Source organism: Salvia hispanica, chromosome 6, assembly GCF_029641045.1.
Source record: "Salvia hispanica isolate PSC_SH4W2 chromosome 6, Shi_PSC_v1, whole genome shotgun sequence".
Lineage (NCBI taxonomy): Eukaryota > Viridiplantae > Streptophyta > Magnoliopsida > Lamiales > Lamiaceae > Salvia > Salvia hispanica.
In genome coordinates, this window is record NC_142697.1 from 10,968,902 (window position 1) to 11,113,080 (window position 144,179).

At 32.8% G+C, this 144,179-nt stretch overlaps 8 protein-coding genes, 6 long non-coding RNA genes and 2 pseudogenes across 19 annotated transcripts; 9 read left to right on the forward strand and 7 right to left on the reverse strand.

The window, feature by feature from the left end:
- The first annotated feature begins 14,987 nt into the window (after window positions 1-14,987).
- On the forward strand, window positions 14,988-19,515 carry TAF12 (TBP-associated factor 12). The gene is made up of 9 exons (XM_089060086.1): window positions 14,988-15,440; window positions 15,588-15,740; window positions 16,366-16,875; window positions 17,261-17,335; window positions 18,361-18,439; window positions 18,516-18,580; window positions 18,694-18,729; window positions 18,904-19,077; window positions 19,202-19,515. Exons 1-8 carry the CDS (start codon window positions 15,033-15,035, stop codon window positions 19,045-19,047), a joined length of 1,470 nt encoding a protein of 489 aa, XP_088916212.1. The 5' UTR covers window positions 14,988-15,032; the 3' UTR covers window positions 19,048-19,077; window positions 19,202-19,515.
- Window positions 19,516-22,214: 2,699 nt separating this feature from the next.
- On the forward strand, window positions 22,215-25,391 carry URH1 (uridine-ribohydrolase 1). Its single transcript, XM_048097618.2, has 9 exons — window positions 22,215-22,512; window positions 23,217-23,332; window positions 23,445-23,504; window positions 24,088-24,270; window positions 24,360-24,464; window positions 24,578-24,674; window positions 24,774-24,881; window positions 24,961-25,096; window positions 25,176-25,391. Exons 1-9 carry the CDS (start codon window positions 22,437-22,439, stop codon window positions 25,282-25,284), a joined length of 990 nt encoding a protein of 329 aa, XP_047953575.1. The 5' UTR covers window positions 22,215-22,436; the 3' UTR covers window positions 25,285-25,391.
- A 6,280-nt stretch (window positions 25,392-31,671) lies between these two features.
- Window positions 31,672-32,526, reverse strand: LOC125199680 (uncharacterized). Its single transcript, XM_048097619.2, has one exon. It carries the CDS (start codon window positions 32,524-32,526, stop codon window positions 31,672-31,674), a length of 855 nt encoding a protein of 284 aa, XP_047953576.2.
- Window positions 32,527-39,944: 7,418 nt separating this feature from the next.
- LOC148923217 (uncharacterized) lies at window positions 39,945-41,259 on the reverse strand. Its single transcript, XM_089061838.1, has one exon. It carries the CDS (start codon window positions 41,221-41,223, stop codon window positions 40,030-40,032), a length of 1,194 nt encoding a protein of 397 aa, XP_088917964.1. The 5' UTR covers window positions 41,224-41,259; the 3' UTR covers window positions 39,945-40,029.
- Window positions 41,260-44,288: 3,029 nt separating this feature from the next.
- Window positions 44,289-48,311, forward strand: LOC125208643 (GDSL esterase/lipase At5g03610-like). Its single transcript, XM_048108294.2, has 5 exons — window positions 44,289-44,476; window positions 44,563-44,808; window positions 45,559-45,833; window positions 47,582-47,888; window positions 47,961-48,311. The coding sequence occupies exons 1-5, from the start codon at window positions 44,419-44,421 to the stop codon at window positions 48,173-48,175; spliced, it is 1,101 nt and encodes a 366-aa protein (XP_047964251.1). The 5' UTR covers window positions 44,289-44,418; the 3' UTR covers window positions 48,176-48,311.
- Window positions 48,312-55,809: 7,498 nt separating this feature from the next.
- Window positions 55,810-61,181, forward strand: LOC125206032 (Transducin/WD40 repeat-like superfamily protein). Of its 2 annotated transcripts, XM_048105302.2 has the most exons (14): window positions 55,810-56,177; window positions 56,271-56,394; window positions 56,480-56,526; window positions 56,600-56,693; window positions 56,978-57,708; window positions 57,786-57,914; window positions 58,140-58,212; window positions 58,360-58,399; window positions 58,537-58,609; window positions 59,055-59,120; window positions 59,731-59,805; window positions 59,879-60,051; window positions 60,620-60,666; window positions 60,782-61,181. In XM_048105302.2, exons 1-14 carry the CDS (start codon window positions 55,915-55,917, stop codon window positions 61,112-61,114), a joined length of 2,268 nt encoding a protein of 755 aa, XP_047961259.1. In that variant the 5' UTR covers window positions 55,810-55,914; the 3' UTR covers window positions 61,115-61,181. The 2 variants fall into 2 exon arrangements, with proteins under 2 accessions (XP_047961259.1, XP_047961260.1); XM_048105303.1 differs by lacking the exon at window positions 55,810-56,177 and having other exon boundaries at window positions 56,632-56,693.
- A 135-nt stretch (window positions 61,182-61,316) lies between these two features.
- Window positions 61,317-63,420, forward strand: LOC148923218 (uncharacterized; annotated as a pseudogene). The gene is made up of 2 exons (XR_016132867.1): window positions 61,317-61,951; window positions 62,452-63,420. The product of XR_016132867.1 is annotated as an uncharacterized LOC148923218 (transcript).
- Window positions 63,421-67,102: 3,682 nt separating this feature from the next.
- LOC125205827 (IQ domain-containing protein IQM3-like) lies at window positions 67,103-70,823 on the reverse strand. Its single transcript, XM_048104976.2, has 9 exons — window positions 70,454-70,823; window positions 70,101-70,215; window positions 69,888-69,953; window positions 69,687-69,775; window positions 69,313-69,400; window positions 68,917-69,063; window positions 68,743-68,835; window positions 68,116-68,217; window positions 67,103-67,710 (listed from the first exon to the last, which is right to left on the reverse strand). The coding sequence occupies exons 1-9, from the start codon at window positions 70,714-70,716 to the stop codon at window positions 67,240-67,242; spliced, it is 1,434 nt and encodes a 477-aa protein (XP_047960933.1). The 5' UTR covers window positions 70,717-70,823; the 3' UTR covers window positions 67,103-67,239.
- A 9,227-nt stretch (window positions 70,824-80,050) lies between these two features.
- Window positions 80,051-83,830, reverse strand: LOC125208390 (monodehydroascorbate reductase). The gene is made up of 10 exons (XM_048107994.2): window positions 83,671-83,830; window positions 83,163-83,234; window positions 82,589-82,640; window positions 82,214-82,294; window positions 81,950-82,068; window positions 81,623-81,842; window positions 81,380-81,498; window positions 81,167-81,292; window positions 80,687-80,827; window positions 80,051-80,533 (listed from the first exon to the last, which is right to left on the reverse strand). Exons 1-10 carry the CDS (start codon window positions 83,719-83,721, stop codon window positions 80,210-80,212), a joined length of 1,305 nt encoding a protein of 434 aa, XP_047963951.1. The 5' UTR covers window positions 83,722-83,830; the 3' UTR covers window positions 80,051-80,209.
- Window positions 83,831-100,756: 16,926 nt separating this feature from the next.
- Window positions 100,757-103,754, reverse strand: LOC125204052 (uncharacterized). Its single transcript, XR_007173479.2, has 3 exons — window positions 103,614-103,754; window positions 102,511-102,607; window positions 100,757-101,049 (listed from the first exon to the last, which is right to left on the reverse strand). It is a non-coding gene; the product is annotated as an uncharacterized LOC125204052 (long non-coding RNA).
- Window positions 103,755-106,851: 3,097 nt separating this feature from the next.
- On the forward strand, window positions 106,852-109,187 carry LOC148923219 (uncharacterized). Of its 2 annotated transcripts, none has more exons than XR_016132288.1 (4): window positions 106,852-107,060; window positions 107,448-107,545; window positions 108,655-108,745; window positions 108,842-109,186. It is a non-coding gene; the product is annotated as an uncharacterized LOC148923219 (long non-coding RNA). The 2 variants fall into 2 exon arrangements; XR_016132289.1 differs by having other exon boundaries at window positions 106,856-107,060; window positions 107,482-107,545; window positions 108,842-109,187.
- A 4,268-nt stretch (window positions 109,188-113,455) lies between these two features.
- On the reverse strand, window positions 113,456-116,454 carry LOC148923220 (uncharacterized). Its single transcript, XR_016132557.1, has 3 exons — window positions 116,314-116,454; window positions 115,211-115,307; window positions 113,456-113,749 (listed from the first exon to the last, which is right to left on the reverse strand). It is a non-coding gene; the product is annotated as an uncharacterized LOC148923220 (long non-coding RNA).
- Window positions 116,455-119,548: 3,094 nt separating this feature from the next.
- On the forward strand, window positions 119,549-121,881 carry LOC125200355 (uncharacterized). Of its 2 annotated transcripts, none has more exons than XR_016132278.1 (4): window positions 119,549-119,755; window positions 120,143-120,240; window positions 121,350-121,440; window positions 121,537-121,881. It is a non-coding gene; the product is annotated as an uncharacterized LOC125200355 (long non-coding RNA). The 2 variants fall into 2 exon arrangements; XR_016132279.1 differs by having other exon boundaries at window positions 119,552-119,755; window positions 120,177-120,240.
- Window positions 121,882-126,150: 4,269 nt separating this feature from the next.
- LOC148923221 (uncharacterized) lies at window positions 126,151-129,149 on the reverse strand. The gene is made up of 3 exons (XR_016132560.1): window positions 129,009-129,149; window positions 127,906-128,002; window positions 126,151-126,444 (listed from the first exon to the last, which is right to left on the reverse strand). It is a non-coding gene; the product is annotated as an uncharacterized LOC148923221 (long non-coding RNA).
- Window positions 129,150-132,249: 3,100 nt separating this feature from the next.
- On the forward strand, window positions 132,250-134,582 carry LOC125200210 (uncharacterized). Of its 2 annotated transcripts, none has more exons than XR_016132276.1 (4): window positions 132,250-132,456; window positions 132,844-132,941; window positions 134,051-134,141; window positions 134,238-134,582. It is a non-coding gene; the product is annotated as an uncharacterized LOC125200210 (long non-coding RNA). The 2 variants fall into 2 exon arrangements; XR_016132277.1 differs by having other exon boundaries at window positions 132,253-132,456; window positions 132,878-132,941.
- A 7,633-nt stretch (window positions 134,583-142,215) lies between these two features.
- Window positions 142,216-144,179, forward strand: part of LOC148923222 (protein FAR1-RELATED SEQUENCE 5-like) — a 2,041-nt pseudogene continuing 77 nt past the window's right edge.

The window sequence follows — 144,179 nt, forward strand, 5'->3', positions numbered from 1 at the left end:
TCCATGTCAACAATACATAGAAAACATGTTGATAACAATTTTAAGTCATGTCAACTACACATACTAGCCATGTCAATAAAAGTCAGAATGCATAATAATCGTTTTAAAACCAATCCAAAAAATAAGTTAACATCAAACATTAAAATCAGTTTTTGTTCACTTCCTCTTTCTACAAGTAAACAACTTCTTGTATTTGTTGTTTAGCTTATACAATTTGTCCATATTTGCTTCCATCCAATCATGAGCTAGTTGTAACATTGCCGATCTCTGGTTATTGTAAATTGATGCAATCATCGTGCAGCAATATCTTCCCCTGAGTATTTGGATAATCTTCAGACTACGAGCAGAAAAGCCGATATCCCAATCATTGCCCTTTTTCCCAACATAGGTCTCCATGTGCCTCATTAAATAGACACCACAGTCCTTTATGTTTGTGGTTGTGGCCCATTCTAAATTCAGAAAATTAAATGAAGACTTGTTTATATTTTCTGAAAGATCTACCAATTTCTTCTCTATGAAGTATGCTTCAAACATATCTTTCTGCAAAATATATAAATAACTAAATTAAACTACACATGCAAAGTATTTCAACACAATATAGAGAATATGTTTATAACATAGATAAAAGCATACAAGTAAAGCAATATCAATGTCATAATTCTTCAACGGATCTGTATCTTTATGTGGCTTTATATTATCTATGATGTCAATGATGTTTTTCTTCATCCAATATACTATAAGGTAGTAATGGTTATCTGCACAAATTGGGAAGAAGACCTGTATGACATGAAATATATAATTATATTCATAGAATACTTGTTCATATTCTAACATAGATATTATTTTTAGATCTTATTACCAAATCAATTTTTCTCCAGTTGAAATCTGGTCTTCTTTCAATCTCATTATCTATCTGAGAAATAAAATTTCTCTTGGCTGTCGAAGCATCCCAATTTTCCTGCCGATTTGTTACATTGAAGTTCTGCAATTAACATTTTTGGTTAGGGAGACATCTGACTCAAACAGTTTACATATAATTTAAGATTACTTACACATGGAGATGTACTCATAAAAAAGCGTGAAAGTGATGTTGTTGGCCTTTCATTTTCTCTGTTGTTTAGGTGTGAAGCCCACGCGTTAATTACACCCACATTAATTTCAACATGGGGCTTCAGTGATAAAAACAATTCCTTGGTCGCCCAAGTAAAATCATCTTCATAAACGCATGCATTTCTGAAATGAAGTTATACAAATGACATATGAACAATATTTATAAATTATGTTTACTACTCCCTCCGTCCCGCTTAAGATGACACGTTTTTCTTTTTCGTTTGTCCCAACTAAGATGACACATTTCCTTTTTTGGTAACTTTCTCTCTCCAATTAATACACTCAACCACTTTTTCTCACTCATATTAAAATATTCATCTTTCTCTATCTCTCTACTTTAATACTTCTATCCACCTTCTCTCTCCAATTAAACACTTTAACCAATAACTCCTAAAACCCCGTGCCAACTAAGCAATGTGTCATCTTAGCCGGGACGGAGGGAGTACATAGAAAACTAAAAATACTTTTTAGATCAATGAAATAATTAAATAATGCATACTCATCTGTTCCTTCTGTTTCTAGTATGTAGTAGTAGACAGTTCTTTCATAAGATTACAGGTATGTTTTTGTATCTACAGCTCTAATGTCAACTGGAGAGCCTAGGAATGGGTCGGAATGCGTTTTATCATCAACCTCTTTCATACTAGCTTCTGTCAGAGGAATCTCAGAGAATGGAACAACAGTCTTCTGTCAATGCAAATAAAATTCATGTTAGTTTCAATTAAAAATCATGTCAATTATATATACTAGCCATGTCAACAACTAGTATAATTATGTCAAGTATGGTGCATATCGTGTCAACCGCACATATGAGTTATATAAATTACAGTATGTACTATGTCTGCTACACACAGATCCATGTTAACAGCAAATAAAATTCATGTCAACAACAATTATAAGACATGTCAACTACACATACAAATCATGTCAACAACAATAATAAGACATGTCAACTACACATACAAATCATGTCAACAACAATTATAAGACAGGTCAACTACACGTACAAATCATGTCAATAACAATTATAACTAACTGACACTTTCAAGTCATTTCATAAAAACAATACAATATTTAATTTTAGTTTCAGTTACTTTACTTTAACAATATTCTCTTCTTTCTCTTTTCCTTTCTCCTGTTGCTTTGCTTTGTTCATTTCAACATGTGCGTCATCCATTGAACTTGCAGCTGGTGGTGAAATAGTAGAGGCTGATTCACTATTGTTATCACCCATTGTGTCTTCTTTTGTTCCTTCTTCTTCTTTTTCTTCAATAGCCTATTAAATTAGTAATTTATAATTAATATTAAATTAATTTGAATTAATTCTAAATAACAAAAGGCAAGATTTGGCTCATCCCTTTAGGATCAGAAACTGGCGATGTAGAGATATGTATTCTGTTTCTTTCTCTTGTCAACTATGGTACATAATATGTTAACTACTCATAGAGGCTATGTCAACAAGACCCTATTGTATGAAGATCAGCGAGATTTTGCAGAATTTGAAGGGATTCGAATTGTATGAAGATCAGCGAGATTTTAGAGAAACTTTTAGAAACTGATTTGAAATCAGTTGTGTGTTTTACGATTTTTCTTATTAATGAAATTACGATTTTACCTCCTTGTTGACATAATGTAGTATTTGTTGACATTTTGTTTAGTTTGTGGATTAGTGGCCCATATTGCATCTCATTTCTCAATTTAGCTAAATAATCTCAACCTAACAAGACCATATATATATATATATATATATATATATATATATATATAAAAGTACATGCTTAAATATATTTGTGAATATTAAATTATCTAATTAAATGATTTTTGTTAGTATATAGTCATGTATGTGTACAAGTTACGTTAATACTATATATATGTAGCCATGCACAATGCTTTTTATTATTAATTTAATTAATAGGGATAACTTTTAAATATGTACATTGCCACGTAAGAGTTTCAAATGCCCAACAAATAAAGTTTGTGTATGTCGTGTATCGGTTTCAAGAGCCAGCTAAACAAGTTGTGCATGTTAGTATAATAATAATTCATCTAATTAAATGGAGGAAAAAAATAGAAGGGCCGAGAGGAAGAGTGTGAAGGTGTTATAATTACTTGTAGTAATTTGAGAGACATTTCATAAGATTTCCATATAAAGGAATAGAGACTAGGAAAGAAAGAGTGCTCGAGCTAATGTTCAAGTTCAAGCTCAAAGGGAAGGATGATAGTAGATTACGTGTTCCATCAGGTGTGTATAAATCACACTTTTAATTTTACATATTTTATGTGATTTATTGCTATGTGTTAATTGGAGTGAATATTTGAATGATATGATGTGAGCCTGAAATGATTACGTGTTATTTGATATGGTTTAATATGATGTGGATATGTGATTTGTGCAATGGATATGTTTATCTATAGTATTGGAGTGAATTGATGGAATATAGGGATATGTAAATGGTGCAATGGATATGTTGATGTATGGTATTGGAATCATTCGAATCATGGGATTAAAGAGGATATGTGACTGTCTTGCTCTGGATCTGATATACAATGGCAATGGACCTACGGGTCATATACAATGGCAAAGACCTACGGGTCAAAAAAATATATATGCAAAGAGGGACCTTCGTGGAAAGGTCAAAATGCAAAGAGGGGTCTTTGTGGAAAGGTCAAATCAAAGAAGGGCCTTCGTGGAAAGGTCAAACAAAGAGGAGCCTTCGTGGAAAGGTCAAATAATAAAAAAGGGACCTTCGGGTCGTATACAATGGAAATCCCAGGCAGATCCAGACTTGATCAGTCACATAATATTAAAAAGGATCATAAAGGCCTATGCATATGGATGTGAAATTGTTTATGATATTTATTGTTTCTAGTTATATGGAGTATATTATAGTTAAAGAATATGCTTGATATTTTTGTGACGTGAAATTAAAGGTGATATTTATATACACTGAGTTGTGGCTCATAAAAACCACTAATATTTTTCAGGAAAGATATCGCTGATGTTTTGGTTGATATGAGTTTTAGAAACTCTACGTGCTATCAGGGTTGGCGGCTGACGCATTATAACAACCTTCTCTTCCTCGTCATTTTGCATGTAGACCAATGTATAACATATAGAGTGGTGAGAGAGTCTCAATACAGTTCAAAATATTTTGAAATATGTAATAGATAAATGTTGATTTTTGAGTTTATCTTATATTGACGTTTTACGAATTTTACATGTAGGTTATTTGCTAAAAAATTACATATTTATACAATTATAAGATTACACGACAAAAGGGTTGGTTGGGGTGTGACAACCTCGACTTGGATGGCCTGCATTTTTATGTATGTGTCAGACTGCAAGAGTAGAAGGCTACCCCTAAATTGTAGCAGAAGAGCTATCCCCAAATTGTAGAAGAAGAGAAATCCCTAATTGAACACGACGACGCAGTCACGCATTAATGTAATTGGGTTTTCAAGCGGGTCACTAATATTATTTTATTGCACTTTAAGCCTTGGGCCTTTATATTTTATTGGTATGTAATATTATTTGGTAATGCAAAAAATAATACAACGCTAATTGAAGCCCAAATCTACAATTGCAATAGCGGCTCTTCTTCTACTAAAACCAGAACAAAGGCACCGAATTATAGCATAGCTTTGGAGTCAGACTGTCGAACTGTATAGCATGCACTTGCTTGAAAATTAAAGGTTTGATTATTTGATTGTGGTTTAATTTTTTATTTTGATTTAATGGCATGAGTTTGAAATTATTTGTTATTGATTTTGAATTTCGTCGCCTGAATAGGAAAAAACTTGATTAACTTTTGAGAATTGAGATAATAAAAGTTTTTGAATCAATACAATTTGATATTATAAAAATATGTAGTTTGGCATGAAATCGACATACATATTTTTTAATGTAGTTTCTTATTTCTTATACAAGTTGTAGACTCTAGTGATTTAAAATTATTTTAGTTTTGGAATACAAATTATCTAATAAATCTTGTTTATTCTTGATTACAGTTATGCATCAATATTTTTCTAAAGAACCAAGGAATGATTCAACTTCCAGTGCTCCAAATAATTGGGGTATTGCAACCTCGAATCCAACTGTGAACCAAGATAGAATTAATGTTTCAAGTGTTGAAGCTAATTGGGAAAACATAATTAGTGACCAGAGTCCGATTGTGAATCAAGAAAGAATCAATGTTGCAAGTGTTGAAGTTCATCCGGAAAACATAGTTAGTGACCCGGGGCTACGGATTCCTATTGTTAGTTATGATGTTCATGTAAGGGGTTGCATTAAATGAGAATACATATCTAAGGGGCCTTGCCAACCGAAATGAGCGAGATAACTTCGGATAACTTCGTATGGTAAAGCGAGAGTGAGCTTCCAATTTAAATGGTTTGAGAGACATGTATGGTTGAAATATAGTATTGAAAATGAAGCAACATTTTGTTTTTGGTGTTATCTTTTCAAGCCTATTAATGCCAATCATTTTGGAGATAGGCTTATTCGTGAGTACGGGATTTAGAAATTGGAAAAAGGCGTTTGCTATTTTAGAGAACATGAAGGTTCAGCAAATAGCACATATGATCAGGCCAGAATACTTTTTGAAGGGTTTAAAAATCAAAGACAAAGTGTTGATACAATTTGAGGAAATATGATAAGGAAGATGAAGTCAACTACCGCATTTGCTTGACTGTTTCTTTGGATGTGATTCGATTATTGTTAAGACAGGGATTGTCATTTCGTGGGAATGATGAATCATTTGAGTCTACAAACTAGGGAAACTTTCTAGAGATACTTAAATGGTATCGTCAGCATAAAGAGGAGGTAGTTGCAGTTACATTGGAGAATGCTCCTGGTAATAATCAGATAACTAGTCCTTTGATTCAAAATGAATTACCAAATTGTTGCGCTGTTGAGACTACGAAAGTTATTTTGGAAAATTTTGAAAATCACAAGTTCTCTCTGTAGGTTGATGAAGCGCGAGATTCATCGATAAAAGAGAAAATGGCTTTGGTTATTAGATATGAGAACAATAATGGAGAGATTGTAGAAAGATTCTTAGCTTTGGCACATGTCACTGATACTCCAGCAAAGTCATTGAAGGAAGAGATTGACCCAGTGTTTGCTAAGCATGGTTTATCTTTGTCACGATTAAGAGGTCAAAGCTATCACGGTGCATCAAATATGCGAAATGAGTACAATGGTCTGAAAACCCTTATATTGAAAATGGATCTGCAAAGTAGATCTATTGTTTTGCTCACCAGCTCCAACTAGTAGTGGTAACTGTTACAAAACAACACGGAGCTATAAGTGATTTTTTTCACCATTGTTACTATGATTATAAGCACATGTGGAACATCTTGTAAAGACAAACTACGACAAGCTGAGCATGAGGGAATTATCAAATGTTACAAAACAACACGGAGCTATAAGTGATTTTTTCACCATTGTCACTATGATTATAAGCACATGTGGAATATCTTGTAAAGAGAAACTACGACAAGCTGAGCATGAGGGAATTATCAAATGTCTAGAAAATGAAGAGATAAAAATGGAAGAGGTTTAAATCGAGAGATAAGTTTAAGGCGGTCGGGTGACACTTGATGGGGATCACACTTCACTACTTTGCTTCATCTAAAAGGTATGTGGTTATCGATAATTGAAGTGCTTGAACATATGTATAAAGATGGTACTAATCCAGATAATAGACGCATATAAAAAACATTGAGTATGAGGCTTGGAGCTATGACTTTGTGTTTATTTTACACTTGATGATAGAGTTGCTTGGGTCAACAAATGATTTGTCAACAGTTTTGCAACTTAGGGATCAAAATATAGTTCAAGTCATATCTTTGATTGATACAACTAAAAGGATTTTGCAAGACCTGACAACGACAAGTTCCGCTACAGAAGCGTCCAGGAAATTACAACGACGGCGGGTTGTCTTGTCAATCATTGTTATCACGAAGAAGCTCATTGTCGTCTCCAACCACGACGACGTAGTCACTGAATTTGATGTGAACCAATTCTTGAGACAAGTTGAAGAGTTTTGTATGACAAATTTCATTAATGTCATCAATATAGATGATACCGTCCAAGTTTGGTGTGCGAATGAAGCGAGGCGAACGCGTTACTAATTATCATCACTACAGGGTGGAGGTATGATTTATATATTATTTTTTTGTTATAATAATTATTTAATATTGTATTATATTCTAATTTCATACTCCCTCCATCCCACAAGAATATGCACTCTTTCCTTTTTAGTCAGTCCCACAAGAATATGCACTTTCTAGTTTTGGAAAGTCTTTTCTCTCTAATGAGATAGGCCACATTCTCCACTAACAATTTTAATTACTTTTTCTCTCTATCTCTCTCTTACTTTATCAATTTTACATTAAAACTCGTGCCGAACCCAAAGTGCATATTCATTGGGGATGAAGGGAGTAATACTTATAATTGTTAGGTTCTCAATTTACTTATTCAAGAGAAGGAAAATCATTTCCTAGAAACGAATACAGAATTGCTTATTTGCATTAATTGTTTTAGTCCAAGAAACTCCTTTGCTAGCTTCAATATCGACAAGTTGGTCCATCTCACAGAACTCTGTCCTGATGACTTCTCGTGCACTGAATGTATGACTTTTCCCTATCAACTTAAAACTTATACTCCCTCCGTCCCATAAAAGTTGAGACAAAACTTTTGGGCACGGAGATTAACAATTTATATTAAATAAATAGGAGAGATGAAAAAAGTAGGAAAGATAAGAGATAGTAAAGTAATTGATGGAATAAAGTAAGAGTGATTAGATGTTTTGTCTTTAGTTAAAAAAGGAAATGACTCAACTTTATTGGGACGGACTAAAAAGGAATACGACTCAATTTTTATGGGACGGAAGGAGTATTCAATGATACAGTTGATAAAATCGAGTTATCCAATATTGAAGATTTGAGAGATCTAGCAAAGATTTTGGTCGCTACCATAAGAGATCAGGCTTTTCCTTTAGTGTACCATTTAATTGAGTTTACTCTGATCCTTCCTGTTGCGACAGCTTCTGTCGAGGGAATATTTTCTTCGATGAAACTTATCAAGACTAATTTGAGGAATAGAATGGGAGAGATTTGATGAATGATATTTTAGTTGTATATGTTTTGAGGAAAATTTTTAACAAAATTGAAATGAGGCCATTCTTCGACGGTTTCAAGAAATGGCGACACGTCGAAAACAGTTATCATCTAGAGTCTCATAAAAATTGTAAAGACATTATATTTGAATTGAATATTTTAATAATAATAATAATAATAATATTATTATTATTATTATTATTATTATTATTATTATTATTATTATTATTATTATATTTTTAATTTCAAAGTCTAGTTCCGTCCCTGATTATAGATAGAGAACATCATAAATCACTTAGCATAACACATTGCACATAAAGCTTGTAGCTTGCACGTAAATCGCATGAGTAAGAAACTTGTAAACTTGAATATTTGAGAACGTGCGCTTGAAAATGTCGAAAAGTTGTAGATTTAACAAAGAAAGTGTGGAAAAAACATGTGAAAAATGTGGGAGACCTTTGAGGTGGCCAAGACCTATGGCCTTTCATCTTAGGTAACCCCCAAATGCATTAAGAGATAATCTTAATTGCAATGCCTTTCAAGTGCTTTCTCTAGCCTATAAATAGGCTTGATCTTGGAGTGGATAAAAAACAAACAAAAAATATTCTATCTTCTCTCTAGTTCTCTACATCATAGTAGCATCGCATAACTCGATTCTCGGAACTTCATCAAGTTCGCCAGTGCCTAGGGGTTTGAGGTGCTTCTACACGCTAGGAGGAAGTCGGTTTATCTTTGGGGACAATACGTCATTCCGTGAGCACTAGCCGGGGCGTAATTTGTCTTGCAGAAAGAGGGCTTCCCTTGACTCGACTTATAGTTCGGCTTGTTTTATTATTTCCGTTGTAATTTTCATTCCACTTATTGTTATTATCTTCCTTCGATTGTAATAGTTAGAGTACCGCCTGTAACGGCTTGGGAATTTTATCCCATTATTTCTAACAATCGCAAGACAAATTAGTGTACTCTTCTAAGACAGGATTATACCAATCGAAGTTGGAGGAAACATGAGCTTCAAAGCTGGAATGAAGCAACGAACAGTCGGAATGTTGATGCGCAATGAAGTGTTTAATTCCTTGAGATCTATTCTCTTGAGAATTGTGTTTATCGTTTGTCACTGGACAAGCAAGACCAATTTAGACTTGGTAGTAATAATTGGGATGCATGTGGTGTTGAATATACCAATTCACATATGGTTCAATATAATTGTGTACTTATTGTTGGAGACAATATTGTGCAAATTATTTGAACGTGTTGTTATAAACAACGAAGATCACAAGGCGGCCGCAATGGTCTCCGACATGGACCATGGTAATAATCCAAATGAATGGTTTGTTGATACAGGTGCCACATGTCATGTGTGCTTCAAGAGAAGCGTTTTTTCTACTTACAAATCTGTTGGAGGTAGAAAAGTACGCATGAGAAACTAAGCCTCTTCTGAGGTGGTTGGTGTGGGTAATGTGTTCCTAAAATTAGGATCTGGAAAGGTTCTTGCCCTCAAGGATGTGTTGCATGTCCCAGACATTCGAAATAATTTGGTGTCAGGCTCACTTCTAGTAAATCATGGATTTTCACTAGAATTTGAGTGTGAAAAGATTATATTGACCAAGAATGGAAAATTCATAGGTGAAGGCCACCTAGTGAATGGGCTTTTTGAGCTGAATGTTACGGTCATTCACCGTGGAAAAGGAATATGCAATAAGGAAGATGACACATCCTCTTATTTGCTTGACAGTTCTGATTTATGCCATAATAGATTGGGACATGTAAATCTAAATGCTATAAAAAGATTAGTAAATCTTAATTTACTAAAAGTTGATAAGTTTAACTCACAAGAAAGATGTGAAGTGTGTGCTGAAGCCAAAATGGCTAAGCTGCCGTTCCATTCGGAAGAGCGAAGCACAAAACCTCTTGAGTTAATCCACCCAGACGTATGTGATTTGAAATTTGTGCAAACAAGAAGTGATAAAAAGTATTTCATCATGTTTATAGATGATTGCACAAGGTATTGTTATCTTTACTTATTAAGAAGTAAAGATGAGGCAATTGAAGCGTTTAAAGACTTAAAAAATGAAGCCGAAAATCAACTTAATTGTCGAATTAAGTGTGTTCGAAGTGATAGAGGTGGCGAGTATGTAACGCCGTTTGCAGAGTTTTGTCATGCAAGTGGTATAATTCACCAAACCACGGCTCCATATTCTCCTCAGTCGAATGGTGTTGTTGAACGCAAAAATCGAACACTTAAAGAGATGATGAATGCTTTGTTGATTAATTCAGGTTTACCCCAGAACATGTGGGGGGAGGCTGTGTTAACGGCAAATTATATCCTGAATAAGATTCCACTAAAAAGTAGGGATGTGACTCCCTATGAGTTGTGGAAAGGCAAGAAACCTTCGTATTCATACCTCAAAGTGTGGGGGTGCTTAGCGAAGGTAGAAGTGCCACCTCCAAAGCAAGTTGCAATAGGCCCTAAAACAGTTGATTGTATTTTTATTGGCCATGCACTTAATAGTAGTGCATATCGTTTCCTAGTCCATAGGTCAGCTATGTCTGGCGTGGCTGAAGGAACAACAATTGAGTCAAGAAATGTTATATTCTTTGAAAATGTTTACCCTTGCAAGAGGTGGATGAATCCACTAGTTCTAATCCTCCAAAAAGGATATGGTCAAGTCCTGAGGATATAGAACCAAGACGTGATAAAAGAGTTAAAATTGCTAAAACATTTGGTCCCAACTTCATAACTTTTATGTTGGATGATGAACCAAAGTCGTTGGCGGAAGCGCTGTCTGACGCAGATGCGCCATTCTGGCAAGAAGCGATCAATAGTGAAATTGAATCAATTATGAGAAATAACACATGGGTGTTAGTAGACTTGCCAAAAGGTTGTAAGACCTTAGAGTGCAAGTGGATCCTGAGAAGGAAATATAAAACTGATGGTACTATTGAAAAGTACAAGGCTCGTCTAGTTGTGAAAGGTTTTAAGTAGCAAGAAGGATATGACTTCTTCGACACGTATTCACCCGTTACAAGAATTATTTCCATTCGGGTGCTTCTTGCGATTGCTGCTTTGCACAATCTTGAAATTCATCAAATGGATGTGAAAACTGCATTTCTGAATGATGAATTGGAGGAAGAAATTTATATGGAGCAACCTGAAGGGTTTGTAGTACCTGGCCAAGAAAGGAAGGTATGCAAACTAGTGAGGTCTCTATATGGATTAAAACAAGCGCCTTTGCAATGGCACTTGAAGTTTGACAATGTGATGTTGTCAAATATGGGTTCACTATCAACGAGTGTGATAAGTGTGTTTACATTAAGAACACAAATAATGGGTTCGTTATTGTGTGTCTTTATGTGGATGATATGTTGATTATGGGCAGCAATAGTGCCATTATCAACGAGACCAAAAATATGTCGAAGAGAAATTTCGACATGAAAGATATGGGTCTAGCTGATGTGATTCTCGGAATCAAGATTAAAAAGAATCCTGAGGGAATAGCTTTGACACAATCTCATTACATTGAGAAAGTGCTTAAAAAGTTTCACTCCTTTGACTGTGAGCCAGCTAAGACTCCATTGGAACCCAACGTGCATTTGAGTAAGCACACGGGTGAGCCTGTATCTCAAGAAGAATATGCAAGGATCATAGGGAGTTTGATGTTTATCACAAGCTGCACCCGACCAGATCTTGTGTGTACGGTGAATAAACTGAGCCGATTTACGAGCAACCCAAGCAAGGAACATTGGAAAGCTCTGCGTAGGGTTTTGAGATACTTGAAGTATACTCTTAACTTTGAGCTGCAGTACACAAACTATCCTCAAGTACTTGAAGGGTACTGTGATGCAAATTGGATCTCTGATTCAAAAGACTCGTTTTCGACGAGTGGGTATGTGTTCACTGTGGGGGGTGGAGCTGTTTCGTGGAAGTCAACAAAACAGACGTGTATACTCGATCCACCATGGAATCTGAGTTTATCGCTTTAGACAAAGTAGAGGAAGAAGCTGAGTGGCTTAGAAACTTCCTAGAAGATATTCCATGTTGGAAGAAGCTAGTGCCGGTAGTAGTGATACACTGCGATAGCCAAGCGGCTATAGGGAGAGCACATAGTGGCTTATACAATGGTAAGTCTCGACACATTCGTCTGCGACACAATACCGTGAGGCAGTTGATCACAAGTGGAATTATCATAGTTGACCGTGTGAGGTTAGTGGATAACTTAGCGGATCTGTTAACGAAAAGTTTAAACCGTGATCAAATGCATAAATTGCTAAAAGGAATGTGACTTGAAAACCACATTTTAAAAGATGATTATAGTGGTAACCCAACCATACGATTGGAGATCCCATGGGCTTGGTTCAATGGGAAAACAAAGCTATATGACTCTAGTTGTAACACTCGGAAGATTTTTTAATCTTCGCCCATTCTTTAGAAAGCATTGAGTGTTGTAACATGCATGTGGTAAGAGGTTAAGTTTTGACTTTTAATGATTCTTAGAAACCTCAAGGAAGTGGGTATTGCAGGATACCTGGAAAAGAATCACATATGTAAGTGAAGAAGTGTGGGCCGCTTCAACATGTGAATCACTTATGAATCCAAAGTGGTGTTCCATGACCAGTAAATGACACAAACGTGAGAACTGATGAGTTTGTAAATAGTATTGTGTCAATATTATTGTCTCGGTATACACCAAGGAGGAACGGTTCAAGGCATCACGTCCACCAGGCCGCCGGTATGCCCGATAGTGTTGACTATGGAAAGTTCAAAGCCCCAAGCTACTATTCCAAATGCAATATTGTTTCTCGAGAATTGAGCGAAGAGTCTGCATGCATGCAAACACGTCTTGTGTTGGTTTGAGCTTGCAGTGCTCTAACCAATGTGGGGGATTGTGGAAAAAACATGTGGAAAATGTGGGAGACCTTTGAGGTGGCCAAGACCTATGGCCTTTCATCTTAGGTAACCCCCAAATGCATTAAGAGATAATCTTGATTGCAAGGCCTTTCAAGTGCTTTCTCTAGCCAATAAATAGGCTTGATCTTGGAGTGGATAAAAAACAAACAAAAAATATTCTCTCTTCTCTCTAGTTCTCTACATCATAGTAGCATTGCATAGCTTGATTCTCGGAACTTCATCAAGTTCGTCGGTGCCTAGCGGGTTTGAGGTGCTTCTACACGCTAGGAGGAAGTCGTTTTATCTTTGGGGACAATACGCCATTCCGTGAGCACTAGTCGGGGCGTAATTTTTCTTGCGGAAAGAGGGTTTCCCTCGACTCGACTTATAGTTCGGTTTGTTCTATTATTTCCGTTGTAATTTTCATTCCACTTATTGTTATTATCTTCCTTCGATTGTAATAGTTAGAGTACCGCCTGTAACGGCTTGAGAATTTTATCCCATTATTTCTAACAGAAAGCAGTAATGAATGCTTGTAAATTTAACTAAGAAAGTATGATAAAGGTTTTGAAAGCAAGATCTAAAGCTATAAAAATTTAACTAAAGAAAATGATAAAAGTCTTCTTCTGATAGCACAAGTTGCTCTTTTATAGAGTTCAACCAAAAGGTAAGGAGTCTGACATGCGTTGCACATGTCATAGGGAGCACAATCTTCGAGAAGTCCACCCTTTTAGTTTGCAGCTTGAACTATTTGCTAGATTGAGTTCATGTCCGTGGTTGGCCAAGTTTCTTGGGTTGGGCACCTGGACCCACCTGATCATCCTTCATCATCGTGCAAAACCCTTCAATCTTCTTCTTTACTCGGGTTCAGTTTCTCATTTCAGGCCTAATTGGTTAAACCTAATAATCGAATTATATCATTAAATATAAAAATGTATATGTAATATTTAAATATAAACTATACTCCATATGATATGGATCAACGACCCATTTATTTTTCTTGGACCAAAAGCCAAGATTGATATTAAGGGTCTGTTTGATAACGAAGGTGGAATATAAGAAGATATGTAAAATAAGATAAGAAATGTGAGTTTCGTATCAAGATAAACGCAGATAAGGTTTTTTTGTTGTTGTTTGATAGAAGATTAATTATTTTGATTTTTGTGTTAGATAACAAAGGAAATGACATAATTACCCTTATTTTATAACTTAATTAGCTATCAAAGAAAAAAAAAATACTCATATTCATCGAAGAACAAAGTCTACCCTCCCCAAAATCCAGTAAGAACATTAAATACTATATCTTCCACAATTCAAGCAATATTTTAGAAAATCAAATATGCTCAAATTAAACACATGATCATCACTGCCTTGTAGAATCAAAGAGAAGAATCGGTTGAACCATTTGAGCAGTAAATATAGAATTGAAAAATTGTCAACCATGATAGAAACTCAGGTCATGAATCTGCATCAGCCAACGATGCGCCAATGATTATGCTCCGACGGAGGCTGTGAAGTTAAATACAATGCAAAATTGAAGGGCCATCGAGATCGTAAACACTATCGTCGTGGCTTACGCCACCATCGTAATATTTGAACAGTTGACGTGATAGAGGAATGTTGTCGTGATAGAGGAATGGGGTGATCTTTACAGTGGTTATGTACCTACATTCAACAAATAGTACCTGTACCTCCCTCATGTTCTCATGTACCACAATATACAGCAATAATCCCTTTTAAAATGAGCGTGGAAAATGGTGAATCCAAATTCCTTTTACAACTACTAAAATTAATTTAATGAAGTAAAAAAAAAAAGTAAGTAAATCAAAAAATAGCAGAATAAAAATATTGAAACTGTAATTCCCCCATGTTTGCCCTCACTCACCTCCGTAGCGATTTCCCCCCTTTCGATTCCATGGATCAAACGCCTTCCACTCCGCAACCCACCGACCCGCCGCCGCAAACTACAACCGCCACCTCCTCCGTCACATCCACCGCCCCAACCACCACCACCTCCACTTCATTCGCATCTTCAAACCCCACGCCATCCCTAAAACCTCCTACCGCGGCACAATCTAACAATTCCCAAACAAGGCCGCCGTTTAATACCCGGCCATGGCAGCAGCCGCCCTACTCGCACTTCTCTCTCCCCTCGCCGCCCATGCCTGCTTCTTCCGCCTCGACATCCTCTTCGATTTCCGCTCCGCCACCGTCTCGCCCCGGAATGGCGATCGGAGTCCCTGCTCATAGCCCCTCCACAGGCCCCCCTTCGCCTGCCTCATTCTCTTCACACACTCCTCCCGCTTACGCTCAGCAGCCTCAGGTTTAATTCCTGCTTATTTGTTAAACATTGAATTACTTTTACCTAGGGCTCCAAGGCAATGTATTTTCCCCTTTTTCATATTTTGCGATGTTCAATTGATCATGCATTTGGGGAATTTGGTAATTATCGGCCTTGTTTGTACTACAGATAAGGCAGCCGGTGCAAGGAATGGGAATGACGGGTGCACTGGGCGCCTCATCGTCAATGCGTCCCGCAGGTGTGTCTTCGAATCAGCTGAGGCCTTCACAGTCATCTCTTAGACCGCAATCGAGCCCAACGAACCAGTCTCCTGCTGCACAGGTCGCTAACATACTGGTCATTGGTAGTGATAGAGAAAAGAAACTGATTATATTCTATTTTATGATGCCTGATTATTTACTAGTACAAGATAAATAATGTTTCTACTATGCTCTTGACAGCTTATCCTCATTGTTTGTCGTGCGTAATTGTTGTTCTTGAAAACTTCTCGCCTTGTGCAGCTTTTGCTTGAGCTTTGCTTTACTAATGTGTTTTGCACAACCCTTGTGCCTTGGGAATTTTTGTATTTGTAGGTCAAATCTTCTGTTCTGCTTATATTTTGCTTGTGTTGTTGGCATTATGTAATGAGAGATATTGCCTTTTTGCAATAGAGTGGCTCCTGTGATGGCAAAGGCTCTTGTACCAATTGAATGGCTTGTGTATGCTCCACCTTCCACTAATATGTCTCGTCTCTTTTGCTTTGATAAGTTTCTGTTTTGAATTCTATGACACATTGTCATTTCAGCCGTGTGTAATGCTTGGTAATATTGTATCAGTGCTGATTGATTGAAGCTTGCCATCTCCAGAATTTTTTATTCGTGACAGAACCAAAATGTGTGTTGATTGAAGCTTTCACATTAAATAAATCATGCTCATTGCCTCGTATATTGTTATTGGTTTGTATCAGAATTTTCAAGGACATGGCATGCTCAGAGTTTCCTCACTTGGATCTCCTGGGGTACTATCACCGAGTAGTTCTCAAAGTCCACAGACCCAGAACCAGCCATGGCTGTCTTCTGGAACCCAAGGAAAACCTCCTCTACCAACCCCGTCTCTTCGGCCTCAGGCAAGCCCTCAATCATTTCAACCGAGATCCCACATTACGCAGCAGCAGCACCATCACATGCCTACCACCCCGCAACAACAGACAATTGGTTCCAGCCAGCAGTCTCCACAACCCTCAGCCTCAGGCCAGTCACAGGATCATTTTAACCAACAATTTCCTCCTCCCCGATCCATTACTCATCAACAACAGATGAGCAGGGGACCAGGAATTGGAACCCAAAGGCCACCTCTTGGCATGAACGTGTCCGGTGCATCACACCCTGGAGCCCTCAATAAACCTGCCACTGCAGATACTGAAGAATCTTCCAACAGGATTTTAAGTAAACGCAGCATTCAGGAGCTTGTAAATCAGGTAAAGACGTCTGTCCTGTTTATTGTTTTTTTATTCATGCTTGTGGTCATCCAAATTATTTTATGTTTTATGTAATGAACTCTTGCTACTTAAGGGTCTGTGGTATGTCTGATTTGTTTTCTAGTGCTGTATGGTTCATAATATTAATGCTAGGCACTTGCTTTTGTTCTCTTCTTTAAAGATTATATGTCTCTACTTCTGCATCCCAATGGATTATGCATCAACTGAATTAAATTCAGTTTGTTGGTTATTCTATTTTTCGTGTGCGTCTACTGTTTTTTTAAAACTAATTCCTTATATTATTGAGTCATCTGTGAGCAGCCTGTGGTGAGCATTATGTATCAAAATACTGTTGAGTAAGTTGTTCCCTCCTTCAATTCTCCAGATTGATCCATCTGAAAAATTGGATACTGAAGTTGAAGACATTCTAGTCGACATTGCTGAGGATTTTGTTGAATCAGTAAGTTGGAAACTTCAGATTTATACCGGTTTCTCAGTTCTCACTAATACCAAACTGCATTACTATACTGGATAATAGAATGTTGTACTTCTAGTATATCACCCTGAAAATATTTTATTTCTGCATGACTTATGTGAATCTGTCAGATGAACTTGTTTTTATTGTCTGTCACACTGCTCATTTATTACTCTAGCTTTCAAATGTTTGAGTTGTCTAGACTGTTCATTCTTTTGTTAAGGTATATGCAATTTTTTATTAGAATACCATGCGAGTAAAATTTAGTACTATTTGAATATTCAGCCTCATACACATGTACATTTGCGTACTACTCCGTCTGTCTCCCATTAATTGAAGCCGTTTACTAGGCTCGGGTTTTAAGAAATATAGTGGAAAGTGGGTTGAAAAAGTTAGTGGAATGTGGGTCCACAAAAAATAGAGCACATCTACCATTTTTGGCCGTCCACAAAAAATAGAGTACAATCATTTATGGAAAGTTTTCAACAAATAATAACCCTACACATCATTCCACTAGCACTACTTCTCACTTACTTTTTCTCCTTCTCTCTTACTTTACCAATTCTACATTAAAACCCGTGTCATACACCAATTGCTCTATTTTTTGTGGACGGAGGGAGTATTAGTTTTATAATAAAATGAATGTGAGTGGGATATGTTAGTGGTATGTGGGGTCGATTAACAAAAGTAGTAAGTAAGGGTGTCAATTAGTCGTGAATGGACGAAAAAGGAAATTGGTGTCAATTAATCGTGGACGGATGGAGTATTTTGGGGGGGGGTTGTCTAAAATTTGGGGTTGTTTGCTTGTACAGATAAGAATGGCATTAGAGGGAACTGACACTAGTCTTCATATTTTCATCTCATGGCAAGGTCTTGATCACTTTGGGTCATATCTATTTTTACTGCTCAAGAAGTATCGTTTTATGACACACACAATTCATGAACCATTGTTGTGTAATTTAGATTTGCTCTCATTCCTTTTTCATTCTTATTTGAATACTACATAACAGATTACAACATTTGGTTGTTTGTTGGCGAAACACCGAAAATCTTCCACTTTAGAAGCAAAAGACATACTCCTGCATCTGGGTTAGTTTTCATGCGTACCTTATAAGTTCCTTCCCATACAAATTCATACTAAAATTCCATTTGTATGTGGAATCAGAAAGAAATTGGAATATGGCTCTCCCTGGGTTCGGCGGAGATGAGATAAGAATTTTCAAGAAACCAGTAAGATAGTATATAATTTAGTTTCTACAAGTGTAACCAGAAAAATTGGTCTTTAGTTGTATGTTCAGTACAAAAGGTCGATTGTTTTTCTAACATACTGCATCTGTCCCCAGCATGTCAATGAGCTACACAGGGAGAGGCTTGCTGCTGTAAGTTTTTTGCATCTTTATTTTCATGTTTCAAGTGTCACCATAATTCTATATTAGCAGTAGAGTGAATTTGTGTTAGAGACGAGGGTGTTTAATTCAGTAAATAATACAAGACTGATATCGTTTTATTTGTGGTTTGTTGAACTTTCTATGTGCTGGTTCTTCTCTTGGCAGGTAAAAAAGTCGATGTCAGCTGCTGAAACAATATTCAGTAAGAACACAAGCGGAGCATCTGGGAGTGCTAAAGGTCATCTGTCAAAAGGACCTGCCAATACGATTAGTTCTCCTCCAAATCCTAAAATACGTGAAGCTGCATGAGAAATTACCGGAGCCAAAGTTTGTCGTCTGGTATTACCCCAGTGGAAACAATATAGCTGATGCTTTTGCGTCTGTTATATTATCATGTTACAGAATGAATTCTGCTTTTGGCTGTTTTATTCCATGGCCTCTTATAATCCTATGCCTTATGCAGGTCAGTTGGGGCAGAGATATTTTGTGCTTGTAACCCTGTGGATTTGAAAAACAGGAATAGCAAATGAACATGTTAAGAGGATTAAAAAAATGCTCAGAGGAAGAAATGTCACTTTGAAGGTAGTAGGGTTTCTTTTTTGTCTATTATGAAAAGAGCATTTTGTAAATTCGTGAAGTACTATGTAGGTAGGCATGAGTAAGGAAATGTGGGATTAGGTTTTTTATGTCAAATATTGGTAAATGGTCACCACAGCCACATGAGAACCCATACTCATATATTTCTGATGTGGTTTATCCAATATTTGTCTAGTTTCACGGTTTTGTTGATTTCATTCCACTATAAATTTAATACTATCAGAAGCCACATATGAAGTTTATATAAAAAAATGGAACATTTTAATCCTTCTTTTAGTGTTTGTGCCACCTGCATGGCTCGTTTATTAATAATCCTTGGGTGGGTATAGGATATATTCTGGTTTCTTTAAAAGGAAAAAGAGACTTTGTTTTTAATTAAAAATATGCAAGTGCATACACGTGAACGGAGTGTTTTAAATTTGCTCTTATCTGTTAAAAATTAAAATTGATCGACAAAAAGATACGTAACGGCCTATTTCTCTTTAGTCTTGACCCATATGCCTCACTATTTTTCTCTTTAAAGACACGATTGGAATTGGAATTGCAATTTACCAAATTCAGTCTGCATTTCTTCATAGTTAGGCCGTTGACTGCGACAATACATATTTTTCCTGCGAAAAGCCAATTGACAATGCCCTTACTATTCCACCAATTAAATCGTTCAATTGATATAGAATTTCTATTCTCAATTGCCATTTCTACATTTAGGTCATCCACGATGGGGGACTCTTCTACATCCCTCTAGCCATCATCCCTCCGTTAAATCACCGTTCCTCTCTTCTGTGCCCTAGCCATGCATTTCTCATTAATTTCCACTATCCATTATTTTAACTTCAAATAATTGTATTAATAATGAAATTAATTTTAAAATTTAAATTTTTTATAAGTGCTTAAGTTGCGCTTCCAAATTTATTTAATGATGTAGTCACAGTGAATGTTCGTCAATGCTGAATACGTGGAGCAGCGGACGTCCTATGTCGAGCAATTGTATATTCATCTCCCTTAGGATTAGTGACACTGCCTCCATTTACATTTGCATAAAAGCATCTAATATGGCATCGTTGTTTGAGATCTGATGCATTTTTTTGATAGAATTTTTGTGGGAGGAAGTATATAAAATTGAAAGTGAAATACTCCCTCCGTCCCATAAAAGTAAGGACATTTTCCTTTTTTCGTTCATCTCATAAAATTATCTCATTTCCATTTATTAAAGAGGGAACATCTTTTTTAGTTTACGAACTTTGCCAAAGTATCATTTTAGGTCCGTGAACTTTGAAAATATCATTTCAGGTCCATCAATTATGGGTTAATATCATTTGAAGTACTTTTTTACTACTTCCAAGTTTTATAGGACGAAAATACCCTCGATAACTTAAAGGGTATATATTTTTAATAAACTTATAATATACTCATATTTTTTATAAATATCTTTACAATATATTTTTGACAAATTTTTTAAATATAATTTGACCTTCAATATTATCACTTAATTACGTGACATGCAAGTAAAATTGCTTTTCTTCAATTTTTTATATTAAAGAATTTTAAAATTGTATAAAGAACTTTTCTTTATTAATAAAAAATTAAATAAGGATCTTTTCTTGCATGTCACAAAATTAAGTGATAATATTGAAGGTCAAATTATATTTAGAAAATTCATCAAAAATATATAGTAAAGATATTTATAAAAAAATATGAGTATAGGATAAGTTTATTAAAAATATATACCCTTTAAGGTATCAAGGGTATTTTTGTCCAAAAAAACTTGGAAATAGTAAAAAAGTACTTCAAATGATATTAACCCATGGTTGATGGACCTGAAATGATATTTTCAAAGTTCACGGATCTAAAATGATACTTTGGCAAAGTTCGTGGACCAAAAAAGATGTTCCCTCTTTATTAAAACTACTCCCAAACTCATTACTCATATACATCAATTTACTTACAACTCATACCATTATGACCCACTATTAAACACTAATATAATGTAGGTCTTGTTATCCACTAACACTATTTTAACTATCATTTTCTCAACTTTCTTACTTTACCAATTATGCATTAATTCTCGTGCTATCCCAAATGTCATTTTTTTTGGGGATGAGGGGAGAGTATGATGGAATTTATAGAGTTTGAATTTTGAATTTGGGGTAAGAAGATTAAAAAACTATCCCACCTGGTGTCACGCTCACAACGGGCGACGAGCAGAGCACATTCCCTGCCACGGATCACGAATGGCGCCGCCGCCATGACACAACATCTACCCTATTATGGATGCTCTTGTTCATGTAGTTAAATGCCACCTATGTACATATTATTAAACCAATTAGAAAACAAATACTCCCTCCGTTCCATAGTAATGGAGGCAAAACTTTTCGGTACGGAGATTAAGAAAAATTGTGTTAGGTGAGTTAAGTAAAGAGAGAATAAAGTGAAAAATGAAAAAGGTAGAGAGACGAAGATAGAAAAAAGTAAGAAAGAGTAAAGTAGGTGTGGAAAAATGTGTTGACTTTTACTAAAAAAGGAAATGACTCTATTACTATGGAACGGACAAAAATGGAAAAACGCCCCTATTACTATAGAATGAAGGAAGTAATAAATCCCCACATTAATCTCATCATCAAATTCAAACCCCCAATTCCTACTTCATTCTTTGTGCATCGATTTTGTAAAATTGGTCGTTGGTTTGGATAATGTACCAGCCCAAGCCTAAATTAAATTTACTACTATGACATTGCACGCATCGTAGAATTATTCGCAAGAACAAACATTTCTAGGCCACAAAGTTCATAAACAAGAAACATAAAATCGAATATCCAGAAAAGCTAATCAGCAACTGCCACCTGTACCAGCCACATATAAAATTAAAAAATTGTTTTCGTATGAATAATGGGTCACATGGCGTTACGAATAATGATACGTTTCTAGACAGACTGAATTCCAGCTGACTGTTTGTTTAGCTGTGCATTTTATCTTCTTCTTTTTTTTAGTTTTCAATTACGAGATCTTCCAAATCATTACGCTTATATAATCTCCAAGATTTATTCAGAGATTCACCTTTTATTTTGTGATAGTTTCAATCGAATCCGCCAAAAACTGTGGTGATGTCGAGCGTGATTTCAGGAAATTGCTGTTCGACGAAGCGTGAAAAGCTTATCATCGACACCGATCCCGGCATTGGTTAGATTCTCAACCCCGCTACTGTTTATGATTCTGCTATTCGATGCCTTTTTATTGATGTTCAATTTCTTCCAAATGTGCCATCTTTCCAGTTCTATTTGAGTTCGGATTTTGAGGTTCAAACTTATGGCCTTTTGATTTCATTGATCCAATAGAATCTGTGTGTATGTGTGTGAGAGAGAGAGAGAGAGGGGTCCAATTCGCCTCTGCAAAAAGTGAACTAACTGATACTAAGAGATAGATAGAACTCCATGTGGATGTAGGGTAGATCAAATCTATCTAATGGAAGATATGTGGTACCAGCAGTATAATTCAATTTTGAGATGTTACCCCCAATTATTTATCTTACTAAAAGTTGTAAGTACAATTTAAATTGAGAGACAATCTCTTCACAATTCTGCTTTCCTGGCCACTAATCTACTAGTATTATCTTTTTGAGTGGAGATATTGAGTTTTAGTTGATTTCGGCCTGCACATATCTGTATATATATGGCTCATGTCAAGCAGTTAGATGTTTGACTTCACAAGTAGGTATAACAATCAGACGTTTGTTTTAATTTCTGAAATTCAAGCTTCATCTTCTTAAGTAAGTAGGGAATCATGGAGAATACACACATATTTATGTTAAAAGTGCAAGAGTCAGATGGTTCTTTAATTTGAGCGCTCAGTGGAGTTGTAACAAAGGATGTTATATTGAATTTCAGATGATAGCATGGCGATACTAATGGCATTTCAGTCACCTGAATTGGATATATTAGGATTAACAACAGTATTTGGCAATGTCAATACAGAGGATGCGACCCATAATGCATTGCTTCTGGTATGTCCCGTCGTGTATTCAGCTTCATTATCCTTCTTGGGTGCATGCTTAAGTACCTTATGTTTTGGATGTGTTTGTGATCTATAACTCTATTTGTTGTGCAAAATGATAGTGTGAGATTGCCGGACGTCCAGATATTCCAGTTGCAGAGGGTAGTTTTGAGCCATTAAAGGTAAAATTAATGGCTTCATTTTTATGTGATTTACCATCTTAACTATCAAATTCGCAATATTTGTGGTTTCATTTTGCATTTTTAATTAAAAGTAGCTACTTTGCACGTGGTACTATTGGAATTCAATTTTTTTGCCCCATCACACTACATATTTAAGTGTTTTTATTTTTTCTCCTACTTGACATGTAGTCTCTTATACCATTTGGTGAAAGCTAATTTGAGGATATTGTCTATAACTAATTAGAACAGCCAAAAACCAAAACGAGGAGCTGGGATTGATGCTATATATTATGCATGTTTAAGAAAGCTCAAATGGAACGGGACTGTCTTGTGACCAAGTAGTTAGTGTGGAACTGTTCAGTACACGTCTGTTTTCCTGAAACTCTCTGTTGGGAAAAGGTTGGGTGTCAGCCTCCATTTTACAAACTATATCTCGTGTAACATAAACTGGCTCAATATCTGTGACTGTCATACTCTGTGAATTGCCAGTGATCACCGATTCACAAAGTATGCTTTGATGTTATTTTTTTACATTAATGTTATAATATGCTCAACAGCCTGACAATAATGAAATACGGTACAGAGAGGAAAGCCACGCATTGCTGACTTTGTCCATGGTTCAGATGGATTGGGGAACATTTTTCTCGATCCTCCCAAATCTGGGAAATGTGACAAATCTGCACCTGAATTTTTGGTCGATACGGTTTCTGAATTTTCCGGTGAAGTCTCTATACTTGCTTTGGGACCTCTAACAAATATTGCTTTGGTAAGTGATCTATTTGTCATTGATCCATGATGTTCTGATCGGCTCAATGGTAGTACTTTATAAGCAGGTCTTCTTTTTCCTCTATTTAGGCTATAAAAAGGGACTCGTCGTTTGCTAGTAAAATTAAGAGACTGGTGATACTTGGTGGAGCTTTCTTTGCATTAGGAAATGTCAATCCCGCTGCTGAGGCAAATGTATGTAATCTGCTCCTTTTATTATTTGTTGATAAAGGCTAATGTGGAATCGAGTTATTTTGAGGTGTGTAAATTCTGTCTATTTATTTGATTTGCTCCTATGTGACTGCCAGATATATGGAGATCCAGAAGCAGCAGATGTTGTGTTCACTTCTGGGGCTAATATCGATGTTGTTGGCATAAACATCACAACGCAAGTCAAACTGACAGGTTCTGATACCTCTCTCAAAATCAACTAAAGCTCCAACTATCTCACTGTTCCATTATATACTATACAAGTAATATCCCATTTGAACATCTCGTCTTCAGACATGCACCTTGAAGGGCTAAGGAAGTCGAGTGGAAGGCATGCACAACTTATATGTGATATGTGCAAGTTTTACCGTGACTGGCATGTTAAATCTGATGGAGTTTATGGTAATCCTTCAGTTATAGCACACAAATTAGAATTCATTATTGAGTTTCATTCTGACATCAGAAATTCATTTTTACACAGGAATTTTCCTGCATGATCCTGTTAGTTTCATTGCACTAGTGAGACCTGATCTTTTTACATTCAAGAAGGGAGTTGTAAGGGTCGAGACACAGGGCATCTGCGTTGGCCATACCATAATGGATCAAGGACTAAAGAAGTACGTCGCCTCTTTGTTCTTCGTTTAAAAATGCTTTCTTTGTGAGGTTATCTGATTGTGTGGAAATTATTGAATGCAGCTGGAATACGAGCAACCCATGGACGGAGTTCACCCCCGTGTCTGTGGCGTGGACAGTTAATATAGAAGGAGTTCTGAACTATGTAAATGAAATTTTAATGAAGCCCTAGCTCTTCACATCAATAATTTGTTGTACATTGTGCCAATTTATTGCTATTTGAAAAACTCTTGAACGCAGGAATTCATTTCCAGTGCTGCTGCAACTTTATACTCTTGATTTTCATTTGCCAAATATGTTCTCTCTCAGCTGTAAAGTAAATATTCTTCAACATGATTTTTCTTAATTTTTAACACTCATTTTTCTCAAGTGTGACTTAATGATGCCTATTAATTGCTGCACGCTTACTGTACTTAGGGATGAAAATATTTCAGTTTTAGATGAATAACTTTTTTTAATCTTTAAGAAGTAGTACTACTTCATAATTAGTTTTAATCTTTCATTAATTGTTCATTTTAGGGTTGACAATTTTTTATCTAACACGAATCTGCACGAAAAATAATGAGCTTGGGTCCAGCTTTATTGGGTTTGTGTCCTTATTGGGTTGACCCGTTAAAAACTCCATAATTTCGGGTTGAGTTCGGATTGGATACGGATAACCCAATAAGAAATAATATTACTCCCTCCGTCCCGCTTTAGCAGTCCCATTGACTTTTCTGCACTCGTTTTATAAAAATGATAATAAATAGTTAAAGTGGAGAAATAATAAAGTAAAAAAGAGAATAATATAGAGAAAAGTCTTATCTACATTATTCTCTTTTTTACTTTATTATTTCTCACTTTAACTATTTATTATTATTTTTACAAAACGAGTGCAGAAAAGTCAATGGGACTGCTAAAGCGGGACGGAGGGAGTATCTTTTTTTAATTTTTTATTATTATTTTAAAAAATACTAATGCTTTGCTTTAGTTATTTAATTTTTGTAAATCAGGTTTAAATCGTGAAAAAATGATTTTATCATGTAGATCAAGTTTAAAAAATAGATTTAATCGTGTAATATCAGGTTTTACTCGTGTAATATCGGGTTCGGATCGTTATCATATCGTGTCAGCTCTTATTATATTGTGTTGTTAATGGATTCAGTTGGGTTCGGAGCCGAGTGTGTATTCAGATTGACAGTTTTCCTAATAGGTCGGGTTCAGATTGAGCTTTATTGAATTGAGTCATTATCATATTGACTCGATAATGACTCAATCTACACGATTTGTCATTCATGTCACCCCTAGATCATTTAATAAAAAAACTTTTTATCTCCTCATTCTTTTGCAAGGCTATTAGATGATGCCATGCGCATTGAAATCATCCATATATTTGAGGATTCAAAGATGAGCATTTACTTGTATAATAAGATTGCAACTCATTGAAATCATCCATATAACTGAATCGCTGACTTTTTTTTTAATATGTGATGTCATTTAATACTAACTGTATCAGTTGACAAATTGCGCCTCCATGCCTAATTTTGGCCCAAATTCATGAATCACAACATCGAGGTGAAGTGATCAATCTAAATTACTAAAAATTGGGTAAGCTGAATTATATTCAATTTAAGCCTGAATGTTTGGGCCTCATATTGCTGATTTAGCAACTTGTTTTGCTTGAAACAAATATTTCATTCGTCTCTTAAAAATAAACCACATTTATCATTTTGGTATGTCCTTTATAAATAGATTAATTATATATAAGAAAATCTTTTTTCTCTAATGAGACTAGTGTCATTCATCATTAACAATATTCCAATCACTTTTTCTTTCAATCTCTCTCTTACTTTATCAGTTATGAATTAAAATCTGTGTTATTTGTTATCTATTTTTTAGGGACTGATACTAATTTTGGGGTAATCATGTGGGAAAGGGGCCAAATAAATTATAATTTTCTCTCTCAAATTTCATTTAAGAAAGCTATTTTACAAAGTCTCCTTATTAGAAGGCAATAAATAAAAGCATACTTGAACAAATATACATGTCAACCACCTGCATCAATATTTTGACTCCGACGTTGGAGCATTTCAACCTCTTTCATGATTTTGATCGTCAATATTAGCCAAAAAAAAATAAAGTGTTGATCGTTTCATGGATTAGTAATTTAGTAGTACTACAATTTTGCTGGGGATGGGAAGATGAATTATTAGAATTATAGAGTCAAACAGATAGTGGCTACACAATTATTTAATTAATTAACACGTCAAGTATTAGGACCGACTTTGTCAGCTCATATGAATTATATGAAGCAAGTCAAATGTCAGAATTATTATCGTCGCGCCAATTAATAAAGCAGTTAAACCACCTCTCCTTTTCAAAAAAGTTTAGCGAAAAATTACATGGCCATAAAATACTTTGAAATTTAACTCAAGGAGTCGACATAAAAAATGCATTAATTTAAAGTTAGTTGCTAGGACAGGATTATAAATATATAATGCAAACTCTATATATTGTACAAATTGTAAATTATGATCTGGAACGTCAAATTTCGAGATTTGATGTTAACATATGATAAATAACGTCAACAGAAAATGTGAACTTTTTCAACCGATTAACATTGTGTTGACATTTTCTGTTAACGTTATTTATCATCTGTTGACATCAAATCTTGAAATCTAACTATCATAATTATAGTTCGAAGTTTATAAAAAAAATTAGTTTGCATTTTATCACTACCTTCAAATAAATGGTTTATTAATTTAATTAGGTACATGGAGTTGTGCGAGCTGTGAAGTAGTTGTATTTTCCAAATTCCGCCTTACTCTAATTGTTACACGTACAATAAGTTTCCTCTCAGTAAAATTGAACTTATTATAATTAAATGCCATTTGTTGACAGTTACCAACCCATTGAAAAATATCAGTTTGAACGCCCGCCAAAAGACTAAATAGATCATTCTAATAAAATTATCAAATATTTATAAATTTAATTTTTCAATCACCTAATCACCCTATACATTCGTTCTAATATTTGAAAATTAGTACTAATTAATTTGGTATTTGGCTGAAACCCATGGAAAATGAACATATTTATGATCCCCACTCATACAAGTATAGCATCACATGTCATTTTCAAAGTACCCAAAACTATAGTATTTGACACAAATCAAAATAGATGGTCATGTATCAAATCGATGTATTGATTTCATTATATTTAAAGAATTAGTAAACCATCCATAATATGGCACAATTAATACTACTTGAAGCAACTAAACTGCACCCACTTCAACAACTACCAAAACCAAAACCAAAACCATTAAATCAAACAAAATCGCACTACATATATACCCCAATTAGACCTCAATCCCAAACACCAAAACCATATATATCCAATAAAAAAAGAAAGAAGAAGACATCCTAATCAAACATGAGGTCGTCTACAACGTTAGCCGAGGCCATTTCATGGTACACAGCACTATTATTGGCCATGATGCTAATGCTAAGCTGCTGCGAACCCGGGGAAGGGGGCGAGGCGGGCCATACGTTCTTGGACAGTAGAGCGGCTTGCGATGAAATATACGTGGTCCGACAAGGAGAGACGCTGCACACGATAAGCGAAAAGTGCGGCGACCCGTTTATAGTTGAGGAGAATCCACATATCCATGACCCGGATGATGTTTTCCCCGGTTTGGTTATCAAGATTAATCCTTACAAAAATAGGTATTAATTAGTAATATTAGGTTAGGTAGAGCTTCTCCACCTCTATACATTCTTCTTATGTCTTTCTCTTTTACTTTTTTCTCATTTTCTGTTGTTGTTATTGTTTGTGTATGATAGCCTAGCGTGTGATCATATTGAACCTTTTTCTTAGGTATTTTTGAATACAGAGTTTTAAATTGATTTTATGCATCCTAAAGGGGTTGTGATCTATGCAAGATTCAGTCTTATTGCAAAGCACAAAACCAAACATATAGAGGTCATATTTAGGTCATTGTTAATTTATTTTTAGGTCATTTTAGTAAGATGACCTAAAATGATCTAAAATGACCTGAAATTCGGATTTTATAAAATGATTTAAAAGATTATTAATAACCATCTTCTATTGTTTTTATTAATTATTGACCATCAGATTGACAAATCTCATTGTTAGGATCTGGTCTGTGTTTTATATTAAGATCAAATTTTGTTTTGATCACTTTTCTTGTAAATGGATATTAGCTAAGAACGAAATATTCTTAAAATTCTAAGTGATTCCTTATCATATCGTTTTAATCTACGTCTTCCTCAAGATCAAGACACTTCATATAAAATGGGACTCCATGGCCTATTGTTTAATTTACGTCTTCCTCAAGATCAAGACACTTCATATCAAATGGTAATGCTTAATTTCGTGCATATAAATAAAATAATTAAGTACTATACATATTAAATTATATAGTGATACTATCGATGGACCACAAATTTTACTAGTGAAATGTCAATAATCTTTGTAATTGGAATTGCATGATTGCAGATATCATTCTCATTTTCGATTCCTAATATTAGAGACAGAGATGCATAATCGAGTGATCACCACTAGTTGCATGATTGGGCTTATATAAGTTTAAAAGCATTTAAGCCCAGTATTTGGCCCATTGTTTTACCTTAATCTAGATTGCAAATTGAAGCCCCCTTTTAATTTATTTTCCGAAAGGGGAAGTCCAAGACTCAACATAAAGATTTACAGCATGTTCATTTTTGGTCATAGAATTCTAAACATGTGTTTTTTATCATTCCTATCAAATATGCACTCAGTCAGGGTTTAATTTTATATGCACTCAGTCAGGGTTTAATTTTATTCAATTTTTTTTTATCAACGTCAGTAGCCTGAAAAAGTAAATTAGCTCAATTTACAAGTGTAATTCTATTGAGTACAAAATAAATGATAATCACGTAAATCTCAACATTTCCCTCGAGCAGCTTTGAATTGTTGTATTGTAATTAGGTTATATATTGGGTTCATTATCAGAAAGCCTATGAGGATTCGCTTTAAAATAAGCCCAAGTCAAAACAAGTAACGGTGAATGTAAGCACGGTCATGATATGACTGTTCATAGTATTAATTGTTTGTTCTCAAAATTTAGAAGTTACTATTCCCTCGTCTCATAAAAATAATCTTTTTTTTTTCATTTTTGTCCGTCCTATAAAAATAGCCTCTTTCTATTTTAGACAATTTTTTATCTCTTATAAGGTGAATTCCATTCTCCACTTAATAATATTTCAATCACTTTTTCTTTTTACATTTTTCTATTTTACCAATTTTGCATTAAACTCGCGTCGTCTCCAAAATTTCTATTTTAATGGGACAGATGGAGTTTTTTTTTTTTTTTGATTAAGCAAAATGCTCAAGCCCAGAAGGCGAGCCGGAAAAGTACATCGAAACTCGACAAAAGAGGGAGGCAACCATAACAGTACCAACCCCCTCAAACTACCAGCAAACAAATCAGCACCAAAGACAAAAAAACACCTCCCAAAGCACTCAACGGATGAACCCAAACAACTCAACTTAAAAAACAAACAACCAACGGAAACTACCCATGAAACTAGGGGTGTGCATTCGGGTTTCGGTTTGGTTTTTCGCCCAAACCGAACCGAACCCGAAAAACCGAATTTAGGCTAAAATTGAAACCGAACCGAACCGAAAAACCGAAAAACCGAAAACTGAACTTAAAAAACCGAAGCAACCCGAAAAAACCGAAATTTTAAAACAAAACCGAAAAAAATAGTATATATTAATATACATAATTTATTTTATTTTATATACTATAATAGAATATAAATATATATAATATAAAATTAATAGAATATATATAATATTTATTCTATAAAAATATATTAAAAGAATATATATTATATATGTGATATAATATACTAAATTAATAGAATAAAAATATATAATAATATATTTAAAACATAATTCGGTTTTTCGGTTTTTTTTTCGCCCAAACCGAACCGAACCGAAAAACCAAAATTTTTGTATTTTTAAAACCGAACCGAACCGAAAAACTGAAAAAACCGAACCGAATTTCAAAATTTCGGTTTGGTTCGGTTCGGATATTCGGTTTTTGGTTTTTTTGCTCACCCCTACATGAAACACAAAAAGAAAGCAAGAAAGCAAGCCTAACACCAGAAGGTAGCCACAAGCAGAGGAAGGCTAACAACACCTCAAGCAGCGCTCACCTTAACAATCGAATCTCCTGCCGCCACGGAACCTGGCCACGTCCTTTCATCCAACTTTCAAGACGACAAAAAAGTCGCTTCTTCTCAATCTCCCAAATGGGGTTGAAATTTTGAAAGGCAACCTTATTGTGGATGTCCCATATAGACCATGAAATGACATAAAACATGGTCGTCCAAATCCTCTTTTCATGATCTCTAAACGGGGCGCCAAGCCAGGAGAGAAGACATGCCTTTGGTTGATTAGGAAGACACATGGAGATGTTCCATCGCTCACAGCATGAGTACCATAAGCTGCTGGATATCTTGCAACCAAAAAAGAGATGTTCAATAGATTCCGGTTCCTCTTTGCAAAGCACACATCAGTCATCATCAATCCCTTTAACTCCAAATCGGTAGAGTCTGACTTTAGTATTGAGTTTTCCATGGAGGATAAACCACATGTGGAGTTGTGCTCGTGGTGGTGCAGCATTTCTCCATGCAAGTATTCCCTGGTGTGGTGGAGAGCTAGCGATCTCCAGCTGCTTGTTGACCTGCAATGCAAAGTTAGAAACAGAAAACAAACCAAATTTGCCACCAGACCAAGCCCTCACATCGCTCGTATTTAATCTCAAGGGGGATTGATTCACAGCTAGTAAAAGTTCCATAAGCAAATCCTCTTCCCAAGCGAACAATTTTCTTCTCCATTTAAACTCCCACCTCCAAACTCCTCTCTCCCACTCTCCCATATCCATAATAAGATCATCTTTCTGTTTAGACAATCCAAACAGCCGTGGGAACAAAATTCTAAGGCTTGTATCCCCTATCCATTTATCAAGCCAGAAGCTAGTACAGGCCCAATTCCCCACTTTTACTCGAATTCCTATATTTGCAATCTCTTGTATTTCTTTGTTAAAGGTCCCAAAATCTGTAATTTGCCCCCATATGCTTGTTCTGCTCTGCTTCTTTCTCTCTTGGAAATCACCGAGATGTTTAAACTCATGGTTTGATTTGATAACATCCTTCCACAATGGTTTTTGGTCATCTGCAAGTCTCCACCACCATTTGAAAAGTAAGGCCACATTCTTCAGAGAAATATCACCAGCACCCAAGCCTCCCTGATTGCGTGGTTTCTGAATGGTATCCCATGCAATGAGGTTCCCTCCATTGTCTCCTTTTTTTCCCAATAAAAAGTGTCTCTGAAGCTGAATGATGCGGCCTACCACTGCCTTGGGCATACGAAATAAGCTTACATAGTACATGGGAAGATTGTTAAGGACTGCTTTGATGAGGGGGACAGATGGAGTACTACCTAGTAAGACTTGAACTACCCAGAAATCTGGCAAACTTTGTGATCCACGAAAATGATTTACACCCCATTGTGTGGTTGGTTTAGACTTTTATGGCAAACAAAACAATAATGAGCATACACCAACATGTAGGGGTAAGGAAAAATACCGTAATACCGAAATAGCGCACTTACCCTACCAAAAAATACCGAAAATACCGATTTTTCGGTATACCGCAGTATTCGGTACCGTATGATACCGTACCGTACCGAAAGATTTCGGTATGGTAACAGTATCAATTTTCCTATATCGCGGTATAACGGGGTATACCGAATCCTTGGCGCATAACGAAAAATCAGTATATGCTGAAATATTATATAAATATTATATTGAAGTTAATATATTCATATTTAAAATAGATTAAAAAGAAAAAATCTCCGAAAATCCTACTTTTAAATATTTTGTGTATAAAATAGATTTTTTTTTAAAATGGTATTATGGTATACCGTACCGTACTTCGGTATAACTCAATAACGGTAAGGTAACTGTATAACAAATTAACCATACTGAATGTTTGGTATATAACGGATTGCAATATACCAAAATTTTGGTATGCTATCGAATGATATTTTGTCATACCGTAGTTTTCAGTATGGGATATGGTATGACGTAGGACTGGCAATTTTTGACACGACACGATAACACGACACGAACCGGCACGAAATTAATGGGTTTGGGTCAGAGCTTATCGTGTTCGTGTCCTTATCGGGTCGACCCATTAAGGACACGAAAATTTCGTGTCGTGTTCGTGTCGTGTTCGTGTCGGGTTCGTGTTATCCGTGTTCGTGTCGTGTTCGTGTTATCCGTTAACACATAATATTTTAATATTATTATTCTTATTAACACATAATATTTTAATATTATTATTCTTATTATTTTCATTTTTCAATATTTATTTTCGTGTCATTAATGGGTTCGTGTCGTGTTCGTGTCGTGTTGACCCGAAACGGTTCGTGTCGTTAATGGGTTGGTGTCGTGTTCGTGTCGTGTTCGTGTTTGAGGGTAGCGGGTCGTGTTCGTGTTCGTGTTTGAAGTTTTCTTAACGGGTCGTGTTCGTGTTTGTTGTTATCGTGTTCGTGTCATTATCGTGTCGACACGATAACAACCCGACACGCACGATTTGCCACCCCTAGTATGACGTTCTTGATACGATATACCGTACCGATCCACCCCTACCAGCATGTGCATTTAAATGTATCTATAGATATAGGCTATCTACTCTCAGGAAGATGACCTTGTTTTAGTATTTATGCACTTTTATTTTAAAAAGTTTAAATAGAGTGATAAAAAGTAATTAGATGTTTTAAAATTTTAAAAATGAATAAAATAAAAGAGATAAAAAATTGTTAAGTAGATGCTTTAAAGTATGAAAGATGAATAAAGAAAGAGATATATTAAAAGATAGTTGAATATTTTAATTATTTCCTAAATAAGTTATGGCTCGTTTTTATTGGGACGGACAAAAAAAAGAAAATTGCATTATCTTCGATAAGACGGAGGAATTATTATTTGTATGATTTAATAAATGTCATATAATAAGGCGTTATTGTATACAAATAAATTGTACGATATATATAGGGGTGTAGTCGTGTGCATCCAACTCCTTAAATTAAGAGATTAATATACGAGATTTAATGACCCATTCCATTATAATGCACACACATTACCATTATAAGAGTATTATAGTCTAAACAAAACACATCGGTTGAGTCACAATAGGAATGCCCAAAAAATTAGGTCCAACATCTCATCCACTATGTCCGGTGACAATAAATTTTAATGTGATTTTTTTTGAATAAAATCTTACTTCTTATTTTATTTTCCCAAGGACTTGCCCCTATTAAACTCTTAACAACAAACAAAAGATAGATTGATCTAACTCTTAGAACATCAATTTAAAAGAAAATGATAATCTGTAATTCTAGGCAACTTTCAGTATAACCTATACACCACATTGCATAACTTACCACTCCGTATTAGTAGGAGTATTATTTATTGATTAAATATGCACATTCAAATTTATCTTACTGTATTTCTTTTTAAGAAACTCAAAATATAAGGAGGAATTTTGAAAATATAAACTAATATAAAAAGAATAGGATAAATATAATTGAAATTATATGAGAATTATATGAGAACTAGAAGAGAAATAATGGTAATACTAGCCGTTTGGTTAGTATTATCATTATCAGAAAGCCCACGAGGATTCGCTTTAAAATAAGCCCAAGTCAAAATAAATAAGCTCGGTCATGATTTGACTGTTCATAGGATTAACTGTTTGTTCTCAAAATTTAGAAGATTTTATATTTTATAAGGTGGGCTCCATTCTTCACTAATAATATTTCAATCACTTTTTTTCTCCTATTTTATCAATTTTGCATTAAACTTATACTGTCTCTAAAATCTCAATTTTTATAGGACAGAAGGAGTACTACCTAGTAAGACTTGAACTACCCAGAAATCTGGCAAACTTTGTAATCCACGAAAATGATTTACACCCCATAGTGCGGTTGGTTTAGACTTTTATGGCAAACGATACAATAATTAGCATACACCAACACGTCACACGTGCATCTAATGTATCTATAGATATACTCTCTGGAAGATGGCCTTGTTTTAGTACAAATAAACAACCCATAATTTTATGCATTTTTATTATAAAAGGTTTAAATAGAGAGATAAAAAGTTACTTACTATTAGCTTTTTAAATTTTTTAAAATGAATGAAATAAAAGAGATAAAAGATTGTTAAGTATAGATGTTTTAAAGTATGACAGATAAATTAATAAAGAAAGAGAAATTAAAAGATAATTGAATATTTTAATCATTTTCTAAAAGGGCTCATTTATTGGGATGAATAGAAAAAGGAAATTGTGTCATCTTTGATAAGATGGAGGAAGTATCATTTATATTATTTAATAAATGACATATAATAAGGCGTTATTGTATACAAATAAATTGTACGATTATACAGGGGTGCACTTACATCCAACTCCTTATTAAGAGATTAATATACGAGATTTAATGAGATATTCCATTATAATGCACAGACATTACCAGTATACTAGCATTACAGTCTAAACAAAATACATCGGTTGAGTTAAAAATAGGAATGCCTGAAAAATTAGGCCCAACGTCGCATAATGAGTGATATAGCAACAAATAATTATTAGACAAGTGTAATTCTAAAAGAGTAATATTCCAACTATACATATAAATCTACATTCAATTTATGGAAATTTTCCACAATATTTTGAATCTCTGTTAAATATTCTCAACTACTCATTGAATCTAATAGGATGAATATATGCGTACAGTACAATTATACATGCCTTTGCTATTTTTTTTTTATTTTTAAAATTTATTAAATTTGTTCATGCTGCAAAAAAAAAGGTATAAAAATTTGAAAATAATTCATACAGTAATATGTTAACAAAATTTAAGTTAATAGCCACACTTCATTATTATTTATGTAGAATACACGTGGTATTATATTCACTGTTAAATGGTGCAGAAAACATTGTGGAAAGGAAGAGGGGAAGAAACAATTGTGTAGAATAGGATGATAATTTCATTATATAAAGCACCCTTTAAATAGGGATTACAAACAAGTAAATATGGTTGAACTTGTGCTCCAAGTATTCTTGGGCACCAAGCTAATATATTTCTTAGGCACCAAGCTAATGTGTTTCTTGTCCTCCAAGTTAATATCTTTTTCTTTTTCTAACACTCCCCCTCAAATTGAGTAGTGGGGTCTCCAATACTCAATTTGCAAAGAGCATCTTCAAAAACCCTCTTGTTGACTGCCTTTGTCAAAATGTCAGCAAGCTGATCTTCTGAGCGAACAAATGGCAGATCTACAATGCCTCCTTCAATGTTTTCCTTGATAAAGTGTCTATCCACCTCAACATGTTTGGTTCGATCATGTTGAACTGGAATCTCTGAGATGCTTATTGCGGCCTTATTGTCACAGTATAGTCGACACTTTCTGCTAGGAGCTAACCTGAGTTCCTTCATCAGTCTTCTTAGCCACATTATCTCAGTCAGTCCACTTTTGATTCCACGAAACTCTGCCTCAGCACTCGAGAGGGCGACTACTTTCTGCTTTTTACTTCTCCAAGTCACCAAGTTACCTCCAACAAAGGTAAAGTACCTGGCGGTTGACCTTTTATCATTAGGATTCCCCGCCCAATCAGCATCGGTGTACCCATGAATGTCAAGATTATCACTCTTAGAGAACAACACTCCATGTTGTTGTCCCTTTCAGATATCGGCAAATCCTGAGCGATGCTTCCATATGGTCCATCTGTGGTTTATGCATAAACTGACTCACGACCCCTACGGCGTAGGCAATGTCTGGCCTAGTATGCGATAAGTAGATAAGCTTTCCAACTAGTCGCTGATATCGACTTCGATTGGTCAACTCGGCTTTATCATTAATCTGCAATCCATGATTAACAGCTATAGGCGTATCTGCCGGTTTACACTCTAGGAGACCCGTTTCTGCAAGGATGTCTAGGATATTTTCTCTGTCTCAAAAAAAATCCCTTTTTGTGATCTTAACACCTCGATCCCAAGAAAATATTTGAGATCCCCTAAGTCCTTCATCTCAAACTCCCGAAACAGATTCTTCTTCAAGCTCTCAATCTCTTCCAAGTCGTCACCTGTGATAATAATGTCATCGACATATATGATTAAGCAAGTGATTTTATCTCCTTTCTTCTTCAAAAAGAGAGTATGATCGGAGTTGCTCTGTTTATATCCATAACTAATCATTGCCCCGGCGAATTTCCCAAACCATACTCTTGGGGACTGCTTCAACCCATATAAAATTTTCCTCAGCCTACATCCTTCTCCTATCTTGGAGTCTGCTGCGAATCCTGGAGGGGCCTCCATATACACCTCTTCTTCTTTTTTTAGCTCACCATGAAGAAAGGCATTCGTCACATCGAACTGATGCAGTGGCCAATCTTTATTTGCCGCCACAGACAATAAGACTCGAATTGTGTTCATCTTGGCCACTTGGGAGAAAGTTTCTGAATAATCAACCCCATATGTCTGAGTATATCCCTTCGCGACTAGCCGTGCTTTGTACCTCTCAACTGAGCCGTCTGGTCTCCTCTTGATAGTGAAGACCCATCGGCATCCTACAGGTCGCTTCCATTAGGTAAGATGCACGTTTCCCAAGTGCTGTTCCGGATCAGTGCATCTATTTCTTTTTGCATTGCCTCTCACCAGTGCTTATGCCGCATAGCATCTTCCCATGACTGTGGGATCTCTTCCTCCTCATACAGTGCCTTCTCAAATGCTTGAGCCATTCCTGACAGATGGCTCGTAACTAGGCAAGCAACAGAGTAGCGAGCCTTCCTGTTAATCCTCTCAGGTGTATATCTTTTTGGTGGAACTCCCATGTTCTCCCGATGTGGAAGAATGTACCCCCCTGTGTCGGGGTCAATCCCTTCGACTTCTTCACTAGTGTCTCCATCTGTGTTTTCCACAACAGGGCCTTCTTCTTCCTCTTCACTTACACCATCAGTAGTAAAGGAAATTGGAGGAACAGGGTTATCAATACTTACATTGGATAGCCTCAACGGGGAAGTAGTTGGTTGAGTGTCACCTTCAGGAACGGACTGTCCCACTTCAGAGACTTGCTCAGCGGAATCGCTTACTGCCGCCTCTGTTAGGCCCACTTCGGGATTACTTGGCGTTGGCATCGGCACTGATATCCAACTTAGCGGATCCTTACTACTATTCTCCCCCTGACTGCTAAGGTGGGTATAAAAGTATTCGGTTTCAAGGAAATTGCAATTCATCGTAACAAACATTCGATTGGTTTTAGGATCAAAGCATTTATACCCCTTTTGGTTTATCACATATCCCACGAAGACACACTTAATTGCACAAGGAGAAAGTTTGGTTCGTTCATGTTTTGGGGTATGAACAAAAACGGAGCACCCAAAGACTCGCGGTTCAAGAGTTAAAGGTGGTGGAATTTGGTGAAGGAGGATAGGGCTTGGAGTGGTGTTTGGTGTTTGAGGATACTTGTGGGTAATCTGTTCAAGAGATAGGCTGAGGTGGCAATGGCTTCGGGCCAGAAGTGTTTTGGGGCTTTTGATTCAATGAGCATAGAGCAGGTCATTTCTAGGAGGGAACGGTTTTTTCTTTCGGCTACACCATTCTGTTCGGGAGTGTAGGCACAACTGGTTTAACGAATCAGACCATTTTCTTGAAAAAATTGTTTCATGGCTGAATTAACGAATTCCCTCCCATTATCTGATCTCAAGATTGTTATAGAAGACTGGTACTGAGTTTTGATAAGGTAAAAAAATTGTGAAAAATGTATATAAACCTCAGATTTTTGTTTCATGAAATATACACAAGTCATGCGAGTGCAGTCATCAACAAAAACTAAGTAGTATCTAAGATCCTGCCCCCCAGTAAAAGGTGCGGGGCCCCAAACATCAGAGTGAATTAATGAAAAAGGAAGATCAACACGAGTATTATTCAAAGGATAAGAGGTTCGGTGGCTTTTGGCCCAAAAACAAGTTTCACAATACTCATCGTGTTTAGAAATAAAATCAGGAAACAATAATTTTAAGTAACCGATAGAAGGATGTCCCAAGCGTCGATGCCAAAGCCAAGCCTTCCTATTGGCAAACCCGTGAGTTAGCATGGCGGTCCCTTTTTGAGCTATCTCATCTACATAGTACAATCCATCACGTTCAGTGCCACGTCCAATTATTTCCCCGGTTCGGATATCCTGCAGCAGACAGAAATGAGGTTGCATCAATAAGGTGCAATTTAATTCCTTCATGACATGGCTAATAGACAACAATTTATGAGACATTGAAGGAATGTAAAGGCAGTTAGATAATTGAAGGGTAGGTGATATTTTCACAGTTCCCGCCCCCTAAACTTTTGTAAACTCCCCATTAGCTGTCTGAATATGGGATTTTTGAGGTTTTTGAATCCCTGTAAGATCTGAAGCATCATAAGTTATCGTATCAGTCGCCCCACAATCAAATATCCATCTATCGTTTTTCTCATATCCACTAGACACCTGACATGCAATTCCAGTGTTTTCTAGGGGCTGAAACCTATTTTTACACACAATCGGGGTACTAATAGGGAAATTACTTAGTTCGGGGTCAGATTCGCACAACACAAGAGAATATGGGTCATTAGGCAATAAATGAGGTACACTAAGTAATTTATTGTATTGCTGGGGTGAAAAATAGGATTTATGTAAAGTTTGGGGTTCTTTAACCAAAGAACCCACAAACCCTAGGTTACCTGCCGCCGCTGTTTCTTCATCTCCCCCAAATTCCTCCTCTGACCAATTCGACACCACCGTTCCTCCGGCGAAGTTGGCGGCTCCCATCTGACCCGTCAGCTAAGCAGCACCGATTGCTCCCTTGTCGCCGCCCCGAGTCTGAGTAGCTTCCCTGTTGCCCTCGGCGGTGGCGATAAGGTAATTTCCTCCGTCTCTCGGTTGCCCTCCGATAACTGCAGCAGTGTGGCCGCCGCAGTTCCAGGGAGCGCGTGGTGGCGCGGATGGCGGCGGTGCGGATGAGTTCTTGCCGTGTTTCTCCTCCCACCAATCGGGAAATCCGATCAATTCGAAGCACGATTCTTTCATGTGCTTCTTCTTCTTACAATAAGAACAGACAAGCTTCGATTTGTCTTCATCATTGTTCCGCCGGTTCCAGCCGCCTCCTCCACCGCGATTGCTGCCGCCCCTGGAGCCGCTGCCGTGCTGGTGCGATCTTCCTCGGACGACAAGTCCTGCTCCGATGCCTTCTGTTGTGGCTCCGGCTCCTGACTGTAACACTTGAGACCGTGTCTCTTCTTGTTTGATCAGATTGTAGGCAAGGTCAACCGAGGGAAGTGGTTCCATTTTAACTATCTCCCTTTTGGTTGTTTCATATTTGCCGTCTATTGCAGTCAGAAACGTATAGAGTCTCTGTTCTTGGATCCAATTATCATGTATTTCCATGTCCTCCGGGTACTTCATAGGATTTGTACGTTTCTGATCTATTGACCTCCATAAATCTTGTAGGGTACTCCATGTCTCCTCTAACAATTGGCTTCCTTGTTTCACCATGCTGGCTTTGATATGCAGTTCGTATATTTGGAGTTTATCTCCTTCGCTCCCGTACGTGATAGCCAACGCATCCCATATGTGTTTGGCTGTCGGTTGTTTCAACACTCGGCTGACCAACCGAGGTTCGATATTCTGTGTGAGCCATGTGAACATGCAGTGATCAGCTTGTTGCCATTGCGGAAAGGCTGGATCGATTTGTGGCGGGGGAGGTGGCACTCCGGTTACGTGAGAAACCATTCCCCTGCCGCTTATAGCCGTCTTCATCAGGATGGCCCATTCAGAGTAATTTTCTCCATTCAATTTGCTTCCTCCAATGTGGAGGGGTTGTGTATCGATTTTGTACACAATGGGTTTTTCTGGTGGATTTTCTGTGTTCTCTGGTTTGGGTGTTGATGGTATCATCATGGCAAGACTTTTGCTCATGATTTCGGCAATTTGCCGAGCAATTTCATCCGACTGGGATGGGTTTTTTTCGTCTGACATGGTTTGTTTTGAATGGTTTTCTGCAGATTTGGCTTAAGGTCGAGAAAGGTTAGGGACAGTGATGAAATTTTTCTAAGTCCTGCTCTGGTACAATATTAAATGGTGCAGAAAATATTGTGGAAAGGAAGAGGGGAAGAAACAATTGTGTAGAATAGGATAATAATTTCACTGTATAAAGCACCCTTTAAATAGGGATTACAAACAAGTAAATATGGTGGAACTTGTGCTCCAAGTATTCTTGGGCACCAAGCTAATATATTTCTTAGGCACCAAGCTAATGTGTTTCTTGTCCTCCAAGTTAATATCTTTTTCTTTTTCTAACATTCACAAACATATATTCAATATAAATAACAGAGTTTGGTTATTAATTTAAATTTTATTGATATATTATTAATTATATTTTTCTACTTTTGATAGCATATAAAAATTTAATTTTTTTTATAATAATAAAATAAAATAACAAAAGACATCTATATTTGTAGAATATATTACTCCCATTAGATTGGGAGTATGTATATAATGTAAGTCCAAAATATTTTCAAAATTTAAAGTAATATTTGAATTTAGATTTACATTCATTAATTTCCATGTATAATTATGTATTGGAATATAACTTTTTTTAGAGTTTCACTTGTTAAATAAGTATTTGTTGAACACACCAACTTATTATGCCAAATAGTATGTCTAAAGTAGAGAATTTTTTCTCCTCATCCACTATTTCCCGTGACAATTAATTTTAATGTGATTCTTCATGAATAACTCTTACTTCGTATTTTGTTTTCCCAATGACTTGCCTCCTTTAAAATCTTATCAACAAACAAAAGATAGAATGATCTAACCCTTATAATATCAATTTAAAAGAAAATGTTAATATGTAATCCTATGCAACTTTCACTATAACCTAAATACCACTTTGCATAAAATACTAGTATTATTTATTGATTAAATATGCACATTCAAATTTATCTTATTGTATTTATTTTTAAGAAAATCAAAATATAAGGAGGAATTTTGAAAATTATAAACTAATATAAAAATAATAGGATAAATATAATTGAAATTGTACTATGAAAACAAGAAGAGAAATAATGGTAATACTATTAGATTAGTTAGGCCTGCAAATTTAGTCAGCGGGTTTCGAGTTTACCCGATCCCGACCCAATAACCGACGGGTTTTGGGTACCCGAAACCCAACATTATGGGTTCGGGTACGGGTTTGGGTAGTTAATGTTAGGACTTTTCGGGTTTAAGGTACCCGACTAATACCCGATTAAATTCGATTAATTATGTATTTGTGATAAATATTTTTATTCAGTATAGGGCATATGGCCCGTAGGGTAAATCTAGGGTAAATTTATTTAATCGCATGTAGATTTATGCCAAAAATTTCTTTATTTTAAAATTAAGTAGTGTCTATTTGTCTAATGTAGATACTCCCCCCGTCCGATAGAAATAGGTCATATTTCATTTTTTGTTCGTCCCATACAAATAGCCCATATACAATTATGACAACATTTTTCTCATTCTCTTTACTTTATCTTTTTGTTGGTCCCACCATTCACTACATAATTTCAACTATTTTTTCTTCTTCTCTCTTACTTTACCAATTATGCATTAAAACTCGTGTCAATTCCAAATGGCCTATTTCTATGGGATGGAGGGAGTATATATATATAGTCATAGAATCATAATCTAGAGAAAGTTAAAGCATTAGAATTGAAGTTTAAACTTTTAATAATATTCAATAAATAGTATTATTGTGTTATTTTTAATCATTTCTATTCTCATCACAATATAATTTATATAAAAGAATAAATTTGAAATATACTAATTTCGGGTTTATGGGTACCCGATTAGTTAGGTTCAGGTACCCGCACCGGGTATTAGGGTACCCGAATTCACATACGGGTCGGATATTGGGTATGATATTTTTGAAATTTTGGATTTGGGTATCCGAATTTTCGAATTTGGGTATCCGTGGGTATCCAAATTTACATGCCTAAATTAGTATTTGTAGACCTATTAAGGTTTGGCCAAGGCATAGTCCGAGTTGGTTATATGGGCTGGACTGAGTTTCTGATGTGCCTGCACTTGGACTTGGAGTTAAGAAACATCCAAATACAAATCACTTCAGCCAATGAGTCAAGCCCATGTCCGATTTGTTTCAATGATGGACTAGCATGACCCAACCAATATCGCATATATATAGACCGACTCATATCGGGCCTGATCCGTATTAGGCTGAGTCGGCCCGAGCAGTTTACAAACTCTAATATGGACATTAAAATTATGTGCAAATAGTAATGCCCTCAACACCTAGCATCCCATTAGAAAAAAAAAAATAAAAGAAAATTAAAGAAGATAAGAGGGCATATTCTTTCACTTAGTCATCCAACTTTAATTCGGTGTTCAATCCCCTCAAATGATTGAGACATCCAACTCTTGGAAACGTGATATGTGGAGGTGAATAGGCTGCTCCACAATTTCAATTCTATTGTTTCGCATTTATATTTCCCCAACTTCCAACAACTACACTATCACACGCCACACACACACACAAACACACAAAAAGAAACAAGTAATTAAAATCTACATCACTCTTTTATCCTGGTCAAAGGACAACTTATTCATTTATGTAACTACTGCCAGATTTTCACATTACAAAGTCAACACAACTATTGTGCTAATTAGAACAAGTGAGAAACCTAAAGCCAAGACCCCCACCCCATTTTGACCAAACAATCCCTAAAAGAGTTCTTGTTCTCACCATAGTAGTACACCCTCAGTCCCATATATATAGTATTTTTTTTACATTTTGGGTCATCCCATTAAAATAGTCATCGTCCCTTTATGTTTTTCTCTGTTGTGAGGTGAGTTACATTCTCCACTAACAATACTCTAATCACTTTTTTTTTTCTGCATCTCTCGTACTTTACCAATTTTGCATTAAATCCGTACCGTCTCCAATGTCCCTGTTTTTATTGGACAGATGGAATATTTTATTAGATATAAAACTTACAATACGCATAAGTAGCATGATACAAGAAAACAAAATGGAATAGAACACTCATAGCATAATAAGCCTAATCTTCAAAGGAGTGGGCTATAAAATTATAAATTTAAAAATAGAAAGCCCATGCCTTTGCAGTGTATAAAAACATTCGTTCAACATTCTTCATTCTCTGCATCTCTCCAATGGAAACCTCTAAACTCTTCTTTTCCTTCTTCTATTGCTACTTCATCCTCTCCTCAGGTACTCTCTCTCCCTCTCTCTCTCTCTCTCTAAAATTTCCCTCTCACACTTGAAATTAAAACAAACATAATTTTCTCACTTTGAAGGATACATATGCATCCAAGCTTCTACTCTCAACCACCGCCACCACCACCGCCACCGGCGGCAGAAGCATGAAATTTCCGATGGAAGTTTGAGACCGAAAAAACTATTTGTATTCGGGGACTCGTACGCAGACACGGGCAACATCAGAAAATCGCTAGGAAACTCGTGGAATGAACCGTACGGCTTCACCTTCCCCGGGAAACCCGCGGGCCGCTTCTCCGATGGCCGCATCCTCACTGACTACATTGGTAACCATATACTCTTATCTACATTATTATTTTTTTTACTTTACTATTTCTCCGCTTTAACTATTTATATTATTTTTATAAATGACTTTACAATTATGGAATCAGAGGAGTAACTAATTAAAGTTGATTAAAAAATAAACGTATCTTTTTCTTTGCTTTTCCTGCATCAACACATTTTATACCATCATTTATTCACTTTATCTTTTTTCTGCTTTCCTTCACTTTTCTTTTCTTTTTTTGGTTTGGTGGACTTATATAATTATTGTCCATGTTAAAAAGATCCTCTATTATTTATGTTTTTTATTGAAAATAAAAGCAATAACATGGTTTCTCTTTACCATCATCAAGTAGTGTAAACACATGCACCACTTTATTCATTACTGGTTTTTGAATCTCAGCTTTGTTGATGCTTTTGTTATGAGATACGATTAGCATAGTGATTAAAACCTATATTATATAATATATAGATATTTATATATCTAGCTGGCATGTAATTACTTTTCTGATTTGCTAGATATATGTGTATGTGTACACGATATGTAAAATTAACCACACCAAATAATAATATTGTTGAAGAGTTATTATCATGCTGATAGCTGTCGTTTCTTGTAATATCATTGTTCATGCAATTACGGTTAAACACATTTTCTTTTAAATTAAATGCCAGCATGATAATTCATGAGTCAACAAACTAGTGTAATGAAAACTGACATGTTTTGTGATGTCAATTGATATTAATAAAACAAACAGCCAAGTTCTTGGAAGTGAAGTCTCCGTTACCGTATGAATGGATGGAAATGGGAGGTAAAAAATTACAAAATGGGCTGAATTTTGCTTATGGAGGGAGTGGTGTGTTCAACACAATAGGAGATCTCTTGCCCAATATGAGCACTCAGATTGGATTTTACGACAAACTTGTGCATGATTCCGTCTACACCAAATCGGATTTGAAGTCCTCTCTTGTTCTTGTCTGCCTCTCCGGCAACGATTATGGTGCTTTTCTTGCCCAAGGTGGAACTATGCAGGTAACACTTCCATCTTCACATTTTACTTCATTAGAAATAGGAATTCAAGATTTTTTGGTATGTGTGTTGGATTTAATTTACAGCATAAAAAATCTTTACATTTTACTTGCTATTAATTTATTGAAACAAAAAAATAAATTGCGTGACTCTTTTCTTATCATAAAATGGGAAGTTGTGGGGTGCGAGAGTATTTGAATTATACACGTCCTTTTCCAAAATGGATGATGATCGGTTGGATTTCCTTTTCATTTTGTTGAAAAAATCTGGTATTACAAATTTTATAGCCATCTATATTTATAAATAGCTGTATTTGTATGTAATGAAATTAATAATGGTGATAGAGTCAACTAAAGCAAAAGTCTTTTTTTGAATTAATTAGAATGCGTTTTGTTCAAGGGTCTTTAATAATTGCATAAGAGATAATTAATGCCACTATAAATAGTGGGTTACACGTAATTGTGGATCTCAATATCCCACTTATCTAGTCTTATTAGATTTCATCATATCTTCAAAATATAGTATTTTTCTTTATAAAGTCAGTGAAAATGAACACTATTGCTCCCACATCATGTGCATATAATAATATTTACAAAGATGCAGTTTTATTACTTAGATTAGTAGTACTACTACATTATTTTATTTTTCTACTTACTAAAAATTGGGAGTGGTGAGTAGTAACGTGATGATGTTGGGCAACTGACTCCTCTAATATTGGCGAATGCATTTATTAGGCGGAGGGAGCCTTTATTAGGAGTTAACATAAATTCAAGAAAATTAGGTGGCAATGCCTTTCCCATTAAATTATTAGGATACAGCTAGTCTATTCTGTTTGAAGTACTGATTGTATAATTTTATTTGATTTGATAGATTTTAAAAAATCATTTTGATTTCGTAGAAGCAAGAGTTAATGATTTAGGTTTGGGCTATGATACTAATACATTTTGATTTAGTTTGCAAAAAATTATGAAATCAATTTTAATTTGCTTTGGTGTGATATGGCACCAACCGATTCGTAAACTGTATATGCATGTGTTTAAAATCAAGATCCCTACCTAATCTCGTGGTCTAGGAAATTGTAGTATCTCTATTGTCTATTTATATTTAGCATTGTGTCGTTGTATGTCTGTCATACAGAGTATCTCTCTGTGGTCTGAGCGCTCCACTACCTAGGCGAAAATTGAATACTCCATCCTACTAGTAAAAAATATGGTCACCTAATATGACACGAGAATTAAAACAAAATAGATAAGAGTAAGAGAGATTAGAGGATATGACATGAGAATTAAAATAAAATAGATAAGAGTAAGAGAGATTAGAGGAGAAGAGTAGTTAAATTAATATTAGTGAATAGTGTGACCTACATTATTGTTAGTGTTTATTGATGGTATAAGTTATTAATAGTATGATGTATATGGATAATAAATTGGGATAACTTTTCATAAATAAAAATGCCCATATTTTTATGGAATGAATGAAAATGAAAAGTGCAAATATTTCTGTAGGTCGTATGAAGTATTAACACTTCATCATCTTAAATAAAATTAAAATATCCTAATTCAATTTCTTATATATCCAAGTTGATGACAATTAAGTGCATATCGGCTTACATAAGTATTTTTTTTGTATTTTGTATGATCATATATATTCATAAGATATCATTCTCAAAAGTGCTTACAAAAGTGCATAGATACTCCTTCAATATGATACAACAGAATGGTGTTACGAGTTTTTAATGAATTGATTGACAGGGATTGCAAACGTTCATACCGCGTGTGGTGAAGCAACTAGGCGTGAACTTAAAAAGACTCCAACAACTCGGTGCAACTAAGGTTGCTGTGACATTACTCCAACCGTTGGGCTGCCTTCCTCGGAGCACGGTCGATTCATCGTTTCAACGATGCAACACCACCCAAAATCTAGCCGTCGCCTACCACAATCTTCTATTGCAGCAAACCGTCGCTAAATTGAACAACCAATCCAAATCCTCCACCTTCTTCATCATCGATCTCTACAACTCCTTCACAACAGTGCTCAACCAAAAACGAGACTATCTAGGTGCGTTTTTTGTCATTTAAATAAAAAAATTTCGGTTTTAATTAATAAACGTGGTGTTGAAATGAAAATTAGGTAATTTGAGATTCGATACTCCATTGAAGCCATGTTGCGTTGGGACAGACGGCTACGTTTGCGGCAGCGTGGACGAGAAAGGTGCGAAAATGTATACAGTTTGCAGTGATCCGAAATCGGCATTTTTTTGGGATATGTCACATCCAACTGAGGCTGGATGGCATGCCATTTACACCACCTTCAAATCCACTCTTGAACAAGCCTTTAAATTTTAGTTTTTTCTATGTTTCGGTCGAATTCTTACTGTATTTTGCTAAGTTGTTGCATGGAAATTTGTTTTATTATTCAATACATATGTGGATAATACAAACAATCAATGATCAAATCAATACTATATCCATTCCTTAAAAATATAGTACTACTAGTAATTTATTTCTATTAAAATAGAAATTTTTTAAACTTTCTATCCTAAGATGTGGACATTTCAAGTGACAGTTTCATTTTGAAATGCAACGGCTCAAGCAATCTTGCATGTTAATCAATATATTAGTCTTCTCTTATTCTACAATTAATGCTAATTAAGGATTCATTGGATCGAAGAGACTCTTATGCCAACTTTATTGCATATGAAAAGCAAATCTCTATAAATACCCACTAACAAAATAACTTCTTTAATTTGCATCTAAACTCCAACAAATAAAAAAAGGGCAGGCCTTGCCCCATATCCTCTAAACTGGCCTGATGGAGAAGCCGACGCAGAACGATAAGCATATTGGCAATGATGCCGGAGAAGATGAAGGCTACCGGAGATAGATGAAGGCGGATGGAGAAGAAGATATGATGAAGGCGTATTGGAATAGAAGAAAAGATAGAAGCAAATTGTATTGGAGCTGAAAAAGGACGAGGTGGATTCTTTAACGAATTCTAACAAATTAGACATTTAATAATGCAATGCGTAGGGTATTTTAAATAATTAAGGTAAGAGAAGACCTTCTTTTTTTTTTTCCTTTTGGAAGGTCTTCCGGATTCCATAAATAATTATCTATTTTCGGTTTTTTCTGTCTCAAAATTATAATACGGTATGTTTTTATTTATTAAAGTTGCTTGATGATTTCTTGTGCTTATTGATCTTTGCATTCCATAAAAAGGCCATCTCTAATTAATTCATTTAAGTATACCTATAATACAAAAAAAAATATCAGCCCATTTGATTACAGCCCATTTACAACTACCATTAAATATTAAAAGACAAATCACATGTAAATTCATGAACTGTTAAAATAGTTTAGTTTTTCTCGTGAACTTTAACCGTTGCGTGTAAAGTTATGAATTTTATCGGACTGTATAAATTTTCCATCGGATCCAATCCGATAAATTTCCGAAACAAACTTATCCTACGAGGCACGCCGGAGGCATGACTTGGCAACTCCACTAATTCTAATTGTTTCTCTTCTATCTTTGCAATCTTTGACTCGGGACTTATCACAAACATACAAGTAGCGCAAATAAAAAACATACAAATCGAATTCGGCATACAAATCACCATAAACTTATACTCCCTCCGTCCCAGATTAAGAGTCACTTTTTGCCATAAAAGTCTGTCCCAGTTTAAGAGTCACGTTTAGAATTTTCCATATTTAGTCATACAATTTTACCCCATTGTTCATCAAAATTACAACAAAATGTCATTATCCACATTAAAATAAACCAATAAACATCTTTTAAATCCAAAAAGTCAAAAGGGACTCACCTTCAACCAACTCACTTCATTTATTACACACTCCATCATCTCACTTCATTTATTACACACTTCAACTCTTTCTTAAAATTCGAGCCATAACTATATCAAACTCTTAATCTGGGACGGAGGGAGTAAATCGAATTCAGCATAAAAATAGCATTAATTCAATAATTCGAATTGAACATTAAAAAATTTTTCATTTGCCACAAGTCATGCCTCTGGCGTGCCACGTAGGATAAGTTAGTGTTGTAAATCTATCGGGTTGGGTCAGAAGAGAAATTTACATAATCCGGTAAAGTTCATTACTTTTTATGCAACATTTAAAGTTTATGGGAAAAATCAAATTATTTTGAAAGTTCATAATTTTTCAGATAATTTTCCCAAATATAAACAGTAAATAAAACATAAAATGACGATTTAGAACGGGTCTTTGATAAGGCTCGTTTCATGCATTGGTTTAGGGTTAAAATTATGTGCATTTGGGGCGCTAATGTGCGTTTATGAGTTCAGGTGCGTAGTAAATCTGCCGGACCCAGGAGTTGCTGTTACCTGACCTGGCAGATGCAAAAGAGATGAAATTGAAGCAAAAATCAGAAGTCGTCGTTCACACCTGGGAGAATCAAAAGTTGGCGACAGGAGCAGAATGGAGCGAAAGCAGATTATTTTAAAGAGTCTTACTCAAGGGCAGGAGCGTCAAATCACCAGAGGGATACCCTAGGGATCAGAGCCTCGCATATATAAGGAGCTCAACCTTGAAGAAAGACAGAGATCGGTGAACAGCCACTCCTACGCTTTCCTAGCTCTAGTTCTAGTTCCATACTTCAAATTTTCATTTCGTGTTGCTGCGCACTTGGACATGGAAGATTCTGGCCACCGTGGTTCTCATCGTCATCGTTATTTTGCTGTGTAACACCGCCTTGTGAAGGCGAAGAAACAATCTTATTTGCTTTCGTTTAGAGTACTTTGTTGGATTTAAGTTTCATAACTCTAGTTCTTACTTTGATCTACTGGATTCAGACCTATTTCTAGTTATTATGGAAGTTCATGTTTGCTTTTGGTTGGATATCTCTGAGTTATGTTCATCTCTTGTTTTTAGCTTTCGTTCTTTGTTTGTTGTTGGATGTTTGGAGCTGAGATCTGTTGGTTTGTTGTTGGAGGTTGAGGGTTTATATATGGAGATGTTTGGATTTGTTGAATCTTGGTGTTTCAGAGTTGAAGTTTCGTATATTTGGTGCTTGATGTTTACGTTGTACATGAGTATGGCTATTTACTTTCTGTTTTTGCATCCTTTAGGTCCAGTAGCGTAGATCTGCTAGTTTAGGCTTTAATTTCTCGTTTTAAGTCTAGATCTAAAGTTTGCTCTGTTCTCATGGTGTTAATACTCTGTTTTCTCTGCTATTCTCGTTTGATTCCCGAAGAAGATGAAGTTGTTGGTAGTTAGAACCAGATCTGCTTTATGTCAGTACTTTTCTGCATGTACTTTACTTTTTCTGCATGTACTTTACTTTTTCTGCATGTCCCCTATACCTGTCAGTACGATCCACTTTGTCTCTTTTACTTTTCTGCATGCTTTTCCAAACCCTGGTAGTTTAAGGAAACTTGTCTTGCTTTTCGCTTTATGCTTGTCTGTCCAAATTAGGAAAGTCTGTCTAGTTAAGTTTACTCCAGCTGTTTTAGAACTTAAAAATATCTCAGTTTCTCTAAGTCATGTATGTTCCGTACGCTCTCAGTTCTTAGACCCAGTAGGTAGAGTAAAGTTCTTCTGATCTATTAGACCTAGTAGGTAGAGTAAAGTTTTGCTTATCTCTCAGACCCAGTAGTTTTAAGTTCTCGACCCACAAAAATTGCTTGGCAGCAGCCAAACCCTTTTTCCCAAAACATCCTCAAATGTTTCGTAACACCTTCTTCCTCGTGGGATCGATCCTTTACTTTCCTGTGCTAAGTTGTAGTATAGTGGGTTGAGGTTTTTGAAGGAATAGAGTGCACCCAACGACCCCTTTCTGATAAGTTTCATGATCTTCTAGCCTCTGAAGTCTAGTCAAATCCTCTGGACCTGTTAGATCGAGCGACACATATCACACCGTACCTGCACTGCACTCAAGGGACCTGTCAGTCTTCGTCCGCCAAGTTCTTCTGAATCACTCCTTGCACTATTCGAAAATAAACAAACAAGAAAGGATTACATTGCTACATCATATTTAGGGTAGCACTGTTCAAAAACACAAAAAATGACGATTTAGAATGGGTTTTGGAGTATGGTTGGAAGTGTAAATTGAGTTTTGATGTACGGTTAGAGATATCCATATGTAAGGATGGGTACTTATTTAATCTATCGAGTAAGGAGGAAATTATAATTGAAGTTAAGAGGGCTCAAACTCGGCACCTCATACAATAATATATAAGCTCTTTGCCGCTAAGACAAACGCTCCGGACATAGTGTTTTATCAGTTCAATTCAATTGATTATGTTGTCTTTGTTTCTTTTTTTTTCCCTAAAGCTAAAGAGGCAAATTTATTAATTTAAAAAAAATAAAAATTTACAAAAATTTGAATTTGCAAGATTTTAGCACTACAAGTTTGATTATTTGCAATACTGAATCCATCTTTTAGTTGTGGTGTGTGTTTCTTGATTTTTTTTTATTTTTGTTGAAGGGATGAGTCATTTCTTTTCTATTTTCTGTTTTTTTAAGCTAATTGAGGAAGTTTTTAACAACTTAGCAGAGTGAAGAATTTAATTCTTTATAATGCTCCTTTGAATATTACATCAAAATAATACTAGCTCGGTTAATGACATTCATGATACATATTACATCAAACTAGTACTAGTTCGGAATTTTATTGTTATTTTTAGGTTGCTAAAACTAATTGTGTGTGTAATATAATTACGAGTAAAAGTCAAAACTGGTTATGAACATCATGTCCATTTTACGATTTTAGTCATAGACATTATCTTTTGAATTTTTGGATCTCAAACATTTCAACTCGGATCACAATCGGTCCCAAGTTAACTTTTTTGTCAAATTTTAACGGTCAATGTTTTTAATCCCGATTTTGACCAAATTAAGCTGTTAAATATGATTACTAACTCCCTAATTATATCCTTAATTATTTTAATAAGTTATCATTTACTTCCTCCGTCCGCCATTAGGAGTCTCATTCCTTGGCGGCACGGGTTTTAAGAAATATTAAGAAAAGTGGGTGGAAAAAAGTTAGTGGAATAGGGTCCTACTTGTATATATTAGTTTTATATGAAATGTGAGTGAAATGAGTTAGGTGGAGGTGGGACTCTATTACTATTTATGGTAAAAGTGAACCGGGACTCCTATTCGTGGACGAACTAAAATGAAAAAATGAGACTCCTATTCGCGGACGGAGGGAGTAAAATATAAAACAAATAATATTAAAAAAGAAAATGAGAAATTCAAAATCAATCAATTCATGGGGGCATCTGCATCTCCTTCGATTCCATCTCTACCTCTGCCCCCTCCGCAACCGTTATCACTGCCACCATAGAGCTCATCCACCTCTCCTCCCCGCAACCACCTCCGAAGCGCTCCAATCCCTAAATCCCCCCCCTCCCCCCCCCCAAATTCCTTTTTCCTCTGCAGCTCTGACCGCCTCTACTTTGACGACTTCATCCTGCCTCTCTCCCCTGGCGATCGCCTCGACGCCGCGCAGATCTACTTCGCCCTCCCCGCGGCCAAGCTCTGCCATCTCGTGCGCCGACAACCGGTAGCGGCCAATCCATGCGGATCTACTTCGCTCTCCGCGTGGCCAAGCTCCCCATGAATTGATTAATTTTGAATTTCTTATTTTCTTTTTTAATATTATTTGTTTTGTATTTTAAATGATAACTTTTTAAAATGATTAAAGATATAATTAGGGAGTTAGTAATCATATTTAACAGTTTAATTTGGTCAAAATCGAGATTATAAACGTTGACTGTTAAAATTTGACGGAAAAGTTAACTTTGGACCGATTGTGATCAGAGTTGAAATATTTGGGATCCAAAAATTCAAAAGATAATATCTACGACCAAAATCATAAAATGAACATATGTTTAGGACCAATTTTGGTCTTTACTCTGTAACTATTCATGGAATATAGCATGGTTTATGTGTGTCGTTTTAGCTCCTAGTTAACAAATATTGAAGATTATTAAATTTTGTTATTCATCAACTACACCTAATATGCAAATGACAAGTCTTTTATCTGGGAACGGATCCCCTGCTGTGGAGAAATCACAGCAGGGGCGGCTGTGGTGACTAAACGGCACATATTGACTTATTCACTTAAGTGGTTCGTAGTATAACACTTGATGCTGTAGTATTCTTTATATATTTGATCAATGATTTAAGTAAATATTGCACTAATCTAACATCCACACCACCACAAATGAAATCAGAATACTGTGTTGAAAAAACGGCCATAGTATCAATGCTTGAAAGCCAATTTATATTAAAATATAGCAATCTCAATTATAATATACTAATATTACACTAAAAATATTGCAATCTCAATTAAAACTCCTTTTGTATTATTCTTTAAATTTTATTTAGTGTAATATTATAATTGAGAGTTAACATTGTAAGTGATTTAAATTAATATTTAAATATTTTGTTGATCTCATAAATTCTAAAATTGAAATATAATCATACTCCTACTATCATATTTTTTTTTTATTGTACATGCACCTTCCGTCCAAAGTATTTAAGTCATATTTTTTTTTCGGGTTGATTGTCCCATAGGTAGTTGATTCCTTTTTTTGGCAAAAAAATTATTTTCTCTCGTACTTTACTTTCTCTTCATCTTTTTTACTTTCTCTCTTCACTTTAATATTTAACACATCAATTTTTTAAATCTTGTATCCAAAAGAAATGTCACAACTACCTAGCGTCGGATGAAGTATTAGTTTCAATTTTGACATGATCAAAGCAATTAAAAAATGAAATGTTATATTTCGAGTTTTTAAGTTGTGAAATTAGCCAAAATTCAACAAAAAAAATTGTGATTTAATATAAATTATCAATAAATTTATATATAAATTGAGTTTTCAATCGATAAATATTTAGTCTATGAACAATTAAGCTGTGAAATTAGCCAAATTTCAACCAAAAATTTGTGATTTAATATAAATTATCAATAAATCTATATATAAATTGAGTTTTCAATCTATAAATTTTTAGTCTATGAACAATTTATAAATAAAATTAATAATTCCTTATTGCCATCAATAAGTTTTAATTATTTTGTGGTTTTAAATAATCTACTGATATTACATTATTTTATAACAGTACTAGTACTAGTTAAAATTACTTTAACGACAAAACTTAAATTACTAAAAGATTGTATTCAAGAAACTATTGCTTATACTACTCAGGAATCACTATTCAACAAATTATTAAATATTTTGATTTCATTTGTAGCGATGTGGATAATAGACTAGTGCAATATTTAACTTAAATCATTGATCAAATATATAAGGAATACTATCGCATCAAGTGTTATACTACCTACAACTTAATTGAATTCAATAAAAAAAAAACTGAGGTAATTGATACTACGATGCCGTTTAGTCACCACAGCAGCCCCTGCCGTGATTTCTCCACAGCAGGGGATCCGTTTCCCTTTTATCCCAAAGAACACAACTCGCGGATAGAGTCTCATAATTCGAAAACATTTATTTATTTACAATAATTGAGTTATTACCTCATTCTCTCATTTACAACGGTCGTATTACTAAAAAGATATTTCATCAATTTCATATTTCCAGTACTTGATTATAGTACTCCTTTTGTCTCCTAAATTTAAATTTTTTAGAAACAGACTAAAAGAAAAGAGTTTCTCTTTTTAGAGGACTAAGGAAATAATATTATAATTTGAAAATATATCTTTTTAAATCTTAAATATGGAGTAATTTTTAAAATTAGATATGTTTTAATACAAAATTAGAAAAGTAAGAGAGATTAGAGAGAAAATTGTATTAGTTGAAAATGGGTTCTATATCATTAGAGAAAAACAAGTTTCTTTATATAGAAAATTTCTATTTTTAGGAAAAAAAGATGAAAGAATTTCAATTTTTATGGATGGAAGGAAGCAATATTCTTTTTATTTGAATATATCTTATTAAATACGGAGTATCTTTTGATTGAATATTGTGTTATAAATTTCTTTTTTTATTTTATTTACTTCTCTTCGGATTTGCTCCAAAATATTTTCTCTGAAAGAAATCCCTTAAATCTCAGAATTCTGGCTCCATTGAAGAAGGCGAGCCATGGAAATCGACGAAGATGCTCCTATCGCTAAATCATTCAAGACTAGCAAGCGCAACAGTAAACCCGCTCGGAACAAGGAACAACCGCCGCCCCGACCCGAAGAGCCTGCTCCGCCAAAGATTTTGGTTTCTGAATTTGACTATTCCGTCGAGAATCACTTCAATGCCGTCGATACCATCTCCAGACTCTGTGGATATGCCGAAACACTTGACGTTAGTGAAGCGGAGACTACGCGCATATCCAATTCTATAAATTTCTTAAGGTATTAGAGTAATTCTAGCTTCTTTTGTGTTTAATGATTAGCGTGATTCTCATATTATACTGTTAATGGTTGGTTATGAAAATTGCATTGTAGACATTGGAGAGATTTTAATTATAAGCCGCGAACTGTGAGATTTGCTTGTCAGCATGATTTGGATAAGAAAGATATTATAGGCGAAGTAACCATACCTCAGTTTTCAGCTGCAGTGGTTCCTCAGGTACTTGTTCACCTCTATAAAAGAGTGATTTGTTCTTCTTTTCAGTATATTCTTCATGTTGAGTTGTCTGTTTTGGATTCTGCAGAAACAAATTAAGAATGTTGGTGAAGTTGGTGTGGAAGTGGAACCTATGTAAGCTATTTGGAATTAGCTCGTGTGATGTTATAATCTATTTAGTTACTGTTGATTTCATATAATGTTTCAGCAATGATTTTGTGATGAATGTCGGTGGTGCAGTCTGGGCATTAGACTGGTGCCCCGGAGTCAATCGGAATCCTGAGAATTGCATTAAGTCTGAGGTATTATTATTCACAAAGCTTTTTCTTGCGTCTCTTCTTGTTTGTATTTCCTTCACATGCTTTCAGCAAACTTTAACCTGTAACACACAAAAAGGAAAAGGCTGAATAGATTTGCTTGGAAGTGGCACAAACTAATGTACTTTGATGCAATGAAAAGCACAATCTGACCTAGAACTTAATTCAGCGCTCTTCACTCTGGACATCGTGTTTATGACATCTCGTTACATTGTTTACAAAAATCATAACTGTTTGTGATTTCTTTCTTCTAAACTTTGATTCAGTAGTTTATCGCTGTTGCTGCACATCCTCCTGATTCGTCATATCACAAGATTGGAGCTTCTCTAACTGGAAGAGGAGTCATCCAGATTTGGTGTTTCTTGACTATCTATGATAGCGATATACCTTCTCAAGTGAAGAAAAAACCAAGACCTTTTTTCAAGAAAAAAGCATCAGGCAAACCGAAAGATCCAACTGTGGTTCCAAGGCCAAGAGGAAGACCAAGAAAGAAGCCTCTTGGTGACACTGTGGAGAAGATAGATTCTGATGACCAGCATGTTCAACCTCTTGCCATTGAATACCCAGTATCTGGAATAAATTCTTCTGAAGAAACTTCTGAAAATACCAGTAAATCGGAAGTCTGTGAAGGACATCTTTTGTTAACTGGTTCTGAAGGAAGAGGAAATAAACGGAAGGCAGTACAAGGAAACAAGATTCACAATGACAGCTTGCACATTCTCAGGCATTGTCAGCAAGGAGAACCACCGCTTGTGGATCCACTGAAATTAGAAAGTTTCAGTTTAGATTCTACAAGACCAGATAACAATATAACTTCAATTAGTTCTTCAATGGACCCCATTCCAATTGATGTTGCATTGCCTAGAATGGTCATGTGTTTAGCTCACAATGGAAAGGTTGTGTGGGATGTAAAGTGGCAGCCAGCTAGTGCTTGTTTCTCTGGATCCAGAAATATAATGGGTTATCTTGCTGTATTACTTGGAAGTGGTGTTCTGGAAGTGTAAGATTTCTCCTTAAGTGATAATCTAATATGGTATTTTCTGCAATGTTTATTCTAATGCTGACTGTGGCATGCAGGTGGGAGGTCCCTTTGCCTCATACTGTGAAACATGTGTATCCTCCTTCCCAGAAGCATATTGATCCACGCTTCATCAAATTGGAGCCGGTTTTTAGATCTTCGATGTTGAAGTGTGGTGATAGGCAAAGGTAATTTAGCAGTAGATACTCTTGTATGGAATCGGTCCTGGTCTAATACTCTGATTCTTCTCTCGGAGTAAATCTATGTCCAACTGACGTAGACAGCGCTCTTTCAGTATAATATGAACTGCCAATTCGATGCTTTCCAGCACACGCTTTTCTTTTACGCCTTGATATTTGAATTAGACTGTGTAATTATTTTTTGATTTTTTTATCTTGCCACTTTGGTTACAGCATTCCTCTAACGGTCGAGTGGTCTGTGTCATCTCCCCACGATATGATTTCGGCAGGGTGTCATGATGGAATGGTAAAATTCTTTGTGTCCTTGTCAATCTCATAATGATGAAAAGCCAGTTACTTTTTTTTCTAAGGTTTCCTGCAAATTATATAGTATTCCTGTGGTTACTTTTACCTGCTTCTTAGGCTTGTGACACATTCTCTCATATATATGCAGGTCGCAATTTGGAAGTTCTCTGTCAGTGATTCACTAACAGGTAGTGAAGTTGAATCCATTCTCTCTTTGATGCATGTCTGCTTGTATGTTGGCTTTAATAGCCTTTGTTTTCTGATTAAATCTGGTTTGCGAAACACTTACCGAGGATAGTTATTGCGGTTGTCTTCTTTTCTTCAGAGTGCAGACCTTTGGTTTACATCAATGCAGACACAGGTCCTATTAGAACACTGGCTTGGGCACCAATCCAAAGGTTAGTCACAGTACCTGAGTTAATATCCCCTCGTATTTCCAGTTAAGCCAATGGAATCCCATCTTTATCCCCATCGTTAGTTGGCTGCTTTTGAGATTCCTTGCTGATATTTAGTTATTTTCTTCTATTTCAGTTTTCTTTAGTTAATTGACTATAATAATTCCCCAGGATGTGAATAAGTCAAATAGTAGAATTTACCTATTTTCATTCCAACAAGCACACACTTTTTTCTCATGAGTACTTTGGTTTGCTTAATTCACTATACTGGAACTTCATTTCATAGTATGCAGTCTCAGGATCACTTTGCGACAAATGAATACATCTTTTTAGATATTTGCATTATGTAAAATATTAGCAAATGGCTTTAGTGTCCCTGTGCTTTTGGTTAGTACTTGTATCAATTTTTCAATTATCTCTTAAATGGTTCTGTGTATAAAATTTGCAGTAATCATGAGGGTGCAAATATAATTATCACAGCGGGAAGTAAAGGTTTCAAGTTTTGGGATATACGGTAAGTATGATTTTGCCAAACGACTACATTTGATTAATTGTTTACTTTCTAATTTCTAAAGAGATTCCGTTTCAAGAAAGTGTCATGAGATCATTGCACTTAAATGCAACTTTAAAAAAACTTACAATTATGTCCTGAAATTCAAATTTCAGAATTTGACGTGGCTTGCTGCCAGTTGCTGAAGACTGAAATGTTGTGTTGAAGAAGAAAAATATAAATGACAAAACAATGTTGTTCTCCTGTGTATGTGTGATCGGTGATCCTCCATAAATTTGTTTATTTATTTTACCAAAACGAGAACAATTTCCGTTACACTTGAACAACCAACAAACGCCCGCATGTTTCATTGACTGGAATTTGAATTTCAGGACATATGTTGTGTTAGAGCATTTAATTGTGATTATTGATAGTGAAGTTATTGTGAAAATCGAGGTAGTTGGGTGTCATAGTGTAATTTACTCTAATATGATCACCTATACGATGATCTTATTGGTGAAGGAAACTTTGATAGAGTTGTGAAAATATGATTTATCTTCTTCGAAGAACATGTAAAACAGTATACTGCTACTTTCACCACTGATCAATTTTTTGCTTCCTACTTTTATTCCAGTGATCCCTTTTGTCCCTTGTGGGTTAATCCTTTTCTGGGCACCACTTATGGTTTGGACTGGCTTCCAGATCCAAGGTATTGGTTAACCATCCCTGGAGCTAATCCTAACTCTCTTTGTATTATATATCAACCTTTGTTCTGCTTCTAGATGTATTTATGGAGCCATGGAGGATGGGACAATATGGTTACTCAGTTTAGAGAGGGCAGCACATGATATCCCACTCACAGGAAACAATCACAATGTGGCATCGAAGCATGGGTTCCACAGTTTTCACTGTTCCACGTTTGCAATATGGAGTTTGCAAGCTTCAAGACTAACAGGTTTCTCCTCTTTTTTCTTCAAATTGCAGGTGTTTGAAACTCAAGTTCACCTAATGTGAAAAATAGAATTTTAGGATTATTCTCAGTCTCTGATTTTTTCTTGGGATATACACAACATTTCTTATCCTGCCTTGGTGTTACTGCGACATGCTTTCTTGATAGTTGAGCCCCTCTTTTTAAAACTCCATTGTTCATAGGAAATGCTTTCATTATATTAGTGACATGTTTCCTGAGTTTCAGTATCTGTAAATAACATTTCGTTTGATAAAAAAAATATCCAAGTAGTACTATTGAATATAAAAAAATGCTTTACTAAACGACTGTAATCAGATCTAATACCCTCAGGATCTTGAAAGATTACTCAAAGAAACAAACATAAGAAATAACAAGAAAGAAACAAAAAAATTACTACATTACTGGTCATTTGAGTTGCTTTATAATTTTTTTGAGTTATATATTATGTCCGGATGTGCAGTCATCTATTTTCCTGCAGTAATGTTTATTGTGGAATTGAATCGCACATATTCTCACTTTTCATCCTTTTCCCCTATCATTACTTTGGAGTTAGGTATGGTTGCATATTGTGGCGAGGAAGGATCAACTATCTGCTTCCAGGTGAATATTCGCTTATTTCAAATTGATCATCCCGAGCATTTCAAATGTATATTCTCTTGTTTGAGTTTCTCTAATAACAAGTGGCAATTACTCGGTGTTGCTTCCCTTCAAGCAGCCAACAAATAAATCACTGAAGGATCCTTCACGAAACCGTGTACCCCACTTTCTGTGTGGATCAATTTTGGAAGAGGAGTCTGCCATTGTGGTAGCCACCCCATTGCCCGACAGTTCGTTCCAGATAAAAAATCCGGACATGAAACGTACGCAGCTGAAACAACAGAGTGAAACATTGCAAGGAGGTGAGGAAAGGGAAGTTGTTCCTCCCAAGATTGTGGCAATGCACAGAGTGAGATGGAATGTCAACAAAGGCGGGGAGAAGTGGCTCTGCTCTGGAGGAGCTGCTGGTTTAGTACGTTGTCACCACATTCACTCTTCTATTTTCTACTAATTTCAACTCTCCACCTTAATTATTAGTAGTAATTTATAGCAATAAAATGTAGTCAGTTCTTCCTTCACTATCAGTTCTTCCTTTCGCTTTTTAACAGAATTTGTGAAAAAAAATGTAGTCAATAAAGAGCTAGAGGAAACTCCAATGGAGAAATAGGAAAGCAAGAATTGTTATCATGCATCTTCAAGTTGTCGATCTCTTCAACAGATCGATTGCTTTCTTGGTTTACTCCAGATAAATGACCAACTCTCGAACCCCAACGGAAGGTAAGCGTCTTAGAATTCACCAATTTCCAAAATTGAAATGTTCTTTAAGGTTTCAAGGGAGGGAAAGTTCCAACTTTTTCTCTGTGACCATTAAAGCATGCCATCATTCCCATTAGAAAACAAGCAATGCCATCAATGTTTCTAAGTAGTTCAAACAAACAATTTAGATAGGTATATGAGGAACACAACAAGTGGCGGATCCAGATCCAGGAATAAGGATGGAATAAGGAGCAAAGGGGTATAAGTGTATCCCTTTAGTACCATTATGTAATGGGGACTTACATAATGGTTTTATTTCTAAGCAATTATGGAATGGTAAAATTCCAAAACTTACCGCTCAGCTCAATTGAAATGGGGACTGTAAAATTCCAAAACCTACCGCGCAGCCCCAATTGAAAAGGGGATTGCAGCATTACGGTCGAGTGCTGACTGCTTCTTGCCTTCTTCTGCTGACTGCCGCCCTCCACCTCCAATCCAGTCAGCTTCTTGCCTTCTTCCGCCAACTGCCGAGTGAGGACGGAGTGAGTCACCGCCTCAAATTTTTTCTCTGTGACTGTTCTTTGTTAAAAAGGTGAGTAACTTGAATAGAATTCATTGTATGTGATGTTTGTCAATTGTTATCCATTGTTTGTATTTACACATCACAAATTTCACGAAGTTAATGCATATTGATAGAGGTGTAACGTGTATAACCTTAGTTCCTATTAATAATTTAGGAGATTTGGGCAGCTTGTGCCTTCAAAATAGAATAACGCTTTAGGCTTTTATGACTTTTTCATTTTTGTCTAGCTAACAATTGAAAACAGCTTTGTCTTAGCTAATTGTTTGTGGATGAGAAATTCTCAATTCTGTATTATTTTAGGGATTATAGAATATTAGAATGTACTAGTAGTATTTTATTTTAAATAGTAATGCTTAACTGATGTTTTGGATTGTAAATTATTGTATTTTAATTTTAAAAAATTGATCATGAGTAGTTATCTTTGATGTCTATCTATAATTGTTGTGAATGCACAATAGTAGAAATGGTCAATAACGATTTTGATAAGATTTTGTTAATGATGTGTGCAGAAAATAAAATAAAGAGTGATGGAAAACAATATGATATTCGACACTTTATCTCCAAAAGATAAAAACTCATGATAGTTCAATCATCCCAGCTTCAAGCTCTCCACCTTCAATTGGTATTGTATCTCCTTCAAATTCTAGTGTGTCATTATATGTACTGAAATTGATTTATGATGTCGAAAAACTTCCTCAAGATCCTATTAGAAGAAAGAACACAATGAGATATCCTCCAAATGAGCGAGATGCAATTAGGGCATATATTCTTAGAAAACCTTGTCAACCAAGAACTTATATTTTTCCTCAAAAAAAAGTTGGAGGTTCACGTCGTTGGTTTATGCTTTCGTGGTTTGATAAATGAGATTGGCTTGAATATAGTATGGATTAAGATACTGCATTCTGTTTTGTTTGCTACTTGTTCAAGAATGAAGTTGGACTTATTCATGGGGAGATGCATTTGTAAATAAAGAATTTAAGTCGAATAAGCCGGAACGATTTATAAAACATATTGGTGGGGTTAGAAGTGCTCATAATCTTGCTTATGAGAATATGTAATCTTGAGGGATGACAAAAAGAAATCAATTATGGTTTCCTTAGACAATGTCACTGATGTGATTAACGAACTATAATGTTCGCTTGAAGGCTTCAATGTCTTGTTTACGTTACCTATTGGGACAATGCATGACATTTCGTAGTCACAAAGAAGATGAAGATTTCCTTAATAGAGATTATTTTCATGAACTTTTAAAATGGTTAAAGGCACATAATGAAATTATTTCAATAGTAACTTTGGAAAATGCACCTGAAAATTGTCAAGCGATATCTCCAACTATTCAAAAAGACATCATCAATTGTTGTGCTAAAGAAACAATGAAGAGAATTGTGAATGGTCTTTGTGATGACTACTTTGCTATATTAGCTGATGAATCGAGTGATGTATCCCGAGTGATCTTGGTGATGACTACTTTGCTATAATATAATAGCCGATGAATCAAGTAATGTGTCACTAGTGATCTCGGTGATGACTACTTTGTATTCCTTTTGGGATACATCACTTGATTCATTGGCTAATATAGCATAGTAGTCATCACCAAGATCATCCACAATTCTCTTCATTGTTTCTTTAGCACAACAATTGATAATGTCTTTCTGAATAGTTGGATATCAATTGACAATTTTCAAGTGCATTTTCTAAAGTCACATTTGATATAACTTCATTATGTGCCTTCAACCATTTTAAAATTTCACCTATTAAGGAAATCTTCACCTTCTGTGACCACGAAATGCCATGCCTTAACCCAATAGGTAACGTAAACAAGTAATTGAAGTCTTCAAGCGAACATTATATTCTTTGTTAATCATATCAGTGACATTATCTAAAGAAATCATAATCGATTTCTTTTTGCCATCCCTCAAGTTCACATATATCTCATAAGCAAGATTATGGACACTTTTAACCCTACCAATATGTTTTATAAATCATTCTGGTTTATTCCACGACTTAAATCCTTTATTCACATATGCCTCTCCCCCCGCAATAAGTCCAACTTCATTCTTGAACAAGTAGCAAACAGCAATAAGTCCAACTTCATTCTTGAACAAGTAGCAAACAAAACAAAATGCAACATCTTCATCCATACTACATTCAAACCAATCCCATATATCTAACCATGAAACCACAAAACCGACGACGCGAACCTTCAACTTCTTTTTGAGGAAAAGTATATGTTCTACAACCCTCCTAATTGCATCTCACCCATTTGGAGGATATCTCATTATGTTTTTTCTTCTAATAGGATTATGAGGAAGTTTTTGACATCATAAATCAATTCTTTCTCATGTAACGACATGCTAGCATCTGAAGGAGATACAATACCAATTGAACCTGCCAAGCTTGAAACCGTGCAAAGCTTGAAGTTTGGAAGCTTGAACTATAATGAGTTTTTTTTTTTTAATCTTTTTGGAGATAAATTATCGAATGTCAGATTGTTTTCACATCACTTTTTATTTTATTTTATTTTCTGCACACATATCATTACAAAAATTCTATCAAAATCGTTATTGACCATACAATTCTTCTACTGTGCATTCACAACAATTATAATTAGACATCAAAGACAACTACCCATAGAAGATCAAATTTTTAAAATTAAAACACAACAATTTACAATCCAAAACAGCAATTAAGCACCACTATTTAAAATTAAATACTACTAGTACATTCTAATATTCTATAATCCCTAAAATATAACAAAATTGAGAATTTTTCAGCCACAAACAATTAGCTAGGCATGGTTGTTTTCAGTTATTAGCTAGACAATAAAGATAAAGTCATTAAGGCCTAAAGCATTATTCTATTTTCAAGGCACAAACTGCCAAAATCCCCTAAAGTTAATGGGAACTAAGGTTATACACGTTTACACCTCTATCAACATGCATTAACTTCTTAAAATTTGTGATGTATAAACACAAACAATGAATAACAATTGACAAACATCACATATATAAATTTATATTCAATTTACTCACATTTTTAACAAAGGACAGAGGAAATTTGAGGCGGTGAATCACTCCGTTTGTCCGTCACTCGGCAGTTGGTGGAAGAAGGCAAGAAGCAGACTGGATTGGAGGTGGAGGGCGGCAGTTGGCGCCCAACGGCACTGCAGCAGTCCCCTTTTCAATTGGGGCTGGGCGATAGATTTTGGAACTTTACCATTCTGTAATTGCTTAGAACTAAAATCGTGTTTGACACGATATGACTTATTTAATTGTAAGAGTCCTGTTTATTTATCATTAATATAAAATTAGAATTTACATATAAATACATAATAGTACTAAATTTTTTTTTGGAAGTACACTCATATGGTCGTACCCATTTGCTCCTTACTCCATCTGCCACTGAACACAACTATATATTCCATTCCAACGACTATATGTGGGCAAGGATCCCCTGTTGTGCATAGCAAGGGATGTGCTAAATATACACACATATACTTTCAGTTGTTTTATAATAAAAAAATTAATATTATAATTTATAAATGCAATAATAGAGTGGTATGGAACATCCTCTATTGTGCTATCAGCCACAACAGGAGATCCAGACCCCTATATGTGGTAGTGACGTGAATGATGGATATAACAAGTTTTCCTTCTTTGCACTTTCATGACCTACTTAATAGTTACTTGAAGATGAGTTTGCTGTTGACGGATCTATACATGTGGTTATTTTATTTTATCACACAGATATTTAATATTATATTTCAATTGTATAATTCATGTGTGTGTTGTTCTCGTATCATGCAATCTAAATTATATCATGTTAATTGATACGTATCGTGTATTCGTGTTCGGGTCATGTTCGAGTTTCAAGGTTGCAAATTGGGTTCATGTTGGGGTTGAGAATGTCCTTAACAGGTCATATTCGGATTAGGTCTTATTGAGTTGAGTCGTTATCATGTTGGTCTGATAGTGACCCAACACACATGACTTTTTAGCTCTAAATTGTCAGTAAGGCTAATAAATCGTGCAAATTTGATTGTTATTGAGTTAACCTGACGTAACTCAACATAACCTAATCCGAACTCGACACGTTAAAGAAACTCTTTACTGTAACCCTAATCCGACCCGCCGCACAAACTTAAACACGACCCACCCACAACATGGGCCCATTAACTGTAGAATACAAGTTAGGTTGACACGACATGATAACAATACGCCCATGATTTTTAAATATGATTTCAACTTGATCTATAAAATTTAATCTTAATTCACACATCTAAAGAATAAAACTAAAGTAATTTTAAAAAAGAATAAAAATAGTTATGATAAAAAATACTCTGATGCATAACTATTTTGCATGATCATGTCAAGTCTAAAATTATTAGCCCTAATATCAGTAATTGCATCCAACCCGATTTAGTTAATACTCCCTCCGTTTTGCCATAATAGAGGCGTTTCATTTTCTGCATTTGTTTTAGAAAAATAATACTCCCTCCGTCCCAAGATCCCAAGATAAGTGACTTGTATTCCTTTTTGGGGTGTCCCACTATAAGTGACCTATTTCCAATTTTAGCAAAAAGTCATCTCTCTTACTTTATTGTGTAGTGTGTGAAGTGCGTGTAGTGTGTGAAGTGTCTATAGTTTGTGAAATGTGTGTAGTCGTGTAGTGTGAAATGTGTGAAGTGTGTGAAGTGCGTATAGTGTGTGAAGTGTGTGAAGTGTGTGTAGTGTGTGAAATGTGTGAAATGTGTAAAATATGTGAAATATGTGTAATGTGTGAAGTGTGTAAAATATGTGAAATATGTGTAGTGTGCGGTTTTGGATTTTTCAATTATTAAAATTTTTAAACTTTTAATTTTATTATAAAATTGTGATAATATTAAATTTAAATATAAATAAAATAATATTTATATAATTTTGTTAAAATTTAAAATAAGAAAGGAATATGAAATGAAATTGGAATGGTAATTCCTTAGCTAAAATGGATGGAATGGCTATTTTCATATGGAATGGAATGGTGATTCCAAAGGAAATGGTTATTCCTAAGAGCAAAATATATCAAGCAAAGGAAGGGAATGGAGGTAAGAATGTCATTCCATTCCTCCATTACATTCCACCGTACCAAGTAGGCCTAAGAAGGAAAAATGAAAACCATAAATGGAAAAGGAAAATGCATTGGTGTACATTGCTACACTTTAAAAACATCCCATGACTGGTAAAATGCATTAACTTTCTACAACAGTCTGTATATACTTGATAGAGATGTGCAGAGTCATTACATTTTAAAGTAAGCTTCTAGTCTTCGCTGCTTACATTTGATGGATAGGCAGAAGGCGAAACAATCTCCACAGCAGTCCTTCTCGGTGTCCATGATGGTGGCAAAGATCTCGGAGAGAGGTTAGTGAGTTCCAGCGCCTGTACCCTCAGCTCCATGGGGTAGTCAGCAATGCATCCGATTCTCGGGCCGGCACCCGTGGACCATTTTGTAGAGAGCTGATGCCCCAATTGGTACGACTTGATAGCCTTCTTCGAGTTGATTCTTTGCAGCAGGGCCTTACTTGGCACGTCTGCTTTGGGACTCTGAAGACCACCAGAGAGACTCCTCTTGTAAGTTTCTGGCTTAGAAGGTTTGATTGTTTCTGGAGGCATGTTCCCATCCACTTCAGATGGAATGGAATCTGATATTGCCGAAACGTCAGAAGTAAACGGATCGGAAGCTGGCTGCCCATTTTCATTACTCTCATAGTCATCAGTAGGCTTTTGTATCTGATAGATATCAACAATCATGTCACTATTAAAAAAATAATAGTAATAAACAGAAAGCAGAATGAAAAGTGAAAGGATTAGAATTTTCATAAGCTGTGTCTGATGGCAGACAAACCCTCTCCAAGTAACTAGAGCAAATTCCTATTACACTATCTCTTGCCTATTTATTGATTTCAGCCAACAAGTCAAGGTTTATGTACAGCAATTCGATGTTCTCTCGTCGCATGCAATACAATAAATAGTATAAGCTGCAATTGTGGGATGAGTGATAGTCACTGATGATAAGTAAATAACTCAGAAGTGGCATAAATGGAAAATTCTAGACTGCCTTCAGAGAGACATGGCTATCCATCCAAACTGGCTTAAATAGAGCAATTGTTGTGATCAAAGTTGAGAAAGATTTACCTCAACTTCATTCAGATTTACACCATTCTCCTCGAGAAATGATAAGAAGCTGTTAAGGATTTCATCCGTTGGCTTATAGTGTCCACTGTAAGCTGAGATACACTGAAACAAAAGAAGACGACTGCATAAGGACAAAATTATCCAACAATTCTGGTGTAGAATTTTAGAAAGAACACATAGTAGTGTCAGAAAAAAATGGAAGGAGAAAAGTGGAACAAGAGAAGTTCATCAAATCCGTTCTGCAAAATTTTTGAACAGTAGAGCCATCTAAAGGTGATTATCTTTCATTACAAAAAGTTCAATAACATCATCTTGGAAATGATCCTTTGACTTTTAACCTAAAATCAAGCAATTCCGAAGGGGTCTTCCTCTTATAATACCATATGGAACAAAGGATTTTCCATACATTTCCCTCATGCAAAAGATAGAACTCTTGTCCTTCCCCATTTCCTCCAGATACTCACCTTACAGAGCAAAAGACACTAGGCCAGGCTCTGTGATTTACAAAGTAATGACAAATTGCTTACATAGATCCTTTAGCGTTAAATATGAAACAGGTATTTTATCTTTTTCTTCTCTTTTTTCTTTTTCCTTTTTAGTAAGAAAAATCTATCTCCCAGACAATACCTTAAGCACTCCATGCTCTGCCGTGAGCCTTCCAGCAGCTAAGGTAGCCCCTCCAGCCAGAAAGCTGGAATGGTGGAACAATCCTTTCTTTTTCTGAGGTAGATTAAAGTCAGAAACAGACTAGACTGCTAATTGATACATCATGATGTATTCTGTTTCACCTTTAGAGCTTACCTCCCCAATGTAGAGTCGTTTAAAGGTGCTCATCACAAAAATCCATTTTGATCCTGTTGACCCTTGAATTGTGTCAAGTGGTTTCCCAGTCAATTTATGCAAAATTTTCCCATCAAGAACCTCATATTCATAATGGTCCCTCTCCATCTGTTAAAAAGGAACATGGAAAACAACTGAGGATAGGCTAACCACTCAGGGACAAATGCTACTTTTTATTAAAAATAAAGTTTGGGAAATGCATCCTTAACTTTAGACTCAGAACTACATTAAAAATGTCTCATGAAGACTTCCAATATTTGTGATAGCTACAATAGGTACTTCTAAATCTTTCTTTATATTTTCTCTGTTTTTTCCGTTATATGTTATGCAATATCAATTAATAAGTTGATCACGTACTGGTCCAAGATACTTGATGCATTGTTGACGGAGCTTTGATCTTGGACATTCTTTAAGCTCAAAGTCTCTGCCATCTCCAAGATCCAACCTGCAAGATCAATTAAACAAAGATATCATGTTTCTGACTTCACATAACAATGTTTCGCAATCCGATTCAAATATTTCTCCTTCATAAGATTACAATTTACAGGCAACATTAAAAACAAAGATGCGCTTCAATAGCCAAGAAAAAAATGTCACAACAAATCGAAAAAAAAAATCTTCATTAACTTCTTCTCAATTATAAATACTTGAGATACGGTTGAAAATCGAGTAAAAATGTTAGCGGTGTGGAAAAACAAACAAGGTTGAAAATTGTAGGCATCAAATCTCACCAGTAGAAGAAGGGTTGACCAGTATTAGTTTGACACCACTGCTCATAATAAAGATGTAAGCTGTGGCCATAGCGGTGCCTTGGGTCAATCTAGGCAGTCAAAATAAAAATTAGAGATCACAACTGCACAGTAAATCATGATCAAGCGTCTATTAAAATAATTGCTGCACGTGAAAGATGAAAGAGAAAAACAAGTTCTCACAGCTTCGATCCAGTGTTGAAAAGCCAACTTTTGAGCCTTGGCATCCTTGGATAGACCCTTTCCCACCTATCAACACAAATTTTCTAGTAAGATAATCACTCACAACCTTGCAATCCGCCTCCAATTCTTACTTTGGCTGATTTCAGTGTTTTAACTGATTTTAATTCTCTGTTACAATTACAGAGAAACAATACAAATATTATGAATTGCTACCTTTGAAGCATTCCATCGAGCACGATTCCAACGCGAGGCAGCTGTCTCTGGCTTCAGGAAGTCGAAAAATGATATCGTGCTGTGATTTAATCGCGCAAAATCTAGTGCTTGCCACCTTCAATTTTTCGCCAAAAAGTAAAAGGCATCAGAAATTGCGAAAGAAGATAAACCAGAGAAATATAAAAAATAAAATAAAATAAAAACAGAGAAATTCAAGCCGCAATTAAAAGTTATCCTGCATGAGCGGAAATTAGGGAAATAAAATACATCATCATCAATTCATGCATATTAATGTAAACCGAGCAAAATCAGTGGGGAAAATTAAGCGAATCGAGAGTAGAAAATCAAAGTACCATAATTCCTCGGCGACGACGGCGGAGTCAGCTAACATGCGGCGAGTACGATAGCTCCGATAAACCTTCTGAACATTCTTAGCTGCATTAGACGGACATCTAGCGGCGGGACTAGGGGGCAAGGAGGAGTCCTCCCGTGCACCAAGCATTTGATCGGAAAGAGGCTCGTCTGAGGATGCAGACACACCAGAAAACGAGTAAGCAGGAAAGTTTCCGGCGTGGTTAAGATCGAAAGCGGAAACCGCGTGCGCTTCGACCTCCATTTGGAATCAGGAGCTCGAAAGCGGCGATGGATTTTAGAGAGAGAAAGGGAGAGTCAGAGAGAGAGAGAGAATTCGACGACCGGAGTAGAGTGAGTTGAGCAGTGGTAGAAAAAGGGGGAGAAGGGTTTGTACGTATTATTGAGTTTTCCACGCAGACCCACCTGTCACTTTTATTATACTAATAGATGCTACGCCCACGCGCGCGAATATGTTAACGAATCACCACTCGCCTTACGCCCAACTTCTCACTACATAAAGTGAAGACCAAGACCACCATGATAATCTCATTTTCATTTAATCAAATTAAAAATAAATGTAAATTACTAAAAAAAACATCCATTTCTTTGTGAAGTACTCCCTCTATAGGTCGGTCTATCCGTCCAAGAAATGTAATGAAAAATAAGTGAGTGATTTCTATTAATTTTATAAAAATTATGAGTAAGATAAATTAGTGAAATATGAGATTTATTACCAAAATATAGTAAAAAGTAAATATGACAAGTATTGACAGATGGATAAAAATGAAACTTGCAATAATAATGGCGGGTGGAGAGAGTACTATTCTCTCGGTACATAGTCATCAGTGTCTTATTTTCCCAGTTTGATACATTTATAAAAATTAGTCATATATTCTTTTTGCAATATTTTTTTCTACTAATCTTAGAATTTATTAATTTTATAACTCATTTGTGCCCTCTTTAGCTGAGTCATATTCCTTTTTGGATTGTTCTATTATAGCTGAGTCATTTCATTTTTTAGCAAAAAACAACATCTTTCTTCTCTCTTCATATCTCTGCCTTTTCCCTTTCCTACTTTATTCTTACGTAACTCACTTAACAGAATTTTTCTTAATTTCCATGTCGAAAAGATTTTCTTCTACTACAAAGGACGGATGGGGTATTAAAAAAATTTGTGTTATTTGTTATCAAAATTATTAATAGTAAGCCGAAAGAGTACTTAGTTTAGAGGGAAGGCAAATAATCGAAAAAAATTATATACTTTTATCTAAAAGATACTCTCATAGTGAGTTATTACTCTTCTATTTTATTCATTCTCTAATAACTCTCTAAACATCATTTTCTTAAATCTTCTGCCCGAAAATACGTCTCAACTATAGTAAGATGGAGAAAATAGTACTCCATTAATCATGAACTATAACCGTGATTTTAAATATCATCAATTTAGGCATTTGTGTGAATTTCCTACAATGCCGTTTCCACGCAAATTAAAATTGATGTGGCATTCCACTAAGAGCATTCCCAACAATTTCCCTAAAACCTCCCTTATTTCTCCCTAACTCCTGCAACATCAGCGTCACATCAGCACCATAATTTATCCCCAGTTTTTAGCCAACTGCTCCAATGGTTTCTCCCTTATTTCTCCCTTATTTCTCCCTAACTCAACATTTCATTTTTACATCATCACTAATTTAATTGTTTTATTTTTGTATATAATAAAGCTAGCTAATTTAATTTATAAGACAAAACAAATAATAGTAATAAAGTTCGTTGTATTAAACACGAGTAAACATTACAACGACGAAAATTAATAAAATAAAATAGTACAGGAATGGAAAAAAAAATTCAAAGTAAAAAAATTCAAGGGCGGTGGGCGCGGTTTCTATTTGCCCACAATTCTTCGATCATATCGTGTTGTAGTGCTCGATGGGTCTCCTTCTGGTGTATGTCCATGAACGCCTTGAACCGTTTATGTTCGTTGTACGGTACACCCCGGCGGGCGGACTCGGACTCGGTTGAGACACCGTGACTCGATGATGCAACACTGGTGTCGTTGGTGACGTTGAGGACGCCTTCGTGTTCATCATCGATGATCATGTTATGCATGATGATGCACGCATACATGATGTCGGCAATATCCCCCTGGTAGAAAAAGCGCGTCGGGCCCTTTACCAGTGCAAATCGCGATTGAAGCACCCCAAACGCCCTCTCCACATCCTTGCGCGCAGACTCTTGCGCTCGGGCAAAATACTTTCTACTATCTCCGATTGGGCATCTGATCGTCTTCAAAAACACGGGCCATTGCGGATAGATGCCGTCAGCCAGGTAGTACCCCATGTTATGCACATTGCCCTATACCAAAATAAGCATGCCAAATCCAAAGCCGTTGGTCGGCAACGGCTTCAAGAATGATGGTGGGATGCGTACCTTTGTAGCCGGTAGTGAACTGGCCTCGCCACGCGGTTGGGCAGTTCTTCTACTGCCAGTGCATACAGTCGATGCTGCCGAGCATCCCAGGAAAGTCGTGGCTCCTCCAGTGCCAATCCAGCAGGAACTGGCAGTCAGCTGCGTCCGGCGAGCGAAGGTAGTGCTCCCCAAATATCTCTCGCACGCCCTGACAAAAATTCTTCAGGCACTCGTTGCCAGTCGTCTCGCCGCATTGCAGATACTCATCGAACATGTCGGCGGACCCTCCATATGCCAATTGTCGGATGGCAACAGTGCATTTCTGCAGGGGCGATAGACCGGGCTTCCCTGTGGCGTCTCGCTGGAGCCGGAACTCGGGGTAACGCGCGGACAACGCATTAACAATGCGCAGGAAGAGGGAGCGGTGCATTCTGAATCGGCGACGAAATACATCTGCCGGATAACGTGGTTCCTCAGCAAAATAATCGGCAAACAGCCGATCGTGCCCACCAGCGTGGTCGCGGGGGATGTATCGGCGCCACCTGCGGATTGGCCGTTGGGGTGGCTGCTGCATTTGAGCAAGCTCGCTTTGTATGAAACGGGAGATATAGTTGTTGACTGGGTTGTTGGCAAAACCCGCGATATCCCATCCGGTGGGAGCAGGAGGTACCTCCTCTTCGGAAGAAGAATGAGATATCTCCTCGTCGGACCGAGAATGAGAAGACGATTCAGAATTCATTAAATATATATGGAGAGAGAGAAAATAAATGAAGAGAGAAAAGGGATGAGGATGAGGAGAGAATGAAGAGAGAAAAGGGATGAGGATGGGGAGAGAATGAAGAGAAGGTGTGTATTTATAGGGGGGAAATTAAAAAAAAACAAAAAATATATTTATCGCCGAATTATCGCCCACAGTGGTCAGCGATAATCCGACGATTTTTCGCCGGTTGGCGATAAAACGGGAGGAAAAATTGCCGAATTATCGCCGACCTCTCCCATTGGTCGGCGATAACTCGGCGATAGACGGCGAAAAAACGCCGACTTTTAGCCGGCACCATTGGGAGTGCTCTAACATTAGAAGCATGACATGACATGCAATTAGAGAAGTGTAAAATCAACATGGTTGCGTGGTGGTTCAGCACCTCGTTTTTTAAGTATTGGGTCAAAAGTTTGATTTCTGCCCATGTGGATGGAGCAAACCATTTGGTCAATCTCCTATCGTTTACTGCGTTGACCACTAGGGTGACGTAGTCCTCTAGTTATCGGTAGGAGAGACACCTTGAAATTTTTATTAAAAAAAAGTGTTAGCAAGATGTCGTTTTTTACTCCCTTCTTCCGCATCCAATAATTTTATTTAAAAAAATTAGTTTCATTTTATTTTTTTAACATAAACCTACTACTTTTTCTCTTTCCTATTTATTCACATTCAAATAACAATACTCACTATTCCTCATTTTCTTCATGAATGGACATGAATTCCTAGGGATGTCAATCGGGCTGGCCCATCGGATTTCGGGCCAACCCTACTCGGGTTGCGGGTCAATCAGGTGCGGGCTTGCCGGGTTGTGATTTCTTTCGGGTTGTAAAAGTTCGGCCCTAACCCTAAAAGCTCGGGTTTCGGGCTAGCCCGACGGGTTAATCGGGTTGCTGCCGATAAGGTTAAGGCTCGAACAATCCAATAAATCATGATGAAAATTAGTTATATTTATAAAATATAAAATATTTAATTATGATAAATTTGATATATATGCTTAAACTCAATCATAAAATACTAATATTTGTGATATTTCGTGAACTTTTAATGCATGTTATAAATTTAAATATTCTTTTAGTGAGATTAATTTATTTAACAATTATTATATTAATAAAAATTCAATATATAATTTATATATTTACCATAAGATTGAAAGTTATCTTTTGTTAGTTATCTATGTCATAAAATTAGTCAACGAAATGTTGAATTAGGAGTACAAAATTGAAAAATATAAATTTTAGCGGGTTATCGGGCCAGCCCATCGGGTTTTCGGGCCTGGCCCTAACGGGTTGCGGATTAATCGGGTGGGGGCTTATCAGGTTTTATTTTTATCGGGCTAGAAATTTCCGACCCTAATCCTATAAATTTAGCGGGCTATTCGGGCCAGCCCACGGGTTGCAGACTACATTAACATCCCTATGAATTCCTACAACATTCGAACTTCAATTCACCTATAACTAGGTGCCACTTCTCTTCTTGTTGAACAACATATATCAGCACCACTCGATGTTCCTGTTTTGTGAAACAAAATTTTGCAAAACTTCGTCAGCTAGACTTTGTTCGTAGTTGTCCACACAATATACAAAGTGTAACATTGGTAATAAGTTAGAATTCCCGAGGTTGAATCTAAGGAATCTACTTGTGGAAAAGACATAAGCAATCGACAAATCTACAAAGTCTAAATTCTATTGCTTAATAACCATATTTAGTAGGTATCCTTCGCTTACTAGTGTCAGTTCTAGCAATATGATTTACATACGAATTCTAAAATTGAAAATATCTACAACATTCGAGATGATCCTTGGCATTCTCTAGAGTGATGTTCGATGATCATTTCCTTCAACTATTATCTGTGAAAAAACTGCTTATACATTGTTACTCCAATTTTTTTTACTCCCTCCGTCCCATAAAAGTTGAGTCGTATTCCTTTTTAGTCCGTCCCAACAAAGTTGAGTCATTTCCTTTTTTAACTAAAGACAAAACATCTAATCACTCTTATTTTATTCCATCATTTACTTTACTCTCTCTTATCTTCTCTACTTTTTTCATCTCTCCTATTTATTTAATATAAATTCTCAATCTCCGTGCCCAAAAGTTTTGTCTCAACTTTTATGGGACGGAGGGAGTACTTTTAATTTTTTGTTCTCGTTTTCTGTCAAAACTCAATAAAGACACAAAATAATCAGTTGTCAAATAATTTAAAAAATTATATAAATAATTCAAAAACCACACAAAGCATACCATGTCTAACCCCTAAATACATTAAAATACCAAGTTTATCACGGGTTTGGATCCTCTGTTGTGGCTGTTAGCACAACAGGGGATGTTGTTCCATACATGTATTTTTATTGTTAAATTATAACATTAAATATTAGTTTTGTTTATTATAAAATAATTAAATGTGTGTGCATATTTGACACAACCCCTGTTGTGCACAACATGGAATCTTGGCTCGTTTATCACACGCTCAATGGACATCAATGTGATATGGTCTACTTTATTGCGGATGACATCTACCTTAGGTGTTCAACTTCCTCATGACCTTTTCTTATCTAAAGGACTCGTAAAGAGCTTGTTCACGCAGAAAGAAACGTCGACCAACGAAGACATGGAACATGCATTCCGTGTGCTCCTAGCACAGTTTGCAATTATCAAAAGTTTGAGGCGTATATGGTTAAAGGATGCGGAAGCTGATATCATGTATTTGCGCACCATAATTTTAGATGTTTTACTCAAATTTTAATACATTTTTTCGTTTATTCACCATAAAAGTTAATTTAATTAGATATTACAATTAAAAAATAGAAATAAGAAAATAGGTGAATAGTGTGTTTAAGTCATTAATTACCAAGATAGATACTCCTATCGAAAGTAGATTATATTTAAGGTCTATTATTAAAATGTATTCTAAGAAAGCAATAGTACTAACTAAAAGCTGCATATTCTAAATTGAGATTCCACTTGCACAATATTGATATAGTTATATCGACTTTTTAGGTTTTTGTGAATCGATATTAGATAAAATAACTACCTTTAATTTATTCTCCTAAAGCAAACAAAACGCTTGCTTTTTTTCTACACTTTTGTCGTCAACTATTCATGTTGTGGTACAAGAGCAACAGCTGTGCTTATTAATTAATTTAATTAACTATTATCTAGTTTTGTTGTTTTTCAACAATCAACATTGTATAATTTCTCGAATGATGACTATTAAACATTCTTTTTAAATTAAATTGCTGAATGCTGATCATAGTTGACTCGGAGCGTCAATGTGATCTACAATCAGATAATTTCGTATATCGCAAGTATTTATAGGTCAACTATAGTCTTTCTTTAAACAAAATAAAAGGGAGGGACTATTCTACTCTGTTTTTCATTGTCATTCTTGTTTCTTTGTAATAGAGAATGAAGAATCAAGAATGTGTAGTTACATGGATTATAATCAAAACAAGAATGCGTTTTAATGTTAAACTATAGAACTTGTCATTCCTAGATAACACAAGGTTATTGTTAGTTTGTTTTAAATCATTTTATAAAATTCAAATTTAAAAAACACAAAGGCTATTATTAGATTATTTTAGATCATCCTTGATATGCGGTGATTTCTGTATTTAAAAAGAATACACATATATCTAAAATGACCTCTTCATTGACCTACGTGGTGTCTAAAAGTGAATAAAACACCAGTATATAACAATAACCTACCTAGTATTAAAAGATAGCCTTCGAATTTTAATTTTTTGTTGTGTAATAAGATTGAATTTTGTATATACACATCTTATTTACAATATAAAATATCCGATCTTCCATTTTTTATGATGGGTTTGCCAGATTATATATATGTGTGTTTTTGACATTAGGATTATTATTATAAATTAATACTAGTAAATTATAATACACCACAATATAAAATATCCGATCTTCCATTTTTTATGGTGGGTTTGCCAGATTATATATATGTGTGTTTTTGACATTAGAATTATTATTATAAATTAATACTACTAAATTATACACATGTGTAGGGCTAGGGAATTATACCGAAATACCGGAATACCGGACTTACCGTACCGAAAAAATACCGAAAATACCGTTTTTTCGGTATACCATACTTTTCGGTACGGTAACAGTATTAAATTTCCCATACCGCGGTATACCGAAGATTCGGTATGCCGGTATATACCGGTATACCGATGCTTCGGTATACCATGGTATACCGGTATACCGATTGATATATATAATATATAAATATATATTTATATATGTTATATTTAAACTAAATTTTAAAAAATAAGAATTTTTATTATACAAAAATAAAAGAATCAAAATTGGGAACCCTATTTTTTGAAGTAGTCTAAAACTAGATTTTTTTTTAATATTTTGGATATAATAGGTTTTTTCACGGTATAATGGTATAACGGTATGCCGTACCGCAAAACACGGTATAACGGTATATCGGAATGCCATATCGCAGTTCGGTATACCGCAAAAGTACGGTATACCGAAATACGGTACGGTATGCCGATAACACGGTATGGTAACGGTATGGAAAACTGCCATACCGAATTTCCGGTATACCGAACTCCGGTATACGGTATGGTTTTTGTCATACCGTAACTTTCGGTACGGTATACGGTATGACACTCCCAGTATGGTATACCGTACCGAACCACCCCTACACATGTGGTGTATAAAGTAGTATAAACGAAGTGGTCCTAAATCCTCCTTTTGGTGTTGAAGGTGGTCTAGCTTTTGGTGGCAGTCAAATCTCTTTTCAGATTCTTTTTTATTAGAAAAGAGTATTTAAAAATTAATATTATGTGGAAGAGACTATGACTAGTTGTTTTCTACTAGATTAACATATCAAATTTGATTTTAGTTGTACAATTGGATTTGGATGTTAATACAAATTTTTTGTCATAAGCACATTACATATCTAGCTATTTAACTATATATAGGTTGCTCCAAAATAAAAATAAATGAAAGCTACGAGTCACCCAATTTGACCAATTATTTGAGTGTTATATAGCTAAACTATTGGTGAATTAATCACGGTCGTTGCACTGATTTTGATCGTAATCATGATTTAAACAAGGATGAGAGAGAAGCTTGGCCTTAATCATTAGGCTTTTTAAATTCTCCTCACTCTAATGGAGGAGTAATTTAACCATTACACTAGGAAGAACATTTATCACGTGTAATTATGAACTTTTTATATAGTACTACAATGTATAGATAGAAATAGATATGCAGTCTATGAAATAGTTTCAAATTTTCTATCAAATTCATGAAATGTGGAGTAATTTAGTTGGAGAGTTGGTCTCTAGTCGTATTCAGATGCTGGTTTTGCCCTACTTTTTTTTAATTTCCAGATGTAATTAATCTGGTATGTTTATATATGTATGATCATGATCCATTTATAGTAAGTAATAACATTCATATTGATAAAGCAGAAAATGAAAATGAAATTATTATGCTTGAAATGGATAAAGAGTCACGTTGATGTATGTCCATTTATTTTTAAATTTGATAATACAATTTGTATGCTTGAAAAGGTTTCATGTTAGGGGAGTTTGATATGATAAATAACTCCTCTATTTTAAAATTATGTCTAAAATGACCTAAAATATAGTAGTATATCAAACTATTACTACTCATGATTTAACTTAATACTACTTCCCCTTTGTCGTCAATTTTTAAAAATTTTATTTCGTCATATTAGTTTGTCCGAGATTAAAATTTTCATTTAATATTAATATAAATTGAAAATAAATCACATATTCTTCACGGAAGATTTATATTTATGGACGAAGAGAGTACAATATTAAGTAAATTTATTAACAGTTCCCTTAACCTATGTATGCATCATTATGTATAGTTTATGTATTATTTGCATGAAATACCTATGTAAGTGATTTTTTTTATTGATGGTTTGGTATTCTGATATTGAATTTTATAAGCAGTACACTTTGATGAAATTGAAGCATCGTGACAGGTGGAAGATAAGTGATGCTCTGACTGTCTCACGATGATAATTGACATGCAGCATCCATAATTATATGTCCTTTTCTTTTTATTGTTGGTGTAAAAAATCTATAAACTTACCTACTCATTTTTTAAGAATATTATCTTACTCCTACTCATACTCTCTATCACGATAAGATTTTAATTTCTGCAACGTATTTTGCCCTGACATATAAAACAAACATTTTTGTGGCACATAACTAAGTCTACGTTTGAAGAGTGATTGATGAATGAAATCGTGGCATAAACATTGCCCATGTTCACCACTTAAAAGCAGTACTTAGTTTTAGCATTTGAGTTGACAAGTCTGTGGGTAGAGAGAGATATGAGCCCACATAATTAGTTTTCCTATTTATGAATGATTGAGACGTCTGATAGAAATGGAAATGGAAAGAGATTATTTGTTGAAAACAGGTGAGAAGCAAAACCGAAATTCATAAGCATATTTTTGGGCGAAAAATACCCATTCCCAGAAATATAATGTATAATCAGAAAAGCCAACCATCACCAAGAAGCAAATCCACACACAGGCTTAGAACACACAGCTATTGTGATATAATCAAGAGAAATGAGTTCAAATATTGTTTGCGAAGGCAAGACCCTCCGCGGCTAGTTGATCCAAGTTGTCTACTAGAGGCTGGACCCTTGCAAGTTTCGCGATGGCCTTGTTTTCTTCAGGAGTGCCGCTCTCCAGAAACACGCCGACCACCTTCCCATCTTTAATCCAATATGTTCCAAACTTGTGCGTCGACGATGTTGGGTTGTTGTCTCCAAATAGAACGGTCTCACCAACGTTGTCACCGTAGAACTGCCATGACAGGTCGAAGGCTCGAGAGTAGAAGTATGGGAGGTAATCGTATTCCTCAATAGACGTCCCTTGTTCACTTGCGAATATTGCCTGCAAAACAATAGTACTCAACTTAGTTTTTATATTCACAGAAAACAGATATGTAAATTGATGGATTCTTCATTCTGAGAGAGAAGATTAGGACAAGCTAGGGCAAATGGTGGAGATAACAGGTTCTATTCAGTTTATGATCCAAACAAATACCTTAACAGCCTGTTCAGCAGATTTGCGTGCATGATCGACATGCTCAACTCTCCTTTGCTCATTGAATAATTTCAAGGGGAATGTAGCAACATCACCCACGGCATATACATCAGGAGAGCTTGTCTTGAAGAAAGCATCAGTCTACAAGAAAATAACCATATTAAGTGCTCAATTATGATAAAAATGTACCCATAAACTCATACACTCATAAAAGTTATACGTTCTTTCATGATTTAGAAATGGAAAAATGAAGATTGGTGTTGCTAGAATAAACTCTACAGGATAGTAGATAGTACTAGCGATCATTTAACTAGATCATGAACTAACTTCATGGAAATTATACAGCTCAAAATCATGATGTGAGGAAACTAGTTTAAACAAAAATCATGGACAACACTTTCAATAAGCATGTGATTGATGCAAGCACCGGAGTAAAAAATGGGTCGTAAACAAAAGATGACAGATACTGAAGTCCCTCACCTTGATTCCTCCCTTCTCTTCTTCAACCTGGCCTTTAACAAGAGTTGTGAGGGGCCTTCCACCTACACCAACAACAACAATATCGGCTGCTATAACCCTACCATCCTTGAGTTTTACATCTACGACCTGTAAGCAGGATAATATCCATGTTACTTCTGAGATATGTTGAAAGATAAATAATTAATTTAAGCTCAGGTAAACTTGGGAATGCACCTCTCCGTTTTCATTCTTCCCAAACCCAACAGCTACAGTGCCCTTGATGATATCAATTCCCTTATTTGCATAGTAGCTCTCGTAGAATGAAGCAATGCCAGCAGTGAATAACCTAGGCACTGAAAATAATATATTTAAGTAGAGTTATAGGTGGCCAAGTACATGGGCATGTTCAAAATATATTGCATGCAATAAACCACTAAAACATCTTATGAAATGGAAAAGTTATGAAATTTGACTTACTGCACCAAGGTTCAGGGTAAACCATGCAGACATCAATGTTATTCATCCTCAGAGCAGCACTTAGCTCCAAACCTATGTATCCACCCCCAACAATCAGAGCTTTCCCATTTTTCTTAGCTTTGATTGCTTCAACAAGTTTGTCAGCATCATCAATTTCTCTCAAATAAAAGATGTTTTTGGCATCAGCACCTTCTACGCCAAAGTCCGTCAGCCTAATAACCTGGCAACAACAATACACACAATCAGAAACTGATAGCAACAATGTAAAGCAAATGAAGAGATTTATATATTTAAAAAAAAGATAATTTCCATAAGATGTCACTTAACAGTAGAGCCAGTTGCTACAATCAATATCTGATATTTAAAAGTTTCTCCGGCCGCACTGATAAGTGTCTTTGAAGCAAGATCTGCTTTGACTATTTCCGTGTTGAGGATCAAAGATATCCCTGAAATGATTGAGATAAACGAACATAAGGGTTCTCACAACCAACTAAAAACAACATGCTAAAGAATTCCAACTGCTGAATGCAATTACAGAATGTGTCCCATTGTTACAGCGATTTCACAAGATAAATGATTGCAAAGATATACCTTTCTCAGTGTACCACTCGGGAAGGAGCCTCTCTCCTCCACTTCCAACACACACATGGAAACCTGGGAGCCTGGCAGTTCCTGGAGATTATATTATACACAATTAGATCAGCTTGTTGTCAGGCATATAGACAATCTTAAGATGCAATGGTGGTACCATAAGGAAATATGCAGGGTGATACTAAAAAATGGATAATTGTCCAGAGATTTGAATATGTACACAGTCATATACCATTAAAATCCATTTCTAAAACATGACAATGGGTTTAGTCACAACCATAAAAGTCTCCGAAATCTAAAGATTAGACGTCGTGGTTGGTATGTGCTACAGTTACAATTAGTTAGTGACTAATAGGTTAAGATGAAAATACTCACCCTCAGGGAACAGATATGCCTTACTAAGTGCTGGGCGTTCATAAGGGGCCACCTGAAACATTAAAAAACACATCGATTCAAACATACAGGCAGCAAAATAAATATTTTTTGCAAGGAACCTATGATACTCCAGCAGCATGCGTACAGCAAAGATATTCATTGAAATTTAGGAAATGCATTTCAAATATTAGCCAAAATTCCTACGTATAAGTACTAAAACACCGTAGAAACAAATACTAGTAAATAAGCACCAGAGAGATGAGAAAAGAACAGTATATATCAAAGTCCAAGAAGAGAAGAATGCTTAAGGGTTTTCATTACATAATTCACTGATATGAGTTAAATATAGACTTGATTGTGTTGTACTTGATTTTGAAACCTAAAGTGGACAAATGCAATAGAAGAAAAGATACAGGGAAAATTGGATTGATTATTTCAAGTTTCAACTGCTTCTGCGCTCAATTAAATTAGCTTAATTTGATTGCAACTAAAGAAACATCCATGGAAATTTTGTAAGGAGAAAAACAACTAGCAACTAAAACAACTGTTCTCAGTAATAGCTTTAGGTGCATACCGCCTCTTTGGAAATAATTGCCAGTTCACCGGATTTGACTCCCTGCTTGGCAAACTCTCGAGCAGCATATCCCTGCATACACGATACATCAGCTCAAGTAACAGTCTTTTTTAGTCAACTCGGTTTCACGCATACTAGACACGACGTAGTTTCACAATTTATATATTTCTGATCACAATTTCCATTTCAAAGTGGGCCTTGACTTCATAAACGGAGAGCTTCCGAATTGTGAATCAAGAGTAGATCTAGTAAAAAAAATTAATTTCTATAAAAAAAAAAACAAAAAGAGCACACTAACTAACAGAGCTGGCAAAAACGCATAAAAATTAGATGCTCCGGTGTAGATCAAAGTTCACAATCGAAAATCTGCAATTCATTTAGCATCACTGAAACTGATGGATATCTAGAAAAAAAGTTGAAGAGACTATGAATCAAGTAAGTAAAGGCTGAAACGTTGCTTCTAAAATGAGCTAATCAAGTGATCTATCTAAGAATAAGAAATACTCACGGCCGCGACGCCACCACCGACGATCACGTACTTGAATGACTTCTCTGCCATTAGGCTGGCGATCGACAATCGATTAGGATCTGTTGAAGAATATTCCGGCGGAGAAACGAAATCGGAACACTTTTCCCTCTCAGTTTTTTGGCTCTAGGTGTATAAATAAAAAGCTGATTTGTGATTGGTTCGTATTTATACATTCAGGAAATCATCGTATTCATACACGTGTCAGAATACTAACCGTAGGATTATATGGCTCTGTATCAAACGATTTGGGTTGCACTACATAGAAGATTTTATTGTTTTGTGGATGGAAAGAATATATGTTTGAACCTATATACATGGTACTAGTACTTATTAAAAATTTGGAAAGTTAGAGGATTTGATTTTCTACAATGCTATATCAACCAAAAATAAATATCGGAAGCTTCATTCAGTATAAATTCGAAGTTCACGATTGAGATAAATAAATTTAATTAAATTTGAGATAAAAGTGAATCTTCGTCGCAATTAGGTTGATGTACTTTTTTTGGACACATAATGCATCTTTTTTGGACACACAAATTAAGATATTGTTTTAAATAAGTAAAGTGAATTAAAATAAAGTAAATTAGAAAATAAAGTGAGATAGAAGAATAAAAGGTAAAAGAGAAAATATAAAATTAGTGTTATTAAATATTTTGTTTTTTAAAACAAAATTAAATAATTCAATTTAATTACAAAATTTATAAAAATATATTCCTCCGTTCTATTAAAAATGTAACGCTTTCTTTTTTGGATCGTCCCATTAAAAATGAAACATTTCCTAAAATGGAAATAACATTATTTCTATTTTTTTTCTCTCTTATTTACTTTCTTCAATAACTCACAAATCAATACTCCTCCCGTCTTTTAATAAGAGTTACACTTTGTCATTTTAGTCCATCCCATAATAAGAGTCACAATTAACTTTTATCATAAATGGTAAGTAGATCTCACATCCCACTAACTCACTTAACTCATGCTTTACTATAAAATTAATATAAAAAAATGGATCTCATATTTCATTAACTTTTTTTAATTTACTATTTTTTATATTTCTTAAAACTCGTGTTCACAATAAGAGTGACTCTTGTTATGAGACAGAGAGAGTATTATATAAAATTATATACCGAAAACTAAATACTCAAGTATTTTATATTTAATGGTACGAAGATTGTAGTATAACTTAATTTAATTAGGAATGAGGGAGTAAGTATTTGATCAGCAAAGACGTCCTGGAACATATAGTATTATGCAAAATGGGCCCCTAAATTAATGCTGGTATGTGTGAAAAGAATCATTGACATTGCTCACTGGCAAGCAAATGGCCAGCAGACTAGACTTGGTAGATTATTAATTCAAAAAAAAATCCATAAATAATAAGCTGAATGCCTACATTTGACTCATCATTCGTCAATGCTGACGTTTTGGTGGTTGCGTAGTAAAGATCCTTGAAATTAATCACAAAACTAGTAAATCCCCTAATGCGCTGCTGACGACATTCGGTGCCAAATCTTTTGTATACGATGTCTAAATATGTATTCATAATTTGGTATTAAATTAGTCAAAACAAAGGGAGTACAATATTTGAGAATACAATATTTATGAATAGATATTTTCTTATAAATCAATAAGAAAAATAAAATCCCTCTACAAATACAACATTCACTCTTTATAATAATGACAAATATTTATTTCTAAGAAAATTAATATAAACCTTAAATTATTCACAATCTTCAGTACTCTAAAACAAAATATATATAGAAATACTAAAAATAAATCATACCAACAATGTCAATAGAAAAACACGCGATATTCATATGATTTTGTACAATAATTTATATTTATACATACTGTACTTCATATTAATACTACCAGTTATAATATTAAAAATACAAAATCATATTATTATATAATTTGCAAACACAAACTACAATTTTTTCTATGTTAATTGATAAACGAATCTTTCCAACAAACCCTCAAAAATTATTGCGTAAAATTATAAAACAACATGCAAATTAGGAGATAAATTCGGCAAAACATAGAAAACAAAAATCACAACAACATCAAATGCAGCATTATACTTGAACCATGCACGAGTAATAGTTAATAACTTTTCAACTATTTATAATAGTATTAATTAGTTATGTATTCATCTAATTATCATATTAGCAAATTACATATTTATCTAATTATAATATTATTTAATTACTAAATTGTCAATAGAAAGAGAATACGTATGTGGAGTACAATATATTAAAATACTTCTCACCTAACATTCAATAAAGGCAACAATCATTTCCATCTTCCACAATTACTCCTGTAAATATTCTCTCACATCTAAAACTATTTCCATCTTCCACAATTACTCCTGTAAATATTCTCTCACATCTAAAACAATTTCCATCTTCCATATTCTCTTTGTAAATCTCAAACGTTCAAGTGGTCAAAAAATGTCTATGCAACCAGAGGAGAGATACTCAGAAGCTAACATTGCAAGATTCACTACGATAATTTCATCCGATGAACAATCACAAATGGTATGTATTGAAATTTATTTATTACTTTTAGCTTCTTTTTTTTTTGAAATAACATTCCTTGTATCATCAAGATTCAAAAAGACAATTACATTTATGTTAAATAATACTCCCTACAACAGATCTTTCCAGAAAAATTTCAAGAGAAATATCAAGTTGAGATAAGCCCAACGTGCAAGCTTGAAAACAGGTTTAATAACTACTGGATAGCAGCAATCAAACAACTTCCAAACAGAAAAATGTGCTTGGACAATGGATGGCAGAAATTCCACAAAGATAACCACTTGAAAGCTGGAGATATCTTGACTTTTGATCTGATTTCACCCAATTGCTTCTATGTGGAAATATATGATGGCACTACGCGATGTGCTAAAGAATACCAACCAGAATGGGGTAAGAAATTACAATAAATTCAACGTACTGTTAGTATGCATTAAATGCTAGTATATCCCCCGCGCGTTGCGCAGCTGAGAAAATTTGTAGTAAATCATATAATTTGTGCGAGATATGAATAAAGGAAATTATTTAACACACTCTGTGCCCAAAAGTTTTGTACCAACTTAATTGGGACAAAGGGAATACAATATTTAAGAATACATATTCTTATATTTTTATAAGAAAAACATACTCTCTCTAGTTAAGACTAAGGAGATTATTTTAAGATATCCCCAGCGCGTTGCGCAGCTGATGAAATTCGTAGTAAATCATATAATTCTTGCGAGATATGAATAAAGGAAATTATTTTAACACACTCAGTGCCCAAAAGTTTTGTATCAACTTAATTGGAACAAAGGGAATACAATATTTAAGAATACATATTTTCTTATAAATTTATAAGAAAAACATACTCTCTCTAGTTAAGACTAAGGAGATTATTTTAAGATTTCATATCAAAAAGTTATGTACCAACTAAGTTAGTACAAACAGAGTACAAAACTTAAGAATAATATTCACCTACAAATCTATAAAAGCAATAACTACTACAATTACACAAAATCATTACTACCCCAAATCTTCTCTCAAGTCTTACAGCAATTACATTTTCCAAACTCTCTTTGGCAACGGATGATTAAATCAACAAAAGATGTATATTTCGACGTTGATATGCGAAAATTCTTCAGAGTATTTCCCCTAGAAGATCAATAAAAAATGATATGCATTTGTTAATCATAAACATATGATAAAAAATTTCTTTCGAAATAGATTATCATTTTTATTACAATTTGTTTAGCATAGTAATATTTTTGCATGTATCATATTATGACATTAACATTCACTGGCACACAAAACAACTACGATAATACATTAATGATACAATTTTATTAATCTCTACCCATTCTTCCGATTTTTTAATTTTCTTAATGACACTTTTCCACAATATTTCTTCCATATTTAGAGTAGTACTATTCTTTAAATATTAATGATATCTCTTCACGATAACTTTTATAAAATATTATGAGTAGTACTACTATTACTTTTTGTCATAAAAAGAAATGATTTAGTCACTTTGAAACTTTACAATAAGGAAAATTACTATTAATATACAAAGTACAACGAATTGAATATAAGTAATTAACGATTAATATTACTTTGATATATCACGATGAAATATGTAATATAAATGTATGACTACAATCGAATCCCGTTAAAATATGTAATTTTGATTTTGATTCTTTAATTTTTAAAATTTCAATTTCTTTAATTTCTTTTATGTTTGGAATGCTACAGCCTACAGTCGAATCTCGTTAAAATAATTCTTGTATTCTTAAATCATCTATTTCTCATTTTAAAACTATATGATTGATGTTTCTCCGTTTCTTTATAAAATACACTTTGCTACAAAATCAATTGTTTATACTAAATATATCATATTAATATTAATTTAATTTACCGTTGTGATTTTAATAATTTCATAATTTTAATTCTCCATTATATTTATATCTTTTAAGCTCTCTAATCAAAATCAATAAAAACATAATCAAGTCTTGCAATATATAATAAAGTGATTTGAATTTCATGAAATTTTAATTTTTGAACATTATAATCAAACATCGCTTAAAAAATCACATGTTCTTAACTCATCTATTTAATATTTTAAATCTATATAGTTAATATTTTATATTTTATATAGAATATTGCATAGTAAAAAGTTCATTACACAGTGTTGTTAAATTGTAAACTATGTTGCTAAGTCAGTACTACAACCAGCCCTATGGATTACTAAACCCTTTGGGGATGGATTTAACTTCGATCACCAGTGAACACTATGCCATTGAGTCGGTGCTACACCCTAGCCTCATGGTGCTACACCCTAGCCTCATGGACTAAACCCTTGGAGTGTTGTGCCCAAATCACATTAAATTGTCAATCAAATGACATTCATATGATTAGTAAATTTGTACTTCAGCCCAGCGCGATGCGCATATGACGATATTTATAGTAATCAAATAAGTACGTAATCATGTATTATTGATACATGTGAACTTTAGTACTGTTATATAGTACTATCAAACTGTTATACCCATGAACTTTTTGATTGCACATTGGAACTTTTGTAAATTCATGTTCACAGTAAAAAGTCTTTAATTACTAATATACTCAACTTTATTGCGCATAATTACAAAAGACATAAAACTTTTTTCACCAACAACATTTGGTACACTTATTACATTCTTTTAAATCAAAAGGTTAAATTAATCATAGTTTCAACTTTCAACTCACCGTAGAATTGTTATAGATTGTATAACCAAAAATTAAATATTAAAATGTCGTACACATTTTTCTACTTTTCATATTATTATATCATACTTCAGTGACACATATAAACTTAGTATAAATAGTGACTTATTTAATTTGCAATGAATCAATTATAAACAAAATGCTATATTTTTCTTTTATTAATTCCATCAAGCCCAAAAGATGAAAAACTCAACTAAATATTGGAAACCATTTCCTTTTTATATAATTTGAAAATTAAATTAAATAGAGAGACTATCTTGCCATATCTTTTAATGCTAGTAATATTAATTAGTGACAAATTAAGTAATTTAATATATAATCCATAAAACTATAGAATAATATACTCCATATATACACTATTTTCTCAATTTTGAAACGAAAGATTACATAGTAAATTGTAAGGTTGACAACGTTTTGTAGGGATAAATTTTAGAAATATTTTCCTTTTATATTTATTTAATTATATATATTTTTTAATCACATAATTTGCTAATTAATTTTATAGTACTGCTTAATTATTAATACTATTAAGTAATACAAAAGGATCAGTTAAAGATAATCATTAACTATTAAGGATAAACATTAAGATTATAAAGACATAAAAATAAACTGTAAAAGATAGAGTAAATCTTAGAGTTGTTAGATCTATTCACTACTAACATCAGTATTATACTTCTTTTTCTTTTCTCTAACACTTGTCACTAATTTTGTTATTGTCTCTGTGACTATATGAAGAAGTGCTACATTGTTGCAACAAATACAAAAATAGTATTCTGGGATGAATATAAAAAAACAATTATTGTATATTACATGCTCGATCGTGTTTCAGATTACCAACCGTTTCTACTTATATAATAAATATAAAAAAATAATCGACAAAGAAATCATATTGAAATCATATTTAAAATATAGTTGATTAAATCATTCGATTATATTGTTTTTCTAATTTTGGAAATTCAAGGTTACCAATTTAATTTTAATTTCTAATTAAAAATTCACGGATCAAGAAACAAAGTCAATACACATGGATAAATATAAAATAATGATTATAGGAGTAAATATTTAAACATATTTTAGACTATTGTCAATTATATTATAAGAACAAAATCAATACTCTATTCTTGGGGTAATTTTGATATACTAAAAAATTAAAAATCATATCGGAAATATGATCGATTAATCTATCATTTAGATTTTTTTATTTTAAAAATCGAATGAGAGAAATTCAATTTCAAATTTTAAAGTTCATGATTACCCGAATGGAACCAAAATCCATATATAATTATAAAAATAAATAACAATAGTTTATAATAAAATAAAGAGTGCTATTAATGATCATGGTCACACTAATAATAACTATAGGTTACAATAAAATAAAGAGTGCTATTAATGATCATGGTCACACTAATAATAACTATAGGTTACAATAAAATAAAGAGTGTTATTAAACTTTAGGAAAATTAGAAATTAATATCAAATCATTTGATTTGGGCTTATTAAAGGTTAGAATAAATAAATATATGAAAACCATAATTTAAGGATCTTATTGAAGCCTATTACAACTACACAATACAATTTAGGTAATTAATTGTAGGTATAGTTACTGATATTTTAAATAATCTACTAATAGTATGATATATTGAATAATTACTAAAAATTAGTATTTTCTTATGATGGATGGTAAAAAGAAAATATAATTTTTGAAAATGCGAGAAACACATGTTCTTAGCTCATCTATTTAATATTTTAAATCTATATAGTTAATATTTTTATATTTCATATAGAATATTACATAGAAAAAAATATATTGTACAATGTTGTTAAATTGTAAACTATGTTATTAAGTCGGTACTACAACCTAGCACTATGGATTACTAAACCCTTTGGAGATAGATTTAACTTCGCTCGCTTAGCGAACGTTATTTTATTGAGTCAGTATTATACCCTAACTCCCTAACCCCATGTACTATTAAACCCTTCGAGTGTTGGATTTACACTTCAGCCCCGGCTCGATGCGCAACTGACGATATTTTTAGTAGTCAAATAAGTACATAATCATGTATTATTGATTCATGTGAACTTTAAGAATCGAATCGTTATATGCTCCTTCCATCTAATGAAATATTGTCCATATATTCTATCCCAGCGCGATGCACTCTTTTATTAATTGAATAAGTATATAATTAAGTATTGTTAATAACGTTAAATTTTGATATCACTATATAGTATTAAGATTGATTTCTATTCCATAAAAATAAACAGTTAATGATTTAAATGAAGAGAGAAAAAGAGCTCGATATTTTAATTGGAAGGAGAAACGTGGTTAAGTATATTAATTGAAGAAGGAAAGTTTTTTTTAAAAAAAGAGAAAAGTTTCATTTTATTTGGGACAAACTAAAAAGGAAAATGTGTCATCTTAAGTGGGTGATAAAATTTACTAAAACTAATACTGCTACATGGCCATAATTAAAATTTTAAAACTAATACACCTACATGGCCATAATTAAAATTTTACTAAAACTAACACCTTCAATTTACTAAAAATAATATTCCTACACTGCTTTAATTAAAATTTACTAAAACTAATACCTTTAATTTACTAAGACTAATATTCCTACACGGCCATAAATTAAATTTTAAATTATCATTTATTAATTCGAAGTAGGATTAACTTAATCCTAATTATTTTTGGTCCAAAACATATTAGCTTAGCCCAAATTCACTTTTAGGGTCTAACGACATTTTTCAATTCCTCCCAATAACACTTTTCAATTCCTCCAGCGGCGCCTCTCTTTCTTAGTTATTTATACATCTTTCACGTCACAAATTTGCAAATTTGTTTTGTTATACATTAAACAAATATTGGCAATAGATTAAACAAATTTGTTTAACAAAAGGAAATTTGTTTAATTTACTATAAATTATGATAATTAAATCTTATTTTGAGTACCAATTATACTATTACTAATTTACTATTACTAATTAGTAAATCTAATTTTCATCTTATGTTTACATCTCAAATTACTAACTACTATTACTAATTTTAATCTTATGTTTTGAGTACTAATTATTTATTTTCAATGTCATATTTCAAAATATTGTAATTTATATTGTTTACGTGTATATTTTATTCAATTTTAGTCTATCATTTATTAAGATCTTTATCAATTTTTATTATGCAATAATAAATATTTTATGTAATAATATTATTATAAAAACTTAATAAAAATAAATATATAATAGTGTGATTAGATAGTCACTGATAAATTGTAAAAGAAGGTATAATTAGAGTTGGATGAATATTGGGCATATCTTACAATATGAGTATGGGTATTATTTTGAGTTATATACATATATGATCCAAAAAGTAAATTGTCCAGTGTACAAAATAAAATCTTGATTGGGTGATTGATTTACAAACAATCAAATATAATAAAAAAAATCTAAAAGTGACGTCAATATAATTATATAGCTTCTTTAAGAAGCTTTGCCTAAAATAAAAAAAAGTCCAAAAATAACGTCAATTATATAGCTTCTTTAAGAAGCTTTGTATATGACCCGAAGGTCCATTGTCATTGTATATCTGACCCGTAGGTCCATTGTCATTGTATATATGACTCGTAGGTCCATTATCATTATATACATATATATGACCCGAAGGTCCATTGTCATTGTATATATGACCGGTAGGTCCATTGCCATTATATACATATATATGACCCGAAAGTCCATTGTCATCGTATATATGACCCGTAGGTCCATTGCCATTGTATATATGACCCGTAGGTCCATTGGCATTGTATACGTATACATGACCCGAAGGTCCATTGCCATTGTATATATGATCCGTAGGTCCATTGCCATTGTATATATGACCCGTAGATCCATTGCCATTGATATCAGACCCAGGGCATGACCGTCACATATCCTCTTTAATTAAATGTTTCGAATTATTCTAATACCATACATCAAACATATCCATTGCACCAATTACATATCCATATATTCCATCAATTAATTCCAATACTATAGATAAACATATCTATTGCACAAATCAGATATACACATCATATTATACCATCAATATCAAATAACACAACCACTTCACTCACGTCATATAACTAAAATATTCACTCCAACTAACATATACTCCATCCGTCCGTGAATAGGAGTCCCGTTTTTCTATTTTAGTCTGTCCGCAAATATGAGTCTCGGTTCACTTTTACCATAAATGGTAATAGGGTCCCACCTTCACTAACTCATTATACTCACATTTCATTTACAACTAATATATATACAATAGAGACTCTTATTCCACTAACTTTTTTCTACCCAATTTTTATAACATTTCTTACAACTCTTGCCGTCCATGAATGAGATTCCTAATGGTAAACGAAGGAAGTAATATACAATCACATAAAATTTTAAAAGCGTGATTTATATATACATGAATACGAAAATAAGCTATCCAAATATCTAATTCTGCTTCTCGTTTCAGGACACTCGATCTTTCTCATTTTCTTCTTGTGTTTTCGTTCTCTACTAAATATGTCGGTAACTAAAAGAATCAAAGTACTTGTTGTTCATATATATCCACCGACTCTCCATATATATATATATATGTATATATGGAGAGAGAGACATTTTATTCATAAAATAAATTAAACAATTGATATACATGCCTGCTAAGTAGATTAGTGGCACTTCTAAATGCAACACAATTATATAAATTACATTATATTTATTATAAATAAAATATTCATCTAGATTTACTACGTGGAACTTATTTCATTTTTAGAACTCCACGTGTATGTGTATATGTTAAAATGGCTTATGTATAGAATACAAAGAAATCACATCATATATGTATATACGTACACCTACGACATTTTAATTAACAACTAATTAAATATACAAAATTATTATTAACATATACAACTGATTTATTATATTAATCTCTTAAAATATATTAAATGTTCTCTCTGTGGCTATCGAATGGTGTATTTATATATGTTGAGGTATGGATGTTACAAATATATTAAATATTCTCTCTATGGCTATCGAATGGTGTATTTATATATGTTGGGTTAGGGATGTTACACAGGTTTTCCTCTTTTTTTTAGCTCCAAGAAATCTCTCTATTTTAGAGGGGGAAAACCCACATTATTTTTGAGAGGGAAAACCCACGTTCTTTTTTCTGAGGGAAATCTACTTATTTGAGTGGGAAAACGGAAAAGCCTTGTATGCCATGGGTTTCATATGCATACAAAATGTATTGTATATATATAAATGATATGATGTTTAATCAGCTTTAGAACTAAAAATGATAGTACTATTATTTGCTGCTTTTAATGTATGAAGATGGTGGGGGTTATTTTAACTATTGGTCAAAGTATGGAAGTGTGGTGAGAGTAACTATTAATATTATACTACCACATATTGCAATCCATGTTAACAATGATAATATTAATTGCTATTATTATTAGATTATATCAACCTTGTAATTGAAAAAATATATTAATTTTACAAAATGTTATTTATAATTAATGTTATAATTTGATTTTTCTAAAAGAGTGGGAGATGGTGGCGATGAATTAGAAATTGCATGTTTTTTTTTAAAAAAATTACTCTATTTTAAGATTTTACTGTATAATTTTTATAATAAAATATAAATTGAAACTAATTATCATACTGTGTTTAAATTTTTGTACACGCTACTATAGTTCCAAAAACAATAATTGGTAAAACTGATTTATGAAATTATATTAAAATACACTTCATATTTTTAATATAAATTGATAATATTAAAATATAATATAAAAATATATAGTATCACAACCGTAAGTTATTATTGACTTCAACTTTAATATCATATAACAGTAAAAGATTTTTTTAAAAAAATTAAAGTTTAATCATAAATCAGTTTAAAATAATTATTGAAAAAAATTAATAAAAGAATAACTCTGGAAAAGAAATGATTATAGAAGAGAAATTTAAAAAAAACAATGATTAAATAGAAAAGGTAATATTGTGAAGTTATTAGGGCATCGAATGAGATATTTAATTTATTAATATGTATGATATCCAAATTTACTAAGCATTTCCCCCTTAAAATTTAGTCATGCTAAATATACATAAGGAGATGGAAATATAAAAATAAAACGGTACCATATTTCTAGTTAAAAGTAAGAGATCTAAAATTTAAACGAATATAAATGTTTACTTATTTTTCACTATTAACTTTTTAATTATTTTTTATATTATGATGGGAAAACTAATAATATAATTTTTAACCAAAAAGTTTGTAATTTAGTTGGTAGTTTGTTTTATAGTGAATTTAACTCGATTGATATTAATTTAATTAAAAAACTGGGAGTTTCAATTTATCTTGATTTCAACTATACGATTGTTAATTTGAATTTGATCTTAAATCCAATTGAAGATTTAATATTTCTGACTCAATTTAACATTAAAACAAATGCCCAATATGGAAATATCTACTGCAATATTTATGGATTCTTATACAATAAATAATATCATCCTAAGATACTTAAGTTAATAAACCAAGATTGAAAATAATATCATCCTAGGATATACCTTGAGATTATGTTAATAAACCAAGAATACAAAATTTAGTGGACATAAATATGTAGTCTTTTATTAGACTACATCCATATTGATGGGACACATCACATCACATCATATTGATGAAATTACTTTTCTCAAGATTGGAAATTTGGCTAGTATCGATAATTGTTGCTAGAGAGAGTGGAAGAGGACAATATCATGACAACTATGAATTAATGCTACTGGTTTCAAATTTAAAATTTTTTTTAATCAAAATATATTTCCAAGATTTCAGTTTGTGGTTTCAATAAATAATTATTTTCATGTTCTTTTCTATGATTTAAGTTTATGATTTCAATAAATATAATTATTTTCATTTGTTTAATTTCTTTTTCAAGATTTATGTGTTTGTTTTATTGGATTAATTGGATTGCCATATACTACTACAATATATATATATGCACACACACACGTATATTGATATCATAATATGATAATATTATACACATAAAAAATCTGATCATATTGCATTACTTTTCATTTTTCAAGTCAAGGAAAAATTTTACTATAACAATTGTTTAATAGTGTATATCGATTTTATGGATAAGACTTCTTTTTTCTTGTTTTATAGTTATATATATACAAAAAATTTACCCATAAATGTATGACGTATAACTTATTTTGTTAGCATAATAAATTATGGTAGTAAATTTTATTATTTTTAACCGTGTATAAATGGGATTAATAAACGCAAAGAGTTCATTCAAATTAGAGCGCCGTTGTACTGTGATTGCCCCTTGATTTTCAATTCCGATTAAATTAAAAAAATTTGTCATTCCCAAGAGCTGTCATATAAACCCTAAATTAATATTTCATGTAATATTACTATTATAAAAATAAATATATAAAGGTGAGAAATAAAATGCAAATATATTGAGCCAATTGGTCATTATAGACTCTGCAATGTAAAATGGGAATAGGAAAATGCATTGGGAATAAATAAAACTTTTTGGAATATGCATCATTGATATACGTATGATATGCCATTAGGAATATGACATTAATTTTGTTGACTTTTTTATACACCATCTTTGATAGTATTTGTTGATGTCTATGGAAAAAATGTTTTGATAATACTGAAATATAATAATATTATATTATTTATATTTGTTTTGAAAACCATTCTTGGTGTATTTTTTAGACTATACGTATCTTTCAGACTATACATACAGTATATATCGTTGTTGGTATATTTTTTAGACTGTACGTACGGTAATATGTCTTTTATGTTCCTCTCGATGGACTCATGAACTGATTTACTAATTAAAATGTTATTCTTATTTATTTTCTTAAACATTAACTTGCATACCCAATTTTTTCATAACCGATTGGATTAGCTATTGATTTATGTTAGTATATTGCTTGATTATTCCACCATATGTTGCAGATTTATTTGTTCATTCAACTCTACTCCTAAGCACTTTTCTTCCCTTTTACTCCTACGTAGGAACACTGCAATTAAAGTATTCTTCATATTCTTACTTGTTCAAATTATAAGGAAGGTGAATGAATGAAAATGCATGATGGTACTTGTGTTTATCTTTTTTGTCACATCAATTTTCAATCTCTTTTTTTACACATGTCAACTTTATGTCTTTTTTCTATCTTTTTGTCATTTTATCACACACTTCAACTTTCTTTATGCAGTAATCAAGTACTACTATTGTCATACAATATTAAAGTATAATCATACTAATTTATCTTTAATATTAGTTTTTAAAATAAATATATGTTAATAATTCTTACAAAGGTTTGATTATTTAAATATTAAAAATAAATAGAGGGAACATCTTTTTTGGTACACAAACTTTGCCAAAGTATTATTTAGGTCCGTGAACTATAAAAATATCATTTGAGGTCCATCAACTATGGGTTAATATCATTTGAAGTACTTTTTTACTATTTTCAAGTTTTTTTGGACGAAAATACCCTCAATATCTTTAAGGGTATATATTTTTAATAAACTTATCATATACTCATATTTTTTTATAAATATCTTTACTATATATTTTTGATGAATTTTCTAAATATAATTTGACCTTCAATATTATCACTTAATTTTGTGACATGCAAGAAAATATCCTTATTCAATTTTTTATTATTAAAAAAAAGTTTTTTATTCAACCTTCAATATTATCACTTAATTTTGTGACATGCAAGAAAATATCCTTATTCAATTTTTTATTATTAAAGAAAAATTCTTTATTCAACTTTCAATATTATCACTTAATTTTGTGACATGCAAAAATATCCTTATTCAATTTTTTATTATTAAAGAAAAGTTCTTTATTCAACTTTCAATATTATCACTTAATTTTGTGACATGCAAGAAAATATCCTTATTCAATTTTTTATTATTAAAGAAAGTTCTTTATTCAACCCTCAATATTATCACTTAATTTTGTGACATGCAAGAAAATATCCTTATTTAATTTTTTATTATTAAGAAAGTTCTTTATTCAATTTTAAAATTCTTTAATATTAAAAATTGAAGAAGCAATTTTACTTGCATGTGATAAAATTAAGTGATAATATTGAAGGTCAAATTATATTTAGAAAATTCGTCAAAAATATATTGTAAAGATATTTATAAAAAATATGGGTATATGATAAGTTTATTAAGAATATATACCCTTTAAGGTATTGAGGGTATTTTCGTCCAGAAAAACTTGAAAATAGTAAAAAAGTACTTCAAATGATATTAACCCATAGTTGATGGACCTCAAATGATATTTTCAAAGTTCATGGACCTAAAATGATACTTTGGCAAAGTTTGTAGACCAAAAAAGATGTTCCCTCAAATAAATATAACTAATGGAAACCTGAATCTAAATGAATTTGTTATTTTTGGATTTATTTATGAACTGCCACTGATCTAGATCCTAGTTATTTTTCATATAGTACATTTTCACTTAATTTATAAAATTCGGAAAAATATTCACTATCCTTGATTCTAAAATTGAGAAATGTTTGTTATTGGAATGAATATTTATAGAGCAACTTCTAGTTGAGTTTTGGCTCTTAAAGTTCAAATTTTAAATTTTTAGCTTTGAAAAATGATCAAATTTTCCTCCCATTGCTTGGGAGGGAAAACCTGCTCTTTTTTTTAGGAGGAAAATTCCTCCCATTATTTTTGGGGGGAAAATTTGCTCCTTTTTATTGGGGAAAAACCTGTTCTTTTTTTAGGAGGGGAATCCTTGTTATATAAAAGTCACGCTCATTTTTTGGGGGGAAAACCTTGTTAGGTAGAGTTAGTTTTGTCTCTATATTTAAAAGTTGATATGTAGCAATAGTTATGAGGAATAAGTGAATGAAAAAGCATGATGGTACTTCAGTTTATCTTTTTTATCACATCAACTTTCAATATATTTTCTTGCACATGTCAACTTTATGTCTCTTTTTTATATATATGTCAATTTTTTGTCATTTTATTATAAACTTAAACTTTCTTTTAATTGTAATCAACTACTATTGTCATACTCCTAAAACAAAATAAATACTCCACATGATAACAGAACATGATACATTTATGATTAATTAATTAGCCTATCACAAGTCTAAAAACAAATACATATATTAGTATTTAATTAGCCTAGCCCACTAATTATATTCTACTACTAATTCAAACCTAATTTTCTCTCTCTGCAACACTACTATCTTCTTTCCCTTCTCTGTTTAATAAAATTTATTTTATTTCATATTTAATAAAAATTAACATTAACTTAAGAATTAAAATATATTTAAAATATTGCAATAATATAATATCACATATCATACAAAATAAATATCACAAATCGTACAAAATAAAATAAATATCAACTAAATAATTGATAAAACCTTCTATCTCCTAAAAAAAATTAAATTAATCCCATCCACTATTCCAACACTCCAAATCCACTCAAATCAAAATAATAATAATAAAATGTTGCAATATCTAATAAAGTGATTTGAATTTCATTAAATTTTAATTTTTGAAATATTACGATACAACATCGCTAAAAAAGTGACATGTTCTTAACTCATCTATTTAATATTTTAAATCTTTATAGTTAATATTTTATATTTCATATACAATTTTGCATAGCAAAAAATATATATTACATAATGTTGTTAAATTGTAAACTATGTTACTAAGTCGCTACTACAACCTAGCCCTATGGATTACTAAACCCATTGGAGATGAAATTAACTTTGATCACTTAGTGAACGCTATTTTATTGAGTCGGTACTATACCCTAACCTCATGGACTACTAAACCCTTGGAGTGTTGGATTTGCACTTCAACCCCGCCGCGATGCGCAGCTTACGATATTTATAGTAATCAAATAAGTACATAATCTTGTATTATTGATACCTCTGAACTTTAGAATCGATTCGTTATACACTCCATCCGTCTAATGAAATATTGTTCATATTTTCAATCCTAGGCCCAACACGATGCACTAATAAATATTTTATTAGTTGAATAAGTATATAATTAAGTATTGTTAATAACATTAACTTTTGATATCACTATGTAGTACTAAGATTGATTTTTATTCCACAAAAATAAACAATTAACATGATTATAATATTATTAGGAAGACGAATTTTAGTATTCTTATATAAAATTTAAATTGATTTATATTATTTAAAGCAAAGTTGTATTTTTTTTTCGTATTGCTATGTAACATTTGACTTCATTTATATTGTTTCACATTTGCTATAAGTTCACTGCATAGAGGGTTTGACTTTAACTTTGTTAAGACGTAATGAGAAAATTAAAGTCGCTGAAACTTGCACTATTTTCTAAAGTTTATTCATTTTGGGATTATGTTGTTAAAACATTTCATTATTCACCTTTTAATTATGTATAAAGAGAAAAACACAACAAAATTAGACAAAACATTATGAAATTAAATACTCAATTTAGATTTAATTAAATATGATAACCGAAGAGTTTATCTAATGTTATATTAAAGAAATTGATATTCAATTCATCTTTACATTCGAATAAAAAATCAATTTGAATTTATATCAATCAAATTCCTAATGATTAATCACATTAAAATATAATATTATATTAATTATATTATTTTATAAATTAATTTAATTTTCGATAAAAATGTTATGACATATAACAATTAATATTATTGTTATTGTCCTCTAATAAAGTACAATCTATATCATAGTATCACAATTAATATGTATAACAATTAATATCTTTTATGTAACACCCCTTACCCGGTAGATAAACCCACCGAATAAGTGATGTCACATTTCAGTATCGACAACCCGTGCTGATTTTTTTTTTTTGATTAAACCACAATTACAAACTATTTTATCTAAAAACACTTGCCTAGCGGAAGATAAAAAATTAAACTATTATACACAATGCCACGACTCTTAACCATGTTGACCACCAGTGACTTGCCAAGGATGCAAAGCTGCGCAACCACACTGACATACTATCAACTCTAACCTGCATCGGGGAAAAAGAGAGGGGTGAGATTTCCACAGCTCAGTAGATATATCCAAATTATGAAAATCAACTCTCTAATATAAACTATACCGAGACTTCTAAATTGTTTATCTTTTACTTATAATCGTTTGTTCGTAGCACTTCCCACTTTCGTTAATTTTGGTATTTATCTTCTACTGCACTTCACAACATATTTACTTCCCTTTTTAACCACCATTGTATGATCAGATATTTCATTTCATTACCTTTCCTCATTGTACTTTATGTCATTATCACTTTTCCCTTTTTTTATTTGTTTCATCATGCATTTCATCTCTTTTCATTTTATATCTTAGCAGTATGTTGTCATTTCTGTTTCATTTCTCGTCATTCAACCTCGTAGCATGTTTTATCTTTTATCATTTCATATCACGTCTTTACAGTACCCTACCTTTATTTCGTTTTACTCATCAAAATAAATTAATTTCTTGTATCACCTTCCACATATTGTCATTTCTTGAGGCATCATATATCATCAATCTTTTCTTGTATTACCACTTATCATTTCCTCATGTCTTCCAAATGATATCTCATATCATTACTACCACATCGCACCATAATTCTTTATATGCTTCCTTACAAAATACATATTTCCATATAATCTCTAAATTTATTCTATTTGCTAATTATTATGTATCCGTACTCATTCTTATTTTATAAGCATATAACTTCCCATAATCTGTCTTACGTCCTATTTTCATATCCAAAGTTATTCAGTCATTTATAACTTATATCACATTCTTATCCCCAAAACACGTAGACAAATCACCAACGTTATCACATTTCAAGTACATATAACGATCACCAAGATACTCATATATCAAAACACATATAATCATAAATAATATACAACATATATCATGAACAATTTCATATCCTTATGCATATGCTTTTCTTTTCCTTTTTATTATTCTGTGACGGATCAAGCCTGGTATCTGCCCGTAATTTCCAATATGCCAATATGATTTGACCCGTAGGTCCCACTATGATTTGACCCGAAGGTTCCAACATGTTCACTATGATTTCAGATCCAGGGCAAAACCGTTACAAATCCTCTTTAATCCAATGATTCAAATATTCCAGTACCATATGTCAAACCTATCCATATTAGATTCCCACCATATTAATCCAAATATTCACCACAATTCAACATATAACAATCAATTACATAATACATGTAAAATCAAAATTGTGATTTATACATACCACCACACATATGATCACCTTTCACAACATATTATTTATATCATCATCATATAATCATATTTATATTATTTCTTAATGGAACATTCATATCAGATTTATAAACATCATATAAATTCTTATAAATTCCATTATTTTCACATATTAACATGCATTATCATACATTTAGTTCACATAGTTCAAACCAGAGAATTAAAGTTCATAGTAAGGATATCCTACCTCGTAGGCTTATGAACATAAGCCTATTTCACCTTGATACTTCTCTACCTTCTAGGTTCACTCCTTTGTGTTCAAATAGCATTATAGGCTCCTTCGCCTTTATGCATATTATAAAAATCGTAACTATTAATAACTCATATTTACCCAAGATCATATTTTCATTATTAAATAAATTTGCTATATTAACTTAATACCCTCTTCTTCATTAACTTTCTAATATAACAACTGCACTGAACTGAGTCGTCATAAAATTTATATATTCATTCGGAAAGCTTTAGAGGCATGATAACCTACTGATTTTAAATACCCCAGGAAGTCTAGTTTACAAATCAACAAGATTCATTCAAAAATTCATAATGGTTCGAGAGATATCATCATTTTCCTACATACTACCAAAAATGGACAATTTCTGTCAACGTTTTCTAAATAATTCTTATAAATAGTGTATTTACTCTTTAATTCATCATAAAATTTCAAGAACACCTCGACACCATATAGTTAATATAAAAATTATTTATTCGATTTTACCTCTAGCTCAAGTGCCCGGAATAATTCGAATAAAACATACGAAAATAAGGCAGTTTACCCGAATTTCGACGGTTTGTAGCTGTGTTGTTATAACAATTTATACTTACAATAAATGAACTCCGAAATTCACAAATAAATTCATGGAACCTCTAGACTCATAATAGTTACTTTAAAAATTGATTAACCAAACTTTTCACAGTTCTAAACATTCAAAACAATTCGGAATATGGGGCTGAAAAACAGAGGATTAAATCTGACTCACACTTTTATATCGAATTATATTTCCATTCAGGTTTAATCCTCTCATAAGCCATACACTTCATCTAGCTTGAACATCTAACTTCTAAAACCACAAACCCTAAGGTATATTTTCAATTTTCATGTTAGAGTTCAACAGCTTCCAAATTAACAATCGAAACGTGCTTAACAACATCTATACACAACGTTTTAACCATTTATTCAAACATAAAATTAAACATACACGCAGCTCCTTAAATGTCAATTTCTTCCTCAATTCTAACTCAACATTTATCCAACTATAGACATTAAAAATGGTATAAGTGAAGAGGCCTTACTTGAATTATCGGAGAATTCGCGATCGGATTAACTAAACGACGAAGAATCGAGGGATAGGAGCAAGCATGAAGCTCACGGCTTCATCTTCTCCATGGGGATCGTTCTCCCTCTTCCAATGAGAGAGAAGATGAAATGTTGGCTTTTAAATGATGTCATGAAACTTCTAGAGAAGTTTAATATTTATCTAGTTCTTTTATTTATTTAATTTCCTTAAGTCAAAATCATTTTTTTTTCATATCATATTATTCCACATTTATGATTTATATATATACCATCTTGTAACAAATAAATTCTAGTTTATTAATAAATTAGAGTCGAACCATAATTTAATCGATTAAACGTTCAGTTTATCAAAAACATCACTTTGATTTCTAAAATCCCTTCATATAATTTTATTATCGTTTCAAACCTTACATTATAATTATTTTTAGATTCTAGATTTCATATAATTATTACTTGATGAACATCTCTAATTATTCCCGAAGAAACCATCAAAAATCTCTAATCAATGACTTTTCTCGATCACATAATAATTCTTTCTACAACTCAAATCTTAACTTATACAACATTTATAGCATTATTTATGACTAATTTAATCGTGCGATAATTTTATACACTTATTTCAATTTATTTCATTACTATTTCCACAAAGAACTGTCCAAAACCATAGTTTTGACGATTTTTGTACCGTAAAAATTATTTTCGGTCTAGGGTCATTTTTGGGATGGTACATTTTATATGTAGTAATCTTTGGTGGAAACTTTTTTGGAGTAATTTTGGAAACCTTTTATTAAGAATACTACGTCAGAACTCAGAAGTATAGATTTAAGAATATGTATACGATAAAAATCTGTCAAAAAAAGGTTAGAAGAGAAAATATAAAATAATCCATCAAAACAATTTTTAGATTGTGGAGTAATAGTGATTCCAACAGCTAGCCTTGAAATGTCAGATATTACATGTAATTTGCTACATATATAATCTTTTCAATATTCGTTTTTTTATATTATTTTTATTAAAGTAAATTTGACTAATTTGATAATCTATTCAGCTTTTGTGTTGTAGAGCAAAATGATTGTGATGCAGTGCTTAAAGTTTTACTAAATCAATCACCTGTAACGAATTTAAGTAGGTCTTCGACAAATTTCGCTGCAATTTTTAACTTTTAAATGCAAAAATATAAAAAGTAGTCACATCTTAATTAAATTCCAACTTTTGTCTATACCAAATTAGTCATTTTCAAATCTTGGGACAATTAAACATTTAAACATGAGATTATTCGTCATTTCCAAAATCTTGGAACATTTAAACATGAGATTATTCGTCATTTCCAAAATCTTGGAACAATTAAACATAAAATTATTTATTGTTCTTTTTTAAGAACATTATATAAAAAATCAACGAAAATAACTTAAATATACACACATATTTAATGAATTAACTGTGTATATATATATATATATATCATATTTACCTGTATAAAAGAAGATTAAATTGATACATTAGATTTTATAAAATTATGTGGTGAAGTATAAAATGAGTAAATATGTACTACTAAAGCATAACAAAGAAAAAAAGAGGAGCATAACAATAAAAGGAGTTTACCATCAAATCTCAATCTCAATGGCAAATTAAGATTTTTTTAATTGATGTGAAAATGATTGACGAATCAAATATATAGAAAATTATGGAGCTTGCCATATACTCCATATATGTGTGTGAATATATGGTAATACATACTCCCTCCGTCCCAGAGAAGTTGGCACACTTTCCTTTTTAGTTTGTCCCACAAAAGATGTCACATTTCCCTTTTTAGAAAAAGTTCTCTCTCACATGAATATAAAAATTATATTTTCTCTCTCCATTTAACACACAAAACAAAACCTCCTAAAATCCCGTGCCATTTTCAAAGTATGCCAACTTCTCTGGGACGGAGGGAGTACTATTATATATGGGTGTGTAAAAATTTCATAAAATATATTATAATTGGGGCAATCATGTACGCTTCAGTTAGAGGTGGGGCCCTTTCGTATTTCCACTTGGCAAAATAATGTTGGTGGGACACGTCATATCATATCATATTACCATGATGGTATCAATACGACAACTATGAATTAATGCTACGTGTTTCAAGTTTAAAATTTCTTTTAAACAAAATTCATTTTTCAAGATTTAAGTTTGTGATTTCAATAAATATAGTTATTTTCATGTCCTTTTCCAAGATTTAAGTTTAAGATTTCAATAAAGTTTTACTTTTTAAAATTGGAATAGTAATTCTAATAGCCTTGGAATGTCATATAATACGTGTAAAAAGGTTATTAAATCTGACCTTTTATTTTGCCTTCGTATAATTCTAAAATAGTACATCGTACTTCTATTATGGAAAATTCTTTTATAAGGTTATTAAATTTAACCTTTTATTTTGTCTTCATGTAATTCTAAAAGACTATACTATTATGGAAAATTCTTTTATGGAAAAAATTAAAATTATAAATAATCACTTTAAATGTATATTGTTATAAATATTTTCTTTATCTTTTTCAATTTTAAAGAAAGAAAAGCATAATAAAAAATGTAAGCTTTTAAAATATGACCTTTCTAGTTTAGAAAAATATTAAAAATAAAATAGTTTCATCACACAATGAAAATGTAATCCAGTAAAAAAGTTTAAAAATTTCAATGAACCTTTTAAATATATAGAAAGTATTACGAATAAAATAGTCAGCTAAATAAGTATCCTAATATTGGTGTGTCAAAGCTATTTTAAAGATAGCCTTCCTATTTAAATAATAGTACTACTACTCTTGCCTTCCTATTTAAATAATAGTATTACTCTAACTTTTTGGAAGAAAGTATATCACTATGAAAATAAAAAAAACGGAAGAATGGAAAGGGACTAATAAATGCAAAGAGCTAAATTCCTTTTGTGAATCTAACAAATTAAAATTTTGAATTAAATATTAGAAATATTAATAAGCCTCATCTTTTATGCTTGGGACTACTTGTGACCATGTGTCTTCTTCCAATGATATTACTAATCTGCAGTTAATTCTAATTAAAGAGCCGTTTGTGCATTAATTCGCTGTAATTGCCCCTTCGATTTTCAATTATGATTAATCATAAAATTTTGTCATTCCCAATATAAACCCTAATTTGTAAAAGAGCCCATTCATGAAAGGAGCGGCGACTTCCTCTGATTTCATTAGGGTTTCTAACCAACAACCTATATAAGTACACCTCTTACATCCTCTTCCAAAACATCACGCGCCTACTACTCTCAATCCTCCACAAAATTTTTATTTTTCAATCTTTTATTTTTTCTTCCAAAATATCACCCTCTGCCTCCTCAATCCTCTACAAAATCTTTATTTTCCAGAACAATGATCGGACCATAATCATTTGATGGAGGAGCCTATACACCACTGGTTATTTGCTTTCTCGGAAAGGTAAAAATATTGCTTTTCTAGAAAGATTATTGTGAGGGTTTTATCCTCTAATCAGTGATGGTTGCTGTAGTCATTTCTCTTGTGCAATTTTTGCATGGAAAAATATTTACTTTATGAAATGACCAATTTTCCTTATTGTCTTTTTATTTTGATTTCATATTGTCATACTCATAGATTATACATCACTTATTGCTTATTATCAATCCTTGTAATTTAATTTCATGAAATTTTTGAAGTACCAACAAATTAATGGTTTTTCTCCCAACTATTATTACTCAAAACTTCTTTTGGGAAACGCACGGATCTGCTTATGTATCATTACTTTTGAGAATTCTAAAGTATTCGATTATGTCATTTTATCTAAATTTATTTTTGTTGTATGCGTAGGACTGATATATTGTGTTCTGTGTTTGTTGTGGAGATATGGTAGCAGAGTTTGTGTGGTGAGTTTGGCCATATCTATTCACCAATTTATTTCACACGAGGTATGTTTGTCATCTATATTTTCTGCAACGTAACTTTTATTTTCTCGACTAATAAAATTTTACTTTGAATGTACCTTTGTCTACTCTCCATGTTTCGGGTGAAACTTTTTCTAAAGTACGTTTCATTTTTTATAAACCAAACGATGTATTTAAGATTTTAAGCGCAGTATGACGAAACCCTTAATTTTTAAAGTGGTCCATATTTTTTTGTTTTTACTTTCTTATAAATTTTTATCTAGATTTCTATTGCATACCAATTTTACTATTTATCCACGTAAGTGTAGTGAGATTTGCAATTTCTCTCTCTAATTGATGTCTTTGCTTTTAGACTTGAGTGATGTGATTGATTAGACACAACAGTCAGTTTTTATTATTAGAGTTTTTGTTATTTACTGCTGGGTAAAAATATTAAAGCATTCCTTAATTCCCCCACCGAAATACTTATGGATTTTTTTATCTTATTTCTGTAACTACACAATTAGAATAGTAATGGAGTTCATGTCATAATAAGATTTCTTCAGAGAAAGGTAATCTTTATTGATAAAATATCATTAAATTGAGATGTCTTTAAACGCGAAATTCTTTTTTTACATAAGATACGTCTCTTCTTCATCTACTCTTTAGTTTAAAGCCTTTTGTTTTGTGGATCTTCATTGTCTTTCTTCATCTTCTCTTCTCCTATCTTTCTGAGTTTGCTCTTCTTTTGCAGTTCTTGTTAGTAGCTTCAATGCACAGAAAATCCGTCTCTTCTTCATCTTCTCTTTTGTTTAATGCCTTTTCTTTCGTGGATCTTCATTGTCTTTCTTCATCTTTTCTTCTATCTTTCTGGGTTTGTTCTTGTTTTGCAGTTCTTGTTAGTAGCTGCAATGCACAGTAAATATATCTTAAAATTTACAAATTAATGTATTGCGGTAAAAATAATTAACCTGTAATGATGTTGCCTTCTTCCCATTCTTCATCTATTATTATTTATTTGCATTTCCTAAAATATGTCTACACCTTCTGTCTTTCTTTGATGTTTATTCATCAGGTTTTTGCATTCGGAAGTTGATATTGCAGAAAAAATTGACCATGTTATTCTCCTTGAGCAGCTGCTCTTTTTGATACAGACTATACCTTTAAATTTACCAGTTGGAACGTCCTGCTACTTGGATAATATGCGTTTAGAAAGAACAAAAAACTCTCAGAAGGTATTTAAAGGTATTAATATTTTGTTAATACAACCAAATAAAATGTACCTGTATTGTTGCTGCCTTCTTCTCATTTTGAATTTTCCCTTGTTTTTTCTTTGTGCAGTGTGAGAAGAAGATGCTAGAGGATTTCATCTATTCTGTATTGTGCTATGTATGTGTAATAGGTACAATAATATATAAATACATCAATAAAAGGAAATAACAAACTAAAAAACAATAAAAGGAAAGCTATGCTGCGTAAAGTATTACATCCCTGAATTATCTGCAAAATATAAATTGTTAACATAAACAGTGAGTTATTTGGATTAAAAGAAAATAAGAAGATTTAGAGAGATATGAAAGCAATAATTAAAGTGTAGAGAGATTCACATACCTGAATTATCTGCAAAATATAAGTTGTTAATATAAACAGTGAGTTATTTGGATTAAAAGAAAATAAGGAGATTTAGAGAGATATGAAAGCAATAATAAAAGTGTAGAGAGAGAAATAAGAACCTTCAGTAAGAGCATTGTTTGCAATGACAACTGGTATTTATAGATAAGTTTCTATTATCAAGATGGGAAAATCGCCCTTTTCTTTGGGGGGAAAACCCTCTCTTTTTTTGGGGGGGAAAACCCACCTTTTTTTTTTAGGGAAAAAGACTCGATTTCAAAGTGTAAAAAAATTAGATTAAAAATCAGTAAAATGGTTTTGACCATAGGATTTAATGCAAAAAGTGTGTGCTTTCAATTAAACTATTGGTTAATACATGGGAGTGTGTGTGGGCGGTTGGCATTACTAAATTTTCCCCCAAATCGCAAATTTGAATTTAGGGGGGAAATCCCTTTGATTTCCCCCCAAAATGAACTGAGCTTTTATTGATAGTATAGATTACTTCCTTCGCGCTATGATCATGTTCATTTGGTAGGATTTTGTATGAGAAAATAATCTTGATTTTTAAATATTTAAAATATATTGTACTTCCTCCGTTCCAGAGAAGTTGACATACTTTGAAAATGACACGGGATTTTAGGAGGTTTTGTTTTGTGTGTTAAATGGAGAGAGAAAATATAATTTTTATATTCATGTGAGAGAGAACTTTTTCCAAAAAGGGAAATATGACATCTTTTGTGGGACAAACTAAAAAGGAAAGTGTGCCAACTTCTCTGGGATGGAGGGAGTATGTTTTAATTTTGAATCAAGGAATTTTTAAAACAAACAAAGTAGTATAATGTTCTAGGATTATGATATCTACTCCCTCCGTCCCAGATAATTTGGAACAGTTTGACCCGGTACGGATTTTAAGAAATCTAATGGAAAGTGAGTTGAAAAGGTTGGTGGATGTGGGTCCTACTTTTAAAGTATTAGTTTTATAATAAAATGTGGGTAGGAATGAGTTAGCGGAATATGAGGTCCACTATTAAAAATCGTAAAAGTGAAATGAGATAAATTATGTGGGACGGCTCGAAATGGAATACTGGGTCAAATTATCAGGGACGAAGGGAGTAGCTTAATCTGCTGCCGCAAATAAATGATTTCTATTTTCTAGCTTTTTCTAGATATTTATTTTTTCTATTTTAGAAATTTTACATATTTAAGTATTTAATGGAGTACTCATCCTTCCCAGTTAATATGTCCACATTCATCCTTCCCACTTAATATGTCCACATTCTTGAGTGACATGAGATTTTAAGACGAGTTGCAAGGTTGAGTAAATAGGGAGAAAAATATAGCTGAATATTTTTAATAAGGAGAGAGGATACAAATTTATTTCATATATAGAAAGTGGGCATCTTGTGATAAACTAAAAAAAGAAAGACGAGCATCTTAAATGGGACGATGGATTATTATTATTATTATTATTATAATTTTTTTTTAATTAATTTCATTTTGTAATATAATTTAAAATACTAAATCATACTATAATTATAGTTATAATTATATCTTATTATAATTATTATATTAAATAAGTACATTCGTCCCATAAAAATAGAGACATTTGAGATGTCACGGGAATTAATGCATAATTGATAAAGTAAGAAAAAGGATGATAAGAGTAGTTAAAATAATGTTAGTGGATAGTGAGACTCATATTATATGAGTTTGAAGGTCAAATTATATTTAGAAAATTCGTCAAAAATATATTGTAAAGATATTTATAAAAAATATGGGTATATGATAAGTTTATTAAGAATATATACCCTCTAAGGTATTGAGGGTATTTTCGTCCAGAAAAACTTGAAAATAGTAAAAAAGTACTTCAAATGATATTAACCCATAGTTGATGGACCTCAAATGATATTTTCAAAGTTCATGGACCTAAAATGATACTTTGGCAAAGTTTGTAGACCAAAAAAGATGTTCCCTCAAATAAATATAACTAATGGAAACCTGAATCTAAATGAATTTGTTATTTTTGGATTTATTTATGAACTGCCACTGATCTAGATCCTAGTTATTTTTCATATAGTACATTTTCACTTAATTTATAAAATTCGGAAAAATATTCACTATCCTTGATTCTAAAATTGAGAAATGTTTGTTATTGGAATGAATATTTATAGAGCAACTTCTAGTTGAGTTTTGGCTCTTAAAGTTCAAATTTTAAATTTTTAGCTTTGAAAAATGATCAAATTTTCCTCCCATTGCTTGGGAGGGAAAACCTGCTCTTTTTTTTAGGAGGAAAATTCCTCCCATTATTTTGGGGGGGAAAATTTGCTCCTTTTTATTGGGGAAAAACCTGTTCTTTTTTTAGGAGGGGAATCCTTGTTATATAAAAGTCACGCTCATTTTTTGGGGGGAAAACCTTGTTAGGTAGAGTTAGTTTTGTCTCTATATTTAAAAGTTGATATGTAGCAATAGTTATGAGGAATAAGTGAATGAAAAAGCATGATGGTACTTCAGTTTATCTTTTTTATCACATCAACTTTCAATATATTTTCTTGCACATGTCAACTTTATGTCTCTTTTTTATATATATGTCAATTTTTTGTCATTTTATTATAAACTTAAACTTTCTTTTAATTGTAATCAACTACTATTGTCATACTCCTAAAACAAAATAAATACTCCACATGATAACAGAACATGATACATTTATGATTAATTAATTAGCCTATCACAAGTCTAAAAACAAATACATATATTAGTATTTAATTAGCCTAGCCCACTAATTATATTCTACTACTAATTCAAACCTAATTTTCTCTCTCTGCAACACTACTATCTTCTTTCCCTTCTCTGTTTAATAAAATTTATTTTATTTCATATTTAATAAAAATTAACATTAACTTAAGAATTAAAATATATTTAAAATATTGCAATAATATAATATCACATATCATACAAAATAAATATCACAAATCGTACAAAATAAAATAAATATCAACTAAATAATTGATAAAACCTTCTATCTCCTAAAAAAAATTAAATTAATCCCATCCACTATTCCAACACTCCAAATCCACTCAAATCAAAATAATAATAATAAAATGTTGCAATATCTAATAAAGTGATTTGAATTTCATTAAATTTTAATTTTTGAAATATTACGATACAACATCGCTAAAAAAGTCACATGTTCTTAACTCATCTATTTAATATTTTAAATCTTTATAGTTAATATTTTATATTTCATATACAATTTTGCATAGCAAAAAATATATATTACATAATGTTGTTAAATTGTAAACTATGTTACTAAGTCGCTACTACAACCTAGCCCTATGGATTACTAAACCCATTGGAGATGAAATTAACTTTGATCACTTAGTGAACGCTATTTTATTGAGTCGGTACTATACCCTAACCTCATGGACTACTAAACCCTTGGAGTGTTGGATTTGCACTTCAACCCCGCCGCGATGCGCAGCTTACGATATTTATAGTAATCAAATAAGTACATAATCTTGTATTATTGATACCTCTGAACTTTAGAATCGATTCGTTATACACTCCATCCGTCTAATGAAATATTGTTCATATTTTCAATCCTAGGCCCAACACGATGCACTAATAAATATTTTATTAGTTGAATAAGTATATAATTAAGTATTGTTAATAACATTAACTTTTGATATCACTATGTAGTACTAAGATTGATTTTTATTCCACAAAAATAAACAATTAACATGATTATAATATTATTAGGAAGACGAATTTTAGTATTCTTATATAAAATTTAAATTGATTTATATTATTTAAAGCAAAGTTGTATTTTTTTTTCGTATTGCTATGTAACATTTGACTTCATTTATATTGTTTCACATTTGCTATAAGTTCACTGCATAGAGGGTTTGACTTTAACTTTGTTAAGACGTAATGAGAAAATTAAAGTCGCTGAAACTTGCACTATTTTCTAAAGTTTATTCATTTTGGGATTATGTTGTTAAAACATTTCATTATTCACCTTTTAATTATGTATAAAGAGAAAAACACAACAAAATTAGACAAAACATTATGAAATTAAATACTCAATTTAGATTTAATTAAATATGATAACCGAAGAGTTTATCTAATGTTATATTAAAGAAATTGATATTCAATTCATCTTTACATTCGAATAAAAAATCAATTTGAATTTATATCAATCAAATTCCTAATGATTAATCACATTAAAATATAATATTATATTAATTATATTATTTTATAAATTAATTTAATTTTCGATAAAAATGTTATGACATATAACAATTAATATTATTGTTATTGTCCTCTAATAAAGTACAATCTATATCATAGTATCACAATTAATATGTATAACAATTAATATCTTTTATGTAACACCCCTTACCCGGTAGATAAACCCACCGAATAAGTGATGTCACATTTCAGTATCGACAACCCGTGCTGATTTTTTTTTTTTTGATTAAACCACAATTACAAACTATTTTATCTAAAAACACTTGCCTAGCGGAAGATCAAAAATTAAACTATTATACACAATGCCACGACTCTTAACCATGTTGACCACCAGTGACTTGCCAAGGATGCAAAGCTGCGCAACCACACTGACATACTATCAACTCTAACCTGCATCGGGGAAAAAGAGAGGGGTGAGATTTCCACAGCTCAGTAGATATATCCAAATTATGAAAATCAACTCTCTAATATAAACTATACTGAGACTTCTAAATTGTTTATCTTTTACTTATAATCGTTTGTTCGTAGCACTTCCCACTTTCGTTAATTTTGGTATTTATCTTCTACTGCACTTCACAACATATTTACTTCCCTTTTTAACCACCATTGTATGATCAGATATTTCATTTCATTACCTTTCCTCATTGTACTTTATGTCATTATCACTTTTCCCTTTTTTTATTTGTTTCATCATGCATTTCATCTCTTTTCATTTTATATCTTAGCAGTATGTTGTCATTTCTGTTTCATTTCTCGTCATTCAACCTCGTAGCATGTTTTATCTTTTATCATTTCATATCACGTCTTTACAGTACCCTACCTTTATTTCGTTTTACTCATCAAAATAAATTAATTTCTTGTATCACCTTCCACATATTGTCATTTCTTGAGGCATCATATATCATCAATCTTTTCTTGTATTACCACTTATCATTTCCTCATGTCTTCCAAATGATATCTCATATCATTACTACCACATCGCACCATAATTCTTTATATGCTTCCTTACAAAATACATATTTCCATATAATCTCTAAATTTATTCTATTTGCTAATTATTATGTATCCGTACTCATTCTTATTTTATAAGCATATAACTTCCCATAATCTGTCTTACGTCCTATTTTCATATCCAAAGTTATTCAGTCATTTATAACTTATATCACATTCTTATCCCCAAAACACGTAGACAAATCACCAACGTTATCACATTTCAAGTACATATAACGATCACCAAGATACTCATATATCAAAACACATATAATCATAAATAATATACAACATATATCATGAACAATTTCATATCCTTATGCATATGCTTTTCTTTTCCTTTTTATTATTCTGTGACGGATCAAGCCTGGTATCTGCCCGTAATTTCCAATATGCCAATATGATTTGACCCGTAGGTCCCACTATGATTTGACCCGAAGGTTCCAACATGTTCACTATGATTTCAGATCCAGGGCAAAACCGTTACAAATCCTCTTTAATCCAATGATTCAAATATTCCAATACCATATGTCAAACCTATCCATATTAGATTCCCACCATATTAATCCAAATATTCACCACAATTCAACATATAACAATCAATTACATAATACATGTAAAATCAAAATTGTGATTTATACATACCACCACACCTATGATCACCTTTCACAACATATTATTTATATCATCATCATATAATCATATTTATATTATTTCTTAATGGAACATTCATATCAGATTTATAAACATCATATAAATTCTTATAAATTCCATTATTTTCACATATTAACATGCATTATCATACATTTAGTTCACATAGTTCAAACCAGAGAATTAAAGTTCATAGTAAGGATATCCTACCTCGTAGGCTTATGAACATAAGCCTATTTCACCTTGATACTTCTCTACCTTCTAGGTTCACTCCTTTGTGTTCAAATAGCATTATAGGCTCCTTCGCCTTTATGCATATTATAAAAATCGTAACTATTAATAACTCATATTTACCCAAGATCATATTTTCATTATTAAATAAATTTGCTATATTAACTTAATACCCTCTTCTTCATTAACTTTCTAATATAACAACTGCACTGAACTGAGTCGTCATAAAATTTATATATTCATTCGGAAAGCTTTAGAGGCATGATAACCTACTGATTTTAAATACCCCAGGAAGTCTAGTTTACAAATCAACAAGATTCATTCAAAAATTCATAATGGTTCGAGAGATATCATCATTTTCCTACATACTACCAAAAATGGACAATTTCTGTCAACGTTTTCTAAATAATTCTTATAAATAGTGTATTTACTCTTTAATTCATCATAAAATTTCAAGAACACCTCGACACCATATAGTTAATATAAAAATTATTTATTCGATTTTACCTCTAGCTCAAGTGCCCGGAATAATTCGAATAAAACATACGAAAATAAGGCAGTTTACCCGAATTTCGACGGTTTGTAGCTGTGTTGTTATAACAATTTATACTTACAATAAATGAACTCCGAAATTCACAAATAAATTCATGGAACCTCTAGACTCATAATAGTTACTTTAAAAATTGATTAACCAAACTTTTCACAGTTCTAAACATTCAAAACAATTCGGAATATGGGGCTGAAAAACAGAGGATTAAATCTGACTCACACTTTTATATCGAATTATATTTCCATTCAGGTTTAATCCTCTCATAAGCCATACACTTCATCTAGCTTGAACATCTAACTTCTAAAACCACAAACCCTAAGGTATATTTTCAATTTTCATGTTAGAGTTCAACAGCTTCCAAATTAACAATCGAAACGTGCTTAACAACATCTATACACAACGTTTTAACCATTTATTCAAACATAAAATTAAACATACACGCAGCTCCTTAAATGTCAATTTCTTCCTCAATTCTAACTCAACATTTATCCAACTATAGACATTAAAAATGGTATAAGTGAAGAGGCCTTACTTGAATTATCGGAGAATTCGCGATCGGATTAACTAAACGACGAAGAATCGAGGGATAGGAGCAAGCATGAAGCTCACGGCTTCATCTTCTCCATGGGGATCGTTCTCCCTCTTCCAATGAGAGAGAAGATGAAATGTTGGCTTTTAAATGATGTCATGAAACTTCTAGAGAAGTTTAATATTTATCTAGTTCTTTTATTTATTTAATTTTCTTAAGTCAAAATCATTTTTTTTTCATATCATATTATTCCACATTTATGATTTATATATATACCATCTTGTAACAAATAAATTCTAGTTTATTAATAAATTAGAGTCGAACCATAATTTAATCGATTAAACGTTCAGTTTATCAAAAACATCACTTTGATTTCTAAAATCCCTTCATATAATTTTATTATCGTTTCAAACCTTACATTATAATTATTTTAGATTCTAGATTTCATATAATTATTACTTGATGAACATCTCTAATTATTCCCGAAGAAACCATCAAAAATCTCTAATCAATGACTTTTCTCGATCACATAATAATTCTTTCTACAACTCAAATCTTAATTTATACAACATTTATAGCATTATTTATGACTAATTTAATCGTGCGATAATTTTATACACTTATTTCAATTTATTTCATTACTATTTCCACAAAGAACTGTCCAAAACCATAGTTTTGACGATTTTTGTACCGTAAAAATTATTTTCGGTCTAGGGTCATTTTTGGGATGGTACATTTTATATGTAGTAATCTTTGGTGGAAACTTTTTTGGAGTAATTTTGGAAACCTTTTATTAAGAATACTACGTCAGAACTCAGAAGTATAGATTTAAGAATATGTATACGATAAAAATCTGTCAAAAAAAGGTTAGAATAGAAAATATAAAATAATCCATCAAAACAATTTTTAGATTGTGGAGTAATAGTGATTCCAACAGCTAGCCTTGAAATGTCAGATATTACATGTAATTTGCTACATATATAATCTTTTCAATATTCGTTTTTTTATATTATTTTTATTAAAGTAAATTTGACTAATTTGATAATCTATTCAGCTTTTGTGTTGTAGAGCAAAATGATTGTGATGCAGTGCTTAAAGTTTTACTAAATCAATCACCTGTAACGAATTTAAGTAGGTCTTCGACAAATTTCGCTGCAATTTTTAACTTTTTAATGCAAAAATATAAAAAGTAGTCACATCTTAATTAAATTCCAACTTTTGTCTATACCAAATTAGTCATTTTCAAATCTTGGGACAATTAAACATTTAAACATGAGATTATTCGTCATTTCCAAAATCTTGGAACATTTAAACATGAGATTATTCGTCATTTCCAAAATCTTGGAACAATTAAACATAAAATTATTTATTGTTCTTTTTTAAGAACATTATATAAAAAATCAACGAAAATAACTTAAATATACACACATATTTAATGAATTAACTGTGTATATATATATATATCATATTTACCTGTATAAAAGAAGATTAAATTGATACATTAGATTTTATAAAATTATGTGGTGAAGTATAAAATGAGTAAATATGTACTACTAAAGCATAACAAAGAAAAAAAGAGGAGCATAACAATAAAAGGAGTTTACCATCAAATCTCAATCTCAATGGCAAATTAAGATTTTTTTAATTGATGTGAAAATGATTGACGAATCAAATATATAGAAAATTATGGAGCTTGCCATATACTCCATATATGTGTGTGAATATATGGTAATACATACTCCCTCCGTCCCAGAGAAGTTGGCACACTTTCCTTTTTAGTTTGTCCCACAAAAGATGTCACATTTCCCTTTTTAGAAAAAGTTCTCTCTCACATGAATATAAAAATTATATTTTCTCTCTCCATTTAACACACAAAACAAAACCTCCTAAAATCCCGTGCCATTTTCAAAGTATGCCAACTTCTCTGGGACGGAGGGAGTACTATTATATATGGGTGTGTAAAAATTTCATAAAATATATTATAATTGGGGCAATTATGTACGCTTCAGTTAGAGGTGGGGCCCTTTCGTATTTCCACTTGGCAAAATAATGTTGGTGGGACACGTCATATCATATCATATTACCATGATGGTATCAATACGACAACTATGAATTAATGCTACGTGTTTCAAGTTTAAAATTTCTTTTAAGCAAAATTCATTTTTCAAGATTTAAGTTTGTGATTTCAATAAATATAGTTATTTTCATGTCCTTTTCCAAGATTTAAGTTTAAGATTTCAATAAAGTTTTACTTTTTAAAATTGGAATAGTAATTCTAATAGCCTTGGAATGTCATATAATACGTGTAAAAAGGTTATTAAATCTGACCTTTTATTTTGCCTTCGTATAATTCTAAAATAGTACATCGTACTTCTATTATGGAAAATTCTTTTATAAGGTTATTAAATTTAACCTTTTATTTTGTCTTCATGTAATTCTAAAAGACTATACTATTATGGAAAATTCTTTTATGGAAAAAATTAAAATTATAAATAATCACTTTAAATGTATATTGTTATAAATATTTTCTTTATCTTTTTCAATTTTAAAGAAAGAAAAGCATAATAAAAAATGTAAGCTTTTAAAATATGACCTTTCTAGTTTAGAAAAATATTAAAAATAAAATAGTTTCATCACACAATGAAAATGTAATCCAGTAAAAAAGTTTAAAAATTTCAATGAACCTTTTAAATATATAGAAAGTATTACGAATAAAATAGTCAGCTAAATAAGTATCCTAATATTGGTGTGTCAAAGCTATTTTAAAGATAGCCTTCCTATTTAAATAATAGTACTACTACTCTTGCCTTCCTATTTAAATAATAGTATTACTCTAACTTTTTGGAAGAAAGTATATCACTATGAAAATAAAAAAAACGGAAGAATGGAAAGGGACTAATAAATGCAAAGAGCTAAATTCCTTTTGTGAATCTAACAAATTAAAATTTTGAATTAAATATTAGAAATATTAATAAGCCTCATCTTTTATGCTTGGGACTATTTGTGACCATGTGTCTTCTTCCAATGATATTACTAATCTGCAGTTAATTCTAATTAAAGAGCCGTTTGTGCATTAATTCGCTGTAATTGCCCCTTCGATTTTCAATTATGATTAATCATAAAATTTTGTCATTCCCAATATAAACCCTAATTTGTAAAAGAGCCCATTCATGAAAGGAGCGGCGACTTCCTCTGATTTCATTAGGGTTTCTAACCAACAACCTATATAAGTACACCTCTTACATCCTCTTCCAAAACATCACGCGCCTACTACTCTCAATCCTCCACAAAATTTTTATTTTTCAATCTTTTATTTTTTCTTCCAAAATATCACCCTCTGCCTCCTCAATCCTCTACAAAATCTTTATTTTCCAGAACAATGATCGGACCATAATCATTTGATGGAGGAGCCTATACACCACTGGTTATTTGCTTTCTCGGAAAGGTAAAAATATTGCTTTTCTAGAAAGATTATTGTGAGGGTTTTATCCTCTAATCAGTGATGGTTGCTGTAGTCATTTCTCTTGTGCAATTTTTGCATGGAAAAATATTTACTTTATGAAATGACCAATTTTCCTTATTGTCTTTTTATTTTGATTTCATATTGTCATACTCATAGATTATACATCACTTATTGCTTATTATCAATCCTTGTAATTTAATTTCATGAAATTTTTGAAGTACCAACAAATTAATGGTTTTTCTCCCAACTATTATTACTCAAAACTTCTTTTGGGAAACGCACGGATCTGCTTATGTATCATTACTTTTGAGAATTCTAAAGTATTCGATTATGTCATTTTATCTAAATTTATTTTTGTTGTATGCGTAGGACTGATATATTGTGTTCTGTGTTTGTTGTGGAGATATGGTAGCAGAGTTTGTGTGGTGAGTTTGGCCATATCTATTCACCAATTTATTTCACACGAGGTATGTTTGTCATCTATATTTTCTGCAACGTAACTTTTATTTTCTCGACTAATAAAATTTTACTTTGAATGTACCTTTGTCTACTCTCCATGTTTCGGGTGAAACTTTTTCTAAAGTACGTTTCATTTTTTATAAACCAAACGATGTATTTAAGATTTTAAGCGCAGTATGACGAAACCCTTAATTTTTAAAGTGGTCCATATTTTTTTGTTTTTACTTTCTTATAAATTTTTATCTAGATTTCTATTGCATACCAATTTTACTATTTATCCACGTAAGTGTAGTGAGATTTGCAATTTCTCTCTCTAATTGATGTCTTTGCTTTTAGACTTGAGTGATGTGATTGATTAGACACAACAGTCAGTTTTTATTATTAGAGTTTTTGTTATTTACTGCTGGGTAAAAATATTAAAGCATTCCTTAATTCCCCCACCGAAATACTTATGGATTTTTTTATCTTATTTCTGTAACTACACAATTAGAATAGTAATGGAGTTCATGTCATAATAAGATTTCTTCAGAGAAAGGTAATCTTTATTGATAAAATATCATTAAATTGAGATGTCTTTAAACGCGAAATTCTTTTTTTACATAAGATACGTCTCTTCTTCATCTACTCTTTAGTTTAAAGCCTTTTGTTTTGTGGATCTTCATTGTCTTTCTTCATCTTCTCTTCTCCTATCTTTCTGAGTTTGCTCTTCTTTTGCAGTTCTTGTTAGTAGCTTCAATGCACAGAAAATCCGTCTCTTCTTCATCTTCTCTTTTGTTTAATGCCTTTTCTTTCGTGGATCTTCATTGTCTTTCTTCATCTTTTCTTCTATCTTTCTGGGTTTGTTCTTGTTTTGCAGTTCTTGTTAGTAGCTGCAATGCACAGTAAATATATCTTAAAATTTACAAATTAATGTATTGCGGTAAAAATAATTAACCTGTAATGATGTTGCCTTCTTCCCATTCTTCATCTATTATTATTTATTTGCATTTCCTAAAATATGTCTACACCTTCTGTCTTTCTTTGATGTTTATTCATCAGGTTTTTGCATTCGGAAGTTGATATTGCAGAAATAATTGACCGTGTTATTCTCCTTGAGCAGCTGCTCTTTTTGATACAGACTATACCTTTAAATTTACCAGTTGGAACGTCCTGCTACTTGGATAATATGCGTTTAGAAAGAACAAAAAACTCTCAGAAGGTATTTAAAGGTATTAATATTTTGTTAATACAACCAAATAAAATGTACCTGTATTGTTGCTGCCTTCTTCTCATTTTGAATTTTCCCTTGTTTTTTCTTTGTGCAGTGTGAGAAGAAGATGCTAGAGGATTTCATCTATTCTGTATTGTGCTATGTATGTGTAATAGGTACAATAATATATAAATACATCAATAAAAGGAAATAACAAACTAAAAAACAATAAAAGGAAAGCTATGCTGCGTAAAGTATTACATCCCTGAATTATCTGCAAAATATAAATTGTTAACATAAACAGTGAGTTATTTGGATTAAAAGAAAATAAGAAGATTTAGAGAGATATGAAAGCAATAATTAAAGTGTAGAGAGATTCACATACCTGAATTATCTGCAAAATATAAGTTGTTAATATAAACAGTGAGTTATTTGGATTAAAAGAAAATAAGGAGATTTAGAGAGATATGAAAGCAATAATAAAAGTGTAGAGAGAGAAATAAGAACCTTCAGTAAGAGCATTGTTTGCAATGACAACTGGTATTTATAGATAAGTTTCTATTATCAAGATGGGAAAATCGCCCTTTTCTTTGGGGGGAAAACCCTCTCTTTTTTTGGGGGGGAAAACCCACCTTTTTTTTTTAGGGAAAAAGACTCGATTTCAAAGTGTAAAAAAATTAGATTAAAAATCAGTAAAATGGTTTTGACCATAGGATTTAATGCAAAAAGTGTGTGCTTTCAATTAAACTATTGGTTAATACATGGGAGTGTGTGTGGGCGGTTGGCATTACTAAATTTTCCCCCAAATCGCAAATTTGAATTTAGGGGGGAAATCCCTTTGATTTCCCCCCAAAATGAACTGAGCTTTTATTGATAGTATAGATTACTTCCTTCGCGCTATGATCATGTTCATTTGGTAGGATTTTGTATGAGAAAATAATCTTGATTTTTAAATATTTAAAATATATTGTACTTCCTCCGTTCCAGAGAAGTTGACATACTTTGAAAATGACACGGGATTTTAGGAGGTTTTGTTTTGTGTGTTAAATGGAGAGAGAAAATATAATTTTTATATTCATGTGAGAGAGAACTTTTTCCAAAAAGGGAAATATGACATCTTTTGTGGGACAAACTAAAAAGGAAAGTGTGCCAACTTCTCTGGGACGGAGGGAGTATGTTTTAATTTTGAATCAAGGAATTTTTAAAACAAACAAAGTAGTATAATGTTCTAGGATTATGATATCTACTCCCTCCGTCCCAGATAATTTGGAACAGTTTGACCCGGTACGGATTTTAAGAAATCTAATGGAAAGTGAGTTGAAAAGGTTGGTGGATGTGGGTCCTACTTTTAAAGTATTAGTTTTATAATAAAATGTGGGTAGGAATGAGTTAGCGGAATATGAGGTCCACTATTAAAAATCGTAAAAGTGAAATGAGATAAATTATGTGGGACGGCTCGAAATGGAATACTGGGTCAAATTATCAGGGACGAAGGGAGTAGCTTAATCTGCTGCCGCAAATAAATGATTTCTATTTTCTAGCTTTTTCTAGATATTTATTTTTTCTATTTTAGAAATTTTACATATTTAAGTATTTAATGGAGTACTCATCCTTCCCAGTTAATATGTCCACATTCATCCTTCCCACTTAATATGTCCACATTCTTGAGTGACATGAGATTTTAAGACGAGTTGCAAGGTTGAGTAAATAGGGAGAAAAATATAGCTGAATATTTTTAATAAGGAGAGAGGATACAAATTTATTTCATATATAGAAAGTGGGCATCTTGTGATAAACTAAAAAAAGAAAGACGAGCATCTTAAATGGGACGATGGATTATTATTATTATTATTATTATAATTTTTTTTTAATTAATTTCATTTTGTAATATAATTTAAAATACTAAATCATACTATAATTATAGTTATAATTATATCTTATTATAATTATTATATTAAATAAGTACATTCGTCCCATAAAAATAGAGACATTTGAGATGTCACGGGAATTAATGCATAATTGATAAAGTAAGAAAAAGGATGATAAGAGTAGTTAAAATAATGTTAGTGGATAGTGAGACTCATATTATATGAGTTTGAAGGTCAAATTATATTTAGAAAATTCGTCAAAAATATATTGTAAAGATATTTATAAAAAATATGGGTATATGATAAGTTTATTAAGAATATATACCCTCTAAGGTATTGAGGGTATTTTCGTCCAGAAAAACTTGAAAATAGTAAAAAAGTACTTCAAATGATATTAACCCATAGTTGATGGACCTCAAATGATATTTTCAAAGTTCATGGACCTAAAATGATACTTTGGCAAAGTTTGTAGACCAAAAAAGATGTTCCCTCAAATAAATATAACTAATGGAAACCTGAATCTAAATGAATTTGTTATTTTTGGATTTATTTATGAACTGCCACTGATCTAGATCCTAGTTATTTTTCATATAGTACATTTTCACTTAATTTATAAAATTCGGAAAAATATTCACTATCCTTGATTCTAAAATTGAGAAATGTTTGTTATTGGAATGAATATTTATAGAGCAACTTCTAGTTGAGTTTTGGCTCTTAAAGTTCAAATTTTAAATTTTTAGCTTTGAAAAATGATCAAATTTTCCTCCCATTGCTTGGGAGGGAAAACCTGCTCTTTTTTTTAGGAGGAAAATTCCTCCCATTATTTTGGGGGGGAAAATTTGCTCCTTTTTATTGGGGAAAAACCTGTTCTTTTTTTAGGAGGGGAATCCTTGTTATATAAAAGTCACGCTCATTTTTTGGGGGGAAAACCTTGTTAGGTAGAGTTAGTTTTGTCTCTATATTTAAAAGTTGATATGTAGCAATAGTTATGAGGAATAAGTGAATGAAAAAGCATGATGGTACTTCAGTTTATCTTTTTTATCACATCAACTTTCAATATATTTTCTTGCACATGTCAACTTTATGTCTCTTTTTTATATATATGTCAATTTTTTGTCATTTTATTATAAACTTAAACTTTCTTTTAATTGTAATCAACTACTATTGTCATACTCCTAAAACAAAATAAATACTCCACATGATAACAGAACATGATACATTTATGATTAATTAATTAGCCTATCACAAGTCTAAAAACAAATACATATATTAGTATTTAATTAGCCTAGCCCACTAATTATATTCTACTACTAATTCAAACCTAATTTTCTCTCTCTGCAACACTACTATCTTCTTTCCCTTCTCTGTTTAATAAAATTTATTTTATTTCATATTTAATAAAAATTAACATTAACTTAAGAATTAAAATATATTTAAAATATTGCAATAATATAATATCACATATCATACAAAATAAATATCACAAATCGTACAAAATAAAATAAATATCAACTAAATAATTGATAAAACCTTCTATCTCCTAAAAAAAATTAAATTAATCCCATCCACTATTCCAACACTCCAAATCCACTCAAATCAAAATAATAATAATAAAATGTTGCAATATCTAATAAAGTGATTTGAATTTCATTAAATTTTAATTTTTGAAATATTACGATACAACATCGCTAAAAAAGTCACATGTTCTTAACTCATCTATTTAATATTTTAAATCTTTATAGTTAATATTTTATATTTCATATACAATTTTGCATAGCAAAAAATATATATTACATAATGTTGTTAAATTGTAAACTATGTTACTAAGTCGCTACTACAACCTAGCCCTATGGATTACTAAACCCATTGGAGATGAAATTAACTTTGATCACTTAGTGAACGCTATTTTATTGAGTCGGTACTATACCCTAACCTCATGGACTACTAAACCCTTGGAGTGTTGGATTTGCACTTCAACCCCGCCGCGATGCGCAGCTTACGATATTTATAGTAATCAAATAAGTACATAATCTTGTATTATTGATACCTCTGAACTTTAGAATCGATTCGTTATACACTCCATCCGTCTAATGAAATATTGTTCATATTTTCAATCCTAGGCCCAACACGATGCACTAATAAATATTTTATTAGTTGAATAAGTATATAATTAAGTATTGTTAATAACATTAACTTTTGATATCACTATGTAGTACTAAGATTGATTTTTATTCCACAAAAATAAACAATTAACATGATTATAATATTATTAGGAAGACGAATTTTAGTATTCTTATATAAAATTTAAATTGATTTATATTATTTAAAGCAAAGTTGTATTTTTTTTTCGTATTGCTATGTAACATTTGACTTCATTTATATTGTTTCACATTTGCTATAAGTTCACTGCATAGAGGGTTTGACTTTAACTTTGTTAAGACGTAATGAGAAAATTAAAGTCGCTGAAACTTGCACTATTTTCTAAAGTTTATTCATTTTGGGATTATGTTGTTAAAACATTTCATTATTCACCTTTTAATTATGTATAAAGAGAAAAACACAACAAAATTAGACAAAACATTATGAAATTAAATACTCAATTTAGATTTAATTAAATATGATAACCGAAGAGTTTATCTAATGTTATATTAAAGAAATTGATATTCAATTCATCTTTACATTCGAATAAAAAATCAATTTGAATTTATATCAATCAAATTCCTAATGATTAATCACATTAAAATATAATATTATATTAATTATATTATTTTATAAATTAATTTAATTTTCGATAAAAATGTTATGACATATAACAATTAATATTATTGTTATTGTCCTCTAATAAAGTACAATCTATATCATAGTATCACAATTAATATGTATAACAATTAATATCTTTTATGTAACACCCCTTACCCGGTAGATAAACCCACCGAATAAGTGATGTCACATTTCAGTATCGACAACCCGTGCTGATTTTTTTTTTTTTGATTAAACCACAATTACAAACTATTTTATCTAAAAACACTTGCCTAGCGGAAGATCAAAAATTAAACTATTATACACAATGCCACGACTCTTAACCATGTTGACCACCAGTGACTTGCCAAGGATGCAAAGCTGCGCAACCACACTGACATACTATCAACTCTAACCTGCATCGGGGAAAAAGAGAGGGGTGAGATTTCCACAGCTCAGTAGATATATCCAAATTATGAAAATCAACTCTCTAATATAAACTATACTGAGACTTCTAAATTGTTTATCTTTTACTTATAATCGTTTGTTCGTAGCACTTCCCACTTTCGTTAATTTTGGTATTTAGCTTCTACTGCACTTCACAACATATTTACTTCCCTTTTTAACCACCATTGTATGATCAGATATTTCATTTCATTACCTTTCCTCATTGTACTTTATGTCATTATCACTTTTCCCTTTTTTTATTTGTTTCATCATGCATTTCATCTCTTTTCATTTTATATCTTAGCAGTATGTTGTCATTTCTGTTTCATTTCTCGTCATTCAACCTCGTAGCATGTTTTATCTTTTATCATTTCATATCACGTCTTTACAGTACCCTACCTTTATTTCGTTTTACTCATCAAAATAAATTAATTTCTTGTATCACCTTCCACATATTGTCATTTCTTGAGGCATCATATATCATCAATCTTTTCTTGTATTACCACTTATCATTTCCTCATGTCTTCCAAATGATATCTCATATCATTACTACCACATCGCACCATAATTCTTTATATGCTTCCTTACAAAATACATATTTCCATATAATCTCTAAATTTATTCTATTTGCTAATTATTATGTATCCGTACTCATTCTTATTTTATAAGCATATAACTTCCCATAATCTGTCTTACGTCCTATTTTCATATCCAAAGTTATTCAGTCATTTATAACTTATATCACATTCTTATCCCCAAAACACGTAGACAAATCACCAACGTTATCACATTTCAAGTACATATAACGATCACCAAGATACTCATATATCAAAACACATATAATCATAAATAATATACAACATATATCATGAACAATTTCATATCCTTATGCATATGCTTTTCTTTTCCTTTTTATTATTCTGTGACGGATCAAGCCTGGTATCTGCCCGTAATTTCCAATATGCCAATATGATTTGACCCGTAGGTCCCACTATGATTTGACCCGAAGGTTCCAACATGTTCACTATGATTTCAGATCCAGGGCAAAACCGTTACAAATCCTCTTTAATCCAATGATTCAAATATTCCAATACCATATGTCAAACCTATCCATATTAGATTCCCACCATATTAATCCAAATATTCACCACAATTCAACATATAACAATCAATTACATAATACATGTAAAATCAAAATTGTGATTTATACATACCACCACACCTATGATCACCTTTCACAACATATTATTTATATCATCATCATATAATCATATTTATATTATTTCTTAATGGAACATTCATATCAGATTTATAAACATCATATAAATTCTTATAAATTCCATTATTTTCACATATTAACATGCATTATCATACATTTAGTTCACATAGTTCAAACCAGAGAATTAAAGTTCATAGTAAGGATATCCTACCTCGTAGGCTTATGAACATAAGCCTATTTCACCTTGATACTTCTCTACCTTCTAGGTTCACTCCTTTGTGTTCAAATAGCATTATAGGCTCCTTCGCCTTTATGCATATTATAAAAATCGTAACTATTAATAACTCATATTTACCCAAGATCATATTTTCATTATTAAATAAATTTGCTATATTAACTTAATACCCTCTTCTTCATTAACTTTCTAATATAACAACTGCACTGAACTGAGTCGTCATAAAATTTATATATTCATTCGGAAAGCTTTAGAGGCATGATAACCTACTGATTTTAAATACCCCAGGAAGTCTAGTTTACAAATCAACAAGATTCATTCAAAAATTCATAATGGTTCGAGAGATATCATCATTTTCCTACATACTACCAAAAATGGACAATTTCTGTCAACGTTTTCTAAATAATTCTTATAAATAGTGTATTTACTCTTTAATTCATCATAAAATTTCAAGAACACCTCGACACCATATAGTTAATATAAAAATTATTTATTCGATTTTACCTCTAGCTCAAGTGCCCGGAATAATTCGAATAAAACATACGAAAATAAGGCAGTTTACCCGAATTTCGACGGTTTGTAGCTGTGTTGTTATAACAATTTATACTTACAATAAATGAACTCCGAAATTCACAAATAAATTCATGGAACCTCTAGACTCATAATAGTTACTTTAAAAATTGATTAACCAAACTTTTCACAGTTCTAAACATTCAAAACAATTCGGAATATGGGGCTGAAAAACAGAGGATTAAATCTGACTCACACTTTTATATCGAATTATATTTCCATTCAGGTTTAATCCTCTCATAAGCCATACACTTCATCTAGCTTGAACATCTAACTTCTAAAACCACAAACCCTAAGGTATATTTTCAATTTTCATGTTAGAGTTCAACAGCTTCCAAATTAACAATCGAAACGTGCTTAACAACATCTATACACAACGTTTTAACCATTTATTCAAACATAAAATTAAACATACACGCAGCTCCTTAAATGTCAATTTCTTCCTCAATTCTAACTCAACATTTATCCAACTATAGACATTAAAAATGGTATAAGTGAAGAGGCCTTACTTGAATTATCGGAGAATTCGCGATCGGATTAACTAAACGACGAAGAATCGAGGGATAGGAGCAAGCATGAAGCTCACGGCTTCATCTTCTCCATGGGGATCGTTCTCCCTCTTCCAATGAGAGAGAAGATGAAATGTTGGCTTTTAAATGATGTCATGAAACTTCTAGAGAAGTTTAATATTTATCTAGTTCTTTTATTTATTTAATTTCCTTAAGTCAAAATCATTTTTTTTTCATATCATATTATTCCACATTTATGATTTATATATATACCATCTTGTAACAAATAAATTCTAGTTTATTAATAAATTAGAGTCGAACCATAATTTAATCGATTAAACGTTCAGTTTATCAAAAACATCACTTTGATTTCTAAAATCCCTTCATATAATTTTATTATCGTTTCAAACCTTACATTATAATTATTTTAGATTCTAGATTTCATATAATTATTACTTGATGAACATCTCTAATTATTCCCGAAGAAACCATCAAAAATCTCTAATCAATGACTTTTCTCGATCACATAATAATTCTTTCTACAACTCAAATCTTAACTTATACAACATTTATAGCATTATTTATGACTAATTTAATCGTGCGATAATTTTATACACTTATTTCAATTTATTTCATTACTATTTCCACAAAGAACTGTCCAAAACCATAGTTTTGACGATTTTTGTACCGTAAAAATTATTTTCGGTCTAGGGTCATTTTTGGGATGGTACATTTTATATGTAGTAATCTTTGGTGGAAACTTTTTTGGAGTAATTTTGGAAACCTTTTATTAAGAATACTACGTCAGAACTCAGAAGTATAGATTTAAGAATATGTATACGATAAAAATCTGTCAAAAAAAGGTTAGAAGAGAAAATATAAAATAATCCATCAAAACAATTTTTAGATTGTGGAGTAATAGTGATTCCAACAGCTAGCCTTGAAATGTCAGATATTACATGTAATTTGCTACATATATAATCTTTTCAATATTCGTTTTTTTATATTATTTTTATTAAAGTAAATTTGACTAATTTGATAATCTATTCAGCTTTTGTGTTGTAGAGCAAAATGATTGTGATGCAGTGCTTAAAGTTTTACTAAATCAATCACCTGTAACGAATTTGAGTAGGTCTTCGACAAATTTCGCTGCAATTTTTAACTTTTAAATGCAAAAATATAAAAAGTAGTCACATCTTAATTAAATTCCAACTTTTGTCTATACCAAATTAGTCATTTTCAAATCTTGGGACAATTAAACATTTAAACATGAGATTATTCGTCATTTCCAAAATCTTGGAACATTTAAACATGAGATTATTCGTCATTTCCAAAATCTTGGAACAATTAAACATAAAATTATTTATTGTTCTTTTTTAAGAACATTATATAAAAAATCAACGAAAATAACTTAAATATACACACATATTTAATGAATTAACTGTGTATATATATATATATATATATCATATTTACCTGTATAAAAGAAGATTAAATTGATACATTAGATTTTATAAAATTATGTGGTGAAGTATAAAATGAGTAAATATGTACTACTAAAGCATAACAAAGAAAAAAAGAGGAGCATAACAATAAAAGGAGTTTACCATCAAATCTCAATCTCAATGGCAAATTAAGATTTTTTTAATTGATGTGAAAATGATTGACGAATCAAATATATAGAAAATTATGGAGCTTGCCATATACTCCATATATGTGTGTGAATATATGGTAATACATACTCCCTCCGTCCCAGAGAAGTTGGCACACTTTCCTTTTTAGTTTGTCCCACAAAAGATGTCACATTTCCCTTTTTAGAAAAAGTTCTCTCTCACATGAATATAAAAATTATATTTTCTCTCTCCATTTAACACACAAAACAAAACCTCCTAAAATCCCGTGCCATTTTCAAAGTATGCCAACTTCTCTGGGACGGAGGGAGTACTATTATATATGGGTGTGTAAAAATTTCATAAAATATATTATAATTGGGGCAATCATGTACGCTTCAGTTAGAGGTGGGGCCCTTTCGTATTTCCACTTGGCAAAATAATGTTGGTGGGACACGTCATATCATATCATATTACCATGATGGTATCAATACGACAACTATGAATTAATGCTACGTGTTTCAAGTTTAAAATTTCTTTTAAGCAAAATTCATTTTTCAAGATTTAAGTTTGTGATTTCAATAAATATAGTTATTTTCATGTCCTTTTCCAAGATTTAAGTTTAAGATTTCAATAAAGTTTTACTTTTTAAAATTGGAATAGTAATTCTAATAGCCTTGGAATGTCATATAATACGTGTAAAAAGGTTATTAAATCTGACCTTTTATTTTGCCTTCGTATAATTCTAAAATAGTACATCGTACTTCTATTATGGAAAATTCTTTTATAAGGTTATTAAATTTAACCTTTTATTTTGTCTTCATGTAATTCTAAAAGACTATACTATTATGGAAAATTCTTTTATGGAAAAAATTAAAATTATAAATAATCACTTTAAATGTATATTGTTATAAATATTTTCTTTATCTTTTTCAATTTTAAAGAAAGAAAAGCATAATAAAAAATGTAAGCTTTTAAAATATGACCTTTCTAGTTTAGAAAAATATTAAAAATAAAATAGTTTCATCACACAATGAAAATGTAATCCAGTAAAAAAGTTTAAAAATTTCAATGAACCTTTTAAATATATAGAAAGTATTACGAATAAAATAGTCAGCTAAATAAGTATCCTAATATTGGTGTGTCAAAGCTATTTTAAAGATAGCCTTCCTATTTAAATAATAGTACTACTACTCTTGCCTTCCTATTTAAATAATAGTATTACTCTAACTTTTTGGAAGAAAGTATATCACTATGAAAATAAAAAAAACGGAAGAATGGAAAGGGACTAATAAATGCAAAGAGCTAAATTCCTTTTGTGAATCTAACAAATTAAAATTTTGAATTAAATATTAGAAATATTAATAAGCCTCATCTTTTATGCTTGGGACTACTTGTGACCATGTGTCTTCTTCCAATGATATTACTAATCTGCAGTTAATTCTAATTAAAGAGCCGTTTGTGCTTTAATTCGCTGTAATTGCCCCTTCGATTTTCAATTCTGATTAATCATAAAATTTTGTCATTCCCAATATAAACCTTAATTTGTAAAAGAGCCCATTCATGAAAGGAGCGGCGACTTCCTCTGATTTCATTAGGGTTTCTAACCAACAACCTATATAAGTACACCTCTTACATCCTCTTCCAAAACATCACGCGCCTACTACTCTCAATCCTCCACAAAATTTTTATTTTTCAATCTTTTATTTTTTCTTCCAAAATATCACCCTCTGCCTCCTCAATCCTCTACAAAATCTTTATTTTCCAGAACAATGATCGGACCATAATCATTTGATGGAGGAGCCTATACACCACTGGTTATTTGCTTTCTCGGAAAGGTAAAAATATTGCTTTTCTAGAAAGATTATTGTGAGGGTTTTATCCTCTAATCAGTGATGGTTGCTGTAGTCATTTCTCTTGTGCAATTTTTGCATGGAAAAATATTTACTTTATGAAATGACCAATTTTCCTTATTGTCTTTTTATTTTGATTTCATATTGTCATACTCATAGATTATACATCACTTATTGCTTATTATCAATCCTTGTAATTTAATTTCATGAAATTTTTGAAGTACCAACAAATTAATGGTTTTTCTCCCAACTATTATTACTCAAAACTTCTTTTGGGAAACGCACGGATCTGCTTATGTATCATTACTTTTGAGAATTCTAAAGTATTCGATTATGTCATTTTATCTAAATTTATTTTTGTTGTATGCGTAGGACTGATATATTGTGTTCTGTGTTTGTTGTGGAGATATGGTAGCAGAGTTTGTGTGGTGAGTTTGGCCATATCTATTCACCAATTTATTTCACACGAGGTATGTTTGTCATCTATATTTTCTGCAACGTAACTTTTATTTTCTCGACTAATAAAATTTTACTTTGAATGTACCTTTGTCTACTCTCCATGTTTCGGGTGAAACTTTTTCTAAAGTACGTTTCATTTTTTATAAACCAAACGATGTATTTAAGATTTTAAGCGCAGTATGATGAAACCCTTAATTTTTAAAGTGGTCCATATTTTTTTGTTTTTACTTTCTTATAAATTTTTATCTAGATTTCTATTGCATACCAATTTTACTATTTATCCACGTAAGTGTAGTGAGATTTGCAATTTCTCTCTCTAATTGATGTCTTTGCTTTTAGACTTGAGTGATGTGATTGATTAGACACAACAGTCAGTTTTTATTATTAGAGTTTTTGTTATTTACTGCTGGGTAAAAATATTAAAGCATTCCTTAATTCCCCCACCGAAATACTTATGGATTTTTTTATCTTATTTCTGTAACTACACAATTAGAATAGTAATGGAGTTCATGTCATAATAAGATTTCTTCAGAGAAAGGTAATCTTTATTGATAAAATATCATTAAATTGAGATGTCTTTAAACGCGAAATTCTTTTTTTACATAAGATACGTCTCTTCTTCATCTACTCTTTAGTTTAAAGCCTTTTGTTTTGTGGATCTTCATTGTCTTTCTTCATCTTCTCTTCTCCTATCTTTCTGAGTTTGCTCTTCTTTTGCAGTTCTTGTTAGTAGCTTCAATGCACAGAAAATCCGTCTCTTCTTCATCTTCTCTTTTGTTTAATGCCTTTTCTTTTGTGGATCTTCATTGTCTTTCTTCATCTTTTCTTCTATCTTTCTGGGTTTGTTCTTGTTTTGCAGTTCTTGTTAGTAGCTGCAATGCACAGTAAATATATCTTAAAATTTACAAATTAATGTATTGCGGTAAAAATAATTAACCTGTAATGATGTTGCCTTCTTCCCATTCTTCATCTATTATTATTTATTTGCATTTCCTAAAATATGTCTACACCTTCTGTCTTTCTTTGATGTTTATTCATCAGGTTTTTGCATTCGGAAGTTGATATTGCAGAAATAATTGACCGTGTTATTCTCCTTGAGCAGCTGCTCTTTTTGATACAGACTATACCTTTAAATTTACCAGTTGGAACGTCCTGCTACTTGGATAATATGCGTTTAGAAAGAACAAAAAACTCTCAGAAGGTATTTAAAGGTATTAATATTTTGTTAATACAACCAAATAAAATGTACCTGTATTGTTGCTGCCTTCTTCTCATTTTGAATTTTCCCTTGTTTTTTCTTTGTGCAGTGTGAGAAGAAGATGCTAGAGGATTTCATCTATTCTGTATTGTGCTATGTATGTGTAATAGGTACAATAATATATAAATACATCAATAAAAGGAAATAACAAACTAAAAAACAATAAAAGGAAAGCTATGCTGCGTAAAGTATTACATCCCTGAATTATCTGCAAAATATAAATTGTTAACATAAACAGTGAGTTATTTGGATTAAAAGAAAATAAGAAGATTTAGAGAGATATGAAAGCAATAATTAAAGTGTAGAGAGATTCACATACCTGAATTATCTGCAAAATATAAGTTGTTAATATAAACAGTGAGTTATTTGGATTAAAAGAAAATAAGGAGATTTAGAGAGATATGAAAGCAATAATAAAAGTGTAGAGAGAGAAATAAGAACCTTCAGTAAGAGCATTGTTTGCAATGACAACTGGTATTTATAGATAAGTTTCTATTATCAAGATGGGAAAATCGCCCTTTTCTTTGGGGGGAAAACCCTCTCTTTTTTTGGGGGGGAAAACCCACCTTTTTTTTTTAGGGAAAAAGACTCGATTTCAAAGTGTAAAAAAATTAGATTAAAAATCAGTAAAATGGTTTTGACCATAGGATTTAATGCAAAAAGTGTGTGCTTTCAATTAAACTATTGGTTAATACATGGGAGTGTGTGTGGGCGGTTGGCATTACTAAATTTTCCCCCAAATCGCAAATTTGAATTTAGGGGGGAAATCCCTTTGATTTCCCCCCAAAATGAACTGAGCTTTTATTGATAGTATAGATTACTTCCTTCGCGCTATGATCATGTTCATTTGGTAGGATTTTGTATGAGAAAATAATCTTGATTTTTAAATATTTAAAATATATTGTACTTCCTCCGTTCCAGAGAAGTTGACATACTTTGAAAATGACACGGGATTTTAGGAGGTTTTGTTTTGTGTGTTAAATGGAGAGAGAAAATATAATTTTTATATTCATGTGAGAGAGAACTTTTTCCAAAAAGGGAAATATGACATCTTTTGTGGGACAAACTAAAAAGGAAAGTGTGCCAACTTCTCTGGGACGGAGGGAGTATGTTTTAATTTTGAATCAAGGAATTTTTAAAACAAACAAAGTAGTATAATGTTCTAGGATTATGATATCTACTCCCTCCGTCCCAGATAATTTGGAACAGTTTGACCCGGTACGGATTTTAAGAAATCTAATGGAAAGTGAGTTGAAAAGGTTGGTGGATGTGGGTCCTACTTTTAAAGTATTAGTTTTATAATAAAATGTGGGTAGGAATGAGTTAGCGGAATATGAGGTCCACTATTAAAAATCGTAAAAGTGAAATGAGATAAATTATGTGGGACGGCTCGAAATGGAATACTGGGTCAAATTATCAGGGACGAAGGGAGTAGCTTAATCTGCTGCCGCAAATAAATGATTTCTATTTTCTAGCTTTTTCTAGATATTTATTTTTTCTATTTTAGAAATTTTACATATTTAAGTATTTAATGGAGTACTCATCCTTCCCAGTTAATATGTCCACATTCATCCTTCCCACTTAATATGTCCACATTCTTGACTGACATAATATGTGCACATTCATCCTTCCCACTTAATATGTCCACATTCTTGAGTGACATGAGATTTTAAGACGAGTTGCAAGGTTGAGTAAATAGGGAGAAAAATATAGCTGAATATTTTTAATAAGGAGAGAGGATACAAATTTATTTCATATATAGAAAGTGGGCATCTTGTGATAAACTAAAAAAAGAAAGACGAGCATCTTAAATGGGACGATGGATTATTATTATTATTATTATTATTATAATTTTTTTTTAATTAATTTCATTTTGTAATATAATTTAAAATACTAAATCATACTATAATTATAGTTATAATTATATCTTATTATAATTATTATATTAAATAAGTACATTCGTCCCATAAAAATAGAGACATTTGAGATGTCACGGGAATTAATGCATAATTGATAAAGTAAGAAAAAGGATGATAAGAGTAGTTAAAATAATGTTAGTGGATAGTGAGACTCATATTATATGAGTTTGATAGCCTAGATAAGACCAAGCTTTATGTATTATATGAGCTTATTCGACTGTTTGGTAGATAAAATGCAGCCCATATTAGGCATTTAAAGCCCATCTTACTATAATTATCTTAACATTCCTACCAAACATGTACTTATTAGTGTTTAATGACAGATCCTAGTGGTGGTCCGTAGTTGTAAATAAATTGATATATATGAATAATAAGTTTAAAAGAACTTTCTCTAAATAAAAATGAGCAAGAGAGGAACGAAAAAAAAGTGTCCCTACTTTTAAGGAACCAGGAGTGATTATTAAGTAATTATAATATAATTATTTAAATTATGAAGTAGTACAATTTTAAAATTATAAATTATATTCCCTCCGTCATCAAAGAATATGCACTTTGGATTCGACACGAGTTTTAATGTAAATTGGTAAAGTAAGAGAGAGGTAGAAAGAAAAAGTAAATAAAGTATTGTAAGTGGAGTATGGTTCCCACCTAATTAAAGAGTAAGAGTTTTTCAAAATTAGAAAGTGCATATTCTTGTTGGACGAACTAAAATGGAAGGAGTGCATATTCTTTTGGGACGAAGGGAATATTCAATTATTATACCAATAAATAACCACTCTATAATTGAAATAATAATTATTATGATTTTGTAAACTTAGAAATCATGATTCTATCATTCATTTTTCCAGGAATTTTTTAATTTTTTTATTAACTTTAGTTTTATGTTAAACAAACATGCCTAATAAATTAAGAGGCCGTTTGGTAGCTATGTCATGTTTCGACTAATCATGATACAATTCATGATAGTTGTCATAGTTTCAATTAGTTAATTTATACATTAGGTGTTTTGTAGATTAATAGTGAGACATCGTGAGATATCTTATTTAAGTGTTTGGTGCAATAAGTCGCGAAACTAAAATTGATGTAGTACTCCCTAAATTAATGCATATTTAAAAGATCCATATCATACAAAGATCTGAGCTGTAACGGAATCATTTAATTACTCGTTCATTTTTCTATAATTGTAGTTTAAATTGCATTTTAGGTAACTATTAATACACATGTATTGCACTATCATATATGAAGGCGGCAGTAAGTTAATTCATCGAAATCTGGTCTATTAAACAGAATTTACAAGAAATCACCTTAATTTTGCTGCATTAAAGTGCTTTATGCACGGTATTCAGCTGGAAATGGACTGCAGTCAGTCTCTGCATTGAATTTATGTACTAAAAACCCAACTATTAACAACAAACTGAAGGTAGAATAATATATTTGCTCAAAACTAAATCATCCTTGACAGAAGTCATTGTTCAAAACCACAAAAAAGCTAGCAAAACCAACACAGTCGCCGGAGTCTCTTCAGTCAGTCGTTGGAGCCTCTGCAGTCAGTCGCCGGAAGAAATGGAGGGGAGGCAGAATGATTGAGTTGTAGACAGTGGCGGATCCAGGATTTGTCATTCGGGGTACGAGTCGTATGATAAATAATTACATAACACCAAAAAAAATAGAAAATAGCGGTAAAATAATATTTGAAATATTATTCAATTTTGAACTCATGTATTTTAAAATAAAATAAACCAAAAACTATGCATAACATCTAATTTATTTTTCTACGAGTCTTTATTTCCTCAAAGCGATGGGCTATATCATTATCAGAGACTTGTAGAAACATTTATTTCTCAATGAAAGTCACCAAACAATCATTCAAAGGTTGATCACCAATTCTATTTCACAACTTATTATTCACAAACGTCATTCCAGAAAATACTCTCTCTACACTATACATAACATCCAATTCTAAAAATCATGCTTTCATATTCCCCAACTACAAGTCTACGGCTACAACTACAACTAGAATGATAAATAGAGGAATTCATCATTGCCATTAAACAAACATTAAATTAAAGTTTTAACAACGTAGCAGCATGGCAATAAAGCTATTTAATACTCATAGAAATTGGAGAAAAATATTAAATATTTATATTAGGCAGTTTACTATTTCAGTCTGTCCCTGAAAATTTGACACACTTCACATTTTACCATTTTTGGTAGTGGACCCCATATTCAACTAACTCATTCTTACTCACATTTTATTACAAAACTAATACTTTAAAAGTAGGACCAACATCTCACCAACCTTTTCAACTCACTTTCCATTACATTTCTTAAAACCCGTGCCGGGTCAAAGTGTGTCAAAATTTAGGGGACGGAGGTAGTATTTCATCAAATCAAGAAACAAACCTGGAGGCTCTGAGGCTAGATGGCTGGATCAAATGTTCTGCAGTTGACGGTTAATGGAGCGCCGAGCGCGACACTGCTCCTGCAGCTGCTGATCACCGGATGGGAAGGTGGAGGATTGCTGAACTAGAGGCTTGGTCTAGCAATTGACGGATGAAGGTTTTTATAGATTTTAATTAGGATTTAATAATTTAATTTGGATTTATCTCAAAGCTTATATTCTGATTTATTTCCTTAGATTTTGATTTATTTCCTTAGATAAATCTTCCTTCAATATTCATAGCTATCTTTTAGAAATTTTGTAAAATACATTCCTAATAAAATTATATATAAAATAATAGTAGTAACAAAAAAATTTTAGGGGTACCACCGTCCTCCCTTGTTTTGAACTCTCTCTGCCATTGGTTGTAGAAAACTCCCTTGCGCAGATACAATGTGAAAAAGAAAATGACGGAGGGGTTTAGACTTTCGAGCATCCCCATCCGTGCTCATTGGCAAGAGCACAGATGTGGGCCCAGACCCACTTTTATTCATTTTTTACTCCCTGCTTTTAGGTAAGAGCACAACACCATATCCATGCTCTTCCGCAAGGACAAGCTCAAGGATCCCACCATTCTATTATTCAATTTAAATACTTCATTTACTAAAAACATTTCTACAATATAAAAATACATTAAAATATAAAAATTGCATAATTAAATCCTAAAAAATAAAAATTACATAATTAAAATCCTAGAAAATAAAAAAATACATAATTAAAATCCTACAAATTAAAAATTACATAATTAAAGGGTAACAAATACCCCCGTGGAAGACTAGTCTTCTATCCCCAATGTTCTTCGAAGACCCTGTATCATTGCAACATGTGAATCAAGTTGATCGGGAGTCATCCGAGACCTATCGGCCAGTTGAGCCAAGAGGGTCCACAACGAGTTAGTGGGGGGTTGGTGTCGCACAAAGGGAGTGGGAGCGGGGGCGGGAGCGCGACGGCGGGTGGCGGTGGCCGTCGCCTTCTTCCTTCCTTGCGGCCGGTGTTGGGAACTGCTCGGGCAGGCATCGGGGCTACCCAAGCTAGCTGCGACAAGCTGGCTAGCCACCTCATTGGAGTTGGCGTCGGATAGGGATACCGACTTCGACCGTTTGCTGGAGGAGCTGGAGGAGGATGTTACTATGCCACCCCTATACTTCTCATGATGGCGCACCTCCTGCCAAGAGGCTGAGGTACTTGAACGGTTTGTAATTCATGGATTGGTAGGTCGCCAAGGCGGCAGTGATGATGTCAAGCTCGCTCTTGCCGCTCCCGGCCGACCGCTCTGCTTGGAGGTAATACCCCTAGAACTTTTGGATTTCGTCGTTGGCTCTGAAGATGGAATTGCGCACCATACTATCATTGCGATAGATGGTTCCCTCCGGCCGATTATCATTGTACCGATGAGTGACGCGCCACCAAAACCTTTCCCCGCTTTAATTCGTGCCAACGTGTGGATCTTCGGAGACTGCCAAGTAGGCTCTAAATAACTGATCCATCTCCCCCGGAGTTTACGGGGTGCGGGTACCACGAGTAGGAGGAGTAGGAGTAGAGCCGTCGCTCCCTCCCAAGCCGGGTTCCGGTGCCCACCCGTATCGCCCATCGGGGGCATCTTGGTCGTCCACCGGGTAAGACCGGTAGCCACCCGGAACTTGAGAACCTTAGGTTTGAGGAGGGGCCGAGAATTGAGTTTCCGGACTAGGGAATGGTTGTGATCCGAACCATTCATGGTTCCAACTGCAGGAGTCGAGGGGTGATCGCCGGAGCCGGACATTTTTTTTGTAAGAGTGAAAGATTGAGAATTGATGAGAGAATTTAGATGAGAGAATAGATGAGAATTGTGTAGTGTGGTGAGAAATTTTTTGTGTTGAAAAGTGGGGGTATTTATAGATGAAAAAGTGCATTTTGGGGAAAAAAATTGATAAATAAATTAAAAGTGTGTAGAAAATGGATACTCCCTCCGTCCGCGAATAAGAGTCCCGGTTGGCCATTTTCATCCGTCCGCCATTAGGAATCCCGGTTAGACATTTTATCTTGGGAGTATAAAAAATGATCCCACTGTTCCCTTAATTTAGAAGCTGCAATTAATTTTAAATTAAAAAAAAACTTTGATTGCAATTTCTCACTCTCTGTCTCTTAATGTATTAAGAGTTCATTATTCCAAAGAATAAAGCAAATAATAATAATATAAATGGGTCTCACATTCCACTATCACACACTTTAATTATTACACTCAAACTTTTCTTAAAACCCGCACCCAACTCAACCGGGACTCCTATTCGCGGACGGAGGGAGTATAATTTATTGGGAAGTGGGAAAATATTTTTTTATTTAAAAATAATTTTTCAAATTAAAATCGAATTTAAAAAAAAAAAAAAAAAGGAAATTGCCAACGGCTAAGCCGTTGGCCAATCGCGTGCCGCCACATCAGCCTGCTTATTGGCACGGACATGCTCTTATTATCGAGCAGCGCCTTGCCATCGGCACGGGTGGACAGTTGCGCAACGGCGGACAGCTGCGTGCCACACCGTCGGCTCAAAGCCGCTGCGGATGCTCTTTTGACCAGTGAGGATCACCTAATGCTTTTCCTGCGTCATCTCCTACTCCACCCCTCACAAACATAAAATATGATGGTGGGCCCATTATATATAACATAGCAAAAATGTATACTTGCAAAAAATGTATATGTAACATAACATAATGGGTGGTTACATATATTATTGAAACATAGGCTTTTCAGTAAGCTTTGTGCGGGCCGGATACAAAGTACAGGCTATTCACATTGCTAACATAACCACCAAACGCACAAATAAACCCGGATTAATCCCCTTATCTAACCGTAACATAGCTACCAAACGACCCTAAGGCGATTGATTTTTAGATGTGAATGATAAATAAATGACTTTAGGGTTTAATATTTAAGGTATTGATTTTATTCTATTTTTATTTCTATTCTCTATTCGTGGAAATATTGTATTGGTATAGTAGAAGATATATTAGTATTTAATGGAAACTTTAATCCTCAATTTTAGATTTTAAAGAATATACACATGGTACTATTATATTGGTGGGCTAGCAAATGATGTAGGAGATTTTTCATTTTAAAGAATAAACACATGTCATTATTCTATTGGTGGGGTGGCAAATGGTGTATAAGGTGGGAGAGGTGATCATTCCGGTTTAAAGTAGGATGTGGCTACCGATAAACTTTACGGCTCATCTAAACATCAAAATTGCTTCAATTTGATTCTCTAACTCCAAGGACTTCCAAGGACTTCCAAGGACATCACGTTAAGCACATAGGTAAGTTAATTAGAGTTGGAGTTATTTCAATGTATGATTATATTATCTAATTTGTATGAAAGTTTTGAATTCGTTTTAATTAAATGATCTTTGTTAGTTCCATGCACATGATATTATATTATTATTCAATTTTTTATGAACACATGAAGCTTTTGAATTAGTTTTAATTAAATGATCTTGATTAGTTCCATGCATATAATATTTAGATTTATTTAAATGCACAAAAGAAGATTATATATTGAAAACAGATGCCCTAAGAGAGATTATATACTGAAAATAAATTAAATGAGTGGTAGAAGAGATATTTTTACCGCTGCAGTTTGATATCTATATTTAAAAAAATATAAGAATCATTCTTGCTCACATCATTTGTAGGTATGGATGAGACCATATCAGAAGGAATTATCCCTAAGATAGGAATGGAGTTCGAAACAGAAGTTGAAGCATATGATGTCTATATGAAATATGCTAACGCAACAGGTTTCAGAACACGAAAAAAGACTACTCATAAAGATCTAGTTACAGGTAACATCCTTGACATTAGTTTCTGTTGCTGGAGAGAAGGTTTTAGAGCAACAAATAATAGAGGTGTTACAGTAAAAAATCCGCGTCCTGAAATAAGGTGTGGGTGTAAGGTTATGATGAAAATTAATTGTAGATATGGAGGAAAGTTTCGAATTGTGAAGTTTGTTGAAGAGTACAATCATGAATTGTGTGATCCGGAAAAATCTTACATGTTTAGATGTTTTAGACAAATGTCAGATGTTCAACAAACTCAAATTGATGTGGCTCAAAGTTGTGGGTTGCCTCCAAAGAAAATTATCGATATAATGGCAAAGGAAGTTGGCGGAATTCAACATCTTGGTTTCACTCATATTGATTTGAAGAATTATTTGAGAACAAAGAAGACTTTGTAGATTAAACAAGGTGATAGTGGGGGTGTTTCACAATATTTACAAAGGATGACCAGTGAAGATCCACGCTTTTACAATGCAATACAGTTGGATGTGGAAGATCTGATTACAAATATATTTTGGACCGATGGTAGAATGATACAAGATTTTGGTCATTTTGGTGATGTCGTTTGTTTCGATACTACATACAGAAAAATCGAGATGGTAGACCATTGAAACCCTTGTTTGTCGGCATAAATCATCATAAACAAACAACTGTTTTTGTGCAGCTTTATTGTACGATGAAACAATTGAAACCTTTGAGTGGATTTTTGGTGCATTTGAAGATGCCATGATGAAAAAGAGACCAAAAACCATCTTAACGGATCAAGATCAAACAATGAGTGCTGCTTTAGCTTCCAAGTGGTCATCAACTTACCATCGCTAATGTGTTTGGCATATTTTTCAGAATGCAGCCATTCATCTTTCTAGTGTTTTTCGAGCTTCAAGAACACATTTGCAGCCGATTTTAGTCATTGTGTGTACGACTTTGAAGAAGAATCAAAATCTCTTGATGCATGGGAAGAAATGTTAGAGAAATACGACAGAGTGATAATAAGTGGTTGGCAAGAATGTTTTCTCTAAGGGAAAAATGGACATTGGTCTATGGAAGAAGCACATTTTGTGCAGACATCATAACAACTCAACAAAGTGAGTGCATGAACGCTGTTGGGAAGCATTATGTAAATTACAAAACAACATTGTTGAGGTGTTCCATCATTTTCAAAAGTTGATAGATGATTTCCGAGAGAAGGAATCAATAGAAGATTTCAAAAATGCTCAGAGTTCTCCTGTCATGACATTTCCATTATAAAATTTAATGCATGCTGCTACAGTATATACACATAAGATGTTTGCATTGTTCAGTGAGGAGTTGAGAAAGGCATATGCAAGATCGAGAGTGAGAATCAACTTGGAAGTTCAAGAATATATAAGTTCAGACCATGCCATCGAGCTAGTGAACATACGGTCTCATATGATTCTGTTGTAGGTTCTATTTCTTGCAGTTGTAGGAAGTTTGAATTCTCAGGTATTTTATGCTCACATAGTTTAAGAATCTTAACATGCATGAGTATCAGTCGAATACCTGATGAATATATCTTAAAGCGGTGGACCAAATATGCTAAGAATGAGATGACAAGAGGTTGCGATGAAGGGGTTGTCATTGTTGATGAAAAACTAAGAAAGAAACGACGATATAAAGAGTTATGTAACTCTTTCTTGCAGTTAGCAGAAAAAACAACTGGAAGTGAAGATAATTATACTTATGCCATAGATTGTCTCTTGAAAATTGGGAAACGACATTGATGGAATGGCAGGGAAGGCAAATATTGTGTCAGTTGAGGCAAATAATGTGACAGCTGAGGCAAATAAGGTTGGAGACATTT

What these genes read in the sequence shown, in the direction of transcription:
- TAF12 (XM_089060086.1), top strand. Translation starts at nt 15,033, where the DNA reads ATGGATCAAACGCCTTCCACTCCGCAACCCACCGACCCGCCGCCGCAA. An exon ending in AGACATACTCCTGCATCTGG is followed by an intron (nt 18,440 to 18,515) that starts GTTAGTTTTCAT and finishes ATGTGGAATCAG; the next exon opens with AAAGAAATTGGAATATGGCT. An exon ending in ACAGGGAGAGGCTTGCTGCT is followed by an intron (nt 18,730 to 18,903) that starts GTAAGTTTTTTG and finishes TTCTCTTGGCAG; the next exon opens with GTAAAAAAGTCGATGTCAGC.
- LOC125199680 (XM_048097619.2), bottom strand. Translation starts at nt 32,526, where the DNA reads ATGCCCAAGGCAGTGGTAGGCCGCATCATTCAGCTTCAGAGACACTTT.
- LOC125208643 (XM_048108294.2), top strand. Translation starts at nt 44,419, where the DNA reads ATGGAAACCTCTAAACTCTTCTTTTCCTTCTTCTATTGCTACTTCATC. An exon ending in CATCCTCACTGACTACATTG is followed by an intron (nt 44,809 to 45,558) that starts GTAACCATATAC and finishes TAAAACAAACAG; the next exon opens with CCAAGTTCTTGGAAGTGAAG. An exon ending in CCAAAAACGAGACTATCTAG is followed by an intron (nt 47,889 to 47,960) that starts GTGCGTTTTTTG and finishes AATGAAAATTAG; the next exon opens with GTAATTTGAGATTCGATACT.
- LOC125208390 (XM_048107994.2), bottom strand. Translation starts at nt 83,721, where the DNA reads ATGGCAGAGAAGTCATTCAAGTACGTGATCGTCGGTGGTGGCGTCGCG. An exon ending in CAATTATTTCCAAAGAGGCG is followed by an intron (nt 82,641 to 83,162) that starts GTATGCACCTAA and finishes TTAATGTTTCAG; the next exon opens with GTGGCCCCTTATGAACGCCC. An exon ending in GGCATATCTGTTCCCTGAGG is followed by an intron (nt 82,295 to 82,588) that starts GTGAGTATTTTC and finishes TATAATCTCCAG; the next exon opens with GAACTGCCAGGCTCCCAGGT.
- LOC125206032 (XM_048105302.2), top strand. Translation starts at nt 55,915, where the DNA reads ATGGAAATCGACGAAGATGCTCCTATCGCTAAATCATTCAAGACTAGC. An exon ending in CAGCTGCAGTGGTTCCTCAG is followed by an intron (nt 56,395 to 56,479) that starts GTACTTGTTCAC and finishes TGGATTCTGCAG; the next exon opens with AAACAAATTAAGAATGTTGG. An exon ending in GCTTGGGCACCAATCCAAAG is followed by an intron (nt 58,610 to 59,054) that starts GTTAGTCACAGT and finishes TAAAATTTGCAG; the next exon opens with TAATCATGAGGGTGCAAATA.
- LOC148923217 (XM_089061838.1), bottom strand. Translation starts at nt 41,223, where the DNA reads ATGTCAGACGAAAAAAACCCATCCCAGTCGGATGAAATTGCTCGGCAA.
- LOC125205827 (XM_048104976.2), bottom strand. Translation starts at nt 70,716, where the DNA reads ATGGAGGTCGAAGCGCACGCGGTTTCCGCTTTCGATCTTAACCACGCC. An exon ending in TTCAACACTGGATCGAAGCT is followed by an intron (nt 69,776 to 69,887) that starts GTGAGAACTTGT and finishes TTGACTGCCTAG; the next exon opens with ATTGACCCAAGGCACCGCTA. An exon ending in AACGACTCTACATTGGGGAG is followed by an intron (nt 68,836 to 68,916) that starts GTAAGCTCTAAA and finishes AATCTACCTCAG; the next exon opens with AAAAAGAAAGGATTGTTCCA.
- URH1 (XM_048097618.2), top strand. Translation starts at nt 22,437, where the DNA reads ATGTCGAGCGTGATTTCAGGAAATTGCTGTTCGACGAAGCGTGAAAAG. An exon ending in CGACACCGATCCCGGCATTG is followed by an intron (nt 22,513 to 23,216) that starts GTTAGATTCTCA and finishes ATTGAATTTCAG; the next exon opens with ATGATAGCATGGCGATACTA. An exon ending in AACGCAAGTCAAACTGACAG is followed by an intron (nt 24,675 to 24,773) that starts GTTCTGATACCT and finishes TCTCGTCTTCAG; the next exon opens with ACATGCACCTTGAAGGGCTA.